The sequence below is a fragment of the Hemitrygon akajei genome, chromosome 4 (genome assembly GCF_048418815.1).
Source record: "Hemitrygon akajei chromosome 4, sHemAka1.3, whole genome shotgun sequence".
Lineage (NCBI taxonomy): Eukaryota > Metazoa > Chordata > Chondrichthyes > Myliobatiformes > Dasyatidae > Hemitrygon > Hemitrygon akajei.
In genome coordinates, this window is record NC_133127.1 from 17,733,209 (window position 1) to 17,877,387 (window position 144,179).

The following is a 144,179-nucleotide window of genomic DNA, read 5'->3' on the forward strand; positions in this document are numbered from 1 at the left end:
GTCAGAAAATTTCATTTCCTGGACTTTTCAGAGGATCTGTCCTGGGTCTCACAATTAAGTGCCATTACAAAGAAAGCATGGCAATACTTCTACTTTCTCAACGTTTGCTAAGATTTGGCATGTCATCTAAAACTTTGACAAGCACATCTACATGGAGCACTGTCACAAAAAGCATCCGTCATCATCGTCTGACTCCCACCATCCAGACCATGCTCTCAGATTCCCCTTAAATATTTCACCTGTCATCCTAAACCTATCGTCTCTCATTCTAGTCTCACCAAGCCCGAGGGGAAAAGCCCCTGCTTCACTAATAGCTGACTGCTTGCATTAACCTTATCTATACCTTCATAATTTTGTATACCTCTAAGATTTGCCCTCATTATCCTGTGCTCCAGGAAGCAAAGCCCTAACAATGTGGTGAGTCTGCATTTGGAACATTGCGTACAGTTCTGGTCTCCCTGTTATAGGAGAAACATTGTCAAGCTGGAGTTAGGGCAGAAGAGATTGACAGCAATATTGCCAGAACCCGGGGGCCTGAGTACCAGAGAGGTTGGTTACACTGGATCTTTTTTAGCAGGAGTGTGGGATAATGTAAGGTGGTCACACCAAATTTTATAACATAATGAGGGATATGGATAAGGTGGATGACCACGGTTTCCATTATGTTCGTCTGTGAACAGCAGAGAATTGCTCATCAATTTGTGGCACATGTTACTGAGGGAATTGGGATATATATATATATATATATATATATATATATATATATATCTATATATACATATCAAAAATTGTTTTTTTTTGTGTGTGACCCTGCCATCTCTTTGGATTCATCAGCTACTTGGAGAGGGGGAGCATGCTACATGGACAACAGCTTGCTATCCTGCAGCCCTGACCTACGGATTGGATTACGTATCATGAAGACAGCTTGGACACAATAGCCATAGTTGACCTCGACCAGCAGAGACCCTCAACTGAACTATGATCACTTGCTTCAAAGAATCCCCTTCACACACTGTTGCATGTCCTGCCTTGCTTCCCAAGATCCAGTTTTTTAAATAAAATAAACAATATTCATAATAAATATAATATTTTCAATTATAAACCATGCAATGCATTTTCATTCTTTACATACAAGGTCAATGTTTAGATTGCTGCAGATGAAGTCCACAGCTACAATCATGGGCAATACAGTACGGAACATTGTTTTAAGTCGTTTGAAAAATCTCTCATTCCTCAAAATCAACGAATCTCAAATACCTGTCTTCAGTTGCAAGTGTTGTTGTCATGGTCCGGATCGGTTTTGCTTTAAATTTATCTAGGTTGTGTTATGATCCAGACCGTTGACTCCTTGTTCCCCTTTAATTTCCTGTTTCACATGTCCCTTGAGCTTGGCCATTAAGGTAATTTACTCTTGACCAAACTGGCAGTTTATAAGCCCCTGGCTTCAGCTGTTCAGCGTGAGAGCGTTATGGAGCATTAGCGAAGTCACCGTAGCTACCACGAGCCAAAGTCATCTAGCCGGAGACAACTAAGTTTCTCGCTGGAGCAAGCCAAGACTCCTCCCGCAGCAAGTGCCAGCAATTTGCCTCCCCATGCCAGAGTGGGTCCGGGCAAGGTTAACCCGCCAGGGTAAGTTAAGAGCTCCCACAGCTTGGAACAAACTTGGGTCCAGTGATAGTACTGTCCGTTGTCTTGTCGTCGTGTTTCCAGCACAGTAGGCAGGCCATTTGTCGCTACTCGAATGGACTGTTGTTGTGCGGTCTCTGTATCCATGTCCTGTCTAAAGAGGGGTCCCAGCCCTGTACCCTAGAAGGGTCCTGACCCCGGTGTTAAAGAGTCCCGGCTCCATGCCTGGTGTCTTAAGTTGGAGTCCTGGCTCAGTGTTTCATGTCCTGTGTTTGATTATCAAGTCCTGGCCCTGGTGTTCCAAGTCCAAAGTATCAAGTCCTGGCTGTGGTGATCCTCGTGTCCAAGTCCTGGTCGTGGCGATTCTCCAAGTCCAAGGTCTGTGTTCTGAGTCCTGGATCTGATCCCTGATCTCCAAGTCCTGGCCCCCCAGACCCTGAGTCCCAGCTTAGTCCTGGGCCTGAGACCTCATCCATTACGCTTATTCCCGTTTCCTCTTGGCTCTCCTTGATTTCCCTGTTCTATCCTTGCGTCACAGTTCTCATTGTAAAGAGTAATAAACTCTATTTTAGTTAATCTTACAAAGATGTGTTTGTGGGTCCTCCAGCATCATTGCCCCACACAGTGTGACAGTTGTTACCTTTAAGACAGCGGAAGAGAGGATGCCATGCTGGATTAGAAGTTCATTTAAGCAGAGTAAGGAGAGGAGGGCTTTGATTTCCATTACCAAGTATTCTGCTGGCAAATGTAGTCTCCAGTAAATAAAAACAAAGATCTCAGAGCAAGATTGCTGTACCAGAAGGGAGTCAGGGACTGTTGTGTTTTGTTGTCTGAAGACTTGGAGGTACATCACCATTCTGGATGCAGTGATACAGCTGGCTGGCTTCACAATTTACTCCCAAGGTAGGACAGCTGAGACGTTGAGAGTCAGAGGAGCTGGAGTATGCTTTATGATTAACACCTCATGGTGTACAAATATGGCTGTTTTGATCTAGTTCTGCTCACTCGACCAGAACATCTAACGATCGAGTGTCATCCATTTTATCTACCACAGGAATTTTCCACCATCATTTTTGACGGTAAGGCTATAAGATATAGGGGCAGAATTAGACCATTTGGCCCATCAAGTCTACACTGGCATTTCATCATTTACCTCTCAGCCTCAATCTCCTACCTCCTCCTGGAATCCCCTCCTTTTGTTACCTTCTGGTGGTTTTTCAAAGCTTCCAAATCCTACGACTTTCCACTAATTTTGCTATATTATGGGCCCTGTCTTTGGCTTTTATGTTGACTTTGTTAGCCATGGTTGTGTCATCCTGCCATTAGAATACTTCTTTGATAAGTATCCATGCTGCCCCTTCTGAATTTCTCCCAGAAATTCCAGCCATTGCTGCTCTGACATCATTGCTGCTGGAGTTCCCTTCCAATCAAGTTTTGCTAGCTCCTCTCTCATGCCTCTCTAACTCCCTTTACTCTACTGTAATACTGATACATCTCACTTTAGCTTCTCCTTCTCAAATGTCAGGGAGAGTTCAATCATAGTCTGATCACTTGGCCCCAGGGGCTCTTTTACCTCACGCGCTCTAATAAATTCAGATTCATTGCACAACAGCCAATCCAGAATAGCTGATCCTCACAAGTTGGTCTAAAAAGCCATCTTGCAGGTATTCTACAAATTTCCCCTCTTGGGATCCAATTCTGATTTTCCCAACCTACCTGCGTCTCAAAACCCCCATGACTATTATAACATTGCACTTTTGACATGCATTTTCTATCTCCCGTTGTAATTTGTACACACCTTTACTACTGCTTGGTGGCCCGTATGTAAATCCCATCAGGGTGTTTTCAACCTTTGCAGTTTCATAGCTTGACCCACAGTGATTCTACACCTTCTGATCCCATGTTGCCTCTTTCCAATGATTTGACTTCAATTTTTATCAACCAAGAAAGCCACTCCATTGTGCCCTCTCGGTACGATGTCTGATCAATCAGCAGCATGCACACTGGCCACATTCTCACAGTCAATCCGCTATAGTTCACCTTGGTACATTTGACAATAATAAATCAAATTACTCAAACAGAGGTTCTACTAGATCGATTTGATTCTTACAGGTCTTGACAGGGTTAATGCAAGGATGATAGTTTCCCAGGCTGCAGTCTAAAACCAGGAGCTTTGTAATAAAGTCACTCATTTAGGAGATGTGGAAATTCCAGACCAAACCTGAGTCAGTGAGGGGATGCTCACCCTCTGCGACAGGGCTTGAAGGCTATCATCTCATATAAAGATACAGTAAATCAAGTAACATGGGAGACAGTTCCAGATGAACTCAGTGTCTTCTATGCTCAATTTGACTGTCAGAACATGGACTCCTACATCCCCCAATGATCCTACCATTTCAGTCTCTGAAGCCAATGTGCAAGCTGCCTTTAGCAGGGTGAATCCACAAAAAAAGCATCCGGACTGGATGGGGTCACTGGCCATGTACTAAAGACCTATGATGATCAACTGGCTGGTGTGTTCACAGAGATCGACAGTTTGTGGTACCCAACTGCTTCAAGCAGGCTTCATTTATACTGATGCCCAAAAAGTCTGTGGTGAGCTGCCTGAATGACTATCACTCAGTTGCACTTACATCAGCACTGATTAAGTGGTTTGAGAGGGTGATGGTGAAACATATTGGCTCCTGCATGAGAGGCGATTTAGATCCGCTCCAATTTGCCTACCAGAGCAACAGCTCCACAGCAGATGCTGTCCCATTGGCTCTTCGCTCAACCCTAGAACGTCTGGGCAGAGACAATGCATACATCAGAATGCACTTTGCTGACTACAACTCAACATTCAGTACCATGATCCTCTCAAAACTAATGAATAAACTCCAAGATGTTGGCCTCAATACCTCCTTGTGCAATTGGATCCTGGATTTCACTCAGAGAACTGCCGTTCACTGTATTTTTTTTTTCTGTTTTTCGCACCATTCTCTGTGTTATATGTGAAAATATCAGGAGATCAGCAGTTTCTGAGATACTCACATCACCTTGTTTGGCACCAACGATTATTCCAAAGTCAAAGTCACTTAGATCACATTTTCTTCCTCATTCTGTTTGATTTAAATAACAAGTGCTCTTGACCATGCCTGCAAGCTTTTCAAAGGTTCAAAGGTACAATTTAATGTCAGAGAAATGCGTACAATATATATCCTGTAATGCTTTTTCCTAACCATCCACGAAAACAGAGTGCCCCAAAGAATGAATGACAGTTAAATGTTAGAACCCCAAGGTCACCCCCCAGCTCCCCCCTCCCGCGTGTAAGCAGCAAGCAACAATTCCCCCTCCCTCCCCACCGGCAAATAAAAAGCATCAGCACCCGCCACCGAGCGCTCAAGTGTGAGCAAAGCGTTAGCAAAGACACAGACCTACAGTTACCCCAAAGATGTCACGTTTCACCCGGTATTCAACATACCACAGGCTCTCGCTCTCTCCTTATGCATTGATTTTCTGCCACATGACTAGCTGATTAGGTATTTGCATTAACACGGAGTACATGTGTACCTAATAATGTGTCCACAGTGTAAATTATAAAAAAGACAGCAAAAACAGTGAGGTACTGCTCATAGGTCCCATTGCCTTTCAGACATCTGATGCCGGAGGGGAAGAATCTGTTCCTAAAATGTCGAGTGCGTGAACAGCTTTTCCGGTAACATTGAGTGAGTATTCTTTGACTTTGAATGAAAAGGATACAAATCTGTCTATTTTTTTCTCTGCCACCACTCTCCTCTGTCTGCGTTTTTGCTTCTCCCACAGGGTACAAGTAATCCTTCTTTGGAGGTCTCTCTGCCAGTTCTGAGAATGAGGGTGTTCATTGATTACCCTCCTCCTCTTAGAGGCCCCATCAAATGTGACGTTCCCTTCCGCACCTCGTGACGCATTGGGAAGCAACTTCGCCACTTCATTAGAACTTTATTGTTTTTTAGGTGCCAGCTCAACGCTCAACCCAGCACGGACGGAAAGCGTGCGAGGAGCCTGCCAGATTTGAACCCAGGACCATTTGCTTCAACCTCTGCTCCACCAGCCGGCTTTACCCCATCAAATACACGGCTGAAAGACCTGAAACCTTAAATCAGATATGTTGTCTCTTGTGTTTGCAATATTATGACAAAAATAATTTATCACATTAATATAAATCAGCATTTACTAATAAACTTCATGGTTGGGGTTACAAAATGTTCTGTCATTCATTTATTTATTTAAGCTGCAGAAGGTTGTAAGTCTAGTCAGCTCCATCTTGGGTACTAGCCCACAAAGTACCCAGGACGTCTTTAGGGAGCGGTGTCTCAGAAAGGCAGTGTCCATTATTAAGGACCTCCAGCACCCAGGGCATGCCCTTTTCTCACTGTTAGCATCAGGTAGGAGATACAGAAGCCTGAAGGCACACACTCAGCGATTCAGGAACAGCTTCTTCCCCTCTGCCATCCAATTCCTAAATGGACATTGAAGCTTTGGACACTGCCTCACTTTTTTAAATATACAATATTTCTGTTTTTATACATTTTTTAATCTATTTAATACATGTAATTGATTTACTTGTTTATTTATTAATATTATGTTTTATTGTATTTATTATTATTTTCTCTCTCTCTGCTAGATTGTGCATTGCATTGAACTGCTGCTGCTAAGTTAACAAATTTCACGTCACATGCCGGTGATAATAAACCTGATTCTGATATTGGGATTCAGCATAGAAAAGGCCCTTCCAACCCTTCAAGCCACACTGCACAGCAATCCCACGATTCATCACAGGACAGCTACAAAGACTGATCAACCTACCAGCCGGTATGTCTTTGGACTGTGGGAGAAAACTGGAGCACCCAGAGGAAACCCATGCAGTCATGGGGAGAATGTACAAATTCCTTCCAGGCAGTGGTGGGAATTGAACCCATGTCGTCTGTACTGTAAAGTGTTGTGCTGGCCACTGTGCTACTGTGAGCTCATAAGAAATGAAAATTAAATTATATAGGACCATATTTTAAGCTATTTTCTCATCTCTTCCTCATTGCGTGTATATTGAAATTGAACTTCAAAGCCATATATTTAATTAACTTCTTCCTTTTCAATGACTTTATGCTTTAGACTTTGCCATGTTAGTAATAGATTCATTTGTGTAGTTGCTTATTGGCCAAGTAAAAACATAATTATGCCTTTCTTTGATTCAGTACCATTTTTGAAAAAATTGCTTCTGTTGCATAATCTCAGCTGCATCAAGGCTTCCAAAATACATGGATCAACTTTTATTCAAGTACACTGGTAATGCTTTGCTCTGGTTGAAAGACCTCGAGGGCTGCATTTAGCATAAATCATTGCTCTACTAAAGTCTATTATTCAATGACAGTTACTCATGCATCAATAATCCAGTTCTACTCATAATACACTACAGTACAGATATACTGAGATCCAAATAATAGACACACTCTCTCTCTCTCTCTCTCTCTCTCTCCCTCTCTCTCCCTCTCTCTCCCTCTCTCTCCCTCTCTCTCTCTCTCTCTCTCTCTCTCTCTCTCTCTCTCTCTCTCTCTCTCTCCCTCTCTCTCCCTCTCTCTCTCCCTCTCCCTCTCTCTCCCTCTCTCTCCCTCTCTCTCTCCCTCTCTCTCTCTCTCTCTCTCTCTCTCTCTCTCTCTCTCTCTCCCTCCCTCTCTCTCCCGAAACATCAGCTGTTTTGCTTTCTATAGAAGCTACCCGTCCTGCTAAGTTCCTCCAGCATTTTGTGTGTGCTGTTTGAGTTTCTCCAGCAGAATGCCTGTTGCTTAAGTAATACAAATTGCTTCATTTCAAATGTTCAAAGTAAATTTATTATCCAAGTATGTACTGTATATGTCACCATGTACTACCTTCAGATTCATCTTATTTATTTAGATAGTTACTTAACTTACTGCCCGTTATATCACTGGCATTTAGGGCAGCAATGAAGGTCCTCCATCTCTGGCAGTGGTCAGGGTTTCCTTCATCGTGTCAGGAGCCTCCTGTCGGTTTTCACCACCGTCAATCATGCAAGTCCTGAGTGGAGACGCAGGATTACCACTGCGCTCAGATGTAGAAGGATTCTTCATTGCTGTTTCCATAACATTTTTGTTGTTAGCCCTGAGCTGAACCTCCGAAGCCAAAGGACCAGTTAGTTAGATACAGCATGGAATAGGCCCTTCCGGCCCTTCAAGCTGGCCACTCAGCAATTCCCCAACTTTTATTCCCAGCCTAATCATGGAACAATTTACTATAACCAATTAACCAAACAACTGGTGCGTCTTTGGAACGTGGGAGGAAGCCGAAGCACCTTGAGGAAGCCCACACGGTCATGTGGAGGACATACAAACTCCTCGCAGGCAGTAGTGGCGATTGAAACCAGATTGACTGTATTATAAAGTGCCGTGCTAGCCACTACGCTACCGTGCTGCCATTTCTTGCAGGCGTTCACAGCAGGACAGGATAAAGCACTGTAGAATCAATGAAAGACTACACATTGAATGTGGGGAGAGCAATTTCAGTGTGATGACTATTTAAATTTGATCGCAATGTATGAAATCAGCCTTTCATATTCAGTTTCATATGCTTCTCTTTCACTTTTCATATAGTTCCTTTCATCCTGAATATGTTGAGCTATCTCCCTGAGTTTCTGTGCAATTTCAGTCCTTTGTCCTCTGTGAATCTTCTTTACATCTTCCACTATGGCACAGATGTCCCAGATTATAAAGAGTCCCACCAACACCCTTTACACAGCTTTGAGTGTCCTCAAGGAATTTCTGGTCACTGCTGAAGATACTGCAACAGTAAGTATTCTATTTGGTAAATCTCCCTCTCTACGTTCTATAAAATGTTCAAGTATTTCTTTGATCTGAGTTAATTCATCTCTCAGCTGTTTAGCTTCTGCTTTATACTGTTAAATGATTTTATTTGCCCTTTTTTGCTTGTTCTTTTGGTTAATGCTACCAGACAGACATACTTTATTGATCCCAAGGGAAATTGGGTTTCATTGCAGCCGCACCAACCAAGAATAGTGAAGAAATATAGCAATATAAAACCATAAATGATTAAATAATAATAAGTTAGTTATGCCAAGAGACATCCAATATGACGTTAGTGACTCCGCCAACAGTACCCAGTCATTCCCATCCCAGCCAGCACTAATGAGCTGCCCATGGTGAAGGGAACAGCAAATAATCCTGCAATGCTTAGAATTCATCTTGTCAGTCCTACAGATGAGCCTGTGACGATCGCAACACTGGCACTTTTGTGACGGTTGTCAGCCTCCTCTGCCATCATTTTCAGCTCTGCAACATTCTCCGCTGTTTGCGTTAGCCACCTCAAGAAATCCTGCTGAAAGTTGCTCCGGATGTTTTCTGGAAAATTACAAAGACAGTGTTTAACAGCAAACTGATAATATTCATTCATTAACATAGAACAGGGCAGCAAGTACAGGCCCTTCAGCCCGCAATGTTGTACTGAACCAGTTAAGCCAATGCCACCAAATACCTTCTGTCTACAAGTGGTCCATATCACTCCATTCTCTGCACAGTTGTATATATAGAACATAGAACATAAAACAGTACAGCACAGTACAGGCTCTTGGCCCATGATGTGTTCCAAGACTTTAAGGATCACTCTAACCCTTCCTGCCCACACAGCCCTCCATTTTTCTATCATCTATGTGCCTATCTAAAAGCTTCTTAAATGCCCTGTATATCTGCCTCTATCATTGCCCGTGACAGCACATTCCAATGACCCACCATTCTCTGTAGAAAGAAATTACCTCTGACATCACCACTCTTCTTTCCTCCAATCACCCTAAGATTAGAACTCCTAGGAAGAAGTCTCTGACTGTCCACTCTATCTATATCTCTTATCATTTTGTACACCTCTATCAAGTCTCCTCTCATCCTCCTTCTCTCCAATGAGAAAAGCCCTAGTCCGCTCAACCCTTCCTCATAAGAATTGCTCTCTAATGCCGGCAGCATCCTTGAAAGTTTCCTTGCCACCCTCACTAAAGCTTTCACGTCCTTCCTATAATGAGGCAAGCAGAACTGAATACAATATTCCAAGTGTGGTGCAACTAGAGCTGTATAGAGCTACAAAACATTCCCTTGCAGCTCTTGAACCCAATCCCCTATCTAATGCAGGCCAACACATCATTCACCACCGTAATTACCTGATCAGGTTTCACCAGCACTCGGTTTGTAATTGCAATTTAGAGTCATAGAACAGGACAGCACAGAGATAGGTCATTCAACCCATCCAGTCCATGCCGACCTATTTCTCTGCCTAGTCCATCTACTGGCACTCGGACCAAAGACTTCGCACCACTCTCATCCATGTATCTATCCAAACTTCTCTTAAATGTTACAATTGAACCCGCATCAGGAATGGTTCCGAGGCAGTATTTTGGGATGTCAGAAGACTGGGAAACTTCCAGTCTCCCAGATAAGCACATCTGCACCAGTCGTACCAAGCTACAGATCCTGAGAGAGCATATTAAGAAACTGGAGCAGCTGCTCGATGACCTTCAACTCATATAGGAGAATGAGGAGGTGATAGACAGGAGCTACAGGGAGTCACCCATAGGTTGCAGGAGACAGGTAACTGGGTGACTGTCAGGAGAAGAAGGGGAAATGCACAGCCAGTGCAGAGTACACCTGTAGCTGTTTCCCTCAACAATAAGTATACAACTTCAGACACTGTTGATGGGGACAACCTACTGAGGGGAGCCACAGTGACCGGGTCCCGGGCACTGAGTCTGGTGCTGTAGCTCAGAGAGCTGAAGAGGATTGCTGTGTTGATGGGTGATTCCTTCATCAGAGGAGCAGAGATGAGCTTCTGTGGACACAATTGAGATACATGATGGTATGTTGCCTCCTTGGTACCAGGATCAGGGATGTTTCAGATCAGGTCCATGGCATTCTCAAGGGCGAAGGTGAGCAGCCAGACATCTTGGTACATATAGACACCAATGACATAGGTAGACAAGGTGAGGAGGTCCTGAAGAGAGATTTTAGGGAGCTAATTAAAAAGCTGAGAAACAGAACCTCCAGGATAGTAATCTCTGGATTGCTGCTTGTGCCATGTGCCAATGAGGGAAAGAATAAGATGATTTAGCAGGTGGATGTGTGGGTGAGGAACTGGTGCAGAGAGCAGGGATTCAACCTTATGGATCATTGTGGTCTCTTCTGGGGAAGGTATGACCGACACTGAAGGGTTATGGCTGAACCAGAGGGAGTCCAATATCCTTGTGTGGCAGGTTGGCTAGAATTGTTCGGGTGGGTTTAACTTAATTTGGCAGGGGGACGGGAACCAAAGTGATAGTGCTGAAGATGAGCTAGTTGGGTTACAAAAAGATGCAATGTGTAGTGAGACTCCTAGCAAGAAGAGGCTGACGATAGAGCAAAATTACAGTCAACAGGATGAGATCCAATGTAAAAGGTGAACAAAATTGAAAAGGGTGAATACAGGACTGAAGGATGTTATATTTGAATGTGTGCAGTGTACCAAGTAAGGACAATGAACTTGTAGCACTTTTACAGATTAGCAAGTATGATGTTGTAGGTATCACTGAATCATAGCTGGAAGAAGATTTTAGCTGGGAGCTTAATAGGTAAGTGTGGACATTGTGTCAAAATATTAGGCAGGAAAGCATTTCCGATTTTCTGTCCTTTCTATCCTGAGGATGTGCCCTCCTGTCTTAGACTCCTGTCCCCCATGGGAAACATTCTTTCCACATCTACTCTATCTAGGCCTTTCAACATTGAAAAGGTTTCAGTGAGGTCCCCCCTCATCCTTCTAAATTCCAGCAAGTAAAGGCCCAGAGCCATTAAACATTCCTCGTATGATAACCCTTTCATTTATGAAATCATTCTTGTGAATCTCCTCTGAACCCTCTCCAATGGCAACACATCTTCTTTAGAGCCCAAAATTGTTCACGATACTCAAAGTGAGGCCTCACCAGGGTCCCAGACAGTTCCAGGAGAGGCAACACTTCACCTGTGAGTCAGCTGGTGTGGTATACTGTATCCGGTGCTCCCGGTGTGGTCTTTTATATATTGGTGAGACCCGACGCAGACTGGGAGACCGTTTCACTGAACACCTACGCTCGGTCTGTCAGAGAAAGCAGGATCTCCCAGTGGCCACACATTTTAATTCCACGTCCCATTCCCATTCTGATATGTCTATCCATGACCTCCTCTACTGTCAAAATGAATCCACACTCAGGTTGGAGGAACAAACCGGCTGGGTAGCCTCCAACCTGATGGTATAAACATTGACTTCTCTAACTTCCGTTAATGCCCCTACTCCCCTGCTTACCCCATCCCTGACATATTTAGTTGTTCTTTTCTCTCTCTCTGCCCATCACTCTGCCTGTTCTCCATCTCCCTCTGGTGCTTCCCCCCCCCCCCACCCCCCTTTCTTTCTCCCGAGGCCTCCCGTCCCATGATCCTTTCCCTTCTCCAGCTCTGTATCACTTTCGCCAATCACCTTTCCAGCTCTTAGCTTCATCCCACCCCCTCCGGTCTTCTCCTATCATTTCACATTTCCCCCTTCCCCCCACTACTTTCAAATTTCTTAGTATCTTTCTCTTCAGTTAGTCCTGATGAAGGGTCTTGGCCCGAAACATCGACAGCGCTTCTCCTTATAGATGATGCCTGGCCTGCTGTGTTCCACCAGCATTTTGTGTGTGTCCTTTTATTCCCACTCGCTGCCTCCTACCAATCGTCCAATGGTCTAACCATGCCAGTAACTTTCCTGTAATATCATGGCCTCTTAACTTGGTAAGCAGCCTCATGTGTGACACCTTGTTAAAGACCTTCTGAAGATCCAAATATATCACCAAGCTCAAGGAGAGCTTCTATTCTTCTGTTATAAAAGACTATATTGAGCAGATCTCTTGTATGATAAAGGCAAACTATTGATTTTATCATGACTCTTACACTTTACTGACTACAGTACTGTGCGAAAGTCTTAGGCACATATGAAAACATTCTGTAAAGCAAAGATTCTGGTCAAGATGGCATCTGCTTACCATGCTCCTTTGGTCAGCATCTTCAGGATAGGTCATAGAACCATCTTTCTCAGTTCCTTTATGTCTTTTACATTTGTTTCTTGTCTTGAATATTGATGAGCTGCAGTCCGAGCTTCAGACACTGCGACACATCAGGGAGGGGGAGAGTTACCTGGACTCTGTGTACCAGGAGATAGCCACACCTAATAGATTAACTAATGTAGATTGCAGTCAAGCACAGGATGGTGTGGCTATGAGTGAGGCAAGTAGGGGAATCCAGGAGGTAGGGCTGGAGGAGATGCAGGCCTTGCTCTTGTCCAACAGATTCGAGGCTTTAACTCCCTGTGAGGGCAGGAGCGGGGACTGTGGGGAGGATGAGCAACCTGCCCATAGCACCGTGGAGTGGGGGGCCATTCCAGAGGGGGGAGTCAATAGAAATGTTGTAGTAATAGGGGACAGTATCGTCAGGGGGATAGATAGGGTTCTCTGCAACCGAGAGCGAGCGTCCCGAAGGCTATGTTGCCTGCCTGGTGCCAGGGTTAAGGACATCTCTTCTGGGCTGGAGAGAAACTTGCAGTGGGAGGGGGAGGATCCAGTTGTCTTAGTACACATCGGTACTAATGACATAGATAGGACAAGGAAGAAGGTTCTGTTACAGGAATATGAGCAGCTAGGGGTCAAGTTAAAAAACAGAACCTCAAGGGTAATAATCTCTGGATTATTACCTGAGCCACGAGCAAATTTGGCTGGGTTAAATAAAATTAGGGAGTTAAACGCGTGGCTCAAAGACTGGTGTGGGAGAAATGGGTTTTGCTTCTTGGGACACTGGCACCAGTACTGGGACAGGAGAGAACTGTTCTGGAGGGACGGGCTTCACCTGAACCGGGCTGGGGTTAGTGTCCTGGCGAATCATATAACTAGGGCTGCAGAGAGGTCTTTAAACTAACTAGTGGGGGGGGGGGGGGAGGATTCTAGAGAGCAAATAATTAAAAAGACAATGGAGAAGGTAATGGATGTAGGTAAAAGTGGAGGAATAAAAAGACAGAGTGTGTCAGGAGGGGAAAGAATGTACTTAGATAAGCGTAAAGTTGTACAAAAGGAAAAGGTAGGAAATAAGTGTCAAACATATTTGAAAGTCCTTTATTTGAATGCACGTGGTATTAGGAATAAAATTGATGAGTTGACGGTACAAATAATTACGTATGGTTATGATATTGTGGCAATTATGGAAACATGGCTGCAGGGTAACCAGGACTGGGAATTAAACATACAAGGGTATTCGACAATTAGGAGAGACAGGCAAGAAGGAAAAGGAGGTGGGGTGGCTATGTTAATAAAGCAAGAAATCACTGCAATAAAGCGAAATGATATTGGCTCAAAGGATCAGGATAACGAAACAATTTGGGTAGAAATAAGAAATAGTAAAGGGAAAAAAGCAGTGGTGGGAGTAGTCTATAGGCCTCCAAACAGCTGTAACTCAGTTGGTCGGAGCATAAATCAGGAAAGAGTTGGGGCTTGTAATAAGGGAACAGCTATAATTATGGGGGATTTTAACTTTCATATTGACTGGACTAATCAAGTCGGACACGGCATCCTTGAAGAAGAGTTTATTGAGTGTATTCGGGATGGGTTCCTTGAACAATACGTTACTGAGCCGACAAGGGGGCAAGCAGTCTTAGATCTGGTCCTGTGTAATGAGACAGGACTAATAAAAAATGTCCTAGTAAAGGATCCCCTTGGAATGAGTGACCATAACATGGTCGAATTCCATATTCAATTAGAGGATGAGAGGGTTGGATCTCAAACAAGCGTACTGAGCTTAAATAAAGGAGACTATGATGGTATGAGAGCGGAATTGCTTAAGATGGATTGGGGAAATAGATTAAAGGGTAGATCGGTACTTGATCAGTGGTGTATATTTAAGGAGTTATTTTATAACTATCAAGAAAAATATATTCCACTGAAGAAAAAAGGGTGTAAAAGAAAAAATAGTTATCCATGGCTAAGTAAAGAAATAAAGCAAAGTATACGACTAAAAAGAAAGTTATATAAGGTAGCTAAATCTAGTGGGAAGATTGAAGATCGAGAAGCTTTTAAAGATCAGCAGCAAATAACAAAAAGATTGATTAAGAAGGGGAAGATAGATTATGAAAGTAAATTGGCGAAAAACATAAAAGCAGATAGTAAGAGTTTTTATAGTTACATAAAAAGAAAAAGGGTGGCTAAAGTAAATGTTGGTCCCCTAGAAGATGAGACCGGGAAATTAATGGTAGGGGACATGGAAATGGCGGAAACGCTGAACAAATATTTTGTATCAGTTTTTACAGTAGAGGACACTCAAAATATCCCAACACTGGATAAACAGGGGGCTCTAGGGGGAGAGAAGCTAACTATGATTCAAATCACCAAGGAAATGGTACTTGATAAATTAATGGGACTGAAGGTGGATAAATCCCCTGGACCGGATGGCTTGCATCCTAGGGTCTTAAGGGAAGTGGCGGTCGGGAATGTGGATGCATTAGTGATAATTTTTCAAAACTCGCTGGACTCGGCAATGGTCCCGGCAGATTGGAAAAATGCTAATGTAACTCCTTTATTTAAAAAGGGCAATAGACAGAAGGCTGGGAATTATAGGCCAGTTAGCCTAACATCTGTGGTTGGCAAAATGTTGGAATCGATAATTAAGGAAACAGTAACAGGGCATTTGGATAAACATAGCTTATTAAGACAAAGTCAGCATGGCTTTACAAAAGGGAAGTCATGTTTGACAAATTTGTTGGAGTTCTTTGAGGACATAACATATAGGGTAGATAAAGGGGAACCAGTGGATGTGGTGTATTTGGACTTCCAAAAGGCATTTGACAAGGTGCCACACCAAAGATTATTACTTAAAGTAAAAAATCATGGGATTGGGGATAATATTCTGGCATGGGTGGAGGATTGGCTTTCTAACAGAAAACAGAGAGTTGGGATAAATGGTTTATTCTCAGACTAGCAGTTGGTAACTAGTGGTGTTCCGCAGGGGTCGGTGTTGGGACCCCAACTCTTTACAATCTATATTAATGATTTGGAGAAAGGGACTAAGTGCAACGTATCGAAGTTTGCTGATGACACAAAGATGGGAGGGAGTGTAATGAGTGCGGAGGACATTGAAACCCTGCAGGGGGACATAGATAGGCTGAGTGATTGGGCAGACATTTGGCAGATGAAATATAATACTGACAAGTGTGAGGTCTTGCACTTTGACAGGAAAGATAATAGAGCAAGTTATTATCTAAATGGAGAGAAACTGGAAAGTGCTTCTGTGCAAAGGGATCTGGGGGTCCTGGTGCAGGAAACACAAAAAGTTAGTATGCAAGTGCAGCAGGTGGTCAAGAAGGCCAATGGAATGCTGGCTTTTATTGCTAGGGGGATGGAGTATAAGAACAGGGAGGTCTTACTGCAGTTCTACTGGGTATTGGTGAGACCACACCTGGAGTACTGCGTGCAGTTCTGGTGTCCATATTTAAGAAAGGACATACTGGCTCTCGAGGCAGTGCAGAAAAGGTTCACTAGGTTAATTCCGGGGATGGGTGGGTTGATGTATGATGAGAGGTTGAGTAGATTGGGACTCTACTCATTGGAGTTCCGAAGAATGAGAGGCGATCTTATTGAAACATATAAGATTGTGAAGGGGCTTGATCGGGTGGATGCGGGGAGAATGTTCCCAATGATGGGTGAAGCTAGGACTAGGGGGCATAATCTTAAAATAAGGAGATGCCGTTCCAGGACTGAGATGCGGAGAAATTTCTTCACTCAGAGGGTAGTGGGGCTGTGGAATTTACTGCCCCAAAGAGCTGTGGAAGCTACTACACTCAATAAATTCAAAACGGAGATAGACATTTTCCTGGATAAAAATGGCATTAGGGGATACGGTGAGCGAGCAGGTAAGTGGACATGAGGCTAGGTTTAGATCAGCCATGTGATCTCCTGGACCAGTTTTCAATAGTCTGGATGGGTCAGAGAGGAATTTTCCAGATTTTTTCTCTTCAATTGGCAACTCGGTTTTTTTTCCCCGGGTAATCACATGGGTTTGGGCGGGATGAATAATAAAATAAAATGGGCGGCATGGTGCCCTGTTGGTTGGCACTGTTGCCTTGTGGGATTCGGTGAAAACTAGAGTTAAGATTGGATCAGCCATGATCTTGTTGAGTGGCGGAGCAGGCTTGAGGGGCCGATTGGCCTACTCCTGCTCCTATCTCTTATGTTCTTATGTTCTATGTATGAATGTGATTCTGGAACTGTTGGAGTCTGTGTTTTGTAGTTTGGAGATGGTTTGGGTGCTTCAGCACTCTGCAGTCTCTGAGATTCCAGGAGGCAGAGGCCGCATGAGTGAACCTTGTGGCGAGAAGGCTGCAGGATGTTTGACCCCACTTCACCAATTAAAGCTTCCATTGTCTGCTGATTAAAGTGATGAGGACAATGGAAACTTCAAGGTGACTGTGGAAGTTTGGAGCTCGTTTGGGTGTTCCTGTGCTTTTATTTTGTGTGAGGAGGGGGATTTGTGGGTCAACGTGCCTGATCTGTTTTGCTCTGTTTTTGTGCAGCAGAAGAGATTTGGGGGTCGATATACCTGATCCACTTTTGTTTCTGTTTTCTTTGCAGGGAGTTGGGATTTGGGGGTGAATGACCTTTTCTTCATTGGTTTCAGGACTACCCAGAGAACTGAAGAATTTCAGAGTTGTGTACTTTGATGATAAAATGAACCTTTGAACCTTTGAAGATGCTTTCAAAAATAATGAAATGAAAAGTTTCTAAAAAAAAATCTAACACGCTTGAGACTTTTGCCCAATATTGTACTCCTTGCCTGTAACTGTAACTATAATCATAAGACAATGCTAATAAACCTGGCTATCTTTCTAATTCTGATATACTCTGCTTTTGATTATTGCTTTTCTTTTGCACTATCTCAATGTCTTTTGTATGGAATGATCTGTTTGGATGGCGTGCAAATTTTCACTGCAACATTATATATGTAACAAAAACACTGGTCAACAAAGATTTTGCTTCCTGAATACTTTTGGGTGTTTCTTATGGATTTTGGGCTGCTGATTATGAAAATCGCCATGAAATTTCTGTATCACACACCTTCTTTTGGAAACTCTCTATATTTTTTATTTCAGTTCATAATTGAAGAACAGATTAAGGAAGGCATTTTTATTCAACAACAAATCAAACAGGTTATCAATGACAGGCAATTTGAAGATCTTCCAGTGGAACCAGAGAAAATCACATGCCAGATATTCAAGGATGTTGTTGAAATTTTTATTGGCAACCACAGAGCACCAAACCATGTGCAGCTGGTTGACAGCGTGATTCAAACCATGAAGTGCAACATGTCACTAAAGATTCATTTCCACGTTCCCATTTAGACTTCCTCCCTGCAAGTCTTGTCACTGTCAGAGACGAGCACGGTGAAAGGTTTCACCAGGACATTGTGGTCATGGAGAAATGGTGTCAGGGCAACTGGAATCCATTAATGTTAGCTGATTATCGTTGGTCACTTATGCGAGAAGCCTCAGACACTGAGTCCAAATGAAATAAACAAGAAAACATTTTTAGCTTAGTTGAACTATTTCAAAGCATTAGCATTGTTATGCAATTAAACGCATTATATTTAATAAAATTTACCTTCTTGTTACTCCAAATTCCTACATGATACAAGTAGTCTGAATAATGCCTGGTGCGGCCCCTGGAACGTGCATGCCCTCAAATCCTTTTGTTCCCTGGATCTGGAGTACCTGGTGCTGCTGTGTAGACCTTACTGGCTGCCGAGGGAGTTCACGGCTGTTATTATCACAGCTGTGTATATTCTGCTGCAGGCTCATACTGACCTGGCTCTCGAGGAACTGTACGAGACCATCAGTACCTGAAGACTGAACATCCAGAGGCTGCCTTCATCATCACAAATGACTTTAGTTAAGCATCACTGTCCAAAGTCTCTCCGAAGTTTTGTCAACACATCCAGGTGACCACACAGGGAGATAGCATATATGACCACTGCTACTCTCCCTTCTGCAAAACTTACAAAGGGCTCCTTCGCCCACCGTTTGCGAAATTAGATCACTCCTCCGTTTTGTTGCTGCTGAGATACAGGCAAAAACTGGAACAAGAGGCGGCTATAGTTAAAACCGTCCACTGTTGGTCTAACCAATCAGTCTCCATGCTACAGGACTGCATTGATGACGTCAGCTGGAATATCTTCCGTGTTGAGGATGCCTCCGAGATCATGGGTTGGGTCACGAGCTTCATCCGGAAGTGGATCGAGGATGTTGTCCCCCAGAAATCAGTCAGGGTCTATCCAAACCGGAAACCCTGGCTCGACAGTTCTGTGTGTACAACACAAACCATGTGAGATAGAGCTTACATTGCCGGTAATCAGCAGGAGGTCGAGAAATGCAGCTACGATCTATGCAAAGTCATCAAGGCAGTAAAACAACAATACAGGGACAAAATCCAGACACAGCTCCCCACCAACAACACATGCAACTTATGGCAAGGTCTGCACACCATCGCAGACTTCAAACTAAACGCAGCAGTTTCCAACATCTCTGCCTCTCTCCCAGATGAGCTAAATCTTTCTTTTTTTTTAAAAACGCTCGATTCGATGTCACCAACACTGAGCCCCTGAGGAGAGCCGCTGATGTGACCTGCACACTGGTCATGCCGAAGTACACAGGTGTTTCCAACGAGTGGACAGTCGCAAGGCTGCAGGACCAAACGGCATCCCAGGACGGGTACTCAGGATGTGCACGGCACAACTGGCAGGTGTGTTTACAGACATTTTAATCTCTCCCTCTCCTAGTACAGAATGTCTTCCTGCTTCAAATTATCCACCATTGTTCCTGTACCTAAAAAGACCAAGGTAACGTGTCTGAATGACTGGCATCCTGTCGCACTCACGTCAATAATAAGCAAATGCTATGAGAGGCTAGTGAAGGACTACATCTTCAGCATGCTACCACCCACACCGGACCCCCTACAATTCACCTACCGACACAACTGATCGACAGATGAACCAATAGCCACAGCTCTACACTCCGTCCTTAAACATCTGGAGAAGAGAGATGCTTATGTGAGAATGCTTTTCTTGGACTACAGTTCAGCATTCAACACCATAGTTCCATCCAGGCTCGACAGGAAGCTCAGAGACCTCGGCCTTCCCCCTGCCTTGTGCAGCTGGATCATGGACTTACTGTCAGATCACCGGCAGGTGGTAAGAGTGGGCTGGTTCACCTCTACCCTCTGACCCTCAACACAGGTGCCCTCAGGGCTGCATCCTAAGCCCCTCTCCTTTACTCTCTGTATACCCATGACTGTGTCACCACCCACAACTCCAATCTGCTAATTAAAATTCTGATGATACTACATTGATTGGCCTAAACTCAAATAACAATGAGGCAGCCTACAGAGAAGAAGTCATCACCCTGACACAGTGGTGTCAAGAAACAACCTCTCCCTCAATGTTGCAAAAACAAAGGAGCTGGGTGTGGATTACAGAAGGAATGGAGACAGGCTAACCCCTATTGACATCAATGGATCTGGGGTTGAGAGGGTGAACAGCTTTAAGTTCCTCTGCATACACATCACCGAGGATCTCATGTGGTCTGTACATACTGGTTGTGTGGTGAAAAAAGCATTTCATTGTATGTTTCAATGTTTCAAGTACATGTGACAAATTAAGCTAATTTAATCGTAATCCATTCTGCCTTCACATGAATGACATCTGCCTATTAGATGTCTGTCATGTGCCTGTCTAAATGCTTCTTAAACATTGCTACCATATTTGCTTCTCCCAATTCCCACTGAACTGTATTCCTGACATAATACCATAAGATATAGGAGCAGTGTAGGGCCATTTGCCCTTTAGGGTCTGCTCCGCTATTTCGTCATGGTTGGGCTATTTTCCCACTCAGCCCCAATCTCCTTTCTTCTCCCTGCATCTTCATGCTTTGACTAATCAGGAATCTACCGACCACCTTCTTTAAGTGACTTGGCTCCACAGCCACCTGTGGTGGCAAATTCCGGAGATTCAATCAGAATCAGAATCAGGTTTATTATCACCGGCATGTGATGTGAAGTTTTTTAACTTAGCAGCAGCTGTTCAATATGATACATAATCTAGCAGAGAGAGAAAAAAATAAACACAATAAGATATAAACAAGTAAATCAATTACATATATTGAATAGAATTTTTTTTGCAAAAACTGAAATACTGTATATTAAAAAAGTGAGGTAGTGTCCAAAGCTTCAATGTCCATTTAGGAATCGACTGGCAGAGGAGAAGAAGCTGTTCCTGAATCGCTGAGTGTGTGCCTTCAGACTTCTGTATATCCTACCTGATGGTAACAGCAAGAAAAGGGCATGCCCTGGGTGTTGGAGGTCCATAATAATGGACGCTGCCTTTCTGAGACACCGCTCCCTAAAGGTGGCCTGGTATTTTGTAAGCTAGTGCCCAAGATGGAGCTGACCAGATTTACAACCTTCTGCAGCTTCTTTTGGTCCTGTGCAGTAGCGCCCCCCCCCCATACCAGACAGTAATGCAGCCTGTCAGAATGTTCTCCACATTACAACTATAGAATTTTTTGAGTGTATTTGTTGACATGCCAAATCTCTTCAAACTCCAAATAAAGTATAGCCACTGTCTTGCCTTCTTTATAACTACATTGATATGTTGGGACCAGGTTAGATACTCAGAGATCTTGATACTGAGAAACTTAAAACTGCTCACTCTCTCCACTTCTTATCCCTCTATGAGGATTGGTATGTGTTCGTTCATCTTACCCTTCCTGAAGCCCACAATCAGATCTACACTCTCTGGTTAAAGAGTTGCTTCCTCATCTCTGTTCTAAAGGGGTGCCCCTCTATTCTGAGTAATAGATTGTGTTAGACTGCTACAGGATCCTGGATTGGTGTTGGATTATTTCTGGTCGTCCTTGGCATTTTCTACATTTATCATCTTGAACTTGCTTGTCATTTATTATATATTTTTGATCATTTTTTTGTATTAACCACCTGGTCCTGTATCACCAGAAGGAACCTTTCTGTTTCTTGGAAGAGGTCTCCAAATCTGAGCCAGGCATTTGATCTTTCCTTGTCAACATCTAGTCTGCTCTGATAATGAGGATGTCTTCCAAAGAGGGTCATGCTCTTCTGTTGATTTACCTTTTTCTTCAGCAGAGATAATTTCCTCATTTTTCTGTATTATGGATTCATTTAAGTTTTGTGGTGCGAACTTCTTATCAGAATTGCATATGCTTGCATGGAGAGCTGAATCCTGTTTTCGTTGCTGAAAATATACTCTTAGAAGTTTTATCTGAATTATAATTATTATGTTATTTTTTTCTCAGCTTAACCTCGTAAAATCTGAAGTACAGACATAGCCAAGCACACTCATTTGCCAATTGCTAGGAACTTTCGGACTATTCTAGGGGTGTTTGTTATTATGGCTTTCTGAAGATTGACATAGATATGATTATGTAGCCCTAATTGTTTAATGCTATTGTGTAGTGCCTGTGGGATGATACCAGTTGCAGATATTACTATCGGGACAATGTATACCCGCTTCATGTTCCAAAACCTCTCAATTTCCTCTTTTAATTTGGCATATTTCTGGTGTTTTTCACTTAATAATTTCTGTAAGTTATGTGTGTTTGGAATGGTGATATCTATTAAATAAGTTGTTCTTGCTTGTTTATCCTGTATAATTATATTTAGGTGGTTATTATGGATTGTCTTATCTGTAATAACTGATCAGTCATATAATTTGTGGTATTCTGACTCTAAAACTGGATCAGGCTTGTATTTATAGTAAGGTGCGATTTCATTTATGAGTTTGTAATTTAAAGCAAACTTTTGATGAATGATGTATGCCACTTGACTGTGCCTGTGTAAGGCATCAGATGGTGTTAAACTGCTACAGGATCCTGTAAAGTGTTGGATTATTCCTGTTTTTTCTTGGAATTTTCTACATTTATCATCTTGAACTTGCCGGTCTCTTATTATGTATTTTTGATCATTTTTTTTTGTGTTAACTACCTGGTCCTGTATTGCCACATCGAAACCTTCTGTTTCTGGGAAGAGGTCACCAACTCTGAGCCAGGCTTTCGACGCTTCCTTGACAACATCTAGTCTGCACAGATCATGGGGATGTCTTCCATGGAGGGTCACGCTCTTCCATTGGTTAACTATTATTCAATAGTGATAATGCCTTCATTCTTCTGGATTGTAGTTTCAGTTAAATTTAGTGGTATATACTTCTTATCAGAATTGCATATACATGGAGTGCTGATTCCTGTTTCATTAATGGAAGTATATCCTTAGAAGTTTTAACAGACTGCTATGTAGATTTTTAATGTCTGTTATTCCTCTTCCCCCTTTTGTTCCAGATACTGTTAATCTAAGCATATCCGAATGCACAGATATATTCTGAAATTTGTCATTTCAGTTCTTATTTTTCTTTGTAAATTTTCCTGATCAGTTTCAGGCCAAGAAATTATGCCAAAGGAAGACATTAATATAGATATTGTGAAAGTGTTTATTGCCTTTGTTATATTTTTACTGTTGAGCTCTGGCAGATTTTCTTAAGCCTTGAAGTAAATTCTGTCAAAAGTTTTTCCTTTATCACACTATGATCTACTTTCTTTGCTTGTTAATATCTCGGATATTTATATGTATCATATTCATCCATCAGTTGAATATGCTTTATATTTTATTAGTTCCATTACACCTTTCTTTGTTTAATATTGCACTTGTCCAGTCCAAAGTTCATGTTTATATCATCTGAAAATAGTTCTACTATTTGAATTATTATTATTTTATTTTTTATTTTTGCATTTGCACAGTTTGTTGTGTTTTGCACACTGTTTGAATGCCCAGTTAGTCCAATGTTCCATAGTAGGTACAGAGGAGATGTCAGGGGTAAGTTTTTTATTCAGAGTTATGTATTTAATATTTCACATTCTTGTTCATTTAAATAATTAATTACGGGCTAAATGTAAAAATAGGTTAATCGTATATGTCACCACGCTACCACGTGATATGTTTGCGCCTCACTTAGAGTAAACTCGAAGTTACACCTGCATCTCTGGGCTCCCCATGTGTACCGCTGAACTAAAGTTGGAAGTTACCACACACACATAACATTGTTGATGAGGTATTTTAAAACAAACCTGATCTGGCCACGTCCAGCTCGTGGACAGATAGTGGAGTTTATAGCAAAAGCAGCCTGCACATATTCTTTGGAAGAGAAGACAAGATCAAGATTTCTTTTAAGTAGTAAATGATAGAATTCAGGGTTCATAAACTGTGATGCTAATCACTGAAAAAAATCAGAAATAGTTGGCTGCATTGGAAAAATTGATGCTTGAGTACACATCGAATAATTGGTTCATGTATACTGACCTATTGGAACAGAATTTTGAAGCAAATGAAATAACCAATGAGAAGCGAGTGCCAATTTTGCTAAATGCATTAGGATTGAAGGTATACTGTTTGTTTCAAAGTTTGACTACCCCAATCAAAGCATCAGAAGTGAGCTTTGTTACTATTGTAACGCAGGAACTTTTAGAACCAAAGCCATTGTAGGTTGCTGAACATATACCATTTCAGCATATGTGGCTGAATTGGAGAGATTGTCTAAGTATTGTCAGTTTGGTAACGGTCTTAATGATACAGTAAGAGATCGTTAAGTTTGTGGAATCTTGAAAGAGACCATTCAAAAATGGCTCCTAACTGAAGCACAGTTTACATTCAAGCAAGCAATGGAAATTGCTGTTTCAATGGAAACCACAGACAGAGTTGCAGTCAGAAATAAAAGTGAGTGCGAATAAGATTTCAGTGTCCAAACAGAAACCAGCCTGGCCAATCGAATTGTGCCATCATTATGACAAGGGCTCGCGTTCACCAAACAAAAGCAGGTTTAAAGGTGAAGCTTGCAGAAAAGGCAACGAAGTAGAAAGCGATTGCCAGGCAGGCAAATAAAGTCTGCACAGGAAAGAGATAATGCTAAAAAGTCAAATTGCAGTTTCAAGGGGAGCACTAATCTGCATGTTGTTGATGAAAAATGATGAGAGTGACACAGGATTGTGTAGCCTTTAGATTTACTGTGTGAAAATTAATAATAGGCAGGTAATATAGCTTATGCCCAAGATGAATGGCAGATTAATTAAAGCGGAATTGGACACTGGCTCAGCTGTTTCAGTCATTCCCCAAAATGAGTTTGGACAGCATTTCAAAGATATCAAACTGAAGCCTGCAGGTATCCAACTAAGAGCTTATGCTGGAGAAAAGATAACTCCTGTGGGAGTGACATTTGTGACTGTGAAATGCAACAATAAACAAAGCACATTGAGCTTGTACGTGGTAAAAACAGAAGGAACAGCAATGTGGGGGCGTGACTGGCTGTGACAACTACAACTCGATTGGAGAGCCAGCAAAATTTGCAAGCCACATCCCCTGCAATGAAGGCATCTGAAAATGAATTAAGAAATAGACTGGCTGATGCCACAGATGTCTCCATGCTAAAATCCATAAACCATCGCCCAACAGGGGACAAAAAGGTGTTGGTGCCAACCTCCGAGCTCCTGTTGGAAAGCAAATTGGACCAATGAAGGACTATGCTGCTCAGAGGAAGCATGAAAGTGATGAAAGCAGTGGACGGACTAGAGTAGTTTTCACAGGCAATATATCTGAGAAAGCTTTTGATATGCTAATCAGGCTGTTCCTTGCAAAATATGGCTTGGCTTTAAGTTGGAAGAGAGTTCAAAGAGCTTCAGAAAAGATACAAGCAGTTGGCTTTTGTGAGTATAAAGAACCGGAATCTACTCACTGTGCATGAAGGTTATTGCATGAACTTCAAATGGGAGACAAAAAGCTGCTTGTACAAGTAAATACAAAGACCAAAGCCCAGCTGGAGGAATGGAAGGCCAAAAACGAAAGGAGTCAATGGAGATACAAAAACAGAGGATTCATCAAGTAATGTTGTGGATGCTGAAACCAAGAGGAGAGATCAGATCGTAAAGGGAGCAATAGAAGGATTAGTAAGAGAATACTCCAGTGAACTAAATGTACCTTCCTAAGATCAGGATGCACAAACTAGAAGCAGAAAAGGGGGAGAAGAGATGGAGAGAAAGAATGTGGATGAAATAGAAAACGATGTGAAAGAAAGAAGAAATGTGGGAAAGAAAAAGAAAGGGATCGAAGTAGATTCTGAGAGGAAAAATAGAGAAGAAAGGTGACCAGAGCTGTCGGAACCACTTCCTGCAGTCTCAGAGTCAACTCCTACAACCATCATGGAGGAGGCCCCAGAACCTGAGATTGTTTCACAGCCACAAGTCTCACCTGCCAAGCAGAGCGTAGCCTTCTTGTCTCACAAGAGTAAGCAACCCTCCACATGAGGAAATCTTTCAACCTGAATAGTACAATTTAAAATTTTACTGTGGTGCGGATGTCTGTATATAGTAGTTGTATAATATAATATATGGTATATACAGTTGAAATGTATTCCATAGAACCATAGAACACTACGGCACAGTACAGGCCCTTCAGCCCTCCATATTGTGCCGACCCATATAATCCTTAAAAAAAGTACTAAACCCACACTACCCCATAACCCTCCATTTTTCTTTCATCCATGTGCCTGTCCAAGAGGTTCTTAAATACCCCTAATGTTTTAGCCTCCATCACCATCCCTGGCAAGTCATTCCAGGCACTCACAACCTCCTGTGTAAAAAAACTTACCCCTGATGTCTCCCCTAAACTTTCCTCCCTTAATTTTGTACATATGCCCTCTGGTGTTTGCTATTGGTGCCCTGGGAAACAAGTACTGACTATCCACCCTATCTATGCCTCCATAATCTTGTAGACCTCTATCAAGTCCCCTCTCATTCTTCTACATTCCAAAGAGAAAAGTCCCAGCTCTGCTAACCTTGCTTCATATGACTTGTTCTCCAATCCAGGCAACATCCTGGTAAATCTCCTCTGCACCCTCTCCATAGTTTCCACACCCTTCCTATAATGAGGTGACCAGAATTTAACACAATACTCTAAGTATGTATCTCTATGGAGTTGGAGTTTCTCGCTAAGCAGGGAGGAGTGTTGTGTACTGAATTTAATATTTCAATAATGTTTGAATAATCTGTGGTGATATCACATGTCAGAATGTGATTAGACAGAGTCCAGAGCATGCACAGAAGTGACAGAATGTTCGAGAAGCATGGCCATGTAAAACATGGTTTGGTTTGCTTGTTGTAAATGAAAGTTCTAGCTCTATTCTTCCAGAATACGGTTTGTTATTAGTAACCCATGGTACCTATAAAGAACACAACATAATCTTGTATATGTGTTGTTTGATTAAGCATTCTTGGAGTGAGTGGTGTTAAAATGACGCCTCTACGGAAACAGCTTAAATTCCATTCTTTAATGTCTCTTTCTCCCCCTTTCAGGATGGCTGGCTGGGATTCTGTCAAGGTCCTGATCTGCAACGGCACTCAAACTGCATCTTTTTTTTATGACCGATGAGTTGCCACTCCTGGAGCTGGTCAACTGATCGTTTTCTGACATTTTCCAGGCATGGTTTGGAAGGAGGCAGCTCCGGGGTGCGGCCCAGGGTAGCCCTGTGGATTGGATGACCGATCCCAGGCCGGTGTTGCCGACAGTGACATCAGGATTTCACTGCGACGGATGGAGGGACGAAGGTCTCTGTAGTCCAGCAATCACGCTCTCTTTCTCTTTCTTTCGATAGAGGGGACAGTTTGCTGCCGACTCTCAAGTTGGAGAACCTCAGAATAAAAAGCGACATAGCATGCTGTAATATCATAACAGAGACTGTTAGTCTCCCCCGTCTCTGTGCAACGGGTGACATCACTTTGTCCCTTGTTAATGAAAGAGCCCGTGGCGTGTTGAACTGTTGGGTAAAGAATAGTTTTTGTTGACTGCAGATCATAATCTCTCTTTGGGAGCTTTGCTGTTGCTCGATGGGTGAAGTTGGTGGGGGGAGAGGGGTGAGGATGAAGCATTGCTGCTTCTTGCCCAGGGGACTGTTGGGGGGGAGAGTATGCCCGCAAGAAATTAAATCCCTGGGCTGTATCTGGTGACATATACGTACTTTGACAATAAGTTTACTGTCGTGGGCAAAGTACTGGAGAGTTTAACATCGGTAGCTGAGCGAAGGGTGCTGAGTAGGCTACGGTCAATTATGGATAACTCTGAACATCCTCTACATAGCACCATCCAGAGACAGAGAAGCAGTTTCAGCGACAGGTTACTATCGATGCAATGCTCCTCAGACAGGGTGAAGAGGTCAATACTCCCCAATGCCATTAGGCTTTACAATTCTACCGCCAGGACTTAAGAACTTTTTAAAAGCTATTATTAATGCTTTTTGAGATAGTGATTTAGATGCATATCATATTTTTTACTGAGTTAAGTATTGTATGTAATTAGTTTTGCTACAACAAGTGTATGGGACATTGGAAAAAAGTTGAATTTCCCCATGGGGATGAATAAAGTATCTATCTATCTATCTAAATTTTGGATTTTGAACTTAACTGGGCAAGCCACCTAATCATTCAAACTGGGCAGAACCCAGTCATTCCTTACAACTTTTTACATGCTTTTCAACTGCCCTATGTCAGAAGCGCGATGGAATTCTCTCCCCCTTGCCTGGATGAGTACAGATTCAATAAAACATTCTTGATGCCTAAAATCATCCAGACAAATGTGTACTACCCCTCCAGGCTGCGGGAGTATGTGCCGAGGGGTACACTGAAGCTTGGGACAGACACTGCAGGGGCTCAGTGGGGAAGAACCATGGTGTAGGTTCTTCCACTACTGGAGAGTGAAGGGCCAGGTTGGGTGAGGGAAACCCTCAATTATTGCAGTAGTGTACCACAGCAGCGGAGACCAAATGAGTAGCAACAGTCCAAAGGGATGTATTAGAACATTTACTTAACACATTAACCATGAATGTAAGAATTAAAGGTATTACATGGTTTATTCTTGTAAGTTATTTTTTATATTCATTAAAGTTTTATTTTTAAAGTTTCATTAAAGTAATATTTTGATATTACAGCATTCCTCACATCTTACATATTAAGAATGTCATCAAGATTAGCAATTCTCTTGAAGGCTACACCTCACCAGGAGGCAGTAAAGTTCCTGTATTTCTGCAAGGAAGTTTTAACCACGTCCTCGAACATTTTCTCTGTCCACGAAGCAATCTGCTCTCATTGAACGTACAGAGTATCCTACTGACCTGAAGCACGAATGTCGATTTCTCCTTCCATGGAACAAAAAATCTTCCCCACTTTGACCTTTTACTTTTTCTCAACCGCCTATTTCTTTCCTCTGGGTCTTCTCCTCCTCCTTCCTTTTCTCCTTTTGTTCACTCCTCTCCTATCACATTCTATCCTCTCCAGCCCTTTACCTTCCCTCTACCTGATCTCCCAGCTGGGCTCTTTCCCCTCCGCCCACCTTTTACTTCCGACAACTCACACCTTCCCTCAAGGTCCTGAAGAAGGGAGTTGGCCTGAAGCATTGACTGTTTACTCCTTTCCATAGCTGCAGCCTGGCCTGCTGAGTTCCTCCAGCATCGTGTGTGTGTGTTACTTTGGATTTCCAGTGTCTACAGGTTTTCTCATGTTGGTTTAAGGGGTCAGATGTTGGCATGTAAACAATGTCAGCTGCCCAACATACCTGACTGCAAGTGGGTCTCACCACTGGGGGTATTGGCCAGGGAAGGACACTAATGGTTTGTTCAAAGTTCTAACGTTTGTAGAAATCACCCCCATTAGGACCCATAAAACCATGGTGAAAGGAAATCATTCTCAATCCTGAGGGATTGCCAAAGAAGAAGCTTAAAGATTCTCCCTCTTCGGTATGGTGCTGGGTGCAATAGTAGGCAACTACTTGTAGAATGTTACAGAGACCGTATTTTAATTGAGATGCCCATTAAAGATAGACCAGATCCCAGAAGCATATACGCAGCAGGGGATACCTGCTAACCAGCACACTATGAATCTGCGGTCTTGATCTTCAACTATTCTTTCCCTAAACTGACCAAATCTTGTGCCTTCACAATTAAACGTGCTGAATTTCATCTTCGATGGAATACGTGGTCAGAATCATTTTCCCAGGGCTTGGGAATCTAGGACCAGAGGACGTAATTTAGGTTTGGGTGGTATGTTAGCATAGTGGTTAGCACAGAGCTTTACAACAGCCAGCTTTAAGATTGGTGATCAATTTCCGCTGCTGTCCGTAATGAGTTTGTGTTTTCCCTGTGGGTTTCCTCTGAACGTTCTGGTTTCCTCCCACATTCCAAGGATGCATGGTTGGGGTTAGGGAGCTGACGGCTTGCTATGTTGGCATCAGAAGCAAAGCGACACTTGCAGGCTGCCCAGTATAATCCTCGCTGACCTCATTTCATGTAAATGATTCATTTCATTGTATGTTTTGATATCATCATCATCGTTATGTGCTGTGTCGTATGACATAGGCGATCATGGTTTCCATGACCATGATTGTTCTTGGCAAATTCTTCTACAGAAGTGGTTTTCCATTGCATTCTTCTGGGCAGTGTGTTTGCTAGATGGGTGATCCCAGCCATTATCAATACTTTTCAAAGACTGTCCTGGGCGCATAGCCAAGACTTGTAATATGCACCAGCAGCTCATACGACCATCCACCACCTGCTCCCAAAGCTTCTCGTGACCCTTGGGAGGGCTAAGCAGGTGCTAAACCTTGCCCAAGGGTGACCTGCAGGCCAGCAAAGGGAAGGAGTGCCTAACACCTCCTTAGGGAGAGATGTATCTGCTCCCTGGCACCACATGATATACATGTGACAATGAAAAGAACTATTTATTATTACTTTCATTTTGCATTTGCACAGTGTGTTGTATTTTGCATACTGGTTGAGCACACAAGTTGGTGTGGGCTTTCATTAATTCTATCATGGTTACTATAATATTATGGATTAATTGAGTATGCACACAAGAAAATGAACCTCGGGGTTGTACATGTTGACATATACATGTACTTTAGTAATAAATTTACTTTAAACTTTGATCTTCGGAAAAATACTACTTACATTACAGACCATCTTGGAGTTACTCCTGACTCTAGCAGAGTTACTCGAGCTCATTAAAGACCCTTCCAGAGTTACTACAGAACCTATCACAGACCCTCTCAGAGTTAATCCAGAGTTTATTATGGACCTGCTAGGAGTTATTTCAGAGCCATTTTATTCCATCCAGGAGTTACTCCAAAGAACATTATAGACCATCTAGGATGTACTGCATAGGATTATTGTCTGCACACCCCTTCTAGAGCCAAGGAAGGAACCCCACCCAATTGGTGAGAGAGGTTTCCCTGACACCAAACTCAGCAAGAAACCGGAGTTAGATACCATGGAATAGTGTTTGTGCACATTGCAATATTGATGAAAGACAGTGCTTGAAATTCAGTGACTATGTTTGCGTTTTATGATTACAACAGCAACTTCACCCAAGTGTTTGCATTCCTGGAGTTTTTAATCTGTGTTTGAACAGGTAGTTATCATTTCCCCTGTCCTCTCCCCACGTGGACGTGATTCTTAATTCAGGACCTGTAACCAATGAACTTTATTGAATCAAAGGCAAATGATAATCAGAGCAAATTTTCCCTTAGCAAATGGATGCAGTGTTAGGCCATGCACACATCACCATGTCAACAACAGCTGGATGTTAGCCCCATATCACTCAAACTGTAGTTATCCAGTTATTGTTATCTTTGTGTTTAAGAAGTAAAAAAATTGTCAGGAAAGTGATATTTTCTATGACCCTCTCTCCTGAAGTTCAACTGTATGAATTAAGACGGTGTAACTCCTGATTAGTGCCACCCCCCCCCCCCAATCAGGGTCGTACGAGCAGCTGGTGCACATCACAAGTCCTGGCTATGCAACCACTGACACCAGGCAGACAATCTCTGAAGAGTATTGATAATGACTGGGGTCACCCCTCTTGTAAAGACACTGCCCAGAAGGCGGCAATGGCAAAACACTTCTGTAGAAAAAATTGCCAAGAACACTCATGATCAAAGACCACAATCGCCTTCTGGAAACTGTTCTAGGGAAATTGAAACAAAAAATACTTCATGCTATCTTAAATTTTCTTTCCCCAGATAGATAATCTACTCAAACATTCTAGTTACCACCCCACCCTCCCCTCTATCTATTACTCCAGTGACTGCACAGCACTGTAAATACTTTAAACCACTTTTAATACAAGCTGTTATTTAGATAGATAGATACTTTATTCATCCCCATGGGGAAATTCAACATTTTTTCCAATGTCCCATACACTTATTGTAGCAAAACTAATTACATACAATACTTAACTCAGTAAAAATATGATATGCATCTAAAGTCACCCTCTCAAAAAGCATTAATAAATGGCTTTTAAAAAGTTCTTAAATACATTGAATGGTAACTTAAGCTCAGTCCTAACCCCGGCACTTTAACATATCTTACTCCTGGCGATTGAATTGTAAAGCCGAATGGCATTGGGGAGTATTGATCTCTTCATCCTGTCTGAGGAGCATTGCATCGATAGCAACCTGTCACTGAAACTGCTTCTCTGTCTCTGGATGGTGCTATGCAGAGGATGTTCAGGGTTTTTCATGATTGACCGTAGCCTACTCAGCGCCCTTTATGTATCCATGACCATTTTACTCCATATCTGTACGTTAATATCTACATTTATTTTTCTATAATGATTTATTCATGATAATTGTGGAATATTCTTTTTGTTGCATGTTGTGTCCTGACCTCACAGCACAGAAGACTCCAAAATTCCAAAAATCCGCAGTGTTTCTGTTCATGAAAATAATCATGATCACGATTGAAAATAAAGTGGAAATAGTAAAGTGATCAGAAAGAGATGAAACGCCATCGGTCATTGGAAAAGCGTTAGGCTACGATTGTCCATCAACGATCAGGACCATTTTAAAGGATAAAGTGAGAAAGGCCCTGCCCCGATGAAAGCTACAATTATTACTAAGCAACGCAGTGGTTTAATTATTGAAATACATATGTTTTTAAGTGTTTTATATGCATAGAAAGGTAAAATATATACTATATACTAAGACAAACGTTTGACTAACTGATGCTAAATAATACTGGATGTACCTGTTCCGACTTACTTAGTAAGAGAACTTCCATTTTTTTTTCAATCCCGATCCATGATAACCCATACACATCCTCCTGTATACTTTAAATCATCTCTAGATTATTTATAATACCTAATACAATGTAAATGCTATGTAAATAGTTGTTATACTGCATTGTTTAGGGAATAATGACCAGAAAAAAAAGTCTGCACATGCTCGAACAACAAGTGGTGGAAGAGCACTTCCGGGTTTTCTCGATTCGCGGCTGGTTGAATTCGCGCATGCGGAACTTGCGGATAAAGAGGGCCGACTGTTTGTGGGAAAGCGACTCGATCCTCCTTACGTGACCAACGCCGATATTGTTCCTTTCCACGCCTTGTGGCACATCAGGCTGCATTTTTGCTGTTTTCATAGCATTTGACTGTTTTTCCTGGACCGAGTTGCTGGCTTGACACTCAACCCAGCACGGATGTAAAGAATGCAAGCAGCTGACTAGATTCAAACTCAGAACCACTCGCCCTGAAATCTGGTGCTGTTTCCACTACATCACCAGCCGGCAAATCCCCTATATTGATACAGTGCACCCTGCCAGTCAATCGGGAGAAGCCTGTGTCGTCACTAAACAATCTGCCTAGTTACATAATCACTGAGCCATACCTCAGCACTGGGACAAAACAGGGATAGTTTGGATGTCAGGATTTTGTTGAATATTCAACAGGGTTATGCTAGTTGGGATGTGCCACCATTGTAGATATGTATTCCTGCAAAGTTATCCAAGTAATTCAGATATTGAAGTTAGGTATGCAATAAGATCATAAGACATAGGAGCAGAATTAGGCAATTCACCCCATTGAGTCTTCTCCACCATTCTATCGTGGCTGATTTATTATCCTTCTCAGGTATGCTCTTGCATCCTCCCCATAATCTTCGACATCCTTACTAATCAAAAAAAATCCACCGGTGTGTCAACCCTTGCCTGGGTGGTGGTTCCCTTGAAGATGGTCCCCTTTGTGATGAGCTACTGTTGGTGATATTTCGTGTGAGGATTCAGAGGACAACAGGAAGATCAACGACACCTGTTTGTTTGGATTACAAATAACTCTCTCTCACTGCAAATTCGGTGGATTGAACTGAACTGAACTTCCTTACATACCATCCTAAGACTGTAACTCTTGCCACCTGAGCTTGAATAAGTTTGGGAACTTTATTTTTACACCTATGTGTGCATAAAACTGCTAACCCTTGGTTTACCTGGTTCAAGTTACTATATTACATAGTTACTAATAAAATAGTGATTGTTAACAGCAAAACCAGACTCCAGGTGTGTTTTATTGCTGCTGAAACTTTTTAGCGTTGCATGCACATAAGAGGTACTTTCCCCAGGATTGCGAGTATGTATTAGATCCCAGTACCAAGGACATTTTCAAGGAGGGGGTGTGTCAAAAAGACTGCATCCATCATTAAAGACCCTCAGCACCCAGGGCATACCCTTTTCCCATTGTTACCATCAGGGAGGAGATACAGAAGCCTGAAGGCACACACTCAGCGATTCAGGAACAGCTTCTTCCCCTCTGCCATTGGATTCCTAAATGGACATTGAACACTGCCTCACTGCTTTTATTTCTCTTTTTTCACTACTTATTTAATTTAACTTTTTAAATATAGATATGCTTACTGTAATTTACAGCCATTATTATTATGTTATGCAAAGTGCTGCTGCCACATAACAACAAATTTCACATAATATGTCAATGATTTTAAACCTGGTTCTGATTCTGAAACTGTAGTTCATCATTTATTTTAACTTTGAGTTCTAAAAGTATAAAGCATCATTGCAGGAAAGTGAGATTCTCAAGGATCCTCTCTTCTGAAGATTTGCTGTGTGAATAAGTACTTTTATACTTCTCAGTTACCAGCTTCCATGTGTCTGGGTTTTAATCAATCACAGTAATATTTCATCACTTCCACCGTTGACAAAGCTTTGATATTTACTTATCCTCCGGTAGCTTTAATTGCCTCTCAGGGGAGGTGGTGATGGAAAACTGATATTGCCAGAGCAATAATTCGGAGACCAGAGTGAATATTTTGCACTGGAGTCATAGAGACATATAGGATAAAATGCTTTCCTCTTTACTACTTTGGTGCAATTATTTATGGAATGATCTGCCCGGGTGGCATGCAACCAAAAGTTTTTCACTCTGTCTCACTACCTGGTGGCTGTCCATCTCGTCCGACAATGACAGGAAACCTCTGTGGGAGAGTTTTCAAAGTGGAGAAGCCTTTGCACCGGGGCAGTTCCACCCTCTCAACCATCAGAAGTCCGGGTCCAGTGGGACGAACAAGGGTCACAAATGGGGTCTTCCTTGTTGGCAGTGGATGACCATGATGTCTTGTCTACGGAGTGTTGCAACGCCATCTTCCTAGCCGTTAGATCCCACTGTAGGTCTCATCTGCCCAGTCTGCCGGAGCTGACTTCACATGCTGGGACAGGTGTGTCGCTATCTCACTGGGGTATGATGCTGCCGGCTACCCTCACCTGGTTTAGCCCACCTGTCAAAGTGCTGTACTGGGGTGTGGCCACTGTTCAAGTCAAGTCACTTTTATTGTCATTTTGACCATAACTGCTGGTACTGTACATAGTAAAAATGAGACAACGTTTTTCAGGACCATGGTGTTACATGACACGGTACAAAAACTGGACTGGACTACGTAAAAAACAACACAGAGAAAGCTACACTAGACTACAGACCTACCCAGGACTGCGTAAAGTGCTTCATGCAAACAGCTACCTGAAGCCTCAGGTGAGAGCTGAGTGTCCAGTGAGGACCAAAGGTGAGTGATCTGCCCAGGAATAGATGTGACAAGCCCCATCACCAGAGATGTTACCCCTCCCTAGGCAACCCATACACCCCATCTCGGTGCATGTAACAATAATGAATCAATTACCAATGGCCAACACTTTAAACCCACTGTCAACTACTAATTTTACACTAATGTACATTAATCCAACTTTTTATTCTCCCTGCATTCTCATTAAATGTGTACATTTTCACTACATACACTACCCACCCCGCAAAATGCGTTTTCGGAAAACTCCCTTCTGGAAGGCGCTATAGGACGAGTAAACCAAAAAAAAACAAATCACGTCATCTTAAAAATTTCTTTCCCTGGCCAGTTAATCTGATCACTCATTCTAATTAGCCTCCCCCATCTATCACCTCAGTCACCGTACACTCTTTAAACCTTCAAATGTTTTTGATTTTATTGCTTATTTATTTATTATCAGTTTTATTATAATTTCCTCATTTTGGATTTGCACAGTTTATTGTTTTCTGCACTCTGGTTGAATGCCCTCGCTGGGCGGTCTTTCACTCATTCTGTTCTATAGATTTCTCTATAGATTATAGATTCTATAGGTAACTCTATAGATTTATTGAGTATGCCCACAAGAAAATGCATCTAAGATTTTTACATGGTGACATATGTGTACTTTGATAATAACATTTACTTTGAACTTCTGAACTTTGAAACCACTTTCTAAATGCTGCTTACCTTGCAAATACACTCAGTGGCCACTTTATTAGGTCCACCTGTACACCTGCTTCTTCACCTGAATATCTAATCAGCCAATCACGTGGCAGCAACTCAATGCATGAAAGCATGCAGGCATGCAAACCATAGAAAGGGTGCAGAGGAGATTTACGAGGATGTTGCCTAGATTGGGGAGCATGCCTTATGAGGATAGGTTGAGTGACCTCGGCCTTTTCTCCTTGGAGTGACGGAGGATGAGAGGTGACCTGATAGAGGTGTATAAGATGATGAGAGGCATTGATCGTGTGGATAGTCAGAGGCTTCTCCCCAGGGCTGGAATGGCTAGCACGAGAGGGCACAGTTTTAAGGTGCTGGGGAGTAGGTACAGAGGAGATGTCAGGGGTAAGATTTTTATGCAGAGAGTGATGAGTGTGTGGAATGGGCTGCCGGCAATGGTGGTGGAGGTGGATACGATAGGGTCTTTTAAGAGACTCCTGGATAGGTACATGGAATTTAGAAAAATAGAGGGCTGTGGGTAACCCTTGGTAATTTCTAAGTTAAGGACATGGTTGGCACAGAATTGTGGGCCAAAGAGCCTGTATTGTGCTGTAGATTTGTTATGTTTCTAAATACTACGACAGAGTGAATGGAGTTAAATACTATCAGTGACACGTGCATATTGCCATATCTGCTGCACTGCCGAATCTGTAGTTGTGACAACAACATCTTCTCACTGGTAAAGAAGACACAGCAGTGTCCCTAGTTTCTGAGGAGACTGAGGCCTGCAAGGATATCTGCAGCCATTCTGAAAGCATTCTACTGCAGCACCGTTGAGAGTGTCTGGCTGCATTATTATGCGGTACGGAAGCTGCAAGGTGTCGAGCCGCGAGACCCTCCAGAGGACAGTGAAAACCGCCAAGAGGATTACCAGGGTCTCCATCACCCCTATTATGACATTTACTTGCAGCGTTGCAAACAAAGGGTCTGAAACATTGTTGAGGATCCCTACCACCCATCCCACAATCTCTTTGACCCACTACCATCAGGAAGGAGGCACAGGACTATCAAGACTAGGACTGCCAGACTGGGTAACAGTTTCTTTCCTCAGGTTGTGAGACAAATGACTACCCTGCCACCATCAAGGTCTCATCATTAGGACAGCCAGCTGTTTACTATTTACATATGCTGCACGCTACATGCATCTTGAATTATATTTTGTTAACATTTATGGTAACATTTTGGTTTCTTTTGGTTTTATATGTGTGTACAGTCAAATGACAATAAACTTGAACTTGGGCTTGAATTTGGACATCAGAAGCAAAGTTGATGAAATTGATGAGTTCAGCATGCGTGCTTGAAGCAGCACCAGTGCAGTTGTCACTGTAGTGCAGAAAGAATTGCTGAGCTTTACCAGGGAAGACTTGCAACATGATCTGCTTCACATAGCCAATGAAAAGGCAGGCATAGCTGGGAGCCATGGCTACAGCTTGAGTTTGGAGAAAGTGGGAGAGCCAAAGGAGAAATTGTTACGAGTGAGGACCAGACAGAGAAGGGTGGTGGTGGAGGGGAACTGGTCGGGTCTGCTGTCAAGAAAGAAGTGGAGAGCATTAAGGCCTTCTTGATGGGGGAATTGAAGAGTATAGGGACTGGACATCCATGGTGAAAGTGAGGCGATCAGGGCCAAGGCTAAGCTGCTGAGGAGGTCAAGAACGAGTGAAGTGTCGTGGATGTAGGTAGGAAAGGGACAGAACCAAGAATGATGAAACGCAGACGTGAATTCAGTAGAAAAGGAGCAGTTGGCTTACTCAGAAAGTCAGGTTTGTGGATCTATGATAGCAGGCAGAAATGAGCTTTGCAAAGTAAGGGAACTATGAGGTTGGTGTTTAAACTGCTTCATTATCTGGAAGTACCTCCTCGATAGGGAGGGAGAACCCACCACTGAAATAGTGGGCATTGGCAGCTAGGCCTCACCGAAGGGATTAGACAGGGAGGTAAACTCGTCTTTGATACAGTTGTTGTCGTTCCTTTCTGCGCCTTGCCGTTTCTGTAGCATTTGTCTGTTGTTTATGAGGCTGAGTTGCTAGCTCGACGCTCAACCCAGCACGGATGGGAGGCTTGCAAGTAGCTGGCCAGATTCTAACCCTAGACCACCCACCTGAAAGTCCAGTGTGGATGCCACCACACCATCGGCCAGCCTTTTATCACAGAGTAACCTCCCTATAGTGAGATTACCCAGAGATACCTATGTCAGATAGGTCTTAAAGTCTTATTTTGAATTTAGGGCTTTGCAGACAGGGAACACGATACAATCACAATACAAAAAAAGGAGGAGCTGAATTCTGTCATTTCAGTAGTTTATATATTTTCTACACACCACAGCAACAAAGGTCAATTCAAATAATTTTTGACAAAGGTCAAACAATGGTACTAGATAAGCTCTCTAAAGCACAATGACTCCTGCTGGTTTAGAAAAAAACAACTGTTGATTATATGTATTCAGTGTTTCTATATCTATATATAAATATATAGATAATATACATAATTTCATAAATGATATACATAGGTTCATAGAACTATCCAGTATCCAGCTTGGAAAGAGGCCCTTCAGCCCAAGTTTCTCATGCTAATCCCATTTTACCTGCATTTAGCTCAACCTTCCCTAGCAATGTATCTGTCCAAATGTGCCAGACTTTAAAAGTTGTAACTATTCCTGCCTCCACCACTGACTTTGGCAGCTCATTTCATATACCTACCATCCTGTGTATAGGAAATTTAACCCTCAAATCCACGTTATATCTTTCCCCTTCTCCTTAAATTTGCATTCTCTTCTTTTAGACTCCTCTGCCTTGGGAAAACGATTGTGACTATCAACCCTCTCTATGTCCCTCATTATTTTGTATTTCTCTATCAGAGTGCCCTCTACCTCCTCTGTGTGGCCTCCGTCGGTCATGGTCGACCATGGGTACTGCGCCTCTGGTAGTCACTGGGGGTGGCTTCTCCAGGGTGCAAGTCAGGGCAGAGTTGATATGGAGTTCCGTCTGTTGCCCATGCAGTGGGACCCCCCTCTCCATGCTGATGACAGGTCCAAAGGAATGACAAAAGTCGATACGGTTTGGTGCCAGCAGCATCGCAGGAGTTGCCGTGCTGGTGCTGGGTACAGCAGTCAGCCGCCTTCGGGACTCCGACTCCGGATTTTTCCTCTGGGTTTACTCCCAAAGCCTTTCCCGTGTGCGGGTGTAGCCACAAGGCTGCAGAGGTTTGAAATCGGAGTTTTCCCTCTCCTAGATGAGCTACCATTTGTGGTTAACGAGCCCCATCTGCCCGGAGCAACTGGTTTTAAGGCACCAGTGGCCCGCCTTTGCCCCTTCTCCTGTCAGTGAGAACAGCTCCGCCGGGCATAAGAACTATGCCACACGTGAAGGCCAGGAGTTGGACTTGGTTTGAGACGCACACCATGAAGAGCGTTTGTTTAGCAGTGGGAGCTCGTCCCCATTACCACCCTTCGACTACGACTACCCTTGGAGCCTCTGCTCCAAGGGAAACAGTCCCAGCCTGACCAAGCTTGCCTAACAATTTAAGCCTTCCAGACTAAGAAATATCTTTGTGAATCTTTACTGTGCTCTCTGAACTTCATTATGTACTTCCTATAAGGTGTGACCACAACTGCATTAAGAGAAGAAATAGGGCTGCCAATCAACAGCAACACAGCTCCAGGATGCGTGCTTAGCCCACTGCTCTACTCTCACTACACCCTTCTCCTGGGTGTCTAGGCACAGCTTCAACACATCGAGAAACTGGCAGAATTTCAGATGGTCATGAGGAGGCATACAGGAGTGAGGTAGATCAGCTGGTTGAGTGGTTAAACAATGACAACATTGCAATCAACACAAGTATGACCAAGAAATTGATTGTGGACTTCAGCAAGGAGAAGTTGAGTGAACACACACCAGTCCTCATTGAGAGATCATCAGTGGAAAGGATGAGCGGTTTTAAATTCTTGGGTGTCAGCATCTTTGAAGATCTATTTTAGGCCCAGCACATCGATGCAATTACAAAGAAGGCATGACGTTAGCTATATTTCATTAGGAGTCTGAGGAGACTTGGTAAGTCATCTAAGACGCTGGAAAGTTTGCGACAGTGTACTGTGGAGAGAATTCTAACTGGCTGCATCACTGTCTGGTATGGAGGGCCACTGAACAGGATCAGGTAAAGCTGCAAAAAGTTGTAAACTCGGCCAGCTCCATCATGAGCCGTAGCTTCCTCAGCATCAAGGACATCTCAAAAGGTCACGCTTCAAAAAAAAGCAGCATCCATCATTAAGGGTCCCCATCACCCAGGATGTGCCCTCTTCTCATTGCTACCATCATGGAGGGGGTACAGAAGCCTGAAGACACACAATCAATGTTTTTAGGAACAGGTTCTTTCCCCTGCCACAAAATTTCTGAATGGACAATAAACCAGTCCAAGAACAATACCCCACTATTTAATTTAGCTCTCTTTTTACAGTACTTAAATAACTTAATTTGTATATATATTTCTTGGGGTGGCAGGGTGGAGATATGTTTCGACCAAAGGAGGTGTAAGGCATTCCTTTCTTCCTTGAGCCTACAGGTCACTCTTAGGCGAGGTGTAGCACCTGCTTACGTTCCCCCCTCACCCCCACCCCCTCAGGGTCGCACGAAGCCAAGGGAGCAGGTGATGGATGGTCGTATGAGCAGCTGGTGCATATCACCAAGTCCTGATTATGCCACCACTGACATCAGGCAGACAATCTCTGAAGAGTATTGACAATGGCTGGGGTCACCCGTCTTGGAAAGACACTCCCCAGAAGAAGAAATGGCAAACCAGTTGAGCAGAAAAATTTGCCAAGAACAGACATGCTTATGGATAGAGAGAGGAAGACCATGATTACCCATATCACATGACATCACACAATGCTGCTGGTGATGATATTTTTCTTATTGTAATTTATAGTTTTTTTAAATGAATTGAAATGTCCAGCTGCCGCATAACAAAAAAAATTCATGACCTTTGTCAGTGATATTAAACTTGATTCTGATTCACATTCTGATTTTGGAATAGGTTTTTCAGAAGATCAGTGATATTAATTTGACTTTTGTGTGATCCATGCTCATTAAGAAATGTCATCAGATCGTTAAAATTAGTTTCACACTTTGATATTTCATTCTCTATATACTGAACTTCGTCTTCCATACGCTGAGCTATTTCTCGGATCAGCCGAGCAATTTCAGTCCTCCGTCCTCTGTAAAATTCCCTTGCTTCTTTAACTATGGAACAGAGATCCCACACGATAGTGAGAGCCGACAGAATTCCGGAAAGAGCAATAAAAGTGCCCATGGTATTTCTGGTCACTGTTAAAGTTACTGCAGAGATACAGCTTACACTGCATGCCACACTATGAGACGCATTAATAAACGCATATTTAACAAGGTCCTTCTCTGTATCATCAATCATAAAGAGAATTGCTCTGTTGATCAGAACTAATTCATTTGTCAGGTGTTTGGTCTCTTCTATATATTGTTCTACAATCTTATTAACCCGTTTCTGTTTGCACTTTTGTTTGACATTATCGGTAACATAAGTTATAACTTTAGTGGCCCCTCCAACCACACCCAAGGTCATTCCCACCCCGACGAGAATGAACGATCTGTCCGTTGTGAAAGTAGCAACAATTAACCCTGCGATACTTAGAATTCCTCCCGCAAGCCCTGCAGAAGAGGCGGCAACATTCACAATGGTGGCACCTTTGTGATACTCCTCGATGGAGCTGGCTATCATTCTCAGCTCTGCGGTATACTCTGTTGACCGTTTTATCCATCGAAGGAACAGGACTTGAAAGTTGGTCCAGGTATTACCTAGAAAATCAAGAGGTTTTTCACATAATTTGAATTATTTCAATGCAATGCAGATTAAAACAAATAATGCACATTTAACATAAACAGAAATGCTTTTCAGTTGCCATTCTACACTCAGTAGCCACTTCATTAGGCATACCTAATATCTAGTCAGCCAATCACATGGCAGCAACTCCATGCATAAAAGTATGCAGATGTGGTCAAGAAGTTCAGCTGTTGTTTAGACAGAATGGAGAAGAAATGTGATCTAAGTGACTTTGACCGTGGAATGATTGTTGGTGCCAGATGGGGTGGTTTGAGTATCTCAGACACTGCTGATCTGGGATTTTCATGCTCAACCGTCTGTAAAGTTTACAGAAAATTGTTTGAGAAACAAAGAACATCCAGCAAGCAACAGTTCTGAGGACTAAAACACCTATTTAATGAGAATGGTCAGAGCAGAATGGTTCAAGCTGATAGGAACGTGACAGTAACTCAGATAGCACTTGTTAAAACAGTGCTGTGCAGAGGAGCATCTCTGAAAGCACCACACGCTGAACCCTGACAGTAACAGGCTATAACAGCAGAAGGCCACAAATATACACTCAGGGGCCACTTTATTAGGTACAGAAGATACTTCTTAAAGTGCCCACTGCGTGTACGTCCCTGTGAAGGAAATAAAGATTGAATTTGAGGTGGACTGCCCCAAGCGTCGTGGGTTCAAATTCTATTCTAAAGCATTGAGCCCACAAATACAGACAAGCTCTTCGGCTGAGAGAATGCTTCATTCCTGGTGGTGTTGCCTTTCAGGTGAAATTATAAACCAAATTCCGATGCTGCCAAGGCAACATACACAAAATACTGGAGGAACTCAGCAGGTGAGGCAGCATCTATGGAAATGAATAAATAGTCAACCTTTCTTCAGGATTTCCAAGATGCCTTGGTGTCATTTCAAAGGAGAAGAGGAGGATAATTCCCTGTGGTGAATGTTTTTCACTCAGTCAATGGAGGTGAGCTGCCCCAGTCACACTGTCACGTACACTTGGAGATAAAGTGCTTATACAGGTTAAGTTTCAACAGCTTCATTTTGTTGTGTTATTTTTGATTATTCTGTCCTGTAATCTCAGAATCAGAATCAGGTTAATTATCACCGGCTTGTGTCATGAAATTTGTTAACTTAGCAGCAGCAGTTCAATGCAATGCATAATATACAAGAAAGAAAAAAAAACAACAATAAATAGATAAGTAAATCAATTACAATATACACATATTGAATAGATTAAAAATAGTGCAAAAAACAGAAATAATATATATTTAAAATGTGAGGTAGAGTTCAAGGGTTCAATGTCCATTTAAGAATCGGATTGCAAAGGGGAAGAAGCTGTTCCTGAGTGTGTGCTTGAAATTTGTAGTTTTTGCAGCAACAGTACATTGTAATACATAAAACTAAATTATAATATATATGTATTTCTTTCTCTTTTTGTTAAAGTTAAATTAAATAAAGACCAAGGAACTGATTGTAGACTTCAAGAGAGGGAAACCAGAGATCAATGAGCCAGTCCTCATTGAAGGATGAGAGCTGGACAGAGTCAGTAGTGTTAAATCCCTGGGTGTCACTATCTCAGAGGACCTATTCTGCAACCACCATATAAACATTATTGGGAAGAAAGTACGACAGCACCTCTATTTCTGGCATGTCATCGAAAACCTTGTTAAACTTCTATAGATGTATGGTGGAAAGTGTGCTGACAGGCTGCATTACAGCCTGGTATGGGAACACCGATGCCTTTGAGTGGAAATTCCTACAAAAGATAGTGGAATCAGCGCAGCGGGTAAAACCCTCTCAAACATTGAGCATATCTACATGAAACATTGCCGTAGAAAAGCAGCAACCATCATCAAAGATCCTCACCGCCCAGGACATGCCCTTTTCTGGCTGTAGCCATCAGGTAGAAGGTACAGGAGTCTCAGGACTCACACCACCAGGTTCAAGAACAGTTACTACTCCTCAAACATCAGACTCTCTACACTCACTTAAGGATTGTGTTATATTGATTGATGTTATATTGTTATTTCATGCTTGTTATTTATTTATATCTGCATTTGCACAGTATGTTTACAGTTCCTGGTGTTTACAGTTTATAGTCACTGTTCTATAGATTTGCTTAGTATGCCCGCAGGAAGAAGGATCTCAGGGTTGTATTTGGTGACATATGTGGTGTCTGATAATAGCATTTTACTTTGAACTTAGTGCAAAAAGAGAAATTTTTAAAAAGTAGTGAGGTAGTGTTCCTGGCTTCACTGTCCATTCTGAAATCGAATAGCAGAGGGGAAGGAGCTGTTTCTGAATTATTGAGTGCATGCCTTCAGGTTCCTGCATCTCCTTCCTGATGGCAGCAAAGAGAAGGGGGCACATCCTGGAGAAGGAGGGGGCAAATGGAACCAAATAAAGGAATTGGGTAGACAGATGTGAAATGGGGGGGAGGAACTCAGTGAGTGAAATGTGTGGGTGATGGGCAGATGGATAACGTGGAGGAAAGGAAAGGAACTGGGTGATGGGGTCTCACGTGAGTGTAGTAGGTGAACACGCTATGTTGGCAGGCTTCCACAACACATCTTTAGGTGTGTTGGAGGTTAATGCAAATACTCTTTTGACATACATATGATAAATAAATCTGAATCTAAATTTGAATATGAATCTGGATCTGAATCTGAATTTAAACATGAATATGAATTTGAATATAAATATGGATATGATCATGAATATGAATTTGGAGTTGAATATGAAGATGTATATGAGCATGAATATTAATATGAGTGGATCAGGAGGAGAAAGAAAACAGACAGAGGGGGAGCAGGTTACCTGAAACTGGAGAATTCAATGTTCATGCTGTCGGGTTGCAAACTGCCAAGGCAGTATATGAGATGCTGTTCCTCTCATTTCCATTTGGCCTCACTTTTGCATTAATTGTAATTTACAGTAATTTTATGTTTTGCACTGTACTGCAAAACAATGAACCTCATGTCATATAAGATGATGATATATAATAAAACTCATTCTGATTCTGAACTGAGAATACTGAAGACAGGCAGGTCAGTGAGGGAATGAGGAAAGAGGGTAAATGACTTGCGCCCAGAAGCTCAAGATGGCTATGGCAGATACAGGACAGGATGCTCAGAAAAGCTGTGTCGATGTGACCTGCTCTACATCAACATTGTTTTTGTTGATGAAGCTTGCTGGAATGACAAAGAATGATATAACCATATAACAATTACAGCACGGAAACAGGCCATCTCGGCCCTTCTAGTCCATGCCGAACGCTTACTCTCACCTAGTCCAACCCACCTGCATTCAGCCCATAACCCTCTATTCCATTCCTGTCCATATACCTATCGATATCTTAGATCTGGAGGCTTGGAAGATGAGGACCAAAGGATCTCTAATTCTACACTGTGGACAGGGGGCAATAGATTTCCCAAGTATTTGCGTTCTGAAGCAATTTATGTTACCTATTTTTGAAACCAATTCTGCAAGAACAAGAAAGAAAGCTCCAACACCAATTTGTACACAAGTGGTACTGATGAATCTCTGCAACAGCGGCTTCCAATCTGAAGAAAACAAAATTAAAAACATACTCTGTTAAACAGCATACATTGTCAGATATTTAAAAACAAAACACTTTTGAAATATTTTAAAATTTTTGTACAGATAAATGGATGGGAAAGGTTAGATGTTTACGGCTAAAACGTGGGCAAATGTTGCCTCCCCACCACTGGGCACGTCTATGTGGAGTGCTGCAACAAGAGAGCAGCATCCATCATCGAGGACCCCACATCCAGACCTTGCTGTCTCCTCACTGCTACCTTCAGGGAGCAGGTAGAACACCAGGTTCTGGAACACTTATTACCCTTTAACCAACAGGTTCCTGAACCAGCATGGATAATTTCACGCACCTCAAATCCGAACTGATGGATTCACTTTCCAGGACTCTACAACTCATTTTCACAGTATTTATTTATTTATTTAGTTAGTTAGTTGGTTTTTCTTTTGGTATTTTATTGTTCATCCATCTCTGAGTGTAGTTTTTCATTAATTCTATTATATTTCTTGGTATGTTCTGTGAATGCCCACAGAAAAATTAATCTCGGGCAGTATATGGTGATGTATATGTACTTCGATAATAAACTTATTTTGAATTTTGAAGTGTTTTCCTCTGTGCAGAAAAGATACTAATTCTCTGATTTATTTCCAATACTAGGGATATTGTACTCATTTCATATGTTGTTTTGATATTCTCCTTCTTCCGTAACTATCTGGTGTTATATCTTCACTCCCCAATAAGAAGATATTCTATTTAGTATTTCTGGTGAATAGCTGTTCTCTACAATCACCCATGGATATATTTGCATCACCTCACCCCTTTTGCCCTATTTATTTTCTGCATACGTTTAGAATAACTTGTGCATTTGAACTTTAAATGCTTCTTTGCCCTCTGGTCAGTTCCATATACTCAGAGAGATTAGCTTTATTTGTTAAATGCACATCGAAACATACACTGAAATGTGCCAAAGCAAATCAGCAAGGATTGTGTTGGACAGCTCGCAAGTGTTGCCACGGCGCAGAACAGCATGTCCACGATTCGCTAACTCTAACCCGTAAATCTTTGGAATGTGGGAGAAACCCCAGACGGTCACAGGGAGAACATTCAAAGTCCTTACAGACAGCAGCAGAATTGGTGAAATTGGCGCTGTAAAGTGAAGCAATAACCACTGCACTATCGTGTCGCCCCAGCAGTGGCACAGTGTTCTACAGTTCTGTGCATAAGTCTTTGGTACGTATATTTAGCTGGGGTGCCTAAAGCTTTTGCACAGTACTGTAGTAATTTTATGTATCGCACTGTACTGCTGCAGCAAAAAGACAACAGATTTTATGACACACAAAATACACTGCAGATGCTAGGGTCAAAGCAACACGCACAACATGCTGGAGGAACTCAGCAGGTCAGGCAGCATCCGTGGAAACGAGCAGTCAACGTTTCGGGCCGAAACCCTTCGTCAGGGCTGAAGAGGGAGGGGGCAGGTGCCCTATGAAGAAGGTGGTGGGACGGTGGGAAGGAGAAGGCTGGTAGGTGCCCAGGTGAAAAACCAGTAAGGGGAAAGATCAAGAGGTGGGGGAGAGGAAGCAGGGAAGGGATAGGCAGGAGAGGTGAAGAAGGAATGTAAGGGGAAAGCACTATGGGTAGTAGAAGAAGGCGGAACCATGAGGGAGGTGATAGGCAGCTGGAGGATGAGGCAGAGTGAAACTGGGATGGGGGAAGGGAGGGGGAGGGAATTACCAGAAGTTGCACATTTTATGACATATAGGAGTGATGATAAACCTGATTCTGATCTGGGTCTCTGTTGTGGACTGAGAGTGGGAAGGGGGCAGGGAGAGGGGAATCATGGTTGGGAAAAGGGGAAGGGAGAGGGGAGGGAGCAGGAAGCACCAGAGAAACATTCTGTAATGATCAATAAACCAATTGTTTGGAATCAAGTGACCTTGCCTGGTGTCTCAAGGCAGGGTGTGTCTGCACCCATGTCACCTCGCCCCACCCCTGACACGCTTTCTCTGCCACCTGTTCCACACCCTTCTCATGGCACTCCACCCCCACCATTCTCAACATCCTTTGCTCTTGCCAGATTTGCAAACTTGCACTCCTGTCCACATTGACAAATACAGTACTGTGCAAAACTTTTAGGCTCCCTAGCTCTCTATATGTACCTAAGACTTTTACACAGTTCTGCATGTACTCTATGCACTTCATACTCTATGATCCACCAAGTTTTTTACCCTTCTCTGATAATGGATCCATGCACCTTCTTGAAATGTCATTACATCACCATTATGCTCACTGCTTCAACATAATCCCAAGAGATGATGGTTCAATACTTTCAGCTGCTGCATATCATAGTTTCTTTCACTTTTCTGTTTAACGATGTTCTTCTCAACTACCAGAGCAGCAAACACAAACTCCTGTAGGAACCCAGCAGCTCAGGCAGAGGAACAAACAGTCGATGTTTTGGGCCAAGACCCTTCATCAGGACAGGAAAGAAAGGGGGAAGAAGCCAGAATAACGAACGTGGGAGGAGGGCAAGGAGTACCCCATAAGGGAAGCCGGCTGAGGGAGAAGGTGGGTGGATGGGGGAGGAGGGGGGTGAAATGAGATGGTGGGAGGTGATAGGTGGAAAAGGTAAAGGTCTGAAGTAGAAGGACTATGAAAGGAAAGGAGAGCGGATCACGGGAGAACAGGGAGGATGAGGGTCACCAGAGGGAGGCGATAGGCCGGTGAGGAGAAGAGAACTGGTAAAAGGAGAGCCAGAATGGGGGATGAAAAAAGAGAGAAGAGGGATGCAGGAGAGAAATTACCAGAAGTTGGATAAATCGATGTTCATGCTGATAGGTTGGAGGCTACCCAAATGAAGATATTTGGAGGCTGCTCCTTTAACCTGAGAGTAGCCTGATCATGGTGGTAGAGGAGACCATGGACTCAATCTCTAAGCCTATGTTTCACTCTACACATCTTATTTTCTCTTTTTAGTTTACCACAAGTTACTCTATAGTTAGACTGGTGTGATGAGATATGCATAAGGATCTCGGGAAGAGTAGCAATAAGATTCAAAGAGTACAGATGAAATTTACAAGGATGTTGCCGGCACTTGAGTTATAGGGAAAGTTTGAATAGGTCATTCTCTGGTATGTTTAAAGGGGGGAGATTTGACAGAGGTATACAAAATTATGAGGGGTATAGACAAGGTTAATGCAAGCAGGCTTTTTCCACTGAGATTGGGTGAGAGGTCATGGGTTAAGGGTAAAAGGTGAAATGCTTAAGAGGAACATGAAGGGAAACATCTTCACTCAGAGGGAGGTGGAGTGAGCTGCCAGCTGAAGTGGTGAATGCAGGTTTGATTTCAACATTTCAGAGATGGTTGGATAAGCTTATGGATGGGAGGGTATAATGGGCGATGGTCCAGGTGAGGTTCGATGGGGCTCGGCAGAATAATATGGGCTAAATTAATAAGGGCCTGATCAGGAGTGAGGAATACTATGTAGCTAAGTACTGCACACTCACCTGAGATCCATATGTCATTCAGGCGACTGGACAACTCAGTGTTTGGTTGAACAATCAGTTCGTGTAATACTGAAAGTAGAGAAGATTTTATATATGACCATTGAAAAATATTTGCTGATTTGTCATCTTGTTTTATAGTCAATTCAAAGATAAAGTCTAAAATGGTAACATTACCTGTGTTTGAAGCCAGTTGTATTACAACAAGGAAGAGGAACCCAGCCCCAAATTGGACACAGTTGGTTTGGATGAATATCAGCAATAGATTCCTTCGAGCTGAGGAAACAAATGTTAAAAATGGTACATTTATACCGCAGGGTTTACATTGTACTAACTTACTCTGATCGAGATGGTGCCAAGCTGTGGTCTCCATCAGGCTCAATTGTTTTTCTTTACTTCATAGGATAGTTTTGGGGGCAGGAGGAGAGTTGGGGTTCAGGTTAGAGTCTAGGGGCAGAATGTGAAGAGTTAGAGGTCAGGCTGCAGTCTAGGCTTCTGCTTTATGTTGGAAGGCTATTGATAGAAACATAGAAAACCTACAACACAATACAGGCCCTTTGGCCCCAAAGCTGCATCGAACATGTCCTTAATTTAGAAATACCTAGGCTTACCCATAGCCCTCTATTTTTCTAAGCTCCATGTATCCATCCAGGAGATTCTTAAAAGACCCTATCATTTCCGCCTCCACCATTGCCACCGACAGCCCATTCCACGCACTCACCACTCTCTGCATAAAAAACTTAGCCCTGACATCTCCTCTGTACCTACTTCCAAGCACCTTAACACTATGGCCTCTCATGCTAGTCATTTCAACCCTAGGAACAACCCTCTGACTATCCACACGATCAATGCCTCTCATTATCTTGTACACCTCTATCAGATTACCTTTCATCCTCCATCACTCCAAGAAGAAAAGGCCAAGTTCACTCAACCTATTCTCGTAAGGCATGCTCCCCAATCCAGGCAACATCCTTGTAAATCTCCTCTGCACCCTTTCTATGGTTTCCATGTCCTTCCTGTAGTGAGGCAACCAGAATTGAGCACAGTACTCCAAATGGGGTCTGACCAGGGTCCTATATAGCTGCAACATTACCTCTCGGCTCTTAAACTCAATTCCATGATTGATGAAGGCCAATGCACTGTATGCCTTCTTAACCACGGAGTCAACCTGCGTAGCAGCTTTGAGTGTCCTATGGACTCAGACCCCAAGATCCCTCTGATTCTCCACACTGCAAGGAGTCTTGCTATTAATGCTATATTTTGCCATCATATTTGAAGTACCAAAATGAACCACCTCACACTTATCTGGGTTGAACTCCATCTGCCACTTCTCAGCCCAGTTTTGCATCCCATCAATCTCCTACTGTAACCTCTGACAGCCCTCCACACTATCCACAACACCCCCAACCTTTGTGTCATCAGAAATTCACTAACCCATCCCTCTACTTAACATCCAGGTCATTTACAAAAATCGCAAAGAGTAGGGGTCCCAGAACAGATCCCTGAGGCACACCACTGGTCACTGGCCTCCATGCAGAATATGACCCATCCAGTTCTGGATCCACAAAGCAACGTTTCCTTGGATCCTGACGTGGACATCAGGAGTCTAGCCTCTGCTCCGCACTTGAGGGTCAGCGATGTGGATGGGTGACGAAAGACATCCATGGTTGCCAGGTTGTTACAGGTTGGTGGGTCCTGGGATTGGGTGTCTGCACCAGCAGGAGGCACAAGTGCTGGTGAGTCAGCGAGCACAGAGTTCAAGTTTGGAGTTCGTGTTCCTGTCATCAGCTCATCAGATGATACCATTGATCGAAGCATAAGGGTTCAATCAGAGGTCTGAAAGTCCTAACACAATGGCTGAAGCCTAGGGAATGGAGAATGGAGGCCTCTAGCTATGTCCCAGAGTTGAAGGACTGTCCATGTGCATGGGTGGATGGGAAAGAGGAAAGAGGCCTGCTTTGCTATTGTTTTGTCGCTTGTTGCATTCTATGTTATCCTGCCGAGCACTGTGGGCATGTTATGTTGGTGCCGGAATGTGTGGCAAAATTTGCAGGCTGCCCCCAGCATATCATTGGTTGTTAACGCAAATGGCACATTTCTCTGTATGTTCCATGTACATGTGATAAATGAATATGAATCTGAGCATCTGAACATATCATTACAGTAACCAAAGCAACGTGCTGAGGGAACTCAGTGGACCAGACAACATCTATTGATGTTTTGGGTCGAGACTCTTCATCAGGACTAAAATAATGAAGGTGTCAAACAAAAGTCGTAGGTATTAGAAGAGTTCTTAAAGGATAAGGGGAGAGAACTAGAGATATGGGATCGAGACATCTGGAAGGCAGGGGATACACAAAAAGATTTCTGGGGGATAGCAACTCTCAGAACAGTCCACTTTGGAACAATTCAGAAACTGAAAGATGATCAAGGACAATTCCAAAACAGGATTGTAACCCCATTTGCAAGTTTGGGGAAGAATTACGGGTGATATAGTTTTTAATGCAGATCAAGGATGTACAAATCTTAGGCAAACTCTGGTTAATGCTTAGTGAAGTGGAATTCTGAATGAAAATCCAGTGCTTTCTATCACTTCATTAGCCAACACACTCGGCACTCTTGAGTTCCCTTTCTCTGGCTTCTTTCTCTGATCTAATGAAGCCCACCCTTGCCCTGAGCTTCGGCACCTCATCCTCTGACTGGGCATCTTGGAGCCCTCAAAAGTGGAGACTGAATTCAGCATTTTCAGGTAACAGATGGTGCGAGATATGCAAAGTGCTGGAGCAACTCAGCAGGTAAGACAGCATCTATGGAAATGAGTAAACAGGCTGAGATTCTTCTTCAGAGCTGGAAAGGAAGGGGGAAGTCTCTACATTAAATAGGTGGGGGGGGGGGAGGAGGGGAAGGAGGATAGCTAGAAGGTGATAAGTGATGCCAGGAAGGCGGGAAAGGTAAAAAGCTAAAGAGGCGAGTGAAGCATGGTAAAAAGGGTAGGTGGAGGAGCACCATAGGGAGGTGATAGGCAGGCGAAAAGAAGCGGCCGGAGTGAGGAATAGAAGAGGGGAGGCCAAGGGAAAAATGTTCACCAGGAGGAGAAATCGATGTTCATGACATCAGGTTGGAAGCTAACCAGATAGAACATAAGGTGTTGCTCCTCCACCCTGCAGGTGGCCTCACAATGGGACAAGAGGATCCCATGGGCCAACATGTCGGAACAGGAAAGGGAACTGGAAATGAAATGTTTTGCCACTAGGAAGCTCCATTTTAGGCAGGTGGCCAGGTCATCAGCCAGAAACATTAACTCCCTTTCCAAAGATACTGCCTGATCTTCTGAACATTTTCTATGTACAAAGAAAATAGAACCGTACAACACAAGAACAGGCCTTTTGGCCCAAATACTAATTACTCCAGTCATTAAAAACCTAACTAAACTAATCTCTTCTAATTACATAAGTCTATACCCCTGCACGCTCTGCATGTTGAAGGTTTAAACTGTTTAAAACACCCTTACTTAACACCTCTTGCGGGTTGTCACCCATACCCCTGATGCAGATGAACACACTTCACACATGTTTCGATGTACATGTGACAAATAAGGCTAACCTTTTCTTTTTCTTTGTATTTGCCTCTACCACTCTTTCCATTCCAGACACACACCTGGGTAAAAATAAGAATTGTCCCATACATCTTCTTTAAGTTTACCCCTTTCCAAATTGAATCCATGCCCTCTAGTATTCAACGTACGTTCATTATGTGCCATGTCATATGATGAGGGCGGTCATGGTCTTTGACCATGATTACTCTTGGCCAATTTTTCTACAGAAGTGGCTTGCCATTTCCTTCTTCTGGACCGTGTCTTTACGAGATGGGTGACCCCAGTTATTGTCAATATTCTTCAGAGACTGTCTGCCTGGCATCACTGGTTGCATAACCAGACTTGTGATATGTACCAGCTGCTCATACGACCATCCATCATCTGCACCCATGGCTTCACATGACCCTGATCAGGTGGCTAAGCAGGTGCTACACCTTGCCCAAGGGTGACATGAAGGCTAGCGGTGGGAAGGAGCGCCTTACACCTCCTTTGGTAGAGACGTATTTCCACTCTGTCACCCAACCTCTTGTATGAGGCATTTCAAAAATGGGAAAAAGATACCAACTCTCTAGGCCCCTCTTAATCTTATAAATGTCCATCAGGCCTCCCCTCAGGCTCTGCTGCTCTAGAGAATACAACTCCAATTTGCCCAGAAGCTGATGAAACTTAGCTCAGACTACTAAAAGAAACAAGGTAGAAGTTTGCAGGAGTCAGAACAGAGATTTTTAAATCTCCATTTCCCAATAACTCAAATCTGCCCAATATGCAGCCTCTCCCAGTGTCATGGTCCAGTCCGTGGATTCCTCATTCCAGTTATTTCCTTTTCCCCGTGCTCCGTTGGGTGCCTTGATTAAGGCGCCTGATCTTCACTTCGTACCGGCAACGTAAAGGCTCAGGGTTACAGCGGTGATTGCTGAACCGTCACCAGAAGCACGTCACCGGAAATCAATCACCAGAAACCAGTCATCTCACTGTAGCCACTCATCCCGGGACTGCCATGAATTGTGGACTCTAGTCGCCTCGGTGCCTGTGGCCGCTTAGCGAATTCTGTCGTTTTCATGTCCAGCTGAGTTGCCGGCTGTTTTGCCGCTGCTCTGAGTAAGGTACAAATCCTGTTGTTTTTGTGGCCGGCTGAGACTGCTGGCTGTTTGCTGCCACTCCGAGCAAAGATACGTATAGACTGTTGTTGTGTGGTTCTGTCTCCTCGTTGTCCAAGTCCTTGCCAGCTGAGTGGGTCTGACATTTGCCACTGCTCAGAGTTGGGTATTCTGTCTCCTCATTGTCCAAGTCCTCCAAGTCCAGGCCCATGGTCCGTGTCCAAGTCCAGGCTCCAAGCCATGTTCCTGTTCCAAGCTGTGTTCCAGTTTCAGGCTCCGTGTTCCAATTACAGGCTTCGTGTTCCGATTCTAGACCGAGTCAAGATCCAAGTTCCAAGTCCGAGTCGAGATCCAAGTTCTGAGCCCAAGTTGAAATCCAAGTTCCGAATCCAAGTCGAGGTCCAAGTTCTGAGTCCAAGTCGAGATCCAAGTTCTGAGTCCAAGCAGAGGTCCAAGTCAAGTTCCGAGTTCAAGTCGAGGTCTAAGTTCCGAGTCCAGGTTCCTCGTTCAAGTCAAGTCTGAGTCCAGGTTCCTAGTTCAAGTCGAGTCCAAAGCAAGTTCAAGTCCTAGTCCAGGTTTTACCGGTTTGTTATCCAACGTTTATGTCCATGTTGACATTTAGTCCTCACTCCCTGGCATTTCTAGTAACTATCAATAAACCCAGTTCTGGTTATACTATCTATGTGTCTGTGTCCTGCACTTGGGTCCGCTCCCAACGCCCCCTTGAACACCCGAGCCTCCATATCCTTCCCACAACGGAAAATGAAAAGGTGTTTCAACATTAATAATCTTGTTCATTCTCAAGTCAAATAAAAAAGGAATGAAATGGTTTACTTTACCTGTGTTCGATGTAATTACAGTTGAAACAACAAATAAAAAACCAGCTCCAACTTGGATAAAACAGCTGCCGAGGAATGTTTTCAAAAATTCTTTCCATTCTGAGGGAAAAAAGACAAATGATAAAGCAGGTTCCAAGTTGAATTTATTAACCACAAATGTGGCATACAGTAATCAAACAGTTGATGTTGTCAGAGAAGTAGTTATTAGAAGCAGTTTCTTAAAGGACATGGAAAAAATCTTTCGGAAGGCATTTCAAATGATATGATGCAGATATCCAAAGGGATAGATTAAAGATAAGAGTGAGGTAGAGCCTGGATAATGTTCTAGAGCAGGGGTTCCTAACCTGGGGTCCTCGGACTGCTCGGTTTATGGTGGGGGCCCATGGCATAAACGAGGTTGGGTAACCTTGTTCTAGAGAGAAGAAACTCTGTCAGTGGAATAAAATTCTGGACGTGCTATGTCGTCGCTGGAATGTGTAGTGATACTTGTGGGCTTCCCCCAGCACACCCTTGGGTTTGTGCTGGTTGATAATGCAAATGGCACATTTCACTGTGTGCTTCATTGTACTTGCTATAAAATAAATCAATCTGAACCTGAATCCAATCTGAAAACTGTGGAGTTGCTCAGCATTTGTGCTATGCAAAAACAGAACTAATGTTTCTGTTTGGTTTATTTGTTGTTTGTTATCAAGATACTGTGGTAAATCTTTTGTTTGCACATCGTTCTGGCAGTTTACGCCCAGCCTAAGTGCATCAAGGTAGTAAAAATATAAACAGAAAGCAGAATATAGTGTTATAGTTATAGAGATACTGCAGTGCAGACAGATAAATAAAATGCCAAGATCCACAATGAGTTAGATTAGGAGATCATAAATTGATCTTTATCATATGAGAGGTCCATTCAAAAGTCAGATAACGGGGTAGAACATGTCCTTGAACCTGGTGGTATGAGCCTTCCAGCTTTGCAATCTCCCCAGCTGCCGAAGGGAGAAGGGATAAGAGAGAATGACTGGGGTGAGCGTGGTATTTGATTACGTTGGCTGCTTTCCCAAGGCAGCAGTAAGTGCAGAGAATCAATAGCATCGAGGCTGGTTGATGTGATAGACTGGGCTGCATTCACATCTCTGAGTTTCCTGCAGTCTAAGACAGAGCGGTTGCCACACCGAGCTGTGGTGCATCTGTACAGGATGTTCTCTAGGGCACATCCATAGTAGGATGAAATCTTTCGTTGATGAAGTTTCATCAGAATTTGGAAGGCAGTATCTTTGGAGCCAGGTGTTGAAGGGTCTTAATCCAATAATGTTACTATTCATTTACCTCTGTAGATGCAGCCTGACCTGCTGAGTTCCACCAGCATTGTGTACTGTACATGTTGAGAGAGAACAAAGGAAATGCCTGTGACAAGTGATCAAGGACAATGATGAGGTAGACTACAGAACATTGCCTACCCGAAGCTTTGGAAGATTCTCTTTAGTGAAGATGGCAAGGGAACATTCAATAAATTAAAGAAAAGGGAGGATGTGGCCTACAGAGAAATGAAAACAGGGAGAACCTTTGGGAGTATGAAGACACTTAAACTTAGGAGGGCATGCAAGATCACAGGAGACACAAGGGATTCCAGGTACTGAAACCTGGGGCAAAACATGAGCTGCTGGAGGAACACAATGGGTTAGGCTGCATCTGTGGAGGCTAACTGACAGTCAATGTTTAAGGTTAAAAATCTTCAATTTGACTGAAAGATCACTGAAGGACAAGTTTAATAAAAATCCCAAAGCAGTTTATTAAGGACACTAAATTAACCGGGAAAAGTGTAGGGCCCAATGGGAGCCAAAATGGAACCAGAAAATGCAAAGGAGGTGCTCCATAAGACTATAAGATTATAAGAGTATATCTTCAAAGGAAAACCCAACTCCTGCAACTCAGATACAACTTGACCCAAGGACAGGATATTATTGTTGGACAATTCAAGGAGGGGAATGGTAAAATTTGCAAACACATTATCACTAAGGCAGTAAAAGTACAAGTTGCCTTAGTGGATAAGTCCACAGGAGCTGATGAAATTTAGCCCAGGCAACTAATGGAGACAAGGGAGGAGATTACAGGGGTCAGGACACATATTTTTAAATCTCCACTTCCCACAGGTGAAGTACTAGATGCCTGGAGGCAGGCAAATACAGTACCCTTATTCAAGAATGACAGTGGGGATAATCTGGTTAATTACAGGTCAGTGGTAAGAAAATTAATGGAAATTATTCAGAGAAATGGAACTGATCTCCATCTGGAAAAGCAAAGATTTATATAAATGGTTGGCATGGCTTTGAAGGAGGGGGATACTATTGGACTAAATTATTTGAATATTTTTCAGCGATGGCTGAGTGTATCAATGAGGGTGGCATGGTTGATATAGTCAATATAGATTTTTCTGAGGCCTTTCACAAGGTCACTCATTGAAAATTAGTCTAAAAGCTTATAGACCATGGGGTCCAAGGCAAGTTATAGATTCACGGAGTCTTAGAGAAATACGGAAATAAGAGACAGGCCCTTCAGACCTCTATAGCCATGCCAATATCAAGCACTCATTCCAACATTCATTAAATATATATATTTTTTTTATTTTCCCTACACATTCTCACATTAAAGAAAACTCAGGGTTTTTGAGAAAACACAAGTCTGCACTCTTGTCCCACTAGCTTATAGGTGGAGGAGGTCATTGTTTCCAGATATCTAAAGCAAAGCTAGAAACTGCTGGAGGAACTCAGCGGGTTAGGCGGTATCTGTGAAGGGAATTTTTAAATCAAAGAGTAAACTTTATTCATAATACTAAAATAAATAAATACATAAATTCATTCTTACATTCGCAGTCAATGCTGTTCTATTACATTCCTTAAACCAAAAGACCTTTTTTGTGCCATTTTTGTGGCCATCTGGATGGTAGACTACTACCATAACTGAAGGGCTTCCTCACTCAACCCAGCCCCTCGCTGTCCAGTAGCAGAAGAACCTTTATATTGAGGTCTTTCCCCACCAAGCAGTGGCTGCACCAAGCTTCAGTGTGTCCCTCAGTACTCCTCCTTCAGCCAGTCGGCAGCATTTCTTATCAGACATCTTGCTATGCTGGCAGTCCAACAAGTTTTGGGCAGAGCAAAGGGCTTCTTTCAATGAGTTGATGATTTGCCAACAGCCCTTGATGCCCACCTCAGTGTGTCTCTCTGGAAGCAGCCCGTAGACCAGAGATTTCTCCGTCACCCAGCTGTTAAGGATGAGCCGTGACACAGACCATTGCATCTTTTTCTACAACCTCTTCACATAGAGGTGAGCAGTCTGTGGAGGGAAGTATAGAGTCTGCATCTGAGGTCAAGACCCTTCATTTGGACAAAAGATAGAGGGGAAGTAGCCAGTAGAAATTAGTGAAGGGAATGGACAGGGCAAGAGCTGGCAGGTGATTGGTGAATCCAAGTGAGGAGGTATTCATTGGTGTTTCTAGGTTCATTGTTAATAAAAAAAAAATTGCAACATTACCTATTTGTGAAATCACTTCTGTGACTATAAGAAAGGTAAACCCAACTCCAAATTGGATGTATCCAATATTGGTAAACAACTTGAACAAATTCTTCCGATCTGAGAGAGAAAAAAAATAGTATCAGAAAATATACAAGCTGCATCAAGAAACATACTTTTAATATTGCAAAGTTTTCAGGTACTTCAGGTAAAACAAACTGAGTATTCTTGGACTATTACATTGACTTCGGGGTTTGGTGTTTAATATCCTGTGTTTTTCACTCACTTGTTTTTACTATTTGTGCGATTTGTTCTTTTATATTGCACTGAGGGTTTGATGTTCTTCTTTGAATGGATTCCATGGTTTTCTTTGTTTCATGGCTGTCTGTGGGACAACGAATCTCAGGCTTGTATATTGCATACGTACTTTGATCATAAATGTACTTTGAACCTTGAATCTCTTAATAACAACAATCACTAAGGAATGCAAAGCTGATATTAGACGGAGATTCATAAGTGGAAAGGGGATCTGGGAAAGGGATAATTTATGTGAGACACAGATATCTGAAGAGAGGGAGCTATTTTCATGGTTTTCATTTCCTTTGGCAGAATTCAATACAAATTCCAGATCTGGAGGAGGCCAAGCAAGATTTTACCTGTACAAAACAAGCAACAGTTGAAGAGGCAAAGAGATGTTTGATAATTAGGAACTGCCTCTTCCCCTCCGCCATCAGACTTCAGAACAGTCCATGAACCCATAAACTAGTGGTCACCAACCTTTTTAAGCCCAAGATCCCCTACCTCAGATTTAGTAAAAGGCAAGATCGACCCCACATCAATTAGTCACATGCATGCGCACCGGGGCAGAAAAGACTGGAAGTAAAACCCCACAGCCCGGAAGTAGAAATAATGTATAAACACCAGGGGTACCCACCCTTTTTTTGCACCGTGGACTGGTTTAATATTGACAATATTCTTGCGAACCGGCCGACCGGGGGTGGGGGAGGTGTTAAACATGATGGGAATACAGCGATACTTGAAGCAGATTCCTTATGTCCAGCATATTCTGCAATTTAGCTTTCGCGGCTCTCGGCTTCTATCCCGCTTTCTCATGTTTTTTCCACTGAAAAAACTCAGCGGGTTTGTCTTTAAGTGCAGGGTGCTTGGACTCAGGGTACCGAAGCAGTTTTGAGACATTGTCTCATTAGACAGCATCCGGGCCGCCCACCCGCCACCAGCCGCCTTGGCCAGGTGTGACTGGTCGTGGGTGGGGTGAGAGGACAAGGTCAGGGCCAGGTCAGTCGCAGTCCGGAGTGAGCGGCCAACCGAGCGGGGAGTGTGACAGAGCGCCCGCCCGCCCCCCTTGTAGGATCTATCGGCTGACAAAAGTTTGTTTCAGTAGATTGCAGCGTGGTAGTTGCTCTGCTACTTATGAAACGCTGTGCCTGAATTAGGTTGTCTGCGAATATTTTAGCACTGGGTTCCCCACGAACATTCGGTGTGGTAAACAGGTTCAGAGGCAGCGCTCCAAGCCAGTAGCGACGGCACTTCCCGCCGGCCGCGCGAGGCCAACCAGTGACCCCTGGCGCGAGGGTGTCACTGCGTTTCGGCGACTGATGACCTCACTTGGGTTCAAGTTCAACAGTGGGTGTGACAGGGAATGAGGAAGGGTACAGCTGACTCATATTGTTTCTTCGCAACCCGGTGGTTGGGGACCACTGAAGTACACTGTGTAGTGCGGGGGAGCTACATGCATGCGCACTGGGCAGAAAGAACGGAACTAAAACCCTGCAACCCAGAATCAATCTCTCAACAGTATTTGTGTATTTATTTTTCTTTTTTTTTCGGGATCAACTGGGAAATTCTCAAAGATCGACGGGTTGGCGACCACTACCATAAACATTAGTCTGCTCTCTTTCAGCACTAAGAAATGTTTTTCTTATTGTAACTTATAACAGTAGCAGCTAGTGCAATGCTTTACAGCACCCCCTGTAAGATCAGGGTTCGATTCCCACTGCTGTCTGAGGGAGTTTGTACTTTTTCCCGTGACCATATGGGTTTCCTCCCACATTCTAAATACTAACCGTTAGTTTTAGTGAGCTGTAGGCATGCTATGTTGGAGCCGGAAGTGTGGCAATGCTTGAAAGCTGCACAGCACAATCCTTGCTGCAACACATGCGAAGTGCTAGAGGAACTCAGCAGGCCAGGCAGCATGTATGGAAAAGAGTAAACAGTCGATGGTTCAGCCCAAGAGCCTTCATCAGGACTGGGAAAAAAGAGATGAGAAGTCAGAGAGAGAATGTGGGTGTTCAAGTAGCAGATGATAGGTGAATCTGGGAGAGTGGGAGGGGTGAAGTTAAGAGCTGGGAAGTCAATTGGTGAAAGAGACAAAAGGCTGGAGAAGGGGGAATCTGATGGAAGAGGAAGAAAGGGAAGGGGGAAGATTACCAGAGGGAGATAATGGGCAGGTAAGGAGATAAGGTGAGAGAGGGAAATGGGAATGGAGAATGGTGAAGGAGAAGGGAGGGGGCAATTACCAGATGCTTGAGAAATCGATGTTCAGTCCTTACTAATTTGATTTGATACAAATGTCAAATTTCACTGTTTGTTGCATGTGTCAAATAAAGCTAATCATTAACAATCTGTTTTTATGCACTGCACTGTGCTACTAATGCAAAACAAGTTTCATCGCATACAGTATGTCAGTGATAATATTCCTGATTCTAATTATTTGTATAAAGTTGCTGAGTTCCTCCGGCAGCTTGTATTTCTGCCCTGGATTCCAGCATCTGCAGTCTCTCCTCTCTCGAGTATTCTCTATTTTAGTTCAGATTTCCAGCAACTGAATGCAAAGGTTTAAAGAGAGCAGGAAAGATTTGAAAGGATCCATAGGGCCTAATGTTTCATACAGAGAATGGAAGTTCACCAGGTTGATTCCCAGGATGAAGGGGAGAGATTGAGTCACCTGGGACTACACTCTCTGGAGTTCAGAAGAATGAGAGGGGATCTTATAGAAACATACAAAATTTTGAAAGGGATAGATAAGATAGAAGTAGGAAGGTTGTTTCCATTGGCAGGTGAGACTAGAACTCGGGGACATTGCCTCAAGATTCAGGGGAGAAGATTTAGGACGGAGATGAGGAGAAACTGTTTTTCGCAGAGAGTGGTGAATCTGTGGAATTCTCTGCCCAGGGTAGCAGTTGAGGCTTCTTCACTAAATATATTTAAGAAACAGTTAGATAGGTTTTTACATAGTAAGGGTATTAAGGGTTATGGGGATAAGGCTGGTAGATGGAGCTGAGTTTACAGACAGATCAGCCATGATTTTATTGAATGGCAGGGCAGGCTCGATGGGCCGGATGACCTACTCTTGCTCCTGTTTCTTATGTATAAGGATTGAGCATCCACAGAAGGTGATGGAGGGTGTATTTAAGGCAAGAAAGGAGACATGTGATGCAAGTGTTTTTTTAAACAGAGAACGGAGGTTACTGCCAAGGGTAGTGGTGGAGTCAGATAAAACAGAGATGTTTAGATCGAAGAGGTTCGTTGATAGGCACGGGTGGGCAGAAGCAATTATGGTAATTCGGCAGGTTGAGCTTCAATGTAGGATTGTGGGATGAAGGGCTTGTTCCTGTGCTGTTGTGTTGAATGCTTCATATTGTTTGGCAACAATAACATTTAAAAGTCATTTGGACAGATTTATGGGTAGGAACGAATTAGAGGGACACAGTCCAAATGCAGGCAGATGCGACTAGCTCAAGAAGACGCATTGGTTGCCATGGGATTTTTTCTCATCATTAATACTGTTATCAATTTGCTGATGATCCAACAGATGGATCAATAGACCTGCCAGTAACACAACTTGTATGTACATTGTGTTGTTACGTCCACTGATGAATCATCATCATTGTGTGCTATGTCGTATGACATGGGCGATCATGGTCTTTCATCTGTCCATGACCATGATTGTTCTTTGCAAATTTTTCTACAGGAGTGGTTTGCCATTGCCTTCTTCTGGGCAGTGTCTTTACAAGACAGGTGACCCCAGCCATTATCAATTAGCTTCAGAGATTGTCTGCCTGGAGTCAGTGATCCCACGAACATCACGGTGTGATATGCACCGGCCGTTCACACAACCATCCGACACCTACTCCCATCGTTTCATGTGACCCTGATTGGAAGGGAGGGAGGCTAAACAGGTGCTACACCTTGCCCAAGGGTGGCCTGCAGGCTAGTGGGTGGACGGAGAACCTTACACCTCCTTTGGTAGAGACGTATCTCCACCCTGTAACTCAACTGATCAATCAACAAGCTAAAAATGCAGCTCTTTCACAGAGTCAGTAATGGGATGAAGTGTGGCCACATTAAAAGCTGTTTCTAAGCAAACTGGCAGTGACATTCTTGGCCACATTTGGCCAAAGAAAAGAAATAACAGTTCCTCACATGCTTTTTCCATCCTTTAATCTCACGATGGTCTGTCAGCTTACTACAGCACATTTATGTTTGTGAGATGATCTGTTGATTGTCATTCTGACCAAATCACATCATGGGTTCTGTCTTTACAATAACACTTCCATTCTACTATCTTCTTACTGTCTCATCACCTGAATTTAGTATAAGTTACTTGTCAAAGTTTATAATGTAATGAATATACCCACAGTAGCTACTTTAGAAGATAACTCCTATAAAGTGGCTTTATATATAAACTCCTATAAAGCCAATAAAGTGTTTTGAGAGGCTGGTGATGAATCATACCAGCTCCTGCCTAGGAGGTGTCTTGGATCTGCTCTAAGTTGCCTGCCAGAGCGACAGGTCCACAGCAGATGCCATCTCATTGGCTCTTCACTTAATCGTGAAACATCTGGGCAGCAAAGGTGCATACATCCAGATGTTCTTTATCGACCACAGCTCGGGATTCAGAATCAGATTTATTATCATCACATGGGTCATGAAATTTATCAACTTAGCAGCAGCAGTTCAGTGCAATACATAATATAGAAGAAGAAAAAAATAAAATAATAATAATAAATAAGTAAAATGCAGTATACACATATTGAATAGATTTAAAACTGTGCGGAAAAACAGAAATAATATATATTTAAAAAGTGAAGATGTCTTCACACGTTCAATGTCCATTTAGGAATCGGATGGCAGAGTGGAAGAAGCTGTTCCATCATCAGAGTTTCCCACCACCCAGGTCATGCTCTCTTCTTGCTGCTGCCATCAGGTAGAAGGTACAAGAGCCTCAGGACTCACACCACTGGGTTTAAGAACAGTTATTAACCCTCAGCCATCAGGCACTTGAATAAAGATGGATAACTACACTCGATTTCATTTGCCTTTACATTGAAATGTTCCCACAAACAATGATCTCACTCCCAAGGGCATTTTATCTCAATATCTCATGTTGTCATTATTTATTGCTATTTATTTAGATTTGCATTTGCACAATGTGCTGTCTTCTGCACGCTGGTTGATCTTTCATTGGTCCTGGTATAGTTATTATTCTATAGATTTGCTGAATATGCCCGCAAGAAGATGAATTCTCAGAGCTGTATTTGGTGGCATATGTGGTACTTTGATAATAGAATTTGCTTTTAACTTTTGAACTTTGAGTGTATCTTCATTGTCTTCTGCTGATATAGCCCATCCAATTTAAGGTTCAGTGCATTGTTCTTCTGCACACCATTACTGTTTGAGTTACTATCACCTTCCTGTCAACTTAAACTGGTCTGGCCATTCTCTTCTGATCTCCTCTGACCTATTTTCTAAGGAAGGTGAGATCTTTCAATGTATGCAGCAGGATGTAGATCTTCTACCAGTCTGTTGTAGCGAGTGCAGTCTTCTTTGCGGCTTTATGTTGGGAAGCAGCGTTGGTGCTGGTGATGCAAAAAAAAAACTAAGTAAACTCATCAGAAAGTCCGGATCTATCCTTGGCTGCAACCCGGACTCCTTTTGAGTTAGTGTGGAGAGGAGGTCACGAAACAAACTGTTATCCATCATGGACAATCTGGCACATCCTCTCCATGACCTACTGAATAAGCAGCGGAGCACCTTTCGAACAGACTCATTCAGCTCCGCTGTCACAAGGATCGTTACAGAAAATCTTTCCTACCAAGTGCAATAAACATATACAACAGTTCATCTCTGTGCAACAGGAGAACACACATCATAGTACAATAGTCTCTGTTTTATTATTTTGTTTATTATTATTGCACCTTGATACATTATTATTGTGTATATTTTTATTTTGTACTTAATTATTAGTTAAGTCTACACACTGCTAATTGTGTTTTTAAATGTTCCTGCTGAAGTGAAAGAATTTCCCACTCGGGATCAATAGAGTACTTATTATTGTTATGATGATGATTAATAAGGTGTTTTTTCCCACAGAACTGACATTCAATGGATTTTTTTTTGATTTTCACACCATTCTCTGTTAACTATAGAGACTGCTGTGCCTGAAAATCCCAGATCAGCTGTTTCTGAGATACTCAAACCACCCCTTCTGGCACCAAAAATCATACCACGGTCACTTAGACCACACTTGTTCCCCACCCTGATGTTTGGTTTAAACAACTGAACCTCTTGACCATACCTGGATGGTTTTGTGCGTTGAGGTGGTACCGCATGCTTGGATTTTTGCATTGATGAGAAGGTATACAGGTGTACCTAATGAAACGGCCACTGAGTGTATGTTCTGACCAAATACTTCAGTTACAGTAATCAATCAATAAAAAAAGAGGGAACATGATGGAAAACTAAAAAAACTCTGAAATAAAAACAGCAAATGGTCCAACTACCTAGAAATTCGCTCAGCGTTTTGGGGAAAGGAACTGTTAATTCTTCTCGTGTGAAGAACTTTGTCCTGCATAGTTGGTGACATCCATTAGACTCCTTCACACTTTACAACATCTTCTTACATTCTCTATGATAGATCTGCTATTCTGCCTTATTCTGCTATGGGTAGAAGGATTGTTGGTAGGCAAGGAGATGAAAGGATGCCAAGTTAATCGGTAACACACAGTTGAGACTACAATCAGACCCACCAAGATTAGATTTAGATAAGCATTTATTTGTCACATGTACATCGAGACATCCAGTGAAATGCATCATTTGTGTCAATGCCAAATGCAGCCCGAGATGTGCTGGGGAGCAGTCCACAAGCGTTGCCATGTTTCCGGTCTCAACACAGCATGCTTACAACCTACTGAAACCATAAGACCATAAGATATAGGAGCAGAATTAGGCCACTTGGCCCATCAAGTCTGTTCTGCCATTTGATCATGGCTGATCCATTTCCCTCTCAGCCCTAATCTCCACACACACCCCTTTTCCCCATAACCCTTCACGCCCTGACTAATCCAGAAACTATCGAACTCTGCCTTAAGTATACTGAATGACTTGGCTTCCACAGCAACCTGCGGCTATCAATTCCATGGATTCACCACTCTCTGGCTAAAGGAATTCCTCCTTATCTCCATTCTAAATGGACATCCCTCTCTTCTGGGACTGTGCCCTCTGGACCTCGAATCCCCTACCATAGGAAATCATCTCCACCTACTAACCCTAATCTGTACATCCTTGGAATATGTGGGGAAACCAGAGTATCCAGAGGAAACCCACAGAATCATGGATGAACATACAAACTCCTTACAGATAGCAGTAGGATTTGAACCCCAATCTTCCAACTGGTGCTGAAAAGCATTATGCCAACCTCCAGGTTACTGTGATCAATGCTGTGTCCAGTGTGAAAAAATTGACCGGTTCCGGTGGACCAAATGTCAGTGGCAGAATTGGGGAGAAAAAAAACTCAAAAAGCTCATTAGAGTTTTAGTTCAGTAATAAAAAGAAGCAAGGAGAAAGCTATGGTGATCTTCTTAACTGGAGACAGGCGAGCTTCAATGGTGGAGAAGAGTCAGCTGTAACTACCAACGTGAGTAACAGAGGAGCCTGGGTTAAATCAAAACCAAATCTCCCTGAATGAAAAGAATAATGGAACCACAACAAAGGATGTATGAGAAATGGCATCTTTATAAGTCATCTGACATTTAAGCTGACTGTACCAGATATAATGAGCTGAAAGGGGAGTTAAAAGGCATAAAAAGAGACAAGCAAAGCAGGCATGAGGAGAAAAGGGCAATTAACAATAAACTAACCAAGAAGTCTTCCATAGGCAAGGAAATAGTGATTAAAGAAGAGTTTCTCATTATCTTTCTGCACTATGTAGATACAGTGAAGAAGCAGGAAGTGACAAACATGGGGAAACTTTAAGAAACATTTGTCAGGGTGAAAAGGTTAAGAGACGCTTGGAGAATTTGAGTTAATGAATGAAACCGGAACATGATTTATGAAAACCAAATTGCTTTCATCAAAGCTAAGTGAATATTTTGATGGGGGTTCAGAGAAGAATGGTGAAGCAAATGAGGTGGAGACCGTTCATGTCGATTCTCAGGAAGTGTTTGAAAAAAATCCCACACAAATGGCCAGGTTATCAGATCTAACCACGATGAAACTGCAGGTTCACTCAGAGAGTGGTTAATAATGTATGTGGAAGGCATGGCTATTTGAGTATTGCATCAATTTCTGCTCATTTTGCTGTAAGAAGATTGTGAGGATCAAAGAGAGGGTAGACAAGAGTCTTGCAAGAGAGAAGTATAGACAGAAAATTCTGGAAGCAGGAGAATTTTCTGCTCCATTGGAGACACAAGAAAGCAGCTGCTGGAATCTGGGGCAAAAGCCAATCTGCTGGAGTAACTCATCAGGTTAAGAAAAGGGGTTGTTTTGTTGTTGTTGTTGTGTTTTGTTGGTGTGGTGAACTAGATATACCTGTCTGACTGCTCCTGTGGCTCCTCCCACAGACCCTGCTGACTGCCCCTGTGGCTCCTCCCACAGACCCCTGTATAAAGGCGACTGTGGCCTGCTGCTCTCCCTCATTTTCCCAGGATGTAGTGTTGTTCTTCAGTCAATATAAGCCGATATCTCACTTCCTAAGTCTCAGCGTGAGTTATTGATGGTGCATCAGTTGGTGGTGCTGATTTTGCTGGTGTTGTTCTGCTGAATGTTGTAGGGACCAAAATGTGTACTGACAATTGCAGGATACCCCAACTATATCCTTAGGTTGTGTTGGTTGTTAACACAAATGACACAGTTTAGCAGCATCATGAAACAAGAAACTGGCAATCATTGTATATTTCAATGTACTGTACATGAGATAAATAATTGAATCTGAATCTGAGGTTGAACATCATTTGTGGCAAGAAAATAATAGATTGTTCAGGGTCTAGACACATCATCAAGTTTCAATGTCCTAATAGAGGGTCTTGACCTAAACATTGGCATCCCTCAGAAACTGATTGGAAAGCTGAGCCTACTGGGCCTGAACACCTCCCTCTGCAACTGGATCCTAGACTTCCTGACTGGGAGACCTCAGTCAGTCCGGATTGGGAGCAGCACCTCCAACACCATCACACTGAGCATGGGGGTTCCCCAGGGTTGCGTGCTCAGTCCACTGCTGTTCACTCTGCTGACCCACGACTGTGCTGCAACACACAGCTTGAACCATATCATCAAGTTCGCCGATGATACAACCGTGGTGGGTGTCATCAGCAAGAACGACGAGTCAGCTTACAGAGAGGAGGTGCAGCGGCTAACGGACTGGTGCAGAGCCAACAACCTGTCTCTGAATGTGAACAAGGCAAAACAGATGGTTGTTGACTTCAGGAAGGCACGGAGCGACCACTCGCCATTGAACATCGATGGCTCCTCAGTAGAGATCCGCAAAGCAAACAGCATTAAGAAGGACTCCACCCACCCCTCATACAAACTTTTCTCCCTCCTACCATCTGGGAAAAGGGACCGAAGCATTCGGGCTCTCACGACCAGACTATGTAACAGTTTCTTCCCCCAAGCCTTCAGACTCCTCAATAACCAGAGCCTGGACTGACACCTTGCCCTATTGTCTTGTTTATTATTTATTGTAATGCCTGCACTGTTTTGTGCACTTTGTGCAGTCCTGAGTAGATCTGTAGTCTAGTGTAGTTTTTTTTCTGTGTTGTTTTTTACATAGTTCAGTCTAGTTTTTGTACTGTGTCATGTAACACCATGGTCCTGAAAAAACATTGTCTCGTTGTTACTCTGTACTGTACCAGCAGTTATGGTCAAAATGAGAATAAAAAGTGACTTGACTTGACTTGACTTGATTTGACAAAGAAGTGACTCTACTTCATTAGGAGTTATGTCGCCGAGCACCCTGGAGCGGGAGATCGCAGAGTGAGTTCGAAACAGTTCTTATACACTTTACACACCAGTTTTAAGAAGTTAGTGATGTCTGTGGGAACTTGTCTGCGGGAACTTGTCTGCAGAGCGGGAGATTGTTTAATACTAATACAGCAAGAGCCAATAAAAAGAAGTGAAGCTTAAGCAGAGCTGCCATTGTGTGAGAGGACAGTGTTAGAGTCTCAGGCTTTGACTCAACAGGCTTAGGTGAGAACAGGCAGAGGCTAGACTTAAGCTTGAGAAGTTAGAGATATCGCAAGTGTAGGCAGAATGGTATTTCAGGTAATAGAATGCTTTTCCTGTAGGATTTCAGGCTACTTCATGGTCTCTCTGATGACTACATCTGCAGCGAGTGCACCCAACTTCAGCTCCTGACTGACGAGATCAAAGAGCTGGAGCAAGATGCACTCGGGGCCATCCAGGAGGCTGAAAACCATCCAGTAGGAGAGACGTTTTCTAAGGTGGTCACACTCAGACAGTAGATGGGTGACCATCAGCAGTAAGGGGAGTAAGCAGTCAATGCAGGGCCCCCCTGTGGTTATTTCCCTCAGCAACAAGTATCCCGCTTTGGACCCTGTTGGGATAGGGGTTGACTTATCAGAGCACAGCAGCATCAGCTATGGGAGGGGCACTGTGGCCAGCTCTAAGGCTCAGCATGGAAGAGAAAGTCAAGCAAAGTGATAGCTAGGGGAATGGACAACAGATTCTGCGGCCACAGGAGAGAAGCCAGGATGGTGTGTTACCTTACAGGTGCTAAGGTCCAGGATGTCTCAGAGCAGCTGCAGAAGATGTTTAAGAGGGAGGGTGAGCACCCAGAGGTTGAGGTGCACATTGACACCTATGACATTGGTAGAGTTGGGGAAGAGTCCCTGCTCTGTGAGTATAAGGAGTTAGAGAAGAGGCTGCAGAGCAGGGCCTCCCAGGTAGTAATTTCTAGATTACTCCCACTACCACGTACTGGTCAGGGCAGGAATAGGAAGACAGTACAGATAAATGAGTGGCTGAGGAAAGGGAGCATGATTTCTGGATCACTGGATCATTGGGATGTCTTCTGGGGAAGGTATGACCTGCACAAAAAGGATAGATTACACTTGATCCCAAGGGGGACAAAATTCTTGTGGGAAGGTTTGGTTGCATCACTGTTGGGTATGGAGGCTCTAGAGCAGAGGATCACAAGAGTCTGCAGAAGGTGGCAGATACAACTCTTCCATCCCTTCAAGTGGTGGCGCCTCAAGAAGGCGATATCTATCACTAAGGATCCTCACCATGCAAATGTGCCCTTTTCTCATTACTACCTGAAGAGGGAGGAATGAAGTAAAAACCTGAGAAGTTGATTGGTGAAAGAGACAGAAGACCTTGGAAGAAAGAGGAGGAGGAGATGTAGGTTTAATGATTCAGAAGCAGCTTCTTCTCCTCTGCCATCAGATTTATGAATTTTTATTATATTTTTATTGAGATACAGCATGGAATAGGCCCTTCTGGCCCTTTAAGCTGTGCTGCCCAGCTATTCCTGATTTAACCCTAGTCTAATCATGGGACAATTTACAATGACCAAGTAACCTAGCAACCGGTATGTCTTTGGTCTGTGGGAGGAAACCAGAACACCGAGGAAACCCACGCGGCCATGGGGAAAACATAAAAGTTCCTTACAGGCAGCAGTGGGAATTGAGCCCGGGTCACTGTGCATCTTGCGCACTTTCCATCCTTCTAAATAACAAAAAAGGCTAAAGTAACACCAAGATTGCTGCCCAAAGTGCTACAAGGCACAGAGCAGAACGACAACTGGTACTGTAAAGCGCTGTGCTAGCCACTGTGTTATTGTACCATCCTAAGCGTCCATGAACCCATGAACATTACCTCATTAGTATTGGTACTGGTTGATTATTATCACAGTGAAAAACTTGTCTTGCATATATTCATAAAGATCAAATCATTACACAGTGTATTGAGGAAGAACAAGGCAAAACAATAACATTTATTTTGTATTATTAATTTATTTTTGTAAGTTACGGATTTTGTCTTTGCACTGTACTGCTGCTGCAAAACAGAATATTTCACATTGTGTCAGTGATAATAAACCTCACCGAGTTTTTCATACTGTACTCACTTTTTATATTGCTTTGTACTTCACCAATGTTTGCACATTTCAAAGACAAATCATTTTGTATTCTGGCAGCTTGTTAGTCTCTACTCTGACTGTAATGCCACATATTCATAATGGTCCCATCCCTTCCTTAACTCTGTTTATTTTCAGGATAATTTTCACAATGTTTCAGGTGGCTTTCTAACCACTTTCACATTTTCCATTTGCCCACCAAGTTTTCACTCCAGCTTGGGATACCTGTCCTCACCCAAAGGTTGGGTAAAGGAGTCAGTATTTAAGGACAGCAGACTATAATTCATCATGATGTCTAATTTCTTAATTTTGTTCCTTCCTATTCTGAAGAGGCTGTGGCTCAATCAGACATCCACTCTTCCAGTTAAGTTTCATTGAGGGTCTATTGACCATCACAGGTGATAAATTACCGTAGATGCCAGATTATAAGCCGCTACTCTTTTCCCACACTTTGAACAGCTTTGAACACTGCGGCCTTTACTATGGTGCGGCTAATGCATGGTTTTTTTTCATGCCGCCAAAAACATTTTGCCTCGTAACAGTAGACCAATAAAATTGATGAGTAGTTCACAGAGGTCCAATGAAATTGTACGATAAAACAAGCGCACTTTCACAATTAAATTATTGTAAATCAGTCATTTGTACTCACCCTCATCAACATGGAAAACACTCGAAGAAAAGCATTGTGCTGCCTTTATGGCAGTTATTTAGTTTATAATATTTTCGCTTAGTAATTCATTTGTTAGTATTTTCTAGTTAAAGTTAGAAGTGTTTTAAGTATATTTGTTTTCTGTACTACATCCCGGGATGCTATGACGTCACATCCGGTTTCGCCGCGTCTTGTGGGGAAAATACCGGTTTGCGATAAACGGAAAGGAGGGGGCGAGCGCATTAGACCCGCGCAAGAACGCTGCTTTTAAGTTAAAGGCGATCAATAACTTTTCCTGGTAGGCTGCAGTATATATTTTTTTACCAGTCGTTAGGAGATATTGGAATGTTGTTCGTGCACTGTTCAGTAAAAAAGTATACGCAACGTAATTTGTGTGTTACCGATACATATGTATATTTAAAAGTAGCCATGTTACAGGCACGGTTCGAAAAAAAGCATTTGCAATATATATTTGTTTGTTACCATATGGATTTAATTAAAAGTTAAAAAATCCTCACGTGTAATATCTTTCTGTGTAAATATCTCATATTACAACGTGGGACACCTGCGGCTTAAAATCCGGTGCGGCTTGTACAAGTACAAAATTGATTTTCTTTCTAAAATTAGAACCTGCGGCTTTTAATCAGGTGCGCTCTGTAGTACGGAATCTACGGTATCAGAATCAGATTTAATATCACCAGCATGTGTCATGAAACTTGTCATTAGGCAGCAGCAGTACATTGCAATACATAATAATAAAAACTGAATAATTATTCATCCTCATACTCCCCTTGTTTAGTGCTGTTATAAGATACTTGAATGAACCTCACACAATTGAAGAATGATCTCTTAATCTCTCAGTCTATCTTCTCGTAGCTCTTACACCTCATTTGACTATCCACACAGTACTTTTTCTGAAATTATAACAGTATATTCTTGATTATGTTCATGTTTTAGACCAAAAGACATAAGAGCAGGTTTGGCCTATTGATCCTGCTCTGCCATATCATCATGGCTGATCTATTATCTCTATCAAACCCATTCTCCTGCCTTCTCCCCAAAACATTTGACACACAAACTAATCAAGCTCCATTTCAAATATACCCATTGACTTGGTCGCCACAGCTGTCTGTGGCAATGAATTCTATAGGTTCATCAACCCCTTGGTTAAAGAAATTCCTCCTCATTTCTGTTCTAAAGGGATGTCCTTCTATTCTGAGGCTATGCTCTCTGGTTCTAGACTAGCCCATGATAAGAAACATCCTCTCCATGTCCATGTCATTGTGGCTTCAATGCCCATTCATCAGGTTTCAATGAGATCCCTCTTCATTCTTCCTCAGTTTAGTACATTCCTATTGTACTACCTTAATATACTTATGTTTGGAATAATCTGTCTGGATGGCAAGCAAACAAAGTTTTTAACTGCACCTCCGTACTTGTGACAATAATAAACCAGTTATTAATTCTTCTGCCAGCTCTACCAGCCAGAAGGACTAAAGCTGCAGAGCCACAAAGAACTAAACTTAGAAGTTACCCTCCAAACCACATATCAACTTGGCTTGGACATACATCACCATGCCTTCGCCATCACTGGGCGAGACTCCCGGAGCTCTCAACTAGCAGCATTGTGGGTGTAGCTGCACCACAAGGATTACAATAGCTCAGGAAGGAAGCTTACTATTGCTTTCTCAATGGCAGTTAGGAATAAACCTGTTGAGAGGGTCTGTGGAGATGTCGAAGTGTTGGGATGGACAATAGTTTTTGATGGACTCTAGACTATGGTCTCTGGGGGCTTGCTGTTGCTTGCATGGTGTGTGGTAGTGGGGGTTGATACTTCTGCTGGAGTAGGTAGGGGGAAGGGGAGGGAGAGGGTTGATGATTTTTCTGCTGCTTGTGTGTGGGAGGAGGAGGAGGGCTTCAGGGTTCTAACATTTCTCTGTCAGTCATTCTTTGGGTTTTTTTCTCTCTGTTTCATGGATTCCTGCACAGAGTAAGGATTTCAGATTGTATACTGCATACATTATCTGATATTAAATTGAACTATAGAACATTGAAACGTTTACAGAGCAGGTTCCTGGACCTAGGTTCACTTACTGGAGACCCACCTGGCCACGTGGCATGCCAACAACAACCTGACCCTTAACACCCAGAAGACCAAGGAGATCATTGTGGACTTCAGGCATACTTGGAGCCACACTCATGTCCCCATCTACATCAACCGAGCTGTAGTGGACCGTGTATCAAGCTGCAAATTCCTTGGTGACCACATTTCCAAGGATCTCATCTGGTCCCTAAACTCCTCCATCCTGATCAAAAAGGTGCAACAGTGCCTTTATTTCCTGCAGAGCATCAAGGAAGCTCACCTCCGTCCCAGGATACTGACGGACTTTTACCGCTGTACCACTGAGAGCATACTCACCAACTGCATCTCAGTGTGGTATGGCAATTGTCCCGTATCGGACCGCAAAGCACTCCAGCGGGTGGTGAAAACTGCCCAGCGGATTATCGGCACCCAATTGCCCACCATTGAGAACATCTACCATAAATGCTGCCTGGGTAGGGCGAAAAACATTATCATGGTTGGATCTCACCCTAACTATGGACTTTTTACTCTCCTCCCACCCAGTAGGTGCTACAGGAGCCTCCGCTCCCACACCAGCAGGCACAGGAAGGGCTTCTTCCCTGAGGCTGTGACCCTGCTGAACCTCATATCACAGCGCTAAGCAGTATTGCACCCATATTGTACTGTCTCAATACTTTTATATTTGTGTGCTGTAGCACTTACTACAGTAATTTTATGTATTGAACTGTACTGCTACCGTAATAATAACGAATTTCATGACATATGTGAGTGATGATATGGGTCTCTATTGTGGACTGTGAGTGGGAAGTGGCCAGGGAGAGGGGAAATAACTAATTCACAGTTATTTTATAAATAACACTATTCTTTTGAATTTCTGGTTAGATGCTAACTGCATTTCATTGGCTTTGTATCTGTACTCAGCACAACGACAATAAAGTTGAATCTAATCTAATCTAATGAGATATGACTATGACTAAAGGATGTGAAGCATACAAAACATTTAAGAGATAATTTTGCTACTTCATTGGCACAGGAGCCTGTTGCTGAACAGTCTCTAACAAGCATCAGTCACGTGAACTTGTGTGGCTGATAGACACAACACTGTGCTTCAAGCAAACAGATTTTAAATAGTGGCAGTTGCATGTGTTTTGTTTGAACAGCAGCGATTTTTGAGACTGATAGTTGGCAAAAAAATAAGCAGTCAGACAATTCAGAACTGTGTTGATCACTTCGGTTTTAAGCATTCAGGCCTGGAGCTGCCAGAAATGGCCAGGAGTGAAAATGAAATGATTTCACTACTTCAACAAGTTAGAAACTAAGAAGAATTTGAAGGTATCAACAATTAGCTTGAATAAAAATGAAGACTTGGTGGATGCAATCATTGAGAGCATTGCATGAATGCAGTCTATTATCTGCACTAGGAGTCTGCACTGATTTTGTTCATTTACAGTCAAAAGAATGCAGCGTGGATGAATTCCTCTGTAGATAATTATTGGAACTAATACATAGTTTTATAGTACTGGAGTATTCTTGATAGTACTCTAATTTGTTCAGTGCTGTATTTCATTTATATACATATTTTGTTACTCAGTTTGTCTGTTCTAAACCTGTTTAACTATTTCCATGAAACCAGCTAATAGGGCAACTGCTTAACTGGGCTTAGATCCACAGGTCCTGATGTGTCCCATTGTATCATTGGGTGTTAGCTTGTATTTTGTATTGACTTTTAATCTACACTACTGTGCAAAAGCATTATGCACACATGTATAGCTAGAGAGCCTGAGACTTTTACATAGCACTACAGTAATTTTATGTTTTGAACTGTACTGCTACCACAATAATAACAAATTTCATGACATATGTGAGTGATGATATGGGTCTCTATTGTGGACTGTGAGTGGGAAGGGGCCAGGGAGAGGGGAATCCTGGTTGGAAAAGAGGGAAAGGGGAGTTGAAGGAGCAGAAAGCACCAGATAAACATTCTATAATGATCAATAAACTAATTGTTTGGAATCAAATGACCTTGCCAGGTGTCTCAGGGCTGGGTGTGTCTGCACCGTTCTCAGCCCTCCACCCCGGCACTCCTTCTCTGCCACCTGTCCGACACTCTCCCGCAGTACTCTACCCTCGCCATTCCCAACATCCTTTGCTCTTGGCAGATTTGCAAACCTGCTTTCTTCTCCACGTTGACAAATACAGTACTGTGCAAAAAGTCTTAGGCACCGTCACTATATCAGTATATGTGCCTAAGGCTTTTGCACAGTACTGTGTATTCTGAATGGCTATTGATCTTGCAAGGAAGGAATTCAAAAATACACAGTTTACCAATTGGTCAATATCCATAACTGCTAGCTAATTTTGCATAAAAAAGGGCATTTTCTGTTGTGAGTTCAGAACAGTATGGTGACAGAGACCATGCTGTTCCCCACAAGTGATATAAAGCATGACTGAGTAATGTGTGTGTGTGTGTTCAGAGTCCAGTTAATCGGCAATGCTGGTGTTGTGGATAACGTATGTTGTAAGGGAAAAAATAGAAAGAGCTAATAACTTGGAAATAGGGATGTGGATTATACGAATATGGTAACAGGGAACACAGAGAATGGCAAGAAGTAGAGAGTTGGAATGTAGAACTGATGGCATCAAAGTTTCAGGAACTTCATAAGTTATGTGATAATGTGTACCTATTGTTGTAATAGAAAATTAATTTACTGTTAGTCTTGTGGATAATCATTTTATTCTGTAATCAGGACCTGTCTGGTTCTTAATTAAGTCTTCCTGTTGCCACCATTCTGTTCTCAAGATTAAAGCTTTACTGTCATCAACTGAGAAGGCCAAAATCATGCTCAGGTAGATAATTTTTGAAGGTCTCCTGGTGCGTGCTAGATTTTAATGCACTCAGTCACCATTTTATTAGGTACACTTGTACACCTGTTCCTTAATGCAAATACCTAATCAGTCAAACATGCTGATCTCCTTCTGCACAGTAGCACCACAAGGCTGTGTGCTTTAGCCACACGCTCTACTCGTTTTACACTTATGACTATGTGGCTAAGCACAGCTCCAATGTCATATTTAAGCTTGCTGACGATGGCATTGCCATAGGCCAAATCAAAGGTGGTGATGAATTAGTATATAGAAGGGAGATTAAAAATCTGGCTGAGTGGTGCCACAACAACAATCTCTCACTCAGTATGAACAAGACCAAGGAGTTGATTATAGACTTCAGCAGGAGGAAACCAGAGGTCCAGAACCAGTTCTCGTTGGAGGATCAGACGTGGAGAGGGTCAGCAACTGTAACTTCCTTGGAGGACCTACCCTGGGTCCAGCACGTTAGTAAGATTACAAAGAAAGCACGGCAGCACCTCTAGTTATTTAGTAGTTTGCAAAGATTTGGCATAGCATCTAAAACTTTGACAGACCTCTATGGATGTATGGTGGAGAATATATTGACTGGCTGCATCACAGCCTGGTATGGAAACACCAAAGCTCTTGAATGGAAAGTCCTACAGAAGATAATAGCCATGATGGACTGAGCCGTATCTAAAGCTCTCCCAACCATTGAGCACCTCTACATGAAACAGGAAAGCAACATCCGTCAACAGGGACCCCCACCACCCAGGACATGTCCTCTTCTCTCTGCTGTCATCAGGAAGAAGGCACAGGAGCCTCAGAACCATCAGGTTCTTGAACCAAAGGGGCTAACCTCACTCAATTTCACTTGCCCCATCATTGAAACATTCCCACAACCTATGGAATCACTTTGAAGGACTCCATCTCGTGTTCTCGATATTTATTGCTTATTTACTTAACATTATTATCTATTTCCTTTTGTATTTAAACATTTCGTTGTCTTCTGCATTCTAGTTGAATGCTCAAGTTGGGTGGTCTCTCATTGATTCTGTTATGGCTATTATTCTATAGATTTATGGAGTATGCCCACAGGAAAATAAATCACGGTTATATATGGTAATGTATGTATACTTTGATAATAAATTTTCCTTGAACTTTGATATGGCAGCAACTCAATGCATTAAAGCATGCAGACACGATCAAGAGGTACAGTTGTTGCTCAGACAAAACCTCAGAATGAGGAAAAAATGCCATCAAAGTGACTTTGACCATGGAATAATTTTGGGTGTCACAGAAACTATTGACCTCTTGGGATTTTCATGCACCAGTCTCTGAAGTTTAAAGAGAATGGTACGAAAATATCAGCAAGCAGCAATTCTCTGAGCGAAAATGCATTGTTAACGGGAGAGGTCAGAGGAGAATGGCCAGACTGGTTCAAGCCGACAGGAAGGTGACAGTAACTCAAATAACCACGTGTTACAACAGCGGTGTGCAGAAGACCATCCCTGAATGCACAACATGTTGAACCTTGAAGTGGTTGGGCTACAGCAGCAGGAGATCACAAACATATATTCAGTGGCCACTTTATTAGATACTGAGAGTAAATCACCTATTATAAGACTATTAGAATGCAAGAAATAGGACTAGAATTAGGCCATTTGGCCCATTGAGTCTGTTCTGCCATTGTATCATGGCTGATCCATTTCCCTCTCAGTCCTAATCTCCTGCCTTCTCCCTGTATCCCTTCATGGCCTGACTAATCAAAAACATATCAACCTCTGCCTTGCATATACCCAGTTAGATAGAGGAGGTACTTAATAAAGAGACCACCATGTAAATTACTGTTATAAACCCATAAGGCCATAAAACAAAGGAGCAGAATTAACCAATCTGGCCCATCGAGTCTGCTCTGCCATTTGATCAAGGCTGATCCATTTCCCTCTCAACTCCATTCTCAGTCTTCTCCCTAAACTAAAAAACTAATGTGGTTTTAAAGATGACCTCGATGTGACTTTCCAGTTTCTTCCTACAGTGTAAAAGGTTGTCGTAGGTTACAACAGGACACTGATAGGATGCGGAGCTGGGCTGAGAATTGGAAGCTGGAGCTCAATCCGGAAAAGTGCACGTATTTACCAAGTGCAGGTAAATAAGATTAATATTGACAGGTACTTATGCATCAACGTGTAGATTCTGAACTGGAGATTCTGTTTCTGTACTATATAACTCTCTGATCTCTGAACCTCATGTGCTCAAAGCGAAAACATACAAACTCCAGAAAGAGTTCAAAGTACATGAACTATCAAAACATGTTTCCATTATACAGCCTTGAGATTCATCTCCTTACAGCCACAGAACAAAAACCTAAATGTACCCATATGAAAGCCCGACAGCCACCCAATGTGCAGAGAGAGAGAGAGAGAGAGAAAAACAACTCGTGCAAACAATAAAATTAAGCAAAGAGCATGGAGGCACGAAGCCCAGCGAAGCCAGAGCAGGCCCACAGCCTCAGCCTCAGGAGTTGATGTCGTGGAGAGGTGAGCAGAAGAAGTCCGGCCCTTGCCTCTGGTCCCAGCATCTCGCCTTTTCGATCCATCTGGCCTGGCGTTTAAATCATCCAGCCATCAGGTTATTCCTCGCTCTTGGACCTGGGACCTGTCACTTCAGTGTGCTCTGGGCCTGGACTCACTGCCTCGTTCTGGCCCTAACCGACCTTTCCAAATGGGCCTGGTGCTTAGATTGATCAAACTTCTCTCCCGGTTTCCTCTGCTTTGACTTTTCTCTGCTTCACACTCTACAACTCCCTCTCCAACATGCCTCGACCTCACTCTGACCTCGTCTCGCACCCGCACTCTTCGACCTTCGACTCGGCCCCACCATCCAGAGATCAGGTAACTGAAGCTGTGAGGCAGGGGGTCTACAAGTTATGCAGCTGTGGAGGATGGTTCACATTTTCAAGGGGCAGCAGCGCCAGTGTCCAGGGTTCAATTCCCGCCATTGTCCGTAAGGAATTAGTATGTTCTCCACTTTATCGCATGGGTTTCCTCCGTTTGCTCTGATCTACTGCCACATTCCAAAGACTTCCAGTAAGATGGCAGCGCGTTTGATTACAGTGGCTTCTACAGGGTCAACCAAAAGTGTTACTTACTTTTTAAAAGTTTTTTTTACAATTGCAAGACCCTGCTGAACATTAAGAACTTAAAGTACTGCAGGTCACCCCATCAGGGAGTTGCTCGTTAATGGAGAAACTGAAGGAGCTGGACGTGGTGCTGCCTGCTGTCAGAGAGGCTTCAGAGGAGTCAGTGCACAAATGGTGCAGTTTAACACCAAATGTTCCTATTAGTTGCTTTTCTTGTGACCACAAGACCCTGTTGGACATTGTTAATGTGGAATGCTGCAAGTCTGATTCACTGATCAGGCAGGGGAGCAGTGAGGCCTCGGTCATAACAAGGATTAGGCCTCAAACCACAGTGTCAGCTGTTTACAGCTGCCCAGGAAAGAGGTTGTGTTGCACCCCAAGTGTTTACTCTGCAGAAGACAAGCGGATTGTGTTTGACTGCAGACTACCATAACACATTATTTGATACGTGCTATATGTGCCTTGAGTTGTGTATGAGTCTTTTGCACCTTGGCCCTGGAGTAACACTGTTTTGTTTGGCTGTATTCATGAGTATTCATGTAGGCTTGAATGACAATTAAACTGGAACTTTAGTAGGTTAATTAGCCACACTGGTCTCATCAGGCAGTGCAGGCCCATTGGTCCATTAGGGCCTGTTACCATGCTGTATCTCTAGATAGATAGATAGATAGATAGATACTTTATTCATCCCCATGGGTAAATTCAACTTTTTTCCAATGTCCCATACACTTGTTGTAGCAAAACTAATTACATACAATACTTAACTCAGTAAAAAAATATGATATGCATCTAAATCACTATCTCAAAAAGCAGTAATAATAGCTTTTTAAAAAGTTCTTAAGTCCTGGCGGTAGAATTGTAAAGCCTAATGGCATTGGGGAGTATTGACCTCTTCATCCTGTCTGAGGAGCATTGCATCGATAGTAACCTGTTGCTGAAACTGCTTCTCTGTCTCTGGATGGTGCTATGTAGAGGATGTTCAGAGTTATCCATAATTGACCGTAGCCTACTCAGCGCCCTTCGCTCAGCTACCGATGTTAAACTCTCCAGTACTTTGCCCACGACAGAGCCCGCCTTCCTTACCAGCTTATTAAGACGTGAGGCATCCCTCTTCTTAATGCTTCCTCCCCAACACGCCACCACAAAGAAGAGGGCGCTCTCCACAACTGACCTATAGAACATCTTCAGCATCTCACTACAGACATTGAATGACGCCAACCTTCTTAGGAAGTACAGTCGACTCTGTGCCTTCCTGCACAAGGCATCTGTGTTGGCAGTCCAGTCTAGCTTCTTGTCTAACTGTACTCCCAGATACTTGTAGGTCTTAACCTGCTCCACACATTCTCCATTAATGATCACTGGCTCCATATGAGGCCTAGATCTCCTAAAGTCCACCACCATCTCCTTGGTCTTGGTGATTTTGAGACACAGGTAGTTTGAGTTGCACCATATCACAAAAAATAAAAATGAAAGGCTTCAAGGCAGAGTAATGGCTTTATCAGAAATGTGAAAAATATATGTGAAACAACTTACATTACCTGGTTTTGAAAAAACTTCTGTTATGGCAAGAAAGCAAAATACAGCTCCAACTTGGATACAACAGACACAGATGAAATTTGTCAATAAATCCTTCCAATCTGAAGCAAAAGGTAAAAATATATTTTAATATAGTTTCCATTCATGCACCACATTTAACTTTGTGATTTGTTTTATGTTAACAGTATTCAAATGATAGAAGATGGCAGATTAAGAAGCAAATGGAAGAATTTATTGTCTACAGTCACTGGACTTTCTGTGTAACTGTGACACTTTCAACACACACAAAACAATGGAGGAATTCAGCAGGTCAGGCAGCATCTAAGAAAGGAACTGGACAGCAATACTTTGGGCCAAGACCCTTCAGTCTTTTTTTGTGGGCGTCACAGACTCTTAGAGCTCTACAGCACAGACGCAGGCCATTCAGCCTATCTATCTGGCCAAGCTGGTAATCTGCCTAGCAACAAACACAACATGCTGGAGGAGTGCTGGAGCCAGCCAGGTAGCATCTATGGAAAAGAGTATAGTCGACGTTTCGGGCCCAGACCCTTCATCAGTCCTGATATATATCAGCCCCACCCCCTCACCATAAGACCATAAGATACAGAAGCAGAATTAGGCCATTTGGCCCATCAAGTCTGTTGCACCATTTCATCATGGCTGATCCAATTTTCCTCTCTGTCCCAATTTTCTGCCTTCTCTCTGAATCCTTTCATGCCCTGAACAATCAAGAATCTATCAACCTCAGTCTTAAATGCATATAAAGTCTTGGCCTCCACAGCCACAACAAATTCCACCCTCCCCTCTCTCTCTCTTTCGCTCCAACCCCACACCTTAAATTATGCATGCATAATCGATTAAAGATAATCAATGTCTTTTATGTTTTGTTTGCCATTTTATTTTACTCTTCAATGTTGGGTCTCTTCCAGTCTCAATCCAGTGTGTGCTAACAGTCCATTGTGACTGAGTTTAGCGGCACTTACCCCTGAAATGTTGAGGAATGCCTTTGATATGCCGAGGAATGCCCCTGAAGCCACTATGGAAGAGTCTGACATTTACAATGGAGCCACCTTCATGAAAATTGTATCATTTGCAGTCGCTCGTCAATAACTTGCAAATGCTTGCTACCAATTGCTTTATTCATGTAAGGAGCGTGCTTTGAAAATCAGTCCCAACTCCTGCCTGGAAGATTTGAAATTTTTATATATTCTATTTGATTTGACATGATATGTCAGAAACAGGTTTATTATTACCGACATATGTTGTGAAGTTTGTTGCTTGCAGAGGCGGACAGCGCAATACAAAAAACAACTGAGTTACAATAAGAAATATATTAAAAATACAGTGAGTGGTGCTAAAAGAGAGCAAAATAGTGAAGTGATGTTCATGGGTTCACGTGAACTGATGGCAAAAGGCAAACTGCTCCTAAATCGTCAAGTGTGGGTCTTCAGGCTACCTTCTCCTCAGACCACAAGATACAGGAGCAGAGGTTTTTTTCCTCCCAGGGCTAAAGTGGCTAACTCGAGGGGGCAGAGTTTTAAGATGCTTGGAAGTAGGTACAAGGGGGATGTCAGAGGTATGCTTTTCACACAGAGAGCAGTAGGTGCATGGAATGCACTGCCAGTGACGGTGGTGGAGTCGGATACAATAGGGTCTTTTAAGAGACTATTTGGAGCTTTGAAAAATAGAGGGCCCTGGGGTAGGGAAATTCTAGGCAGTTTCTAGAGTGGGTTACATGGTCGGCACAACATTGTGGTCCGAAGGGCCTGTAATGTGCTCTAGATCACTGTTTTCTAGAATGGGGCCATTCCACCCATCCAACCACTCCATCATGGTTGATTTATTATTCCTCTCAATCCTACTGTCCTACCTTCTCCTTGTAACCTTTGACGAACTGACTGATCGTGAACCTATCAATCTGTTTTTTAAATATCCAAATGACTTGGCCATCATTGTCTGAGGCAATAAATTCTATAGATTCACCACTCTTTGGCTAAAGAAATTCCTCCTCACCTCTTTTATAAATGGATGTCACTCTATTTCGAGGCTGTGTCCTCTGGCCTTAGATGCCCCCACTATAGGAAACGTCCTCTCCTCATCAACTTGAACTGAAACTTTCAATATTCGATAGGTTTCAATGAGATCCCCACTCATTCTTCTAAACTCCAGCTAGTACAGGCCCAGGGCCATCAAATGCTCCTCATATGTTAACACTTTCATTCCCAGAATAATTTTTGTGTACCTCCTCTGGATACTCTCCAGTGCCAGTCATCTTTTCTTAAGGCAAGGGGCCCAGACCTGCTCACAATTCTCTGAGTGCAATTTGACCAATGACTTGTAAAGCCTCAGCATTACATCCTTTCTTTTATGTTCTTGTCCCCTCAAAATGATTGATAACATAGCAATTGTCTTCCTTACCACTGATTCAACCTGCAGTTAACCTTAGGGAAACTTGCATAAGGACTCTCAAGTCCCTTAGCACCTCAGATTTCTGAATTTTCTCCCCATTCAGAAAATAGTCTGTGCATTTCTTCCTTCTACCAAATTGCATCCACTCCCCTTCATTATATTCCATTTGCCATTTCTTTTCCCATTCTCCCGATCCATCTGTGTCCTTCTGTAGATTCCCTGCTTCCTCAACTCTACCTACCCCTGCACCTATCTTTGTGTCATCCACAAACTTTGCCCCAAAGTGGTCAATTCCATCATCCGAATCGCTAAGATACAACGTAAAAAGAAGCAGTGCCAACACCAGTCTCTGCAGAACTCCGCTAGTCATGGGCAACCAATCAGATTTATTCCCTTTATTCTCACCCCTGTCAATCAGCCAATTTTCTACCCATGCTAGTACCCTTCCTTTAATACCACTGGATCTTATCTTCCTAAGCATCCTCATGTGTTCCATCTTGTCAAAAGCCTTTTGAAAATCCAGGTACACAACATCCACTGATTCTCCTTTGTCTATTTGCTCAATGAATTCCAACAGATTCATCAGGCAAGATCTTTCCTTAAGGAAACAATGCTGACTTTGGGCCATTTTTTCACGTGCCTCCAAGTACCCTGAAACCTCATCCTTAACTGCAACATCTTTCCAACTATTGGGACTTTTAATTCTCTCTGTTCTATTAGCATTTAATAAAAAGATTGTTAAGCAACAAGCTTTATGCCTCCTTCTTGATTTCTGAAAGAACCTTGGATTAAAAGCAAAAGAACTCAACAATTTGGTGTAGTTGGCAGGATAGTTGTGAAAATCGTAAGAACTTGGAAGAATCTCAAATGCAGTGGTATTTTTTTATGCCTAAGCAAGCGAAGTAAGAGCTTCTCCCAACTCCAAATTGTCCGGGAGAAAACCTAATTCTAGCTTCAATACATTATCAGACGGCAGTTGGAATGAGGAAGCTACTATGTTGCTGTTTTGAAAAAGCAGATCTGTAAAAATCAAGAGGAGCTCTGAAATTAATGTCGGCTCAGCCATACAAGTAGGTAGGGTATGAGATAATATTTTGGTTTCAGGACAAGCTATTGAAATTTTGGTTGTGAATCTACTGCTGTCAATCTATTAATTTGTTTGCAGGGCTCGGTCCTCCAGCAGTGGCGGGATCTCCCTGTGGCCACACACTTCAATTCCACAGATCATTTATACATTGGGGAGACCCACAGCAGACTGGGAAACCGTTTCACCGAACACCGGCGCTCAGTCCTCCAGCAGTGGCGGGATCTCCCTGTGGCCACACACTTCAATTCCACAGACCACTCCCACTCCGACATGTCTGTCCATGGCCTCCTCTACCGTCAAGATGAGGCCACACACAGGTCGATGGAACAATACCTTATCTCCCGCCTAGGTAGCCTCCTTCCTGCCAGCATGAACATCCAACTCACAGACCTCCATTGATACCCCTGCCCCCCACCCTTACCCCCATCCCTATCTATTATTTTAGTCTGGTTCTCTTTCTCTCTCTTTTTCCCCCCTCACTATAATCTCTCCCCCCAGCCCTACCTTTCTTTCTCTTTTATTTCCCGTAATTCTCCACCTTTCCCCTAGCCCATTTCCCTCCAGCCTATCACTTCCCAGCTCTCTACTTTATCCCTCTCCTCACTTCTTATCCCCCCTCGACCATCCCATGTTACTTCACTCCTGATGAAGGGTTTCGGCCTGAAACGTCGTTATTACCTCCTCCCATAGATGCTGTCTGGCCTGCTGAGTTCTGCCAGCATTTTGTGTTTTTTGTTTTCTATTTATTTAAACTTCCTTTGCAATCTGGTAATATTTTGAGATCACAGTAAAAGTAATAAAAGTACGTACGAATGAAGTGTTACACAAGACTGAATTAAGACAATGGCCAAAGTCGTGAAACCAACTACAGAATCTTCAGTTACAAGTGAACAGATAACTGAAGTCATCAGTTCTTCTCTTTGTTCTATTATAAAACCGTTGTGAAGCAGCATGTTTTATGCCTCTTTCTTGACTTCCAAAAGAACTTTGGATTCAAAACAACAGAAACCAGCACAATGAACCTAAAAACAAACTAAGCCCGAGCCCACAAACTCGATGGAGACGCAGCTCAGCACCATCTTGGCCAGAATGTATGATCACAGCAAGTCTGCACGCTAAAAGGGTTATTGGGCAGCACAGTCTGATTGATTGTTTTACCAAAAATGATTCAACAAGCACTGCACCCTATGCTGGAGACAGAGGATATTTTAGACTTTATCAGACAGGCTTAAGTAATAGTTTACTATCAACTGAAGAAAAATCTATCAAATGGTTTGTATTACCTGTTTTTGAAACCAGTTCCGTGATAATGTGAAAGAAAAATCCAGCTCCTACTTGGACACAGTTGGTTTGGACAAATGTCTTCAACACATCCTTCCAATCTAAGAAAAAAATATATCATTAAAAAAATATTCAAAGTGCACAGCATTTAGCATTATCAACTGTCCCCAATTAACGGTAACCAAGCAATAAGGGCCACCAAGCCAATGCCACGTATATTAGAAGGACTTGGGAAAGGGACATTGGGAGGGAATTAAACATGTGGGTGTGTACAGGCATCTGAGGGAGAGTGGGTTGCAGAAGAGGTTTGCAAAGCCCCAATGGTGTTCTGGAGGAGAGAAACACTGTGTAATCTTCTTTGGCAGTATTCAATGCAAATTCAGAAAATGCAAAATGAACAAAGAGATCAAGTAGAATTTTCCCTACACCTGAAATTTTGGAAAAGCAATGAAAGTAAGTCTCCTTTTTATTGTTTATGTACAAGAGACAAAGTTTCAACAAATTTCAGTTAATTTCAAAAATGGATTTTTACTTGTTTAATCATACCACCATTGAATTCTCACCACTGAAATAAGTTTGCATTTTCTCCTCATGACCATGTACGCTTCCTCTGGGTGCTTCAGTTTCCTTTCCCATTCCAAGAACATAGTTAGTGAGTTATGTTGTCGCCGGAAGTGTGGCGACACCTTGCGAGCTGCCCACACTGTGTTCGTCATCGCCGCAAGATGATGCATCTCACTTTCGTGTGTCAAATAAAACTAATCTTTACCTTTAGATTTCTGAAATGGTTGACTAAAAGAAAAGGTAACTGCTAGCAAGATTCTGAACTTCTAACTTTTAATTTCAGCTGCTCAGTCCCACTCTGATCTCTCAGTCTTTGGCCTCCCACGCTCCTCCAACGAAGCCCAATTTAAGCTCAAGAAACAGATCTCATCTTCAGCCTGGGCAAGCCACAGCCTTCTGAACCCAATATTAATTTCAGCAGCCTTTGATATGAGACTCGCCAATTTGTGTCAGGTCTGGTTGTTTCTAATGAACAAAAAATAAAGCAATGTTAACTTGTTTTCGGTCTCTACAAATGATGATTCATCTCACTGTTTTTCCAGCATTCCGTTTTACCTCATACTTCCAGCATTTGTAGTATATTTTAAATTTCACAGTCCTGATATAATGTCTCAATGTCAACCATCTCTCTGCTTCCTCAGAAGCTGCTAGTCTGCTGAATTCCTCCAGCATTTAAAAAAAATGTTTACCTCTAGATTCCAGCATTTATGGAGCTTCTCTCTGAAATGTTAATAGTGCAAGTGGGGGACTGTGAGCAGGGGTTCCCAAACTACCTTTATGCCATGGAGTCCATAGACCCCTGCCTTTAACTGAGGGGTCCGTGGACCCCAGGTTGGGATAGTGGGGACCGTACAAGAGGGTTCTGTTGCACCTAAACGGAAGGGGAACCAATATCCTGGCTGGGAGGTTTGCGAGTGCTATTTGGTAGGGTTTAAACTCTTTTAGCAGGGGAATGGGAACCAGATCACCACATCAGAGGGTGGAGGGATGGAGAGGAAGGGAGATGGCGGGGCCTGTAAAACAGGCAGAAGAAAGCTCATAGATACGATAAGATGAATAGTTTGCAGTATAGTTTGTAGTTTGCTAGGAATATTATAGGTAAAGGTGATGAATTTAGAACATGGATCAGTACATGGAACTATGAGGTTGTGGCCATTACATGGGACTTAGTTGAGAGAGGGACAGAAATGGGTGTTTAATGTCCCAGGGTTTCAATGTTTTCGAAAAGACAGAGAGGAAGTTAGAGGTGTGGGAGTTGCACTGTTAATCAGGGACAACATCACCGCTGCACTTAGAAGGGACATAATGGAGGGCTCATTCACTGAGTCTATAAGGGTAGAACTCAAAACTAGGAAGTATACCATCATTCTGATAGGATTGTACTACAACCCCTCAATAGCCACTGGGGCACTCTTGAACAGATATATAGGAGATTAAGGAAAGGTATAAAAACAATAGGGCTGCTCTCATGGGGGACTTCAACTTCCCTAATATACAGTAAATGGGGACCTTCTGAGTGCAAGAAGTGTAGATGGGGCAGAACTCATTAGGTGCATTCAGGAGGGTTTATAGCCCAACAAGAGGAGGAGCTGTGCTGGACCTGGTAATGATCCTGAACAGCGGGCCGATCTCTCAGTGGGTGAGCAGTTAGGGAACAGTGAGCACAACTCCTTCAGTTTTAAGACAGCTGTAGATAAAGATAAGTATTGAGCTTTCAGGAGAGTATTAAACTGGAGCAGGGTAAATTACAAAAGCAGTTAGGCAGGAATTAGGGAGAGTTAATTGGGAACAACTGATTTTGGGCAAGACAACATCTGACATGTGGAGTGTGTTTAAAGACCAACTGCACAGAGTACAGGACAGTTATGTTTCAGTAAGATGGAAGGACAAGGAGCGTTGGATGTATTAAAGAGCATTAAGGTGGCTAAGACCCCAGAGCCTGATGGGATATAACCCTGATTACTGAGAGAAGCAAGGGAAGAGGCTGCTGGGACCTTGACTAATATCTTCATGTTCTCTCTAGCCAAAGGCAAGGTCCTGGAGGACTGTGAGTAGCTTATTCAAAAAGGAAACCAGGAACAATCCTGGAAACTGTACACCAGTGAGTCTCACATCAGTGGAAGGGAAGTTACTGGAGAGAAGTACTAGGGATAGGATTTATGAACATTTGAAAAACCATGACCTAATTAGGGAGAGCCAGCATAGCTTTGTGTGAGGCAAGTCGTGTCTTACTAACTTGACTGAGGTTTTTGTAGAGTTGTCAAGGGTGAGCAATGAAGGTGGAGCTGCGGGTGTTGTCTACATGGATTTTAGTAAGGTGTTTGACAAGGTTCCTCATGAGAGAGTCATCCAGAAGATTAAGATGCATGGGATCCATGGTGAATTGGCTGCTTGGATTGAGAAACAGCATGCCCATAGAAGACAGAGAGTAATGGTCGAAGGAACTTATTCTATCTAGATGTCTGTGATTCGTGGTGTTCTGCAGTGATCTGTACTGGCAACCCTTGTGTTTGTCATGTATATGAATCACCTGGATGAGAAAGTAGATGGGTGGGTTAGTAAGTTTGCAGATGATTAAAAAGATTGGTATTGTGGATAGTGTAGAATACTGGCAAATAATACAATGGGTTATAAATAAGTTGCAGATATGGGCAGAGAAATGGTGAATGGAATTTAACCCAGCCAAATGTGAAGTGTTGCACTTCGGTGAGGAGACAATACAGTGTTAAAGGCAAGTTCCTTAACAGTGTTGATGAGCAGAGGGATCTTGATGTCCAAGTTCATTGATCCCTGAAAGTGGCTACACAGGTTGATAGAGTAGTTCAGAAGGCATTTGGCATCTCTGACTTTATTAGTCAAGACATTGAGTTCAGAAGTCAGGAAGTTATGTTGCAGCTTTGTGAAACTCTAGCTAGACCTCAGCTGGAGTATTGCATACCATTCCAATCGCCCCATTGTAGGAAGGAAGTTGATGCTTTAGAGGGTGCAGAAGAGGTTTACCAGGATGCTGCCTGGTTTAGAGGTCATGTGCTCTGGCAAGAGTTGGGACAAACTTGGTTTGTTTTCTCTGGAGCAACTGAGGCTAAGGGGAGATCTAATAGAGGTTTATAAGATTGTGAGAGGGGCAGATAAAGTAGACACCAGTATCTTTATCCAGGGGTTGAAATGTCTAACGCCAGAGAGCATGCACTTAAGGTGAGGGGGGTGATTTTCAAGGAGACATGAGGAGTAAGTTTTTTTTATACAGAGTGTGGTGGGTACATGGATTGCATTGCCTGGGATGGTGGTAGAGGCAGAAACATTAGAGACTTTTAAAAGATGTTTAGGTAGGCACATGAACATGAGGAAAATTGAAGGATATGGGTACTGTGTAAGCAGAAGAGATTAATTTAGCTAGTCACCTGATTACTGATTTAATTCCTTCGGCACCATATTATGTGTTGAAGCCTGTTCCTGTGTGGTGCTATTCTATTTCATCACATCAGTGCATTGAAGGAGTTGTTGGAAATCACTTTTTTTTAAATAACACTTTTTATAAGATTGTATCTTTTAAACAAACTCATGTGTTTTTCACCATATGTGGTGGTTCATCCTTACTTACTGCCAGAAAGCATTATGGCAGTTAAACTAACGGTTTATCACTTTTGATGAAAAACATCTGCTGATGCTGGAAATCCAAGCAACACACAGAAAAGCCCAAGGTCCCGGCCTGAAACTTCGACTGCTACTCTTTCTCCATAGATGCCGCCTGGCCTGCTGAGTTCCTCCAGCATTTTGTGTGTGTTGCTTGCTTTATCACCTTTGTCATCTTTTATTACCCATGTGATGTAATTGTTTTAATTAACTATTTACCAGCTATTAACTAGTTTATTTCTATCTAGGGGATTTTCCTTATATTAACTATAAAAGTGATTTTTCAGAGGTGCCATTTTTTGTCTTTGCACTCTTTGCCATTCATTTACCTCTTAGCACTGTTTCTCAGCCCTCAAATAGATAAACAGATGGATAGATAAACATATTATGAGAATAGGAGTTGTAGAGTGTTCGTAAGTGTATCGACTGGTTGTGGAATTAGTTCAGTGGTGAGGTGAGTGACGTTGACCAAGCTGGTTCAGGAGACTGTTGTTTGAAGAGTAATAACTGTTTCTGAACGTTGTGGTGTCGGACCCATGGCTCCAGTACCCCCTTCCTGACGGCAGTTGTGAGAAGAGAGCATGGTGTGGGTGGTGAGGGTTCTTGATGATGGACGTTGCTTTCCTGTTGTAGCACTTCTTGTAGATATGTTGAATGGTGGGAAGGGCTTTGCCAGTGACGAACTGGACTGTGTCCACTACTTTCTGTAGACCTGGGCATTCCTGCTTAGAGATACACAGAGGCTTAAAACTACTGAATAAATCTTTTTTTTACTAAAATGATTTTGAAAGCATCTGTGTGATTTCCTCTTCCCACTTCATGGCCTAATGCTATTTCATGGTTTAATACAGTTCAGATCTGCTTAAGAAGCTTAATACATTACAGTGCAGTATAATTCTGTACACATAAGGATGGAGAAATGGTAATGCACTTTTCTGTATTTTAAACATAAATTTCATCCAATTTCCTACAAAGATTTCAGCCCAAAGGAAAAGTAACATTATATTTGATTGGTTAGTTTTTCTTTAGAGATGTTTAAGTTCCTTCCTTAATCAGGAGTGGAACTCCAGTTGTCAAACACTGTTTACAGGAACTTAAAGAATCTCTGGGGATCATTACTGAAATACTTAGATGAACTTTTCAGTGCCCTCGGCTTACTGTGAAGACAGGAGTAGTTTAAATTATCCCAGTCTCCATAGTGACACTACAGATTGCTGTGACCTATAATCACTTGTCTATTTGCTTTCCAAACCTCTCCCAACCAAGATGAATTTTTGAGCCAGCTAATGGATACTTGCATCTCTTTATCGCAGTCAGAGCCTTCCTGTGACAGCCAAAATATCGCCCCTTGGGACAGCAACGGTGGGGAACAGACAGTCACACTCCTCATTGCAGACTGTACATTTGCTCAGAGGGGGTAGAGACAGATGCAAAAGTCCTTTTCTTGCTTCATCCCAAGCTGCAGCATAACAAATTACTTTCTGATGTATGGGCTATTCGCAGGGGTCACACACCAAGACCAACATCAGGGAGCAGGGATGTCATGCTGCAACGGTACAGAGTACTGGTGAGGCCGCATCTGTGTGCAGTTCTGGTCTCCATACTTGAGGAAGGATATAGTGGCTTTGGAGGCAGTGCAGAGGAGGTTCACCAGGTTGATTCCAGAGATGCGAGGGTTAGGCTATGAGAAGAAATTAAGTTGCCTGGGATTGTACTCGCTAGAATTCAGAAGAATGAGAAGAGATCCTATAGAAACATATAACATTATGAAAAAAATAGGTAAGGTAGAGGCAAGAAAGTTATTTCCACTGGTAGGTGAGAGTAGAGCCAGGGGACATAGCCTCAAGATTTGGGAGAGTAAATTTAGGATGGAGATTAGGAGGAACTGCTTTTCCCAAAGAGTGGTGAATCTGTGGAATTCTCTGCCCAATGAACCAGTGGAGGCTACCTCAGTAAATATATTTAAGACAAAGTTGGTTAGATTTTTGCATAGCAGATGAACTAAGGGTTATGGGGAAAAGGTAAGTAGGTGGAATAAGATCTTGTTGAACAGTGGAGCAGGCTTAATGGGCCAGATGGCCAAGTCCTGCTCCTATTTCTAATGTTCTCATCAATTGCCAGTGGAATGTTTAGTGAAAGTCTGATGGTCTCTCAGCACACTGAGATGTCCGTAGAGGAATGCTACCAACGGGCAAGGAGCGCTTGCTGAAGGAGCTACTGTGCAGCCAACACAAAAGCTCTGTGGGGGGAGGACCACACCCTGGGCTTTTTCTGCTGCTAAACATGGAGCGGCTGAGATGGGTGTGGAAGCCCCTCATACATCACCCCAGAGGGCCACATAAGTGGCAATGATACCATAGTTTAAAATGAATTGCTAACACCACTGAATGTGTTGACCATCATTGTAAAAGGTTTTACACTTTTGTTCTGTATTTTTATTATGAATGATGATCATTTTTGAAATTGAAAAAATACATCTCATTAGCTTGAAGATAGAGAGAAACATAAGAAACCAGAGCAAGAAGTATACTCCTTAAACCTGCTTTCCCACCCAGTACAGTTACAGTCGATCCTGTCTGGTGTACTCATCTCTCCCTGGTCTGCCACCCAGTAAAGTCATAGTCGATCCAGTCTTGGTCTTGGTCTTATTTCCCTATCTTACCCTGTTCTCCTTGAAACCATCAGAGATTAAATACCCATTAAAGAGACATCAAGGGAATATTTTATGCCAATCCTCATGTTCCATCTTTAAGACACTACAAGTTTGACTTTTCATATGCTACCAATTTCTCCCTGTGGTGGATGTTCTGATACAACAGTATGGCTTATTTTATATCTATTTTATTTAGAGATAGAGTGCAGAACAGGCCCTCCAGTCCTTCGAGACAAGATGCCTAGCAACCCGATTTAACCCTAGCCTAATCATGGGACAATTTTAAATAATCAATTAACCTCCTAACCGGTATATCTTAGGACTGTGGGAGAAAACCCATGCATTCCATGAAGGAGGATGTAGAAACTCCTTTAGAAGACGCTGGGATTGAACTCCAAACTTCCACGCCCCGAGCTGTAATAGCTTTGCACTGACTGCTGTGCTGCCGTGGTGCCAGTGTCATAAATTCAAAGTTCAAAGTAAATCATATGACACTATGTACAACTCTAAGACTCAGAGTCATAGAACACCACAGTACAGAAATAGGCTCTTTGGCCCATCTAGTGTGTGCTAAACTATTCATCTGCATAGTCTAGCCCATTCAGCCCACTGTTCCATGCCTATCCTCCAGCACCCATTTCCACTACTCCAACACTAAATACATTTTGTTCAAATTTATACATTGGCAAGTAGACACACAACAGTTACAGATGAGAATTAACACAAAACTTCTGGAGATAAAAGAGTAGGTTGACAAGTCTTGATCACAGAGATTAGTTTTATATAACATCTTAAAGCTGGCGGGGAGGGTGGAGGAGGAGAAAGGCAGAGAGGTTTAGGCTAGTTTGTCTCCATTTCTGACTACAGCTTCATTTGAGGATAAAGACAAGATATCTTTGATCAGCAACCAGTTGGAGAGTCAAAAGCTAGAGAGGATGTAATTCACTCAGGTTCACTTATCGACTATTAAAGGCAGTAACTCGCGGCAGTTTTGCAGAGCTTTGAGTAGTGGCCACTCGGCATTTGGGATTGATTAGCAAGAACAAGGGAGGGGCAGAGGCAGAGGGACCATCATCAGAGTGGCGAGTTTGAGGCTTTAGCACTTTGAGGCTTCAGTCAGAGAAGGCAAAAACAGAAAGCTGTAGGTCGAGAACTGCCCCCTCCTCCCTTTAAATTTGCAGTTAGGACAGTAGAGATGCCGGGCAGGATAGTGGAAGCTCCTCCCATGGGATTGGGAAGTTCAAGGAGACCTTCAGTGTCCTTGATATCTACACCTGCGAAAAGTGCATCCAGCTGCAGCTTCTAGCAATCTGCGTTAAGGAGCTGGAGCTGGAACTCGATGAACTCCAGATCATCTGGGAGGCTAAAGGGGTGATAGATATAGGACATATAGAGAGGTAGTTACACCCAAGGTGCAGGTCACATGAAAGTGGGTAACAGTCAGGAAGGGAGAAGGGCTTGGGGAGCCAGTGCTGAGTACCCCTGTGGCCATCCCCCTCAACAATCGGTATATGAATACTGTTGCAGGGTGACCTAGTGGAGGAAAGTTGCAACGGTTGGGTTTCTAGCACTGAGTCTGCCTTTGTGACTCAGAAGAGAAGTGGGGAGAAGAGGCGGCCTGTGGTGATAGGGGAATTGTTAATCATGGGAACAGAAAGGAGGTTCTGTGGGTGAGAGTGAGATTCCTAGTTGGAATGTTGCCTCCTGGGTGCCAGGATGTGGGACATCGTGGCTCGAGTCCTCAGCGTTCATAAGCGGGATGGTGAACCGTCAGAGGTCGTGGTCCACGTAGGTACCAATGACATGGGTAGGATGAGTGATGAGGTTCTGCAAAGGGAGTTCAGGGAGTTAGGTGCCAAGTTAAAAGGGCACGACCTCCAGGGATGTGAGCTCAGGATTGTTACCCATGCCTCGTGCTAGTAAGGCCAGAACTAGGAAGATTATACAGTTCAACACATGGCTAAGGAGTTGGCTACCTCTCTGACTGGAGGCCTGTGACTAGTGGTGAGCTGCAGGGATCGGTGCTGGATCTGTTGCTGTTTGTCATTGTTATCAATGATCTGGATGATAATGTGGTGAACTGGTTCAGCAAATTTGCAGATGACACCAAGATCGGGGGTGTAGTGAACAGCGAGGAAGGCAATTGTGACTTGCAGATGGATCTGCATCAGCTGGAAAAATGGGTTGAATAATGGAATTTATTGCAGAAAAGTATTAGGTGCTGCACTTCATAGGACCAACCAGTGTAGGTCTTACACAGTGACCGGTAGGCCATGAGGACTGTGGTAGGACAAAGGGGTCTGGGAATACAGGTCCATAATTCATTGAAAATGATGTCACAAGTAGATAGGGTCATAAAGCTTTTGGCACATTAGCCTTCATAAATCAATGTATTGAATACAGATATCGGGATCTTATGTTGAACTTGTATAAGACATGGGTAAGGCCTAATTTGGAGTATTGTGTACAGATTTGGTCACCTACCTGCAGCAAAGATGTAAGTAAAGTTGAAAGGCTACAGAGAAAATTTACAAGAGTGTTACCGGTTCTGGACAACCTGAGTTGTAAGGAAAGAATGAATAGGTTAAGAGTTTTTCCCATTAGAATGTTAGAGGTATACAAAATTATGACGGGTATAGATAGGGTCAATGCAAGCAGCCTATTTTCACTGAGTGTGGGTGGGACTACAACCAGAGGTCAAGGCTTAAAGTTGAAAGGTGAAAAGTTTAAGGGGAACATGAGGAAAACTGCTCATTGAGAGGGTGGTGAGGATGTGGAATGAGCACAAGTGATGCATGCAAGTTTGATTTCAACATTTAAGTGAAGTTTGTATAGGTTATGAATGTGGTGCCTTTCACCCGAAACCTATGACTTCTAGTTTCAGTTTAGCCAGGGCTCCTTCACGCCATCCTCAAACAAATGTTGCTTGGATGTCATGGGCAGTTACTCTCACTTCATCTCTACAGTACTGTGAAAAAAATCTTAGGCACATATATAGCTAGGGTGCCTCATAGTACTTTAGTAATTTGATGTATTGCACTGTACTGCTACTACAGAAAAATAAACACATTTCATGACATATGTGAATGATGATAAACCTGATTCTGATTTGGGTCTCTATTGCGGACTGAGAGCACAAACAAGCAGAGAGAGGGGAAATCATGGTTGGGGAAAAGGGCAAGGGTTAGGGGAGGGAATGGGAAACACCCCCACCCCCGAGAGGCATTCTGTAATGATCAATAAACCAATTGTATGGAATCAAATGACCTTGCCTGGTGTCGCAGGGCTGGGTATATCTGCCCCTGCGCCACCACCTGCCCTGGCACTCCTTCTCTGCCACCTGTCCCATATGCCTCCCGCGCAGCAGCATCCTTTGCTCCCACCAAATTTACAAATGTGCTCTCGTTGACACACACAGTACTGTGCAAAAGTCTCACGCACTTACACATAGTTAGGGAGCCTAAGACTTTTGCAGAGTACTGTACACGTCAGTTCTTTTATGTCTGTTTGGACCAAGGCTATATTGAACTCAGGAGTGGATGACAGACTATGGCAGGAGTTTTGCCATATTCTGGAACATGTAGATGGACTGAGCAAAACTTTCCATCGCTTTGGCCACGAACGAACGGAAAATAAAGAGACTATCATAAATCATTCTGGTGAACACCTCCACGTCCTTTGTGGCCTCTTAAAACTAAAATTAAGTTTGTATTGATCCTTCTCATAGACGGGGACCAAAACTAATTTGAAGTATCTTACAAACAACCCTTCGAGTGGTGCTTGATAACAAACCGTTTATTATACAAGAGAATAACTCTGCAACTTTCAACTTGAAAGGAATGTATACATTACCTCCTTTTGAAAACAGTTCCATCTCGAGAAGTGGTGAAAACTTGGTTCCAATTTAGGCAAACTAATTTTGAATAAATTCCATTAATCTAAGGAGAAAAAATAGAAAGATGTTACTTTTTGCAGTGCCTCTAATACTGTCAAATGTTGCAGGTAATTTTGCATGTGAAGAATAACAAGTCAGAGGAACAGAATTTGCAAGAGGATAGGAAGAGGGACTTTGGAGAGTTTGCATCATGAACCAGGTTATTTAAATGCAATGCTGCAAAAGAAGGCAGCAAAGACTTGATGGTATGTCTCCTCCTTCAGAAAAATTCAACACAGATTCAATAACAACAAGTATCAGCTGCATTTCAAGCACCCCTGGAATTTTCGAGCAGAATTAAAAATAAAACTTATTTTATTCACCGAGGATGAAAACCTGTGATGCCCGTGCTCCGTGGGTCTCAGCGATAAGGGTCAGTGATCCCCGAGGTTGTTGAGTCAGTCGGCAGGTCTGGATGTTGGAGTTCTGATGTTGGCAAGTCTGGGGCCAAGGTGTGGAGGTCCTGGGTTGGAGGCCTGAGGTCGAGGGCAGGGTGTCTTGATCTGTTGGGGAGTGGGGGAGTAGGGATGGGTTTGTTTTGCTGTCGTGGTGTCTGTCTTGTGTGTCCGCTGAACATTGAGGGTATACTATGTTGGCGTCAGAGGTGTGACGACACTTGCAGGGCTGCAGTCGACACCTCCTCAGACTGTGTTGGTTGTTAACACAAATGACACATTTCACCGTATGTTTTGATGTGCATGTGACTAATAAATCTCATCTCGAATCTCCAAAGTCTAATACGCAAAGTTTCAGCAGTGGAATAGAAGATTCTGAAATGGCGGAGGAACTGCGGGTATTTTCAGAGCTAAGGAAGGGCAGAGCTATTTAATACAAAGATGCTCATTTAAAATTGGACGGTAAAGACCCAGGAAGCGACGTAGGTCCGTTGGGAAAGCGATGGAGCAGGATACAGACAGCAGAGTTGCGGATGAGCGGAAGTTCATGAATAGTGGATCACTTAGAAAACCAAAAGACCTGTTGCTTATGGCTGTGTTATTAAGCATTACAAGAACAAAAATGAACAAGAGGAGCAAAAAGAGAACAAAGGAAAGGCAAAGGGAAATAAAGCAGTCATGGCTAGCCACAGCACAATTCTCGATGAATTGATTTGACCCAAAATGATATATTTCACTGCATGCTATGATTCTATCCTTCATTAGGAGTTTGAAGAGATTTGGTATGTCAACAAAAACACTCACAAAAGGGGCTACTGCACAGGACCGAAAGAAGCTGCAGAGGGTTGTAAATTTAATTGGCTCCATCTTGGGTACTAGCCTACAAAGTACCCAGGACATCTTCAGGGAGCGGTGTCTCAGAAAGGCAGCGTCCATTATTAAGGACCTCCAGCACCCAGGGCATGCCCTTTTCTCACTGTTACCATCAGGTAGGAGGTACAGAAGCCTGAAGGCACACACTCAGCGATTCAGGAACAGCTTCTTCCCCTCTGCCATCCAGTTTCTAAATGGTCATTGAACCCTTGGGCACTAACTAATAATTTTTTAATATATAGTATTTCTGTTTTTGCACGATTTTTAATTTATTCAATATACCTACAGTATACTGTAATTGATTTATTTATTATTATTTTATTTTGTGTTTTTTTTCTTCTATATTATGTATTGCATTGAACTACTGCTGCTAAGTTAACAAATTTCACGTCACATGCCGATGGTAATAAACCTGATTCTGATGTTTCAATGCATATGTAACAAGTAACAAGTTTAACATCGGTAGCTGAGTGAAGGGCGCTGAGTAGGCTACGGTCAATTATGGAAAACCCTGAACATCCTCTACATAGCACCATCCAGAGACAGAGAAGCAGTTTCAGCGACAGGTTACTATCGATGCAATGCTCCTCAGACAGGATGAAGAGGTCAATACTCCCCAATGCCATTAGGCTTTACAATTCAACCGCCAGGACTTAAGAACTTTTTTAAAGCTATTATTAATGCTTTTTGAGTTAGTGATTTAGATGCATATCATATTATTACTGAGTTAAGTATTGTATGTAATGAGTTTTTGCTACAACAAGTGTATGGGACATTGGAAAAAATGTTGAATTTCCCCATGGGGATGAATAAAGTATCTATCTATCTATCTATCTATCTATCTATCTAAAGCTAATCCTTCTCTCTTTACTTTCTCTGGCAGCTCATTACACATACGTAGCCACTCCTCAGTGTAAAAGTTTTATCTCTTAGGTTTCCTTTAAGCCTTTCCCTTCATGTTATACTCTCTGGTTTCACTCTCCCATACCCTGGGGAAAAAATAACTATGGCAATCTATCTTATCCACGTCCATCATGATTTTCGGAATCAGAATCCGATTTGATATCACTGGCATGTGTCATGAAATCTGTTAACTTTGCAGCAGCAGTCCAATGCGATACATAATATGGAAAGAAAGAATAAATCAATTACAGTAAATATATATATATGCATATTGGATAGGTTATAAATAGTGCAAAAACAGAAATAATACATATTTTTTTAAAAAGTGAGGTAGTTTTCACAGGTTCAATGTCCATTTAGGAATCATATGGCAGATGGGACGAAGCTGTTCCTGAATTGCTGAGTGTGTGCTTTCAGGCTCTATAATGTCACCTCTCAACCTGTTTCATTCCACTGAAAGTAGTCCCACCCTAATCAAGAGATTCTGCAGGTACTGAAAGTCCAAATAAAACACACACAAAATGCTGGAGGAATTCAGCAGGTCAGGCAGCATTTATGGAAATGAACAAACATTTGACACTTTGGGCCAAGATCCTTCTTCAGAACTGAGCAGGAAGGGGAGAGGTGCCGGGATAAAAAGGTGGGGGAAGGGGTGGAGGATAGCGAGAAGGTGATAAGTGAACACAGGTGGGTGGGAAAGGTAAAGAGCTGGAGAAGAAGAGAGGACACAGAGGGAGGTGATAGGCAGGTGAGAAGAGGTAAATGGCCAGAGTGGGGAACAGAAGAGGAAGGGAGGAGAATTATTTGCTAATGTTTTCAGAGATATATGTAATGGAGAACATTTAAAGTTGATTTATTTCCCTATAAACTGAGGCAGGGGGAAATATATCAGGAAGCAGGAGAGCATTTAAAACAAAGGGGGGATCTCATTGAAGCCCATTAAATATTGAAAGACCAAGACAGAGTAGAAGCGGAAAAGATGTTTCCTATAGTGGGAAGAGCCTAGGTCCTGAGGGCATAGTCTCAGAATACAGGAATATCCATTTAGAGCAGACGTGAGGTGGAATTTCTTTAGCCAGAGAGTGGTGAATCTGTGGAGGCCAAGTCATTATGGAGAGGCTGATAGGTTCTTCCTTAGTAAGCACAACAATAGTTCTAGGGAGAAGGCAGTGGAATGGGGTAGAGAGGATTAATAAATCTGCTCTGATTGAGTAGCAGAGCAGACTCACTGGGCTGAAGGGCCTAATTCTGATCATATATTATACGGTCTTAAGCATTTGTTTTTATAAAAACAGACTTTTTATGAAAAGCAATAAAGAAACAGCGGATAGGTGAAGTCTTAAACAAATTCAGGTCATGTTCACTCAGCAGGACATGCCCTGAGATGTTCAGCTGGTATAAGAAGAAAATCTTCAGCTCAGCCTTTCTAGTGATGAGCATAAAGTGATGATAACCCCCAGAAATCTGAATAACTTGACCACAGGCACAGCCCTACCATTACTTTGCAAGGAGGGAGGGGTGCAGGTAATGGAGAAATGCAAGAGATAACTGCACACAAAGGCTGCGAACGTCTACAGGTCAAAAGACTAAAATTCAACAAGTGACCATTCTTAATGAAACCACCCTCGTACTCACCGAAGCCCACAACCCGTATACACCTCACGGACTGAGCTCTGCATACCGTGTTGAAGCACACTGTGACTTCGCAGGGCCGGCAGACAGGTGCAGCAGGCTGTGAGTTGGTTTGTTGGTTTCAGCTGATAACATAGTTACCTGGGCAGCTGGAAGAGTGCAGCTGAATAGATCCAGTCTCTTATTTACATTGTGACTCATCTCCCCATCAGGCAAACAACACATTATACAGCACCTGTTTTCATGAGCCATGCCCAATTTTTTAAAAACTTCTCAACAAATCATGATGCTAGCTTCAAGGCATAAAATATAATCCAAAGAAACAGGTCAGGAAGCATCTGCGAGAGAATTGGACAGTCAGTTAAAATCCTTAATATAGACTGAAGGATAGTGGGAAGATAGCCATTATATTAAAAAAAGGTGAGGTGAAGCAAGAGCTGTGAGGTGATTGGTGGATCCAGGTGAGAAGGATGATAGGCAGATGGAGGAGGGAACAGTGGAAGAAGAGATTGAGGCTCAAAGGTGATAGGTGGATGCAACAAAGGGCTGTAGGTGATGGAATCTCATTGGAGAGGAGAGCAGAGCATCAAATCAAGTGAGGGAGGGAAAGCAGTGAGAGGAGTTTGTGAGTGATGGGCCGATGATGTAGATCAGGAAGGAGGAAAGAAACTGGGGCCCAGGAAGAACTAGGTAGATCAGGGAGGGTGAGAAAAGGGACAGAGTGGGAGCAGTTTACCACAAATTGTAGAAATGAAAGCTGCTCTAGACCAGCCATGAGGAATATGAGGTCCTGTTCCTCTAGTAACTTCCAGTAAGATTTTATGATATTTTATTTTATTTAGAAGCGGAGTAAGGAGCAGTCCACTCAGCTGCACTGCCTAGCAACCCACTGACTTAACCCTAGCCTAATCACAGGACAATTTATAAAGACCAATTAACCTGCAACTAGAACGTCTTTGGAAAGAGGGAGGAAACCAGAAGACCTGGAGGAAACCCACATGGAAATGGTGAACATCCAAACTCCTTACAGAGGACCCCAGGTCTTAACTCCGAACTCTGACGCTCCAAGCTGTAACAATGTCACACTACCATGGTGCCCTGATGGTAGCGCGTTTAGATGCGGGCCAACCAAAGGTATTTTTGTCTTTTTAAATGCCTTTTTTATGATCGCAGGACAATGCTGGATATTAAGAACTTTGGGTACTGCAGGTCCACCCCATCAGCAAGCTGCTCATTGGTGGAGGAGCTGGAGGAGGTGGATGGTGTAGACCATGTTACTGACTGCAGACATCAGAGTTGGGCATGAAAACAGTGGGTAGTCTAATAGTAAGTAATTGTTTTGGATGTTTCTTCTGCAATTGCAAAACCCTGTTGGACAGTGATAATGCAAGTCCGTTTCCCTTGTTTATTGATGCGACAGACAGCTGCAAGGACTCGTTCATAGTGAGGACTTGGCCCCAAGCTGCAGGCTCGCCTGTTGCAGTAATCCAGGAGAGGAGACGCCAGAGGTGATGTACCACAACGTCCATGCTGGGTTGGGGGCTAGCCCTTCCAGAGTTTGATCCATTGAATGGAAAGCTAGATTGCATGCATGCATGCATACCTTCATCTGCGGACTGCTGCGAATTACTTCTTCTTGCCAATAACACCCATGCATCATCAATTTACAGGACATGTCACTCAGGGGCTTGGGCTATATATTTGTCTTGTGTGACTGTACGTTTACTGGCTATCTTAAAAGTGCTACGTGTACTGTGTATGACTGTTGGTACTGTGTTCACACTTTGGTCCCAGAGCAATGTTGCTTTACTTGCCTGCATTCGTGGGTATTCATGTATGGTTGAATGATAATTAAACTTGAACTAGTTTGCAGTTAGCCACACTCTGGCAGTAGAGGACAGGCAGGTTGGTGTGTGCGAATGGGGAGAAGAACTAAGATGGCTGACAACCTGGGGATTCAGGATCGAGGCAGATCTAACACTGTACTTTGCAAAGCAGTCACCTGGTTTGTGCCTGGTCTCATAAAATGTGATCAGATTGCATTCCAGAAACCGAAAGCCAAGAAAACTTGAAGAGCAAGTTAGAAGGTAGACTGAAAACTAGTACTAGTAAAACTATTACTGAAAACTAGACAAGCAATTGTAGGAATTCATATACCACAATGGAACTGAAAGATAACAATTATAGCAGTGATTTTGTACAAGCAGGATCCAGGTTAGAGAGTGAACTTTATTGAATCAAGAAAGGCAGCATCCATTATTAAGGAGCCCCAGCACCCAGGGCATCAGGTAGGAGGTACAGAAGCCTGAAGGCACACACTCAGTGATTCAGGAACAGCTTCTTCTCCTCTGCCATCCGATTCCTAAGTTAACATTGAACCCATGAACACTACTTCACTTTTTAAGATACATTATTTCTGGTTTTTGCTCGATTTTTAATCCGTTCAATATACGTACGCTGTAACTGATTCCACAGATTCACAACCATCTAGCCAAAGAAATTGCACCTCATCTCTGTCCTAAAGGAAAATCCCTGTATTCTGAGTCTATGCCCTCTGGTCCAAGAGTCCCCCAATGAAGACATTGCTGACATTAAGGGAACGGTTGTTGTCTGAATACCATGCCACCAGCTCTCTATCTGTTTCTCATACTCGCTCACATTGTTGTTTGAGATCCAGCTTACTATATATCACATAAGAAATCAGGGGCAGGAGTATCTCCCTGGCCAATCAAGCCTGCTGCATCATTCAATACGATCAAAGCCAATCTCACTATTTATACACATACCCAATTTCCGAACTTTGTTTCACTTCCCACAAAACAAATTGCCTTGCACTTCTCTACATTAAATTTCATTTGCAATTTTTCTGTTCGTCTTATCAGACCAGGTTAAAGATTTCCCAAAAACCATCAACCACATTGTCAATTCTTGTACTGTTTGAAGTTCAAAGTAAATTTATTATCAAAGTATATATAGGCCACTCTGAAATTCATTTACTTATGGGCATACTCAGTAAATCCGTAATAAAATAATAACCATAATAGAATCAATGAAAGACCACATCTTTGGGAATTCCATAACAAAAAACAAAAATAAATAAATAAGCAATAAATATCAAGAACATGAGATAAACAGTCCTTGAAAGTGAGCCCATAGATTGTGGGAACATTTCAGTAACAGGGCAAATGAGGTTACCCCATTGTTTCAAGAGCCTGTTGGTTGAGGGGTGATTGTTCCTTAACCTGACAGTGTGAGTCTTGAGGATCTTCTACCTTCTTCCTGTTGGCAGCAGTGGGAAGAGAGCATGACCTGGGTGGTGGGGGGTCCCTGTTGATGGATGCTGCTTTCTTGTGACAACGCTCTGTGTAGATGTGCTCACCAGTGGGGAGGGCTTTACCTGTGGTGGGCCGTATCCACTACCTTTTCTGGAGGAGGGGTCGCTGCCAATCTTAATAGAAGAAGTCTGCAAACTTCTTCATCGTGTTCCCTACATTTAAGTCTAAATATTATTGGAAGTATGAGTCATAGTGATAAAGTTTGAACCAGTTTAAAAATTTCATTCCAAGTTTCCTCAGATAGTGAAGTCTGTAAATCTTCCCAGAGATTCTAAATTTTGTCTAAAAGAACATTCCTCAGCTCCAGTAACATAGCATAAATATTAGATATTGAACCATTATGAAAAGGTGTCGAACTAAAAATTGCATCTAGTAAGTTCTTATCTGAGCTTATAGGAAATGTGCATAATTGAGATCTTAAAAGTCTCTGATTTGTAAATATCTAAAAAAAAGCTTTGGGTAAGCTGAAATACACTGAGTAATAAACAGAGAGGCAGATGATAGGTGGAGCACAATGAGACACAGGTGGCAGCAATACAGGTAATAATGAGAAACAGGTGAGAGACAGAGTACTCAGTGATACAGGGGCCCGAGTAGAGCAGGAGTGGGGACAGGAGTGCATGGCAACACAAAACCACAGACTAACAGCTAGGGAGAAACACACAAAAAGACTGAGGTCAACGGAGGTACTGACAATCTCTGAATGCACAACATTACACACTTGAAGAAGAAGGACACATGTGAGAATGCTGTTTTTGGACTACAGCTCAGCATTCAACACTATAATTCCCTCTAGTCTTGACAAGAAACTCAGAGATCTCAGCCTTCACCCTGCCTTGTGCAGCTAGATCCTGGACTTAGAGAATTAGAACTATAGAACATTACAGCACCCTGTCAGATCACCAGCAGGTGGTAAGAGTGGGCTTCCTCAACTCTGCCCCTCTGACCCTCAACACAGGTGCCCCTCAGAGCTGTGCCTTAAGCCCCCTTCATTACTCTCCGTACACCCATGACAGTGTTGCCACCCGCAGCTCCAATCTGCTAAATAAGTTTGCTGATGACACTACATTGATTGGCCTTATCTCAAACAATAACAAGGCAGCCTACAGAGATGAAGTCATCACCCTGACACTGGTGTCAAGAAAACAACCTCTCCCTCAATGTCACAAAAACAAAGGAGCTGGTTGTGGACTACAGGAGGAATGGAGACAGGCTAACCCCTATTGACATCAATGGATCTGGGATTGGGAGGGTGCACAGCTTTAATTTCCTTGGCATAAACATCGCTGAGATCTCATGTGGACTGTACATACTGGTTGCGTGGTGAAAAGAGCACAACAGCGCCTCTTTCATCTCAGACGGTTGAAGAAATTTGGTATGGGTCCCCAAATCCTAAAGACTTTCTACAGGGGCACAATTGAGAGCATACTGAATGGCTGCATCACTACCTGGTATGGGAACTGTACCTCCCTCAATCGCAGGACACTGCAGAGAGTGGTGCGGACAGCCCAATGCATCTGTAGATGTGAACTTCCCACTATTCAGGACATTTACAAAGACAGGTGTGTAAAAAGGGCCGAAAGAATCATTGGGGACCCGAGTCACCCCAACCACAAACTGTTCCTGCTGCTACCATCCAGGAAACGGTATTGCAGCATAAAAGCCAGGACTGACAGGCTCTGGGACAGCTTCTTCCACCAGGCCATCAGACTGCTCAATTCATGCTGACGCTACTGTATTTTTATGTTATATTGACTGTCCTGTTGTACACACTATTTATTACAAATCACTATAAATTGAACATTGCACATTCGGACAGAGACGTAATGTAAAGGTTTTTACTCCTCATGTATGTGAAGGATGTAAGAAATAAAGTCAATCCAATTCAACATGTTGAACCTAGAAGTGGATGGACTACAGCAGGAGAAGACCACGAACATACTGGTCACTCAGTGGTCACTTTATTTGAGTGTGTATTCTGCATTCTGATTTCCTTTTTACTACCTTGATGTAATTACATATATCATGGTCTGCATTGGCATTGTCGTCACGGTATCTCAGTACATGTGACAATAATAAACCTACTGCGTGCCATTACAGTTGTTTAGAAGAACAGGTGGTATCTTGGATTTCATGAAAACAGCTTCTTAGAATCATCACCATCATCATATGATGTGGCGGATCATGGTCTACAGTAAATTTGACAAATGGTTCCACAGAAGAGGTTTACCATTGCCTTCTTCAGGGCTGTGTCTTTACAAGACAAGTGACCCCAACAGGATCAACACTCTTCAGAGATTATCTGCCTGGCGTCAGTGGCCACATAACCAGGATTTGTGATATGCACCAGCTGTTCACACGACCACCCACCACCTGCTCCCATGGTTTCACGTGACCCTAGTCTGGGGGAGGAGGTGGTGGGGGCTAAGCAACTCTGACACCTTGCCCAAGGGTGACCTGCAACCTAGTGGAGGGAAGGAGCACCTTACACCTCCTTTGGTAGAGACATATAACCACTCTGTTACCCCTTAGGATATGACATATGAAAAGATATATAGGACAATTTCTTTCATTAACTGAGGCACGTAATGTAAGAGCAGAAAGATTATACTGCACTTGTTAGGTCTGAGTACTGCATTGATTTCCAGCCATCACATTATGGGAGAGGTTTAAATTACATTATCAAAGCAACTTTAAATTTCCAGATGTTATCATATCAGGTGATCTGTCTTTGGGTCAGCACTGAGGTACAATCACAAGGAACGCACGCCAGTGAACTTTCTCAGGATGTTCAGGCGTGTCGACTTGTCACCAAACCTTCTAACTTCTACAGATGTACTGCTGAAAGTATCCTTACTGGTTGCATCATGGTCTGGTACGGCAAGTTCAAAGTACATTTATTATCAATGTATACTTGTGTCATCATATACAACCTTGAGATTTGTTTTCTTGTGGGCATAACACAGTAAATCCAAGAAACACAACAGAATCAGTGAAGGACTGCACCCAACAGGACAGACATACAACAATATACACACAAGACAAAGGAGCAGAAGTAAGCCATTCAGCCCATCGAGTCTGCTCCACCACTCCACCATGAGCTAAACTATTCTCCCATCTAGTTCCAATTTCCAGCTTTTTCTCCATATCCCTTCATACCCTGAGTAATTAGATACCTATCAATCTCCTCCTTAAACACCCTCAGTGAATGGACCTGTGGAATATACTGTGAAAATACAGTACAAAAGGAGAAAAAATAATAAATAAGCAATAAATATTGAGAACATGAGATCAAGAGTCCCTGAAAGTGAGTCCATAGAGTTTGGGAACAGTTCAGTGATGGGCGAGTGAATTTATCCCCTCTGGTTCAAGAGCCTGACGGTTGACGGGTAATAAATGTTCCTGAGCCTGGTGGTGTGGGTCCTGATGCTCCTTGACCTTCTTCCTGACGGAGTTAGTGAGAAGAGAGCAAGGCCTGGATGGGGGTGTCCTTGACAATCGACGATGCTTTTCTACAAAAGCACTCTATGTAGGTGTGCTGTCTGGTGGGGAGGACTTTACCAGTAATGAACTGGGCCAGATCCATTATATTTTGTAGGATTTTCTGTTCAAGGGCATTGTTGCTTCCATAACAGGGCGTATGTGAACGCACAGGAACATAAGAAGCTGTAAAGGGTAATGGAATGTGGTTTCCATCTAGACAGAGGAACATCCAACATGATTTTTACAGCACGTCAATTCTAAAAGAAAGGCCAGGAAGAAAATCCCCCATTTTATATGGCCTTCATAGGTCTCACAAAAGCATTTGAAATCATCCACCCTTTGGCAGCTACTGTCCAAAATCTGATACCTGGAGAAATACCTCAAGATCCTGCAGCCCTTACACAATGATATGAGTGCAACAGTCATTAGCAACAGCCGCTTTGAAACAGCACCTTTCACGGTTGACACCAGCGTCAAACAGAGGTGCATCACTGCCCCAACTCTGTTTGCTGTTTTCATTGCAACAATTCTACACCTCACAGGCCAAGACCTCCTACAAGGAGTCCAGATTCTCTAGAGGACAGATGGGAGGTGGGGGGGGGGGGGGGGGGGGGGCTCTTTAACTTTAACAGGTTCAAGGCAAAGAGCAAAGTGTCAAATACTTCCATCGTGGAGCTCCAATATGCGGACGACACCACCATCGCAGCTCACTCTGAGGAGGATCAGCAGTCTATAAAGGATGCTTTTGCCAGAGTATCCTGGGACTTGATCTAAACATCAGAAAAAACGGAAGCTCTGCAACAACCTGCTGCAGATCAAGCTCCTAAACCTCCAACCATCCAAGGTGACAGCGTCCCTCTGGAGAACACGGATCATCTCCCACATCTTGGCAGCCTTGAAATAAATGGCAGAATAGGCTATGCGAGTGGAGCTTTTGAAGATTGGGATATGAAAAACAACACTAAGCTTCTGGTCTATAACGTTATAGTCCTCCCCTCCTTGTTATATCGAGCGGAGTCATGCAGCAGGCGCATTAAAATCTCTTGAAACTTACCATCAAAGATGCCTCCAAAAGATTCTGAGAGTTAGTGTGCCTGTTCTTCCAGCTAACTGCAGCATCCTGCAGGAAGCTAACATTACCTCCATAGCCATAAATGTGATTTAACACCAATTGCGATGGGTCGGCCACATCATCTGTAGGCCTGGCTCCCACCTCCCTAAACAACTCCTGCTCAGCCAACTCAAGAATACAAAGCACAACAAAACTGTTCAAGGGCAATATCAAGACCCACCTGAGGAAGTGCCACATCAACCTGAATGGATGGGGCAAATTGGCACAGATTAGGAAAAGCTGGAGAAGGACTGTCTATGAGGGGACTGCACAGCTCGAAGAATACCTCCACCATTCCACTGAGACTAAGTGGCTTCAACGTAAGGAGAGACTGGGAAAGGGTCAACCAGCTACGTCCACCATCACATCAATGACCTACGCCTGCCAACACTGCAAAAACCCTTGCAAATCACGAATCAGCCTCTTCAGCCATCTCAAGACCCACAAGTGACCAGGTCAACCACCAGGGGAAGAATCATACCCAACTACATAAAATGAAACATAGAAAGCGTACAGCCACAATGAGGTAGAATGTGAATTCAAGAGCCCATTTTATTGTACCAGGGAACAGTCTTACAACTGTGGGTTAGAAGCTGTCTTCTTTGAACTGGGTGATAAGTGCATTCAGGGTGTTTTTTTTTAAATGTTATTGAGATACAGAGCAGAATAGGCCCTTCCGGCCCTTCGAGCCACGCTGCCCAACAATCTCCCAATTTAATCACAGCCTTATCATGGGACAATTTACAATGACCAATTAACCTACCAACCAGAACATCTTTGGACTGTGGGAGGAAACCAGAGCACCCAGAGGAAACCCACACAGTCACGGGGAGAACGTACAAACTCCTTACAGGCAGCGATGGGAGTTGAACTCAGGTTGCCTGTACTGTAAAGCATTATACTATCCACTCCGTGACCATGCTGCCGATTTCTAGTACCTGCATGTGAGAGGGGTGAAGAACAAATTCTGGGGTGGATGGGGTCTTTGAATATGTTACCTGTGTTACGAAGACAGCGAGAAACATATACAGAGTGCATGGAGGGGAGGTTAATTCCTGCGATCTGCGTCCACAGCTCTCTCTCTGAAGTGAATTTACTCTCATATTCCATTATCGTTTCCTTTCTTGATTTCTTGGTCATCATAGGGTCAGAGAGATGTGGAGTCGCACTTCATAGAAATGGTCCCTTCAACCCACCAATTTCACGCTAACATGAGGAAATCTGCAGATGCCGGAAATTCAAACAACAACACACACAAAATGCTGGTGGAACACAGCAGGCCAGGCAGCATCTATAAGGAGAAGCACTGTTGACGTTTCGGGCCGAGACCCTTCGTCAGGACTAATTAATTTCACGCTAATCTTTTTGCCTGACTACACTTGCCCACATTATGACCGCGTGCCTATCTTTACTGGAACACCTGTCTAAATGCTTCAGCGCCTCAGCTGCATTTGCTTGCAGCAGATCTTTTGAGTACGAGTTCCAGCCATCAACCACTCTCTGTGCTAAATCTTGTACCCTTGGATTTTCTTTACCATCCCTTCCTCTGAAGTTAAACCTATGCCATTTTGTTTCTGCTACTTCCTACAACTTACAGTCACTCCTTACAGAGCCAGTGACTGGGGTTCAATTGCCAACGCTGCCTGTAAGGAGTTTGTCCATTCTCCCTGTGACCATGTGGGTTTCCTCCGGGTGCTCCAGTTTCCTCCCACACTCCAAAAATACGTACCGGATGGTAGGTTAATTAGTTACATGGGTGCAAGCATGTGGCATGGGCTCATTGGGCCAGAAATTCATCTTAGTGTAACCAGGTAACTGCTGAATATTATTTTTTATTGTTAAAGTGCACTCATGTATTCACCCTGGTAATGCTAAAATAGCTGCCTGTGCCTTTAAGAGTAGACAGTGATGTCATTATGGCCAACGGGAGAGTGGTGAAGAGCAAATTCTGGGGTGGATGGGGTCTTTAAATATGTTCGCTGTGGTACCAAGGCAGCAAGAAAAAGTGCATGGAGGGAAGATGGTCCCTGTGATGTGATGATTTGTGTCCACGACTTTCTCTGGAAGGATAAACCAAGGTAGAACATACAAGGTAAATGGTAGGGCACTGAGGAGTGCAGTAGAACAGAGGAATCAGGGAATACAGATACGAATTTCCCTAAAAGTGGCATCACAGGTAGATAGGGTCGTAAAGATTGCTTTTGGCACACTGGCCTTTATAAATCAAAGTATTGAGTATAAGAGTTGGAATGTTATGGTGAGATTGCATAAGGCATTGGTGAGACCGAATTTGGAGTATTATGTGCAGTTTTGGTCACCGAATTACAGGAAAGATATTAATAAGGTTGAAAGAGTGCAGAGAAGGTTTACGAGGATGTTGCTGGGACTTGAGAAACTGAGTTACAGAGAAAGGTTGAATAGGTTAGGACTTTATTCCCTGGAGCATAGAAGAATGAGGGGAGATTTGATAGAGGTATATAAAATTATCATGGGTATAGATAGAGTGAATGCAAGCAGGCTTTTTCCACTGAGGCTAGGGGAGAAAAAAACCAGAGGACATGGGTTAAGGGTGAAGGGGGAAAAGTTTAAAGGGAACATTGGGGGGGGCTTCTTCACACAGAGAGTGGTGGGAGTGTGGAATGAGCTGCCAGATGAAGTGGTGAATGCGGGCTCACTTTTAACATTTAAGAAAAACTTGGACAGGTATATGGATGAGAGGGCTTTGGAGGGATATGGCCCAGGTGCAGGTCAGTGGGATGAGGCAGAAAAATGGTTCGGCACAGCCAAGAAGGGCCAAAAGGCCTGTTTCTGTGCTGTAATGTTCTATGAAGTGAATTTACTCTCATATTCCATTTTCACCATCTGCAGGATCTCTTGTGCAACCAAACTTTTCTCTGTGATTTAATTTCTCTTGCAGTCCATGTTCTTATTGTTGTGTCATGATGCCTTAAAGAAATTATACTCATTCTACTTCGTTCAGTGTTTATCTAGCTGTGGGTTGTCATTGGTATCCTCCCACTTACTTTAATGTATTTTCTCAATCTGCTCCACATACTTTCCTAGCTCACATTAGATTGAAAACCCTGGTTTCAAACTGTAGGACATTGCTTTCTGGCCTAATTGAAAACTCATGTTATGGCCATTCTTTCATTGAAACCTCTTTACAAGATGATTGTTAATTGGCTTTCTTTGTTGCAGAGTACAGGGTTCAAAACAATCTGTTCCTGAACATGTTGACCTGCAAAATTATCTTGTACGTTCCAGGAATTAATCTTCTACATCATTGATAGTAATCTTCTTTGCCAGCTCTGTATGTAGGTTGAGGTCCATCACCATTACTGTATTAACCCTAGAGTTAGAAAAAGTTCCATCTGTTGTTCCAGATGTTGCTCCAGCATGTTGTGTGTGTTACTCAGGGAGGAAGGCTTATAATGTTGCCAGAGCTGGCAGCAATGATTATTGTAATCTCCCTGTAATACGCACCTCTTACTTTTCATTTATACCCCACCCTACATCACTAAGTCTACATCCAGAAATCTATAGTTTATCAATGCCATTAATTTCTACAATTTCTTTTACTAATGCTGATTTGCTTTAACTTAGTTCCTTGAAGTTGGCCAGAAGTCAAGGCTCTGCCCTTCATCAGTCAGGGCACTGAGATGAAAAGGAGGGAGAGCTGTGATTTTATGGGCCTCCGGTGAGACCAAACATGGGATATTGTGCTCACTGCTATAGGAAAGCTGTTATTAAACTGGAAAGAGAGAAGAATAGATTTACAAGGATGGTCCCAGTATTTGAGGAGCTGAGTTATATATACAGTGAGTCTGGACAGATTGGGAGTTTGCTCCTTAGATCATAGGAGGCTGATGTGTATAAAATTATGGGGACACTATCTCACAACTTGGGGGTTGCTTTAAAAAAAGGGGGGTTTTTTGTACATTAGTATATGGACTGTATTTTCTCAATATCACCTCGCATGGTTCATCGAATTGTTTATCGTCTGCGTCTAATTTTTTTCTTTGGACTAGCTCTGGATCTTCATTTTGTTTTGTAGGTGTCTCATTTTGGGACCATGGGGATTGTTAAGTCTCTTTGCATTTATCACTTTTATTCAATTTGGGATAATTTAATTAGCATGGTATTTTCAATGTCCAGGGTCTAGTTCCAGGAGGCATGCCAACCCCTCTTTGCTCGATCATTGTGGCTTCTTGACTGCTGAACCTGAGAACGAGTTCTCCTGTGTATTGTGAGAGTTTCAAGTTCGTCAGGGTGCTGTTGCTTTTGCTGATTAACTTCTGTCATAAATCTTCAGGTTTGATTGAATTGCCGAAGTCCCTGTGATTCCTGCACTTGATTTTGCTAGTGACCCTTACACATTATCTAGGGTGAATGCACTCTAGGGATGAGGAATCGGGAACTAAAGGATTACATTCAAGGTGAGTAGGGAATAGATAGGAACTTGAGAGGCAACTTTTTTGCAAAACAAAAAGGTGATATATTTCTGGAATGAGTTGCCAAAGGAAGTGGTTGAAGCAGGTACAAGAATAAAATAAATAATGACAGTTGGACGTGTAAATGGATTAAAAATGCTTAGATGTTTATGGGTCAAATGCTGGCCAATGGATTGGGCATCTTGGCTGGCATGAAGCTTTTGGGCCAAAGGGTCTGTTTGCATGCTGCATAAACCTATGTCCTCAATGGATCCCGGGTGTTTCTGGGAAATTATTTGTCTACTTCCCTAAAGACAACCCAAGGTTATCGGTGCTGTTTCACTCGCCATTATATATTCTCTCATTTCCAATGGTACACTTGCCTTCACTAAATTTACTTGCTATAGAATCAGAGTCACAGAATTATAGAATGGTACAGCTTGAAACTGGCTTTTCAGTCCAACTTGTCCATGCTGGCCAGTGGGCACTCTTCCATATTAATTCCATTTCCCCACAGTTAGTCCATAACCTTCTAAGACTGATCATTTCAAGTGCTTATCCAGTTTTTAATTTTATTTTTACTGAGATACAGCATGGTAATAGGCCCTTCCAATCCAATGAGTTTGCACCAACCAATTACACCCACATAACCAATTGACCTATCAACCTGTGCATCTTTGCCATGTGGAAGGAAACTGCAGCATCCGGAAAACATTTAAATTCCTTACAAACAGCAATGGGGATTAAACCCAGGTCACAGGTGCTGTAATAATGTTGCACAAACCACCACACTGCTGTGCCACCCCTATTTTTATGTTTAGGACCACATCAAATGGGTAATCAGGCTTGCAAATAGCAAAAGACCATAGGACATGAGCAGAATTATGCTATTCAGCCCATCAAGTCCACTCTATCATTCCATAATGGCTGATTTATTATCCCTCTCAAAGGTTCAAACATTCATTATATTATCAAAGTATGTACACAGAATACAACTCTGAGATTCGTCTTCTCCAGATAGCCACAAAATACAGAAAAACCATGGAAGTCAGTGAGGCTCCCCTCCCGTATGAAAAAGAAAAAGTTACAAAACTCACAAACCAAAACTAAAAACTCAACCCAATTTCTTGCCTTCTCTCTGTAACCTATGACACCCTTACTAATCAAGAACTCATCAACCTCTGCTTTAAATATACCAATGACTTAGCCTCCACAGACGTCTGTTGCAATGAAATCCACCTCCAGCTTAAGCAATTCCTCCTTATATCTATTCTAAAGGGACATTCTTGTATTCTGTGGCTGTGTCCTCTGGTCCGAGACTCCCCAACTATAGAAACATCCTCTGCACATCCATTCTACTTAAGCCTATCAATATCCAATAGGTTTTAATAGAATTCACCTTCTTCTTCTAAACTCCAATGAGTACAAGCACAGAGCCATTAAATGCTCCTTGTACATTAACCTGTTCCTTCCCAGGATCATCCTCATGAATTTCCCCTGGACCCTTTCCACTGCCTGCACATCTTTTCTTGGGGCTCAGAACTGCTCACAGTACACTATGTTCCACCTGCCACTTTTTGCCCATGCTCATAATTTCTCCAAGTCCTTTTGCAGGCTCTACCTGCCCCTCCTCCCATCTTTGTATTGTCTGGAAGATTGGCTACAAAGCCATCAATCCTGTCATGCTGATAACTGACACGTAACGTAAAAAGCAAGTGTCCCAGTACCTCAGCCTCCTGCCAGTCAGTGAAACCTCTATTCATGCTAGTATCTTTCCTGTGGTAATGTGGGCTGTTTTCCTGCTTGGCAACCTCTTGTGCGGCACCTTGTCAAAGGCCTTCTGAAAATCCAAGTAAGCAACATTCACTGACCCGCCTTGTCTACCCTGCCTGTAATTTACCACAAGCACTTCCACTGATTTGACAGGCAAGATTACCCCTTAAGGAAACCAGAATGACATCAGTCCATTTTGTCGTGTGGCTCCAAGTACCTCGAAACCTCATCCTCAATAATGGGCTCCAACATCTTACCAAACACCGAAGTCAGGTTAATTGGCCTATAATTTTCTGTTTATTACCTCTCTCCCTTCTTAAGGAGTACAGTGACATCAGCAATTTTCCAGTCATCTTGAAACATTGGTTAATCCATTCTAGCTGTGTATCTAATTACTTCCGAGACTTACAGAGGACCATTTTTTTCCTAACAGCTGTAAATGAAAGGAAGAGGAAACCTATTGGCAACACAAAATTTTGAAAATTTTTTAAAGTATGTCATCCGCTCACTCACCAGTATCTGCACTCCAAAGATATTGTGCCCTGTGGGCACTGCGTGCTGAGCTAAAATGAACTGTGCTTTAGCAGAACGTATAAATGTAATGTCATCTGCTGCCAGTGTCTGCTGACGTCAATCAGCCAGTTCAAGGAGTAAAGATAATTACCTGGGAGACTGGCAGTAAATGTATTAAACTTCTCCATTATAATCTGAAGTGTTTAGTTCATCTCTCAACAGGAGGAAGCAAACTGACCTTTAAATACAAAACAAATATTCGTCAGCAGCCTACATCTAACTTCTGTTTTCTAACAAGGTTCACTTGCTAACAAGATTGTAAAGTATCACTAAAGATTCATTGCCTGAGGGACTGAGGTAAAAGTCAAAGTGTGCCTGGAGATAGGAAGAAAGCCCAAGGACGTTGTTAGTACATTTAAGTTACTGGCAGGCTATTGGTGAATACATAGTTCCCAACATGGAAAAGACATTATCCAGTCACTACAGAATTAGGACTGTTAAATAATATATCACTTTAGTGCATCAACAACAGAGGACTAAGAGATTTTAACTGAAGGAATTTAATTCCATAATAGTTATCCCTCAAGTGGCAGGTTGGAGAAACGTCTGTACCAAAGGAGGTGTAAGGCGCTCCTTCTCTCCGCTAGCCTGCAAGTTATCCTTGGGCAAGGTGTAGACTTCAGGAGAGAGAAACCAGAGGTCTATGAGCCAGAACGTATCAGAGGATCAAGAGATGGAGAGAGTCTGTAACTTTAAATTCCTGGGCATAACTTTTGGCCTCTGTAAGGCAGAGGCCAGTTCAACCATGACAAAGCACTCGGAGTGTTGTGAGCAGTTCTGAGCCCTTTATCTAAGAAAGGAGGTGCAGACACTGGGGAGCATCCAGAGAATGATTCTGGGGATGAAAGGGTTAATGTGTGAGGAGTGTTTAATGGCTGTGAATCTGATTCTGATACAGAATCAGCCCTGAACACAGAAAGATAAATATACACCCATAACACCATACACCTTTGTTACTTTCACTTTCCTCTCCAAGTCTTTATTTACTGGAAATCATATGATTACACAAAGCTCAACAACATAGTTTCGAGTGTGTGGAACATAGATACGGTTGGTGATCGCGTGACTCTCTGAAGCAGGTTAGTTTCAGTTTCCATCTATTGTGCTGAAGTAAATAAAAGTTTAGCTAAATTAATCCCTGTACCATGCCCATATCCCTCTATTCTCTCAACATTCATGTGCCTCTTAAATGTTTCTGTTGTATTTGATCCCACTGCCAACCATGGCAATGCATTTCCGCGAAATAAAATATCTTGCCCACCTCCTTTGAAATTACCCCTCTCAGCTTAAATTAGTCTCCTCTGATATTAAATGCTGCAGCCATAGGGGTGAAAAAAACCTGCTAGTTGTCCAGTCTGTCTATACCTCTCATAAACTTACAAACTTCTATCAGGTCTTCATTGTTACAGAGAAAACAACACGTTTGTCCAAGGTCGATAAGGAGCCGCATAAAAGACTTATCCTTAAGATAAGGATGCATAGAGTTGGGAGTGATGTATTAGCATGGATAGAGGATTGGTTAACTAACAGAAAGCAGAGAGTTGGAATAAATGGGTGTTACTCTGGTTGGCAATCAGTGGTGAAGGGTGTGCTGCAGGGGACGGTACTGGGCGTGCAACTATTCACAATATACATTAATGTTCCGGAAGAGGAGACTGGGTGTAATATATCTAAGTTTGCTAATGATACTAAATTGAGTGGAAAGGCAAATTGTGCAGAAGGTACGGAGAGATGTAGATAGGTTAAGTGAGTGGGCAAGGGTCTGGCATATTGAATGCAATGTTGGTAGATGCAAGGTTATCCACTTTGGAAGGAAAAATGGAAGAGCAGATAATTATTTAAATGGTAAAAAATTGCAGCATGCTGCTGTGCAGAGGGACTTGGGAGTGCTTGTGCATGAATCACAAAAGGTTGGTTTCCAGGTACAACAGGCTATCGAGAAGGCAAATGGAATGTTGGTCTTCATTGCTAGAGGGATTGAATTTAAGAGCAGGGAGGTTATGCTGCAACTGTACAGGGTACTGGTGAGGCCGCACCTGGAGTACTGTGTGCAGTTCTGGTCTCCTTACTTGAGGAAGGATATACTGGCTTTGGAGGCGGTGCAGAGGAGGATCACCAGGTTGATTCCAGAGATAAGGAGAGATTGAGTCGCCTGGGACTGTACTCTCTGGAGTTCAGAAGAATGGGAGGAGATTTTATAGAAACATATAAAATAATGAAAGGGATAGATAAGATAGAGGCAGGAAAGTTGTTTCCACTGGTAGGTGAGACTAGAGCTAGGAGACATAGCCTCAATATTTGGGGGAGTAGATTTAGGATGGCGGTGAGGAGGAACTGCTTCTCTCAGAGAGTGGTGAATCTGTGGAGTTCTCTGCCCAATGAAGCAGTGGAGGCTACCTCAGTAAATATATTTAAGACAAGGTTGGATAGATGTTTGCATAGTAGGGGAATTAATGGCAATGGGGAGAAGGCAGGTCGGTGGAGTTGAGTCCATGGCCAGATCAGCCATGATCTTATTGAAAGGTGGAGCAGGCACGATGGGCCAGATGGCCGACTCCTGCTTCTTGAGGCAGCATCCTGGTAAACCTCTTCTGCATCCTCTTCAAAGCCTCCACATCCTTACTATTATGGGGCAAACTGAATTGGATGCAATAAGAACAATCGGATCCTAAGAGATCCTATCTGCCACAGGTACAAGTTCCCTGCCTTATCCTCTTTGCCTTGATCATGAACAGTTGTTCATTATCCAAAGAGCCCTGTGGGAGAGAATGTTGAATATTCCAAACCCTTCAAACAAACACATTTCTCACCACAGCCTTATACTGTTAAATTGTCCTCTCATCCTGTGCTATTCTCAGTTCTTAGACCATAAGACTTTAAGACATGAGAGCAGAATTAGGCCATTCAGCCCATCAAGTCTGCTCCATCATTTCATCATGGCTGATCCATTTCCTTTTCAATCCCTTATATGATAACACTTGCATTTGCAGAATCATTCCCGTGAACCTCTTCTGAACCCTCTCCAATGTCATCACAAAGTACCCCTGTTTGAGTACCTTTGGGGGGCGGGGCGGACAGCCTACCTGGGGGAAGCGGCAATGGCCGTGCGTCTGGCACAGAGTCTGGTCCTGTGACTCTGAAGGGTAGGGAAAGGAAGAGGAAGGCAGAAGTGATAGGGGACTCTATAGTTAGGGAGTCAGACAGGCGATTCTGTGGATGCAGGAAAGAAACTCGGATGGTAGTTTGCCTCCCAGGTGCCAGGGTCCGGGATGTTTTGGATCGCGTCCAAGATATCCTGCGGTGGGAGGGAGAACAGCCAGAGGTCGTGGTACATATTGGTACCAATGACATAGGTAGGAAAAGGGAAGAGGTCCTGAAAAAAGACTACAGGGAGTTAGGAAGAAAGTTGAGAAGCAGGACTGCAAAGGTAGTAATCTCGGGATTACTGCCTTGTGCCACGCAACAGTGAGAATAAGAATAGGATGAGGTGAAGGATAAATACGTGGCTGAGGGAGTGGGACAGGGGGCAAGGATTCAGATTTCTGGATCATTGGGACCTCTTTTGGGGCAGATGTGACCTGTACAGAAAGGACAGGTTGCACTTGAATCCCAGGGGTACCAATATCCTGGCAGGGAGGTTTGCTAAGGCTACTGAGGAGAGTTTAAGCTAGAATTGTTGGAGAGTGGGAACCGAACTGAAGAGACTGGGGAAGAGGAGGTTGGCTCACAAATAGAGAAAGCTTGTAGACAGTACAAGAGAGGATAGGCAGGTGATAGAGAAGGGACATGCTCAGACTGAAGGTTTTTTGAGATGTGTCTATTTTAACACAAGAACTGTTGTGAACAAAGTGGATGAGCTTAGAGCGTGGATCAGTACTTGGAGATATGATGTGGTGGCCATTACAGAGACTTGGATGGCTCAGGGACAGGAATGGTTTCTTCAAGTGCTGGGTTTTAGATGTTTCAGAAAGGACAGGGAGGGAGGAAAAAGAGGTGGGGGCGTGGCACTGTTGATCAGAGATCATGTCACGGCTGCAGAAAAGGATGCCATAGAGGGATTGTCTACAGAGTCTCTGTGGGTGGAGTTTAGGAACTGGAAGGGGTCAATAACTTTACTGGGTGTTTTTTATAGGCAGCCAATAGTAACACGGATATGGAGGAGCAGATAGGAAAATAGATCCTGGAAAAGTGTAATAATAACAGAGTTGTTGTGATGGGAGATTTTAATTTCCCAAATATCGATTGGCATCTCCCTAGAGCAAGGGATTTAGAAGGGGTGGAGTTTGTTAGGTGTGTTCAGGAAGGTTTCTTGACACAATATGCAGATAAGCCTACAAGAGGAGAGGCTGTACTTGATCTGGTATTGGGAAAAGAACCTGGTCAGGTGCCAGGTCTCTCAGTGGGAGAGCATTTTGGAAATAGTGATCACAATTCTATCTCCTTTATCATAGCATTGGAGAGGAATAGGAACAGACAAGTTAGGGAAACGTTTAATTGGAGTAAGGGGAAATATGAGGCTATCAGGCAGGAACTTGGAAGCATAAATTGGAAACAGGTGTTCTCAGGGAAACATACAGAAGAAATGATCCTTCAGGCCCTTTTTACACACCTGTCTTTGTAAATGTTCTGAATAGTGGGAAGTTCACATCTACAGTGGGCTGTCCGCACCACTCTCTGCAGAGTCCTGCCATTGAGGAAAGTACAGTTCCCATACCAGGCAGTGATGCAGCCAGTCAGGATGCTCTCACTTGGGCCCCTATAGAAAGTTCTTAGAATTTGGGGGCTCATACCAAACTCCTTCAGCCGTCTGAGGTGAAAGAGGCACTGTTGTGCCTTTTTCACCACACAGCCAGTATGTACGGACCACGTGAGATCCCTAGTGATGTTTATGCCGAGGAACTTAAAGTGTTCACCCTCTCAACCCCAGATGGTTAGCCTGTCTCCATTCCTTCTGGAGTCCACAACCAGCTCCTTTGTTTTTGCAACATTGAGGAAGTGGTTGTTTTTTTGACACCACTGTGTCAGGGTGATGACTTCTTCTTCTTATTATTTGATTAATATAATTCTTCTTCTCCTTGTTATTATTTGAGATTAGGCCAATTAGTGTAGTGTCATCAGCAAATTTAATTAGCAGATTGGAGCTGTGGGTGGCAACACTGTCATGGGTATACAGAGAATAAAGGAGGGGGCTTAGGACACAGCCCTGAGGGGCACCTGTGTTGAGGGGCAGAGGTGAGGGAGTCCACTCTTACCTCCTGCCAGCAATCTGACAGTAAGTTCAGGATCCAGCTACAGAAGGCAGGGTTAAGGCCGAGGTCTCTGACCTTGTCAAGCCTGGAGGGAATTATGGTGTTGAATGCCAAACTGTAGTCCAAGAACAACATTCTCACATAAGCATCCCTCTTCTCCAGATGTGTAAGGACGGTGTGTAGAGCTATGGCTGTTGTGTCATCTGTTGATCGGTTGTGTCGGTAGGCGAATTGTAGGGGGTCCAGTGCGGGTGGTAGCATGCTGCAGATGTAGTCCTTCACCAGCCTCTCAAAGCATTTGCTTATTATTGAGGTGAGTGCAACATTCAGACATGTTAGCTTGGTCTTTTTAAGTACACAAGTTCATGACCACAAAGCCATGAATTTTATCATCGAAATTGTTACCATACAACGTAAGAAGAAGCAGTCCCAACACAGACCCCCCCCACCCCCCCCGTGGAACACCACTAGTCACCAGCAGCAGATCCGAAAAGGATCCCACTGTTTGCTCCTGCCAATCAGCCAATGCTCTACCATGCTAGTATCTTCCCTGTAATACATCTGCTCCCAGAGCACAAAGCAGTCTATCATCCTGTTTGTGTTCTAATGAATTCAAAATATTCAGTGGTTAAGTAAATCTCTGTCATGGTCCAGCACACACAGGAATGTTTTAGAAGAGGTGTTCCCAACCTGGGGTCCATGGACCCCTTGGTTAATGGTAAGGCTCTATGGCATAAAAAAGGTTGGGAACCGCTGGTTTAGAGGCATATGGGGCAAATGGGATTAGCATATTATAAACGTGAGAAAATCCAAAGCAACACATGCAAAATGCCGGAGGAACTCAGCAAGCCAGGCAGCATCTATGGAAAAGAGTAAACAGTTGATGTTTCAGACCAAGAGCCCTCTTTGGGACTACTTTTTATAATGCTTTTTACATTGTAAATGCATACTAGCATTTATATATTTGTGCACATTTTATTTCATATCCATGCATTAAACTCTAAGTTTCTTCCTCGCACAAAAAGTCAGGATGTTAAAAGGTTTTTTTCTGATGTGCATTAATAATATGACTGCTGGGTAAGCTGATAAGGCCCCTGGACTCTTTGGTTGGCGTAAATTAATCATGGAATACATTCCTTTGGACTTTTTGACATATATGGTACACTCAAAAACAAATAGTTTTCATAAAGCATGCCAACCTTTTCTGCAGTATAAAGATGTAAACCTGTTTGCTATACTAATAAGGACTTTTGTATAGGATGTTGTGGTGATGTCTATATTTTGATGAAAGTGTTCTGATACCTGATATCTGTGAGGGGAAGAAATGTAAGTGTATCTGGAAATTGAAAGTTTTGTTATGCTGAGCAAAAAAAAATAATACATTTTTTAAAACTCTAAGTTTATTCTTTGTACTTTATAATTATTGAATGTTGTTTGTCATTACTTGTCATGTGCTAGCCAACATTATACAACAATCCCAAATAGATGCAAATGTATATGGCGAATAAAAGTGACCCTTGATACTTGATCGCCTCCGCATAGATTCTATTATTCTCTGGCAGACTGGGAGTAATTTACAGTTGTCCATTTATCAACCAAGACACAGCCTCATAATAAAGGGAAATCCATTTAGAATGGAGATGAAGAGGAATTTCTTTAGCCAGAGAGTGGGGAATCTGTGGAATTCATTGCCAGGGGCGGCTGTGGAGGCCAAATCATTGGGTATATTTAAGGTTTAAGATTCTTGACTGGTCAGGGCACGAAGAGTTACAGGGAGAAGGCAGGAGATTGGTGCTGAGAGGGAAATGGATCAGCCATGAAGAAATAGGCCAAGTGACCTAGTTCTGCTCGTGTATCTTATGATCTTACAGTCAATCTGCACATGGGCAGAAACTGGAGCATGCAGTGGCAGGGAAAAAGTGCAAACTGCATAGAGATAACATCCATGATCAGGACTGAACCCAGAACATTGGAGCTGAGTGGCACTTGCTCAATTACCTGTGCCACCCTTTCAAAATAGATGCATTTGAACATTTCAGAAATGGTCCTGTTGATTGATATCTGAGGTGAAGAAGTCAGGAGGAATTAGACTTCGGCCTGGGTGAATGTTGATTGAAGTTTCAGAGAATGGGACACAATCTCTTTGATTGGTGTGGGAATCTGAGAGGAGTTGACAGGATAGATACTGAGAAAAAGCTTTCACTTGTGGTGAGGATAGAGTACTTCATTTCAGAATATGCTGTCACCCACTTGAAATGGAGATAAGGAGGATTTTATTTCTCTGGAGGTTAAGAAGCTTTGAAATTCTCTAACTTTGAAGGTTGAGTGGTTGAAAATATTCAGGTTCAATATTTACAGATTTTTGAACTAAAGTAGCTCTGATAATAGCAAGGGAGGGTGTCAATTTGAAAGAGTAGCTTCCTTTGACACATGTTTATCGAAACATCTAAACATACTGTGAAGTGCACCATTGGTGTCAAGGACCAACGCTGTCTGAGAATATGCTGGGACAGCCGTAAGTGTCTCCATGCTTCTGGTGCCAAAATAGCATGCCCAGAACTTAATAACCCTTACCCAAGGGTCCCCAGCCTTATGTCATGGACTAATACCATTAAGCAAGGGGTCCGTTGACACCAGAAAAGCAAAACGCTGTTGTTAATATAGTAAATCTTCTGAAAGGGAAAAAAATAATTTGTCTCTAAGATGAGACATATCATTAGCTTATGCAAGAAATCTAATCTTTAAAAAATCTTTTACACAACTAAGTTCAATATTTGTTTTACTTCAGCAGTGAGTTCTCTACATGGTAGCTAACTTATTTAATTCTCCAAGAGGCACAAAACATCGCAATTATTTGTGCTGGGCTGGAAAATTCTATAATACTTTGACCAGGTTAAAATGATCTACAATGTACTAAGAAAAAGAACGCATCATTAGACATACTTAATCAAGAGGTTCAATTGTTGTTCTGACCGAACGTCAGAATGGGGAAGAAAAATGTTCTAAGTGACTTTGACCATGGAATGATTGTTGGTGCCAGACGGGGTGGTTTGAGTCATCTCAAAAACTGCTGATCTTCTGGAATGTTTACGCACAACAGGCTCTAGAGTTTACAGAGAACGGTGCAAAAAATGAAAAAAAAAATCCAGTGAGTAGCAGTTCTGTGGGCAAAATGACTTGTTAATGAAAGAGGTCAGAGGAGAATGGCCAGACTGGATAATGCTAACAGGAAGGTGACAGTAACTCAGATAACCGCACGTTACAACAGTGGTGTGTAGAGAGCACCTCTGATCACAAAACATAACTAACCTTGAAGTAGTTGGCCTACAGCCGCAGAAAACCATGAACATACACTCAGTGGCCTCTTTATTAGGTACAGAAGGTCCCTGATAAAGTGGTCACTGAGTGTATATAATTTGTTTAATGGCAAATAAAACTGAGAAAAGTGGGAATGTCAGCATGACCAACTGATGTATTCTGGTGTGGGACAGTCAAGAGAGGCCATGTCAAGGACAGTCATTGTTTAGAAGCATTTAAGAGTTCCCTTGAGTAGAGTTGCCTCTGTCCTCAATGAGTTAGTTTGTGTTCTTGCCTCTCATTGTCATGGGGCTTCGACTGTTCTTGCACTGATGGTCTTTCAAAATCTAAAGTAGGGGCTCCTAACCTTTTTATGCCATGGACCTGTACCATTTACTGAGGGGTCCATGGGCCTCAAGTTGGAAACCTCTGCTCTAATACATATCCATGCATTTGATGACTGTCAGTAAGTTGCTGAGCCACCACATCGGTTCTTTTCATTACAGGTTTTCCATTTGACCCCTTGTCATTATGTCCCTGTAAAACTGATTACTTTCTTTGGAGGAATGACACAGCTTCCAAAGCAGGAATTCCGTACGTTTGCAGTTAGTTGCTTCCTACTTCCAGGTCATTCTCATCCAACCTATCCTACTTTTGGTAAAGATGTGCACTCATTGATGTTTTGAGTCTGTGAGGCACAGCTTGCCTTTGTGGCTTTTGTTGATACTAATATTTGGGGACAGATTAATGGAGATAACATCAGGGTCTAAGTCAGATCAATTTTATAATCTCTAACATACGGCATCAAATTTGTTGTCTTGAGGCCGCAGTGCAGTGCAAGACATGGAAGTATTCTAGGTTATGAAAATAAATACATTGAGAAATAACAATTCATGAATGAGAGTATCAAATGCAGAAGACAGAAACTAACTCTGAACTCAATTATACAAAAGCAAGAGGGCTAACAAAGCTTAGATCTTTTTGCTCAATATTTTTATTAAGTTTCGAATTGATAAACATTATAATGATACAAAAAGATTGGGATTACATTAATAATGGTTAACGTATACAGACACATACTCCAAGTAACATGTAACTTAAGCTTCCCAATCTCTTATTAACTGAACATGAAAAAGATACAAAAAAATTTATACAAAGAAAAAGTCCCCCTACACTAAAAAAAAGAAACAAAACAAAACAAAAGCTGGGCTGCCATGTTTCATCGGTTAAAATCATTAACTCCGGTCCTCTATACATGAACAAAAATCGATTGAGAAGGATTCGGGAAAAGGTCAGCTTACATCATATGAAAAAGATGAATAAATGGCCTCCAAGATTCTTCAAATTTAACGGAAGGATCAATAGTAACATTTCTAATTTTGTCCAAGTTTAAACATGTTATAGTTTGGGAAAACCATTGAAATGTAGCAAGGGGATTAGAATCTTTCCATTTAAATAAAATGGATCTTCTGACTATTAATGTAACATGCAATCAAATGGCAAGCTGAAGGGGATAATTGACTAGAGTCCATAACTGGTAATCCAAAAATTGCAGTAATAGGATGAGTTTGTAAATCAATATGCAAAACTACTGAAATAATATCAAAAATGTTTTTCAAATATTTTTCCAAAAGAGGGCAAGATCAGAACATATGTGTCAAGGAAGCTACCTCAGACTTACATCTGTCACAGACAGGATTTATATGGCAATAAAAACGAGCTAACTTATCCTTAGACATATGGGTCCTATGAACCACCTTAAATTGTATCAAAGCGTGTCTAGCACACATTGCAGAAGTGTTAGCTAGTTGGAGAATTTTCTCCCATTTCTCTATAGGTAAAGATGCCTGAAGTTCTCTTTCCCATTCATTCTTAATTTTATCAGCTGTACCTAGATGTATTTTCATAATTAGATCATAAATAATTGCTATTAAACTCTTCTGACAGAGGTTTAAACCTAAAAAATTTTCTGTAATTTCAGCTTGATGTGGTATTGGAAAAGTACGTAAAATAACATTCAACAGTTTCTAATCTGTAAATATCTGGAAAAAATGTGATCTAGGCAAATTATATTTATTTGACAACTGTTCAAAGGATATGAGACAATTATCCACGAATAAATCATGAAAACATGTTATTCCCTTCGTTTTCCATAAAAGAAAAGCTTGATCAGTTCTGGATGGTTGGAAGAAAAAATTGGATATAATAGGACTTGATAGGATAAATTTATTCAATCCAAAAAATTTACGAAATTGAAACCATATTTGTATTGTATGTTTAGTTATTGGATTAGTTGTTTGGTTATTCAGTTTAGTAAGTGCAAAGGGAAGCAAGGCCCCTAAAATAGAAGCCAATGAGAATCCCTGTACAGACTCGCACTTGAGGTTCACCCATCGCGGACATTGAATTTCATCCAAATCTTGTGTCCAGAACATTAGGTATCAAATATTATTTGCCCAATAATAGAATCTAAAGTTCGGCAATGCCAAACCAGCATCCTTTTTTGATTTCTGTAAATATTTCTTACTTAACCTCGGATTTTTATTCTGCCATATATATGAAGAAATTTTAGAATCAGTGATATCAAAAAAAGGATTTAGAGATGAAGATTGGTACTGCATGAAATAGATATAGAAATTTAGGTAAAATAATCATCTTAATAGCATTAATTCGACCAATCAATGATAAGGACAATGGGGACCATTTAGTAAGCAGTTGTTTACCATGATCAATTAAGGGTAAAAAGTTAATTTTAAATATATCCTTATGCTTCTTAGTAATTTTAGCACCCAAATAAGTAAAATAATCGGTAACCAGTCTAAATGGTGATTGTCTATAGGTTGGACTATAATCTATAATCTATAGATCTATCATCTATAGATTGGACTTGGCACGTGGCCAAGTGGTTAAGGTGTTCGTCTAGTTATCTGACGGTTGCTAGTTTGAGCCTTGGCTGAGGTTTGCGTGTGTGTCCTTGAGCAAGGCACTTAACCACACATTGCTCTGCGACGACACTGGTGCCAAGCTGCTCGGGTCCTAATGGCCTTCCCTTGGACAACATCGGTGGTGTGGAGAGGGGAGACTTGCAGCTTGGGCAACTGCCAGTCTTCCATAAAAAAAATCCTTGCCCAGGCTTGCGCCCTGGAAACGTTCCAAGGCACAAATCCATGGTCTATCGAGACTAACGGAGGCCTACACACACATAAATTGGAACTTGTATATTTAATGGGAAAAGTTCACCCTTATTGATTCAATTTATAACCAGAAAAACTACTAAACTGAGCAAGTAGTGATATTACTGCAGTAATGAAAGCTTAGGTTTAAAGGGAACTTTTTTACATGACATCTCAGAGGAGAACGTTGAGAGGCCTAGATAGAGTGGTGAGGACGTTTCCTATAGAAGGTGAGTTAGGGACCAGAGTGCACAGCCTCAGAATACAAAGCCGTCCCTTCAGAGCAGAGAAAAAAGAGGAATTTCTTGAGCCAAAGGGTGGTGAATCTGTGGAATTCATCACCACAGACAGATATGAAAGACAGATCATTGAGTATATTTAAAGTAGAGGTTCACAATAAGAGCACCAAAGTTTGCAGGGAGGAGACGGGAAAACGAGGTTGAGAGGGAAAACAGATCAGCCATGATGGAATGGCGGAGCAGACTCAGCAGGCCAAATGGTATAAATCTGCTCCCGAGTCATATGGAGAAATATTCAGAGTATCGTTCACATTTTGTTTGTTCGAGACTACCATTGCATGATAGTGGGTGAGGTGTCCAATCCCAGCAAATGATAAGCATAAAAATGGTGATGATTCCAAAACTGGAGATTGAGAAAGGTAGAGATAGAGATGGAAATTGAGATATAAAATACAGAGAGAGAGAAAGAAAGAGATTGATTGATTGCAGGTAAACATTGCATTTAAGCACAGACCTGGGATTTATTTTTTTATTCAGATACTGCGCAGAAAACGTTCTCCTGGCACTTTGAGCCATACCACCCAGCAATCCCCCGATTTAATCATAGCTGAATCATGGGCCAATTTACAATGACCAATTAACCTACCAACTAGTATGTCTTTAGACTGTGGGAGGAAACTGGAGCACCCGGAGGAAACCATGTGGTTACGGGGAGAACGTAGAACTCCTTACAGGGAGTGGCAGGAATTGAACCCAGATCGCCTGTACTGTAAAGCGTTTTGCTAACCACTACACTACCATGCCCATCAAATGAGCACAGTGATCACAAGCCAACATGCGGAGCCAAATAAGCAGTATTTGGAGTAAGTTAGTAATTTGAACATTTTTTTCAATAGAAACCAAATATAACATCTATGTTTAAAGGTAATGTCTGTTTAAATTGGAACACAGTGTTTTTTATTATTACACGTACTGCGGTACAGTGAAAAACTGTGTTTGCATGCCACGCATACCAATCATTTCATTATTTAATCGAGATGGTACAAGGGAAAATCAATAACAGAATGCAGGATATAATGTTACAGTTACAAAGGAAGTGCTGTGCAAACAGAAAATAAGGTGCGAGGGCCATGACGAGGTAGATTATGAGCTCAAGCATCCACCTTATTGTACAAGAGGTCCATTCAATCATCCAATAAGGACAGAGTAGCAGCTGTCCTTGAGCTTGGTGGGATGGGCTCTCAGACCTTTGTATCATTCGTCCGGTGGGAGGAAGGAGATGTCCAGGATGGGAGGGGTATTTGACTGTAGTGGCTGCTTTGATAAGGAATGGAGAAGTGTATACAGAGTCCATGGAAGGGAGGCTGGTTTTCGATTAAGCTGATTTGTGTCTATAACTTATCAGTTTCTCGTGGTCACAGGCAGAGCAGTTGCCATACCAAGTGATGATGGATCCAGATAAGATGCTTTCTATGGGCACCTTTAATATTTGGTGAGGGTTAATGAGTACCTATCAAATTTCTTTAGCAGCCTGAAACACTGTTGTGCTTTGTTGGCCGTGGTATCTACACCTATTGACAAGGACAGGCCTTTGAAACTTTTGCTCAGTTGGGGAAAAGCGAATATCTGGGTTGGGAAGGGTCTTTGCAGTCTTAGGACTGATGTTCACTCCAAAGCACACAAGAGCTATCACCCATCTCAACCTCAGTGCGTTGATGTAAAGAGGACCCCTTCCTGAAGTCAATGATCAGCTTGTTTGTTTTGCTGACATTGAGAGAAAGTTTGTTTTATGGGCCATTAGGCCCCTCTATCTCCTGTTGTACTCTGTTGTAGCACACTAAGGTAGTTGATTCGTAGGTAAGTCTTGCATAAGGGCACCATATTGTCCATAAGGTGAATTGAAAAGCCTTTGAGTGGCATGGAGGCCCCTTAAAGGAAGAATAGTTTCAAATGAATAAGAAATTTCTACCTAATTGGAGAGATTGGATTCAGAATATTGAAGAAAACATTAATTTGATCTATGTGCTTTTACTGATAAACTAGATTATTTATTCAGCTATTAATAATCCATATACTTTGAATATACTTTCTTAAAATGGAACCTTTAATCCTCCATATTTTCAGCTATCTTTTGGATCATCTGAACTATTTCAATCTTTTTCCCAAGTTCTTTTCTGTTCTTCTTTATGGAAGATATATTGCACCATACAGAGTATACGGCCAAAATTCCTGTAAGTCTTCTTATCATCAGTATAGTACCAAACATAATACTCAGCAAATCCAACAAAATGCGAAGCATACCAAGAATTGCCTTATCTGATATATTTTTCGCCTTAATTTGATTAAAAGCTTGAACAGCTTGGTTGACCTGAAGTAATTTGTCTGCATGCATGGCTTGCGCTTCCTGATAACTCCGCACAATTTCTTTTACATTTTCCTGATTACGTTTGCTAAATTGGTTACAATGATCAAAAGCAGTGGCCATTAAGCAAATGGCCCCACCAACAAGACCAGCTAGCCCACCCATTGTAGTCAACATTAACAACTCATCGGGTGAGAAAAAATGAGTGAATAATCCTGCAATGCTTAGAATTCTTCCGGGAGTCTCTATTAATGTGCCAGCAATTTTTGCCTTGGTAGCAGATTTATGACAATTGTGAATGGAATCTGCAATTGATTGTAGTTTCTCAATGTCTTCGGTTGATTGCTGAGGAATCTCCACATAAGTTTCTTTCAACATTTTTTTCTGGAAAGTTGCAAAAACAGTGACTTTTTCAATGTTCACAGCACAGCACTTCACAGCAAATACATAAGTAACATAACATATAGAAAGTATATCCCAAAACTGCCGCTTCATCACAGAACCAGGTCTTTGACCACCATGTCCATGCCAATGATCAAGAACCAATCCGTACTAATGCCATTTGCCAGTACTTGGACCCTTCTCTACAATTCTTTGGCAATTCAAGTCCTCCTCCACACACTTCCAAAGAATACCATCAGGTCACACAGTACAGAAACTTTGGCCCTATGCATGTCAATACTGACATCCTTCTACAGATGTGCAGTAACCGCTTCCTACTTCACCCTGATGCTCCCACCTGCTTTAAAAAGGCCACCAACATCCCAGTACCAAAGAAAAATAAGCTGATTCACTACAAGTTGCTTTCTGTCAAAACAGGTCCACTGCAAGTGCCTTTTCCTAGACCTTACACTCATAAGAAAAGCAAAGCCACCAACTGTATGTCAGACTAATGTTTAATGACTACAGCTCTGCCTTCGATACTACAAACCAAGCAAACAATCACCAATTTCTAAACCTGAGACTCGACACCTCCCTCTGAAGCTGGATTCTTGACTTCCTGAGCAATAGAACGCAATCAGTAAGAACTACCATCAACACCTCGGCCACAACTAATCTCAATAGTGGTGATTCCCGAAGATATGTCGTCAGCCCCTTTATTCTCTATGCACTCACGAATGTGTGGCCAGACCCTTCTCAAAATCCGTTCATGTGTTCATAGATGATATAATCATAGCAGACTGGAGCTCAGGCAACGATGCGACAGAATATAGGAAGTAGATAGAAAATCTGGTAACATGGTGTCCAGGCAATATCTGTCAATGTCAGCAAAACAAAAAAGATGATTAAAGACACAGTCCATCCCTATGAATGTATCAATGGTACTAAGCTGAAGATGGTAGAGACCTACAAGTTCTTAAGTAAATACGAGGGGTGATTGATACATTCGTGGCCTAAGGTAGAAGGGGTCAATTTTGCAAAACCTAGCACATTTATTTTTCAACATAGTCCCATTCTACATTTACACACTTGGTCCAGTGGTCATGGAGCATGCAGATCCCTCCTTTGTAGAAATCGACATTTTGGACCGCAGAAGTGGTCAACAGCAGGGGTGATTGATGAGGTTGTGGCCTAAGGTAGAAGGAGATGAGTTATTAACTTAAAACTTTCTGCATAATCACTCAAAGAGTTGAACTACGTGTGTGTGTAAAGAGAGTAGTATAACTCAGCTCCTTCTACCTTAGGGCAAGAACTTATCAATCACCCCTGCTGTCAACCACTTCTGGAGGTCCAAGAAGCCAACTTCTACAAAAAAGGGATCGTATGCTCCACGACCGCTGGACTAAGTGTGTAAATGTAGGAGGGGACTATGTTGAAAAATCAATGTGCTAGGTTTTCTAAAATTGACTTCTTCTACCTTGGGCCATGAACATATCAATCACCCCTCGTATATCATCACAACTTCTCCTGATCCAGCACATAGACACTATGGTCAAGCAAGCACACTAGCACCTATGCTTCCTCAGAAAGCTAAGGAAATTTGATATATCCCCAGTGGCCTCACTAGTTTTTAATGATGCGCTGTAGAAAACATCCCATCCGATTGGTCACAGTTTGGTGTGGAAACTGCTTCATGAAGACCATGAAAAATGGCAAAAAAATGGAACACAGCTTAGTCTATTAAAAAGCCAGCTTCGTTTCACTGACTCTGTCGACACTATGTTCTATAACTCTGTGGCTGCAGGTCAATGGGATGAGGAAGATTAATCATTTGGCATGGAGTAGATGGGACGATAGGTCTGTTTCTGTACTGTCATATTTTGTGACTCTATGACTTCCCACAGCTTTAGAAAAGCAGCAAACATAATCAAACAACTTTCTCTCTGCTCGCACCCTTCTATCAGATACAAAAGCTTTTGAATGTATACACCCAGGGTTGAGGACACCATTTTAGCCTGCTTTTGTAAGACTCTTGAACCACCTATATGCCAAAGATGAAGTCCTGAAGTCTCAGCCCATCTTGTCATGGTCTTTGCTCCTGATGTGTCCACCTATATTACACTTGCTTTGCAACAGTAACGCTATATTCTGCATTTTATTATTGTTCTTGTTTTGTTCTATCTTGACGTACCTATATCTGGAATAGTCTGTCTGGATGGCATGTAAAGAAACACTTTCCACTGTATCTCAATACATACACAAGAGAAAGATCTCCAAATGCTGGAAATCATAGCGACGCACAATCAAATCTTGATACACGATGGGGTGTAGATCACATGCAGTCAGAAGGCTCTTAGCTTGTTTAGTTTGGCACAACATCATGAGGCAAGAGGCTTGTTCCTCTGCAGTACTGCTGTACGGTTCAATGCAACAATACTGTACTACTTAATCTTATTAATCTTATTACTAATTCTTAAATTTGGAAACTACCTTCCACCACCTTCTCAGTCAATATATTCCATATTGTAACCACTCTCTAGGTGAAAGAAATGTCTTCTTTAGACCTCTTAAATCTAAACCCTCCACTTCTGGACAGGGAAATGTTTCCAACTACAGTATCTACCTTATCCCTTACCCTCAGTTTTGTACGTAAGCCTCTATCAGATCATCCCTTCACCTCTGGTGCATTCAAAGCAAGCCCACCTAACAGTCTCACCCTGTAAACATGTCATCCTGCCCAACTTCCTGGTAATTCTCCACTGCATTCCCTCTAGTGCAATCACTACTTACAATAGAGTGGCTAAGGAACTGCACAGAATATTACAGCTGTGGCTGAAGCAAGTTTCCATTAACAGATTGAAATAGTGCAGAGAAAATTTATAAGGATGTGGTGGGTCTTTAAGGACCTGAGTTAGAGGGAAAGGTTCAATAGGTTAGAACGTTATTCCCTGGAGTGCAGGAGAATGAGAGGAGATTTGATTGAGGTATACAAAATTATGAGGCGTATAGATAGAGTAAATACAAGCAGGTTGGGTAGGACTACAGCTAGAGGCCAGGGGCCAAGGGTGAAAGGTGAAGTGTTTGAGAGGAAGATGAAGAGGAACTTTTTAACTCAGAGGGTGCTGAATGTGTGGAACAAGCTGCCAGTGGAAGTGGTGGAGACCGGTTGAATTTGAATATTTGAGCTAAGTTTGAATATATACAAGGCTGGGAGAGGTATGGACACTATGGTCCAGGTGCAGGTGATGGGACCAGGCAGAACAATAGTTTGGCACAGTCTGTGTTGGCTAAAGGGCCTGTTTGCATGCTGTAGTTCTCTACAACTCCAAGACCTTGTGGCTCTTATACTTCATGCTCTGTTCTAATGAAGCCAAATGTGTCCTTTGCCATTTCAACCACCCTGTCTCCCAGTACTGCCACCTCCATGGACCAATGTACTCGTTTACCATGGTCCTTTGTCCCTCAATACTCCGGGTCCTACCACTCAGCATACATGTCCTACCCCTTACCATGCATCTACTCAGCTTAGGATAAAATTCCATTTTCATTTTTCACCCAGTTCGTTAGTTGGATATCATCTTGATTTGATCCAGGACTCACCCCCACATTACCCAAAGCATTATTGAGGACCCCTCCCAACGATTCTACGATCTCTTTAACCCACTTCCTTCAGGAAGGAGATACAGGAACATTGGGACTATGATTAGCAGTCCAGGTAACAGCTTCTTCCCTCAGGCTGTGAGATTAATGAATAGCCTGCACCACCGAGGTCTCATCACTAGGACGGTAAATTGTTTACGGTACAGTTAATTGTTTACCTGTCCTGTACACTACATGAATTTTCAGTTATATTTATTAACTTATTAACAGTGATATTTTCATCTGTGTGTTGTGTGTGACATATGTATTGTGGTGCACCATGGTCCAGAGGGACATTGTTTCATTTGGCTGTATATAGGTACAGTATGAGGACCATAACCTTGAACTCATTGTCAATCACTTTTCCATACTAATTCTACGTCCCACAAAACTTGCCCGATGCATTCCTCTTAAACTTTGACTGACTCATCTTGAAGATATACCCTCCTATGTTTGACATTTCTACCCTTGGAAAAAATCACTCTTTCTGCCCGGCCTGTGCCTCTTGTATTTTTGGATTCAAATTTGACTTGCCCAGAGAAGTCAGGGGGTCCTGCTAGAGGGGCACTATTCTGACCAGATGAGTGGTGCTGCAATATTTGAAGCAATGCACACAAAATGCTAGAGAAATTGGCAGTTCAGCCAGCATCTATAGAGAGAAATAAACTGTTGGCATTTTAGGTTGAGATCTTTCGTCAGTCGTGATGAAATGTCTCAGCCTGAAATGTGAACTATTTATTTTCCTGCACAGCTGCTGCCAGTCCTGCTGAGATCCCTCAGAATATTGTGCATTTTTATTATTTTCTGCCCATTAGCACAACAATGAAGGTCCTCCATCTCTGTCACGTAAAGATCCAGAAGGATTCTTTATTGCTGTTTCCATAACAATTTCTTTGGCTAGTAAGGGTTGTTAGCCCTGAGCTGAACCCCTGAACCTGGAGGATCGGAGAACGACTATTAGTCTGACCTCTAGCCTTCAACCTGTTTGGCATGGGTGTCCCTACCAACAGCCAGAGCATAAAGCCCTGACATAGCTCTCTGGACCATTGAAGCACACAAGTCTCCAAACCCTACGACAAGGTTGTGGACCTCTTGCAGGTGCATTCTGTGTATGCTGTACAAAGCCGCTTACCTGTTTTTGGATCCAATCCTTTTTTTTTATCAAGGAAGAACACAACGCTCCAATTTATATTGTTATTGATGAAATAGTTCAATAATATTTTTTCGATCTGCAACAGAGGAATTAATAAAACTGTGTTCCATAATGCATTTACGTATTTTACCGTTGTCCAGTACTTCAAGTTATTCAATAGACAATAGACAGTAGGTGCAGGAGTAGGCCATTCGGCCCTTCTAGCCAGCACCACCATTCACTGTGATCATGGCTGATCATACACAATCAGTACCCCGTTCTTGCCCTCTCCCCATATCCCTTGACCCCGCTATCTATCTATCTATCTATCTATTCACATTACAAGATGGTAAGCCCAAGAAACAAAGATACAGATGAAGAAACAAAGGAATGTAGCACAGCAGTGAGTGCAACCACTAATACAGTGCCAGGGACCTGGGTTCAATTCCCACCTCTGTCTGTAAGGAGATTGTACTTTCTACCTGTGATGCCTTGGTTTCCTCCCACATTCCAAAGACATGCAGGTTAGTAGGATAATAGGTCACATGATTGTAATTGGGCAGCTCGGGCTTGTTTGGCAGGAGGGTTCTGTCACTGTGTTATATTTCTAAATAAATGTAATAAAATATATTGATTGAAAGGAATTTTTCAATATCATTGTAGATCAGTGGTTCCCAGTATTTTTAATGGCGTCGTCGGGGCGCCATCACAACAAGCTTTTTGCACCGATCTTTTTGGTGATTGCTCATCGGGCATCAGATTGCCTTGGGCATCTGAAACCTGGCGGAGCCCATCCCTCTCTGGGTTTTTTTTTAACAAGGTGGAGTTGCTAGCTCAGGCATGGATGGAGAGCGTGCAAGGGAGCCGGCCGGATTCGAACTTGGGACCTCGCGTCCTGAAGTCCAGCACTGATGCCACTACGCCACCAGCCGGACTCCAGGTTGGGAAACCCTGTTGTAGATTACGATTTCTCTGCTAAAGACTTATGTTTTATTTGTGTATTTATTTAACTTATTTATAGAGATGCAGTGCAGAACAGGCCCTTCCGGCCTTTCAAGCTGTGCCACCCAGCAAACCCTATTTAACTGGAGCCTAATCACAGGACAATTTGTAATGATGAATTAACCTATTAACCTGTACATCTATGGAATGTGGGAGAAAACCGCAGCACCCGGAGGAAATCCACACGGTTTTGGGGAGTATGTACAAACTCCACACAGATAACAGCAGGAAAGGAACCAGGTCGCTGGTGCGGTAAAACGCTGTGCCAACCATTACGCTACTGTTCCACCCAACAGTCAGCCACTTACTGAACAAAGAGTCGTTTGTTTAGTAAGTGGCAAAGAAAGTTCTGGAACAGCTACAGAATTATCGGAGATTTCAGAAATAAGGAAGAGGCAAAGTCATGACGGATTTAATGACAACGTGATCATTTTATATTGGACATCAATGCATCAATAATCAAAGTTCAGACAGATGGCAAGTAGGAAGTGGATAGGAGGCTGTGGATAAGCAGTTTAATGATGAAATGCCAATTACAAGGAATCTGGGAATAATCAAGGCTAGAGCTGGTACAGGTATGAGATGGTTTATATGTAAATAAAATGCAGATAATCCCATAGTCTGGGAATTAATCCTGGAAGACTTTAGCAGATGAATTTGATGAAACTATTATTTTAAAACATTGAACGTAGAACATTATGGGACAGTACAGGTCCTTCAGCCCACAATGTTGTGCCAACCTTTTAACCTTCTCTATGATCAATCAAACCCTTCTCACCCACACAGCCTTCCAATTTTCCATCATCCGTTTGCCAATCTAAGAATTTCCTAAAAGTAGCTCCTGGTAAACCCACCCCATTGCACAGGCTGCTCCAGGCACACTCCACTCTCTGGGTAAAGTAATTACCAATAAACCCCCCTAATCTTTCCTCCAATCACTTTAAAATTACGCCACCATTTACACACTGGGAAAATGTCTCTGGCTGCCCACTTGACCTATGCCTCTTATCATCTGGTACACCTCTATCGAATCACCTCTCATCATAATTCACTCCAAAGTGAAAATCCTTAGCTGGTTCAACCTCTCCTCATCAGGCATACTCTCTAATCCAGGCAGCATTCTCTGCCGCCTCTCTAAAGCTTCCACATCCTTCCTATAATGAGGTGACCAGAACTGAACATGATATTCCAAGTGTGGTCTAACTATAGATCTGCAACATTACCCCGCAGCTCTTGAACTCAATCCCCCAACTAACGAAGGCCAACATACCATATGCCTTGTTAACTACCTTATCAACCCTATTTTGCATCAGATGTTTTGTGAAAGAGGATAGAGGTTACATTTTGAAATTACACTGTAATGATAAATGATGTAGTAAAGGAGGACAGAACTCAGGGAAATTACTATCACCAGGGGGGTGGTACTGAGCAAGTTGTTGGCACTGCTTGCCATTAAATTTCGGGGTTCAGGTGGATGTCTACTCTGTGTCTTAAATTGGTTAGAGCTAGAGATGATATTTTGCTATAATTTTCCAAAAGTATAGGTACAGGGAAAGCTTCATTAGATTGGAAAAAAAAGTAAACATCACCCAAAGTACAGAAAAATCACAAAAGAGTTTAATGTTTGTCAGGGGTAAAAGATAAGGAACCAGTAAAGACATTTACAAGAAGGTTGGATACGTCCATGCATGAGAGGGTTATGGTGGGCTATGGTCCAGATACATGTTGATTGACTTGGCAGTGTAACAGATGGGCCGAAAAATCTGTTTCTGTCCCCTTGTTCTCTATGACTCTATGGCTAAAATTAAGTAAAATTAAATCACTCTTCTACTCACCGAAGTCTTCTCTCTCCAAGAATAATGTGCACTGGTCTAAAAGGAACTGAGTCTAAGAAAAACTAGTAAGTAATGTTTTGTAAATCCTGTCAGCTGATACCAATCGGCCTGTTATTGGAAACGTGAAATTACAGGTTAAGTGAATAAAGCTTTTCAATTGTAATCTGAAGCGTTTGGCTCCATTGCCCAATAGAAAGAAGAATACTCTAATGACACTTTCATACAAAATGACGAACAATGGTCCAGCAGCCTACAGAGTTATATTTTAGATTTTAGATTCATCAAACATGTAAACAGACACTGGGGACTCGTTACCAGGGGGACAAAAGTGAAAGTCACAGTGAGAAGGTTGTCCAGATACTGTGCAATTGAAGGCAACTGCCTCCCCTAGTCCAGGGTTATGCCTGTGCAAGGGGTTCCTTGGAAAAGGACGATGCGGACTTTGTGGGCACAGTGGCGGGATTTCCAAGAACAGTGCCCATTCCCCAGGGAATTGAGTGTTCTGTAGATAATAGTACTTGTATTTTAATTTGAATTTGTTAATAAATAGATTTGTGAATCAATAGAGTGCTAGAAAAGTACAGCACAGAAACAGGCCCTTTGGCCAATCAAGTCCATGCTGAACCATTTAAAATGCTTACTCCATCAAACTGCACCAGGACCATCGCTCTCCATACCCTTGAAATCCATGTACCTATCCAAACTTCTCAAACTTTGAAATCAAACTCACATGCAGCACTTGTGCTGGCAGCTTGGCCCACACTCTTATGACCCTCAGAGTGAAGAAGTTTCCTCTCGCGTTCCACTTAAACATCTCACCTTTCACCCTTAACCCATGACCTTTAGTTATAGTCAATGATTACTGTATGTATTTTTGTGAGTGAAAAAACTTTTCTTTCTAGTTTTGTTTTAAAAAGTGGAGAAAACTAACGCAGGTAGAGTGGTAGTATATTTAGACATATGGTTTTTGACCCACAATTGATTCAAAGATTCAAAGTACATTTATTATCAAAGAATGTATAAATTACACAACTTTGAAATTTGTTAGCTTACAGGCAGCCACAGAGCAAGAAACACGAAAGAACCCGATTAAAGAAAAAGACCAACCCCCAACGCGCAGAGAAAGAGGAAAAAATGCAATCAATAAAAGCAAGCAACAGTATTCCGAACCAGATTGAGCCCTTCGATCTGAATCCCCCAGAGCTGCCCAGAGTAGGCCCAAAGCCTCGGTAACAGTTCATCATTTTAGCAGGGCAAATCGCCGCCAATCTTGCAGACATAAAGCACAGCATCCGGGGCCTGTCCTACAGCTTCAGCTCCGTGGAAAGAGAGGAGTGAAGATGATGGGAGAGTGATTGAAATCGACCCGACCCTCTAGTCCTGACACCTTGCCTTTCCAGTCCATCCGGAGCAGCGTTTAAATTGAGTGATTTCAATTCAAATAACTAATTAAAACAGCAATCTGCAACAATAAAGTATTGTTGGTTATGGTGTCGATGAAAGCTTCAAATTGAAACAAAAACAACTAAGTCACAGACATCAATTACCCTTCCCTTGTGAACTATCTCGTAGACTGGGGTCTTCACAGGTATGGTGAGACTTTGATGTCCATTTGCAATTATCAAGTGAAAAATATAAAGGAATGTGGAAGTGTTTTGTGAGGGGGAAGGGGGTTTTGAGGGGTTTGATGTTGGGATCCCGTTCTTTTTTGTGCAGAGGCGTGCGTTTGAGGTTTCTCTCTGAATGACTTTCATGTTCTTGCTTTGTTTTGTGGCTATCTGGAGAAGACAAATTTCAGAGTTGTATGTGGAAGCATACTTTGACAATAAATGAACATTTGAACCTTTAAAAAGCATTGTCAAACACCCAAGGTGAAGAAAAAAATTAAATCACGCGAACAATAAAAGTAACCAAATAACATACAGAACAAAAGTTCATGAAAGTGAGTCCACAGCCACGAAGCCAGTCATCACTGCAATCGAATCCAGGAGCCCATTAGTTGCTGCCCACAGCCTCAGTTCAGTGTAGGGATGAGTAAACCTCACGGAGTAGTGAGCTGAACACAGGTCCATCCCTGGCTTCTGGCCCCGACACCCTGACATTTTCAATTTGGCCCAGCGCTTAATTTGGTCATACAATGGGTTGTTTCTCGCTCTTGGGCTCGAGCTCCGTCACCTCGATTTGGCCCATACCAACCTTTCCAATTCTGCCCAGTGGTTCAATCATTTAAACCTCCACTTGTTCCTCGCTCTTGGGCCGTACCCCACTGCCTTAACTCTGCCTCGCCTCAGTTCTTCAGCTTTGGATTGCCCCTAAATCCACTCCAGCAGCCAAACCTTGGCTCGTCCTCCGCCACGCCACAACCGTTCCACACCTTTGAGATTTCAGTTCTCACCACGAAGTGCCAGATTATACAGACTACTCAATAGCTCGGCTCTGAAAGAGAGGTTGCAGGCGATCGATTGCAGTGATCGTTTTGGAGAAAACGTGTGATTGATAAAGTAACGAATGGTTGGTTTTGCTCTCAGCAAATTGTTGCTGTGCTTCATTAATGCCATCTTAAACCGGAAATTTCACCAGTCAGATTTAAAACCTGCTCCATCTCTTACGTGAACAGACTGTTCAACAACTCAGGGTAATCCATCAACTGGACTGTGCTATCTGCTGAACTTTCCATCATTCAGAGCTCAGGGAATCGTAGAGCGGACACCCAGGTGGTGAGCCTCATTCTTCTCCAGACTGGATTGCAAAGGTAAGGAATATCAGAATTGTGGAACAAGGATGCTGACATTGGCTCCCTTCCCTTCTGACTGTCTGGCTGAACAAAGACTACGGAGATCTGGTCACCTGTAAATCGAAGCCCACAGTGAAATGTGTCACTTGCATCAAATCAGTGAGGATTGAGCTGGGAGGTGCCACCACACATCCAGTGACAGCTAAGCATTTTTACAACTCACTAACCCTAACCCATACGTCCCTGTGGGAGGAAACGCATGCAGTCACAGGGAGAACATGTAAATCCCTTACAGGCAGCTGTGGGAATTTGACCCTGATTGTGGAGCTGTAAAGCGATTGCACTGCCTACATTATGGGACAAAGGGAAAACTGAAACCAATTTGTTGAAGTCAGACATGAGATTTACAAGTATGTTTATCTGATGTTGCTCCTGTCAGAGCTGCCACCTCTTGGCTCCAGCAACCCAAGTCCAATCCTGGCTCTAATGCTAACTGTGCGGAGTTTCAATGTTCTCCCTGTGAATATGTACATTTTGCACAAGTGTTCCCTTCTCTTCCCACATCCACACATCTTTCTGCTTGGTAGGTGAATTGACCAGTGTAAATTGCCCCTAAATTGCAGAGTCTGGAGGAAATTAAGTATAAGTTGTGCTGGAAACCTTTTTTTCTGTTCTGTGGGTCGAAAGATCTGTTTCTATGCTCTCTGCCTCTGGAACTTTACCTTCCTTAAGTCACAATCTTTCCTGTTGGGGTGGGCTTTCAGCAAGTGCAGATTTTGTGAGGAATGTGTGACCAACAGAGGTACGAGCCAGAGCTACCATTCCACATTTGACACTGTTGTCATTTAGCGGATGGAAAGGTCCCAGCGGTGCTGACCTGTTGGGTGTCCCATCCTACAGTGACGTGCCTCTGCTCATTGACGTGCATTGATAATGAGGAACAGAAGAGGAGTGTAACTTGCATGATGTCACAACCACAGATACTGCCACGGAGTCTGGGCGCTCTCACAGGTGGGCAGCTGAAGGAAGACGCCAATCATGCACGCAAGAACGTTCTCGTTCCAGACAATTAGAGTTTCTTTGTAATGGTATTGAACTCTCTTCCTTTTGCTTCAGTGTTGTGAAGCCTTGATCTAAGTACAAAAATGATAATGAACCTTGCTTACCTTAGTCCACAATATGGGAAAGAGGATAAATGATTTAGACAGAAGCTGTTGAAGGAACAATATCAATTTAGTTCTAGAGCTTTCAAGCTGGAGGGACAGCATTAGTTTTCATTTAGTGTGAGAGTTTTTAGCTAGTGGCCCAGTTGGCCTAACAATTATTATTTTCCTTTGTTCTGAATAGTTCTTATTAGAACTCAGTGAACTCTTCATTCTGTGTCCGTGACTCTCCCTTTGCATTTGGGACATCACTGAACTCCTGTCATATTCAATTTGATTTGAAGTACAGTTTGCATTTTCAGTCCTTGGAAAGAAGGCTGGAAAATGCAGTTGAAAGGGACAATAAAGCAGTCATGATCAAATGCAGGAGGGGACTTGAAGAGTCATATGGCCTAATTCTGCTCCAATGTCTTATGGTCTTCTGCCAAGTGGAACAATTCCTTACTCTGAGAAGTAGGTTCACTTGCAAATGAGCTCAACCTCTTTCTGGAAATCATAAGACTGAGAGGGAGTCCAAAGATTCCAGGACAGCTGAGAAGGAGAGAGACTTGGGAATGTGATAGTTGGTGGTCCTTAAGATATGGAATAGACTTGTCCCTCTGTAGAACATCTCAATATCCACACCTTTACATGAGGACCATACTGAATCACTGTAGGTTCTTCAGTTCTGTATTGAACTGAAGAACTGAGCCAAAAGCAAATGTCCCATTATGCACAGGACACGTGAAAACTTCGCCAAGATGATCAGCAAGTTCTCCCTCACACATATTTGAGATATTAACTGGGAGCCTTGTATAAGAAGGGCCTGAAGCATTGTTGAGGATCCGACAATCTCTTTGAACCACTGTCACCAGGAAGGAGGTACAGGAGCATCAGGTCTGGGACAGCCAGATTGATTCTCCCCTCAGACTGTGAGACTAATGAATACCCTGTCACCACTGGGGTCGCATCACTAGGGCAGCAAGCTGTTTACAGGTGTTGTGCACTTTACGTACATTTTGAACTGCATTTTATTAACTTATTTGTAGTAATGTTTTGTTTTATGTGCTGCCCGCGATATGTATGTTGTGGTTGCACCGTGCACCAGAGGAACTCTTGCTCTCCTATCAGATTCCTTCTTCTCCAGCTCTTTACCTTTCCCACATACTTGGCTTTATCTTCCACCTTCCCCCAGCTTTTTGTTCTGGTGTCTTCCCCCTTCCTTTCCAGTCCCGAAGAAGGTTCTCAGCCTGAAAAGTTGACTGGTTATTAACTTCCATAGATGCTACCTGACCAGCAGACTTCACCCGGCATTTTGACTGGGCGTTGTTTCATTTCGTTGTATCGATATACAGTTAGATGACAATTAATTTGAACTTGGACTCCTGTGCCCTATTACAGGAAGGGCATGGAGGCTTTTAAGAGTAAGTGCAGAAGAGGTTCACCGGGATGTTGTCCGCTTTGGAATGCATCAGGATTCCAAGCAGGGGTTTGGACAAACATGGATTGTTATCTGAGTGGCAGGGATCAGAGGGATACAGACCACGTGCTGGCAGGTGGGATTAATGAACTTGGCCCCATGGTTAGTTAAGACCTGGTTTGTTCACGTGCCCCTTCCTGCAGTGTACTCTTCTGTGTTCCATGTTCTACACCTGAGCCCTACCTTCACATCAGAGTCAGAATCAGGTTTAATATCACCACCATATGTTGTGAAATTTGTTGCCTTTGCAACAGCACCACAATGCAATACATAATAACAGAAAAAACAATTACAGTAAATATATTTAACTATTTAATTTATGTAAGTATTGCAAAAATAGAAATAAAAAAAGTAGCGAGGTAGTGTTCATGGGTTCAAGATCCATTCAGGAAATGAATGGCAGAGGAGAAGAAGCTGTTGCTGAGCCATTGAGTGTAAGCTTCATGTTTCTGTATCTCCTTCCTGATGATATCAATGAGAACAGGAAGAAATTTGTGTGTTTTTAATGACCTACCAGATCTCCGCAAACTCGAAATGCAACATAGCCACTACCTTGCCTTCTTTGTAGCTCCATCGTTATGTTGAGACCAGGTTAGATCCTCAGAGATATTAACACCAAAGAACTTGAAGTTGCTCACTCTCTCCACTTCTGATCCCTTGATGAGGACTGGGGTGTTTTCCCTCATCTTACCCTTTCTCTGCAGTTCACATATCATCATTTTAGACTTTAATGTAGTGATATGATAACAGCGTGTAGATAAAAACAAAAATAGACTATGTAGTTGACAGAGGAAGGAATGCTTCAGATGGTGAAAAGCTATTTATAATTTTGGGCAAAAAATTGAATTCAATATAAGGAAGAAATGCAACGACATGAATTTCAGAAGGTGGGGAATAAGTAAGATAGTGAATCGTGTGGATGAACAGAGGCACCTTGGAAAATCTAACTGTATATATTGGAAAAACCTCAGCAGGTAAGGGAGCATTTGTGGAACGAAAAACAGGTCTAATGTTTCAAGACAGAAATGACTCAATGTTCCTAGTCATGAAGTGTGTGATCTCCCCCATCCCCTGGTCTGGCGGTCTGATTTGCTGAGTATTTCTAGCATGTTTTTCTGTTTTTACTCAGGTTTTCAGCATCTACAGTTCTGTGCTATATTCTCACCTTTAAGTTCCTGCCACAACACTGGCTAAACGTAAGCACTGTGAAGAGTTCAAGTCAACCCATTATAAGAAAGTTGAGGCAATAAAAATTCTGAATCATCATGATCTTGAAACTTACCAGCTTGCTGGTTAAGATATGAAAGAAAAGGTTATTACAAAAACATATTTTCATGCTAGTGTACTGCCTTCCTTAAAACTAAACTCTGAATAACGCTAGGTTAACTTTCTAACTATCTCTCCCTTCATCTTGGCAAGGGTTATATCTGATAACCA

The 144,179-nt window shown here is 42.6% G+C and overlaps 1 protein-coding gene across 2 annotated transcripts; it reads right to left on the reverse strand.

Annotated features, from left to right (window-relative positions):
* Positions 1 to 39,525: 39,525 nt before the first annotated feature.
* Positions 39,526 to 115,074, reverse strand: LOC140725884 (uncharacterized). 2 transcript variants are annotated; one of them, XM_073041823.1, is made up of 10 exons: positions 115,018 to 115,074; positions 96,488 to 96,573; positions 85,788 to 85,886; positions 81,011 to 81,109; positions 58,382 to 58,480; positions 54,863 to 54,961; positions 49,509 to 49,607; positions 49,335 to 49,403; positions 45,736 to 45,834; positions 39,526 to 42,246 (listed from the first exon to the last, which is right to left on the reverse strand). In XM_073041823.1, exons 2-10 carry the CDS (start codon positions 96,507 to 96,509, stop codon positions 41,414 to 41,416), a joined length of 1,518 nt encoding a protein of 505 aa, XP_072897924.1. In that variant the 5' UTR covers positions 96,510 to 96,573; positions 115,018 to 115,074; the 3' UTR covers positions 39,526 to 41,413. The 2 variants fall into 2 exon arrangements, with proteins under 2 accessions (XP_072897924.1, XP_072897923.1); XM_073041822.1 differs by lacking the exon at positions 115,018 to 115,074 and adding an exon at positions 100,376 to 100,479.
* Between the last annotated feature and the right edge of the window lie 29,105 nt (positions 115,075 to 144,179).

Excerpts from the sequence above, each read along its gene's own strand:
- LOC140725884 (XM_073041823.1), bottom strand. The coding sequence starts at position 96,509 with ATGGAACTGTTTTCAAAAGGAG. Across the intron at positions 85,887-96,487 it reads GGAACTGTTTTCAAAAGGAG|ATTGGAAGGATGTGTTGAAG; the intron begins GTAATGTATACA and ends TTTTTTTCTTAG. Across the intron at positions 54,962-58,381 it reads AGAAGTGATTTCACAAATAG|AATGGAAAGAATTTTTGAAA; the intron begins GTAATGTTGCAA and ends TTTTTCCCTCAG.